Raw genomic sequence first — 121,496 nt, 5'->3', positions numbered from 1 at the left:
GGTTCTCAATTCTCCAATGTTCTGCCCTGTAGACATGAGTTGCCATTGTCTTCCAGAAAAGTCTCCCTCTGTCACCTCAGTTTAGCTCTGGCGTCTGGAAGCCTGAGAATTGTCACAAAGACACAATCGTGGGTGTATTATTAAGCTACTTTATTTATTGTCTCTCGGGGACGATATTCCTTTGTTGCTTGATGTTCCATGCCTTGAAAACATTCTTTCACATTTTTTCCATCTTTAAAATTTTCTTAGGTGTAAATTTATATGAAGTCTCTATTGCTCCATCTTTTTCAGAAGTAAAATTGATCCTACAATGTTTGCAACAGATAAGACATTAATAATCACATATCAAATCTCCCAAAATCAATTCATAAGTCAATCAGATTTCAATAAAGAACACAATTCAATAGCAAAAAAAAATCAAAATTTAAAATAAGGAATAGATCTAAATAGCCATTTTCAAGCAAAACATACAAACAGCCAATGTACATAAGAAAATTCTCAGCATCAATAATCTTTAGAGAAATGCTAGTAAAGACCACAATGAGATATCACTTCACTCCAGTTCTGATGGCTGTCTCCAAATGACAAGAGATAACAAATGCTGGGGATGATGTAAAGAAAAAAGAACACTTGTAAGGCTATAAATTAGTGTGGTCTCTGTGAAAAATAGTATGGAGGTGACAGAACAAATTAAAAATAGAACTACCATCTGAGCTAGCAATCACAGTACCTGGTATATATCTGAAAGGAATGAAAATTAGCATGGTGAAGAGACATCTGCACCCCATGTTTATTGCAGCTTTCTTCATAATTGCTAATGTCGCTTCCCCTCTTCGTGGAGGAACGACACAGGACCCTGCGCTGTTCTTTCGTCTGCTCGGCCCTCCCCGGGTTTGCTGCTGGTTCTTCCCGGGTTGGCTACTGTCCCTTCCACCTCCGTGGAAGGGCAGTTCCCCCTGGCCACATTCCCCACTTCCGCAGGGGAGCGGCACACCGCCAGCCAGCTCTCTCGGGGGCTGCACAGGTGTTCCCCTTAGATGTTCCTGGTGCATGCCGTCTCTCTCCTCCTTTATAGTCCTCTTCCGCCAATCCCAACTCGGCTGCCCACACGCCGAGTATGCTGCTCTCCTCCAATCAGGAGCAGGATCAGCTCCTGGAGGTCATCACTCAAGTTGGCAAGAGGCAGCTGCGTAGAAGCTGTTTTCTTCTCTCCCAGCGCCATATTGTGGGAGAGCAGATGCACAGAATAAGTCTTAATTCCAGTAACTTAGTCCAGTCCGAGTTGCTCCCCACAGCTAAGGAATCAAAATAGCCTAAGTATCTACCAGCACATGTGATACATTCATACAATAAAATATGACTCAGCCATAAAAATGAAATTTAGTCATTTGTGCTGATATGAATGGAACTGGAGATCACTTTGTTAAGTGAAATAAGTATCAGAAATGTTAAACTCATAAAAGTTGAGTGCAGTGGAGCTAGTGTTGAGCATAGTGGGCCAAGCCTCCACCTACCATGCAAGCATCCTGTATGGGTGCTGGTACATGTCCTGGCTGCTCCTCTTCCAATCCAATTCCCTGCTATAGCCTGGGAAAGCAGTGGAGGTTGGCCCAAGTTCTTGGGCCCTTGCATCATTCTGGGAAACCCAGAAGAAGCTCCTGGATCCTGGCTTTGGATTGGCCCAGCTCTGGCTGTTGTGGCCATTTGAGGGGTGAACCAGCAGATGGAAGACCTCTCTCTCTGTCTCTCCCTCTCTCTGACTGTAACTTTGTCTCTAATACAAATTGAAAAAAAGAATTTGAGAATAGAATAGTAGTCACCATAGGCTGGGGATAATCGGTGTTAAGAAGGGATGAGAAGAGTTTAATAACAGATACTAAGTTATGATTAGGTAGGAGCAAGAATTTCTGGTGTTTTATTGCATAACAAAGTGTGACTATAAATAATTATAATGTACTGTATAACTTTTGAAAAAAAAGAAACAAATTCTAGTGAGTTCAGCCTAAAGAAATGATAAATGCTTTTGTTTTAGGTTTAGGTTTTTAAAAGATTGATTCCTGAGCCGGCGCCGTGGCTCAATAGGCTAATCCTCCACCTTGCGGCGCCGGCACACCGGGTTCTAGTCCCGGTTGGGGCGCCGGATTCTGTCCCGGTTGCCCCTCTTCCAGGCCAGCTCTCTGCTATGGCCAGGGAGTGCAGTGGAGGATGGCCCAGGTGCTTGGGCCCTGCACCCCATGGGAGACCAGGAAAAGCACCTGGCTCCTGGCTCCTGCCAGGATCAGCGCGGTGCGCCGGCTGCAGCGGCGGCCATTGGAGGGTGAACCAACGGCAAAGGAAGACCTTTCTCTCTCTGTCTCTCTCTCTCACTGTCCACTCTGCCTGTAAAAAAAAAAAAAATAAAAGATTGATTCCTGTATTTGAAAGAGTTATGGAGAGAGAAGGAGAGACTGAGAGATGGAGATCTTCAACCCATTGGTTCACTTTCCGGTTGGCTGCAACAGCCAGAGCTGTGCCAGGCTGACCACCCCAGGAGTCAGGAACTCCATACAGGACTCCATGTGAGTGGTATGGGTGACCCAAACACCAGGGCTATCTTCTGCTGCTTTTCCCAGGCCATCAACAGAGAGTTGGATTAGAAGCAAAGCAATTGAACAGGAACTGACATACAAATGGGGTGTAGGCCTTGCAGGTGGCAGATTGAACCACTGTGCCACAATTCCAGTCCCAACAAATGGCAAATGTTTGAAGAGATAGGTTTATCCTGATTTTAGCACTATACATTGAATACATGCAGCAAAGCATCATATGGAACTCCATAAATATATACAATTTTTATGTATCCTTTTTTAAAATTACAACAGAATTTTTATGCAATGGGAAAAAATAAAAGGCTATATGGAGGATTGAATGTCTATTAATTCTTAATTTTTCATGTTATATCTCTTTACACTGCACATTTGCCTTCATAGTTCTTATCATCCCTTGCCAAATTGTCCTTCTAGAATTTTGTTTTTGGTCTTTAATCTCAACTGCAATGTAAAACACATAGAAGTAAGAATTTTACTTTGTCCATTTCTATATCACCTGTGTCTCACACATGCATACTAAACAATTATTTATTGAACAAAAAAATATATGGTCAAGACAAAAATCTTCTGAAAAAGAAGATTGGAAAATTTGATTAGCAAATTTCAAGATACCAGAAACCAGTAACAGGACAATTTCAGTAGTATTGCACAAAGAGATCAATGGAACAAAATAGAAAACCAAGATGTACCCCTTATCATTATTATGAAACTTGGTTAACAAACATTAGAAATACCATTGTAAATAGGTTATAAAATGATGGAATCTAGTTAACAATCTTCAGATAATTGCCTCTTTTTAAAATTTTTATTCATACAAGGTGAAGAAATTTCATGTATTTCATGTATACAAATGTAGGAGCATAGTGGCACTTCCCACCATACCCTCCCTCCCATCCACACTCCCACTTTCCCTCCTTCTTCCTTTCTTATTCTTGAAATTTTTACAATTATATACTTTCAGTTTATTTTATAATCATAAAATTAACTCTCTACTAAGTAAAGAGTTCAAATATGTGAATTTTTACAAATAGTAAGAAGAAAAAAAACAAAAAAACAAAAATCACTGTCCCTCAATAGTACAGACAAGGGTGACAGACAATAATAAAATCTCAAAATATCAATTTTTCTCATATACAGTGTATTTTTTACTCTTAGTAACCATATGGGGAAAACATGATATTTGCCTTCAGAGAACTGACTTATTTCACTAAGGAAAATGGTTTCCAGTTGCATCCATTTTATTAAACCAGGATTTTATTCATTTTTATGGCTTAGTAGTAATCCGCAGTGTATGTAGACCATATTTTCTTTATCAAGTAATCACTTGATGGACATCTGGGTTCATTAGCTTGGCTATTGTGACTTGAACTGCAATAAACATGAGGATACAGGTAATTTTTTCATATGCTGATTTCATTTCATTTGGGTAAATTCCCAGGAGTGGGAAGGCTTGGTCATATTTTCAGATATATTTTCAGCTTTCTGAGGAATCTCTATGCTGTCATCCACAATGGATGTACTAGCTTTCAAACCCACCAACAGTGGATTAGAGTACCTTTTCCCAAACATCCTCACCAGCACTTACTGTTTCTTGATTTCTGTAAGAAAGCCGTTCTAACCGCAGCAAGGCGATATCTCATTGTGGTTTTGATTTGCATTTCCCAGATGGCTAGTGATCCTGAGCCCTTTTTTATGTGTATGTAAGCCACTTGAATTTCATTCTTAGAAAAACGCCTGTTCAAGTCATTTGCCCATTTCTTAACTGGGTTGTTTGTGATGCTGTTGTCAAGTTTCTTGAGCTCTTTATAATTCTGGATATTAATTACAAACCTGTATAGTACTTTGCAAATATTTTCTCCTATTCTTCCAGTTGTCTACTCACCTTGTTGAGTGTTTCCTTTGCCGTACAAAAGATTCTTAGGTTTATGTAATCTCATTTGTCTATTTTTGCTTTGATTGCCTGTGCTTCTGGGTTTTTTTTCAATAAATCTTTGCTTATGACAATGTCTTGAAGAATATCCTCAATGTTCTCCTCTAGTAACTCAATCTATTTTGAGTTGATTTCTCTTTAAAATGTAACATAGGGGAGTTTTTTCATATTTCTGCAGGCATAGATCCAATTTCCTCTTGTTGAAGAGACTGTCCTTTCTTTGAGATTGATTTTAGTTTTTTTTTTTTTTATCAAAAATTAGTTTGTTATAGATATATGGATTGATTTCTGAGGATTCCATTCTGTTCCATTCATCTACATGGCTTTTCTTTGCTGGGAGGGTCTTTATTACTGATTTAATTCCCATCATGGATATTAGTTTATTTAGATTTTCAATGTCTTCATGCCTCAATTTTGATAGATTGTATCTGTCCAGAAATCTATCCATTTCTTCCAGATTTTAGAATTTGTTGGCATATTTTTGTGCCCCCTACCAGGCTGTTTTGATAGCAACTGCCCTGCAGTATGTCCTAAAATCTGGTATTATGATGCCTCCAGCTTTATTTTTGTGAATATTGCTTTAGATATCCTGTTTTTTATGATTTCATATGGATTTTAGAATCATTTTTTCTGGCTCTGAGAAGAATGTTCTTGATATTTTGATTGGGACTGCATTGAATCTGTAAATTGCTTTGAGTACTATCCACATTTTGATGCTATTAATTATTCCAATTCATGAACATGGAGTATTCTTCCATTTTTAGTATCTGATTTGTTTAGTGTTTGATTTGTTTAATGTTTTGAAATTTTCATTGCAGAGATCTTTCACTTCCTTGATTAAATTTATTCTAAGGTATTTAGATTTTTTGTAGCTACTATGAATGAGACTGATCTTATAAGTTCTTTATCAACCATGGCTTTGTCTGTGTCTACAAGGTCTATTGATTTTTGTGTGTTTATTTGATATCCTGCAGCTTTACTAAACTCTTTTATGAGTTCCAATAGTCTCTGTGGAGTCTTTCGGATTCCCTTATATATAGGATCATGTCATCTGCAAGCAGGGATAATCTGACTTCCTCCTTTCCAATTTGTGTCCCATTGATTACTTTTTCTTGCCTAATGACTGGCTAAAGCTTCCAGAACTAGATTGAATAGCAATATTGAAAGTGGACGTCCTTGTCTGGTTCCAGATCTTAATGCAAATGCTTCCAACATTTCCCCATTCAGGATGATGCTCACTGTGTGTTTGTCATATATTACCTAGTTCTGGTAAGGAATGTTCCTGCTATAACCAATTAGCTTAAGGTTTTCATCATGAAAGCTGTATTTATCAAATGCTTTCCCTATGTTCATTGAGATAATCATATGGTTTTTGTTCTTCAATTTATATGAAGTATCACATTTATTGATTTGAATATGTTGAACCATCCCTGCATACCAGGGGTAAATCCCACTTGGTCTGGGTGAATGATCATTCTGATGTGTTGTTGGATTCAATTGGCAAGTATTTTGTTGAGGATTTTGGCATCCATGTTCCTCAGTGATATTGGTCTGTAGTTCTCTTTCTTTGTGATATCTTCTTCTGGTTTAGGAATTAGAGTGATGCTGGCTTCATAGAAAGAGTTTGGGAGGATTATCTCCCTTTCAGTTGTTTTGAGTAGCTTGAGAAGAATTGGAGTTAGTTCTTTAAATGTCTGGTAAAATTCTTCAGTCAAGTCATCCGGTCCAGGGATTTTTTTTGTTGGGAGGGTCTTTATTACTGATTCAGTTTCCATCTTGGTTATTTGTCTATTTAGGTTTTCTATGTCTTCATGCCTCAATTTTGATAGATTGCATCTGTGAAGAAATCTACACATTTCTTCCAGATTTTGCAATTTGTTGGCCTATCATTGTTAGTAGTAATTCCTGATGTTTCTTTTTATTTCTATAGTATCTATTGTAACTTCTCCTTGTTATCTCTGATTTATTGATTTGGGTCTCTTCCCTCTTTTTTAGTTAATTGGGAAAATAATGACTCAATTTTTTTCAAAAAATCAGCTCTTCATTTCAGTGATCTGTATCATTTTTTGGGGTTTCAATTTTGTATATTCCTTCTCTAATTTTAATTATTTCTCTCTACTATTAAGTTATGTCTTGGATTATTTTTGTTTTTCAAGGTCCTTGTGAAGTATTTTAGACCATTTATTTGATGTCTTTCCAATTTCTTGATATAGGCACTGATTGATAGAAATTTCTCTTTGGACTTCTCTGGCTGTATTCCATAATTTTTAAATGTTTTATTTATTTATTTGAAAGGCAGGGTTACACAGAGGAAAAGGCAGAGAGAGAGAGAGAGAGAGAGAGAATGAATGTTCCATCTGCTGGTTCACTCCCCAGATGGCCACAACAGCTGGAGCTGAGCCAATCCGAAGCCAGGAGCCAGGAACTTCTGGGTCTCTCACATGGATACAGGGTCCCAAGCACTTGGGTCATCTTCGACTGCTTTCTCAGGTCATAGAAGAGAGCTGGGTTGGAAGAGGAGCAGCCATGACTCAAACCAGCACCCATACGGGATGCCAGCACTGTAGGCAGTGGTTTTTCCTAATATGCCATAGCGTCAGTCCCCACATAATTTCTTTCCAGGAATTGTTGACTTCCCTTTTGATTTATTTTATTACCCAGCATTCACTCTGGAGTGTATTGTTCAGTTTCCATATGTTTGAATATTTTCTGCATTTTCTTAAGTTATTAATTTTCAGCTTCAGGCAATTCTGATCATAAAAGATACATGGTATGATTTCATTTTTTTATTTATTCAGAGTGTTTTATGGACTAGTATACTGTTTATCCTAGAAAAAGTCCCATGCACTGATGAGAAGAGTGTATATTCTGCAACTGTGTAGTGAAAAGTTCTGTAGATATCAATAAGGTTCATTTGGTTCATAGTATAGATTAGTTCTTCTGCTTGTTGAATTTTTGTCTAATTGCTCTGTTCATTGATGAAAGGGGGTGCATTTTTCCTGTAACATTTGACACAGAAAATCAGTTATAATTAGAATCTTGAGAACAAGTACACTCACTGTTCATTTTTGTATGTATCCCTTAAAATATAATTTGATTTCACATTGCTAAATTAAGCAGAACAGGCCACCTAGAAAAATTATAGCAATGTAAGCAATTAGTAACTATTATTTGTTAGTGCACAATGTGTTTTGGTTCTGCCAAAAGATCATTTCCGGTCAACTGTTAGTAATAGAATTTTGAAAGCAATTTTCTAACACAGTGGAGGTTCAGTGTTTTACTTTGTTTTTCACTTCAAGTTCAAGAACTTTTCTAACACAGTATGAGAAATAGGAATACATTTACTAATCAGCTTCCATTTATCTGAGCAGACTACATATTTATGTATGTTGTGGATATTTAATGTTAACCAAAATTGTATAATAACTTCTATGACACATAAGTGCACATCTTACTCACTTAGATTGCATGATTAATTCATAGATAAAATTAGGTACAATTAAGGCCGGCGCCGCGGCTCACTAGGCTAATCCTCTGCCTTGCGGCGCCGGCACACCGGGTTCTTGTCCCGGTTGGGGCGCCGGATTCTGTCCTGGTTGCCCCTCTTCCAGGCCAGCTCTCTGCTGTGGCCTGGGAAGGCAGTGGAGGATGGCCCAAGTGCTTGGGCCCTGCACCCCATGGGAGACCAGGAAAAGCACCTGGCTCCTGGCTCCTGCCATCGGATCAGCGCGGTGCGCCGGCCGCAGCGCGCCGGCTGCGGCGGCCATTGGAGGGTGAACCAACGGCAAAGGAAGACCTTTCTCTCTGTCTCTCTCTCTCTCACTGTCCACTCTGCCTGTCAAAAAAAAAAAAAATTAGGTACAATTTAAAAAATTTGCAAACAATAAACTTTAAGCCCTAAATTGGATCTCTCCTATGCCTTTAGTCTTTTTTAAAAAAAATATTTATTTATTTATTTGAAAGGCAAATTTACAGAGAGGCAGAGGTAAAAAGAAAGAGAGAGAGAGAGAGGTCTTCCATCTGCTGGTTCACTTTCCAGATGGCTGCAATAGCCGAAGCTGTGCCTATCTGAAGCCAGGAAACTGGAGCTTCTTCTGGGTCTCCCACATGGGTATAGGGGTGTAAGGACTTGGGCCATCTTCTGTTTTCCCAGGTCTTAACAGAGAGCTGGGTCATAAGTAGAGCAGCCAGGACTCAAACCAGCTCCCATATGGGAGGCCAGCACTGCAAACCAGAGTTTTAACCTGCTGCGCCACAATGCCAACCCCTGCCTTTAGTCTCTTAACTAAACTTATGAATATTTCCAAGATTTAGTCAATTTAAATCCTCTCTTTCCATTCAGGGACAAATCCTTGCAGTTTATATTCCAGGACTTGGTGTCTCTTTGTCTCAAAAATCACATTTTATTCAAAGGCCTGTGGCTGTTTTCATACATAGACTTACAAGGACCTTTACCAAGGTTTTTGGAAGTTCTCAAAAAAAAACCTTGTGTATAAGAAAGCTGAAAGCCTTTATGTACCCATTATGGACATCAGATCTTTTAATAGTCTCTGGCAGTGGTGGTACATTGGAACTGACTAGCTTTATTGTGAAGATTTGCACAGCTAAAGAGGGAAGGAGGGAGAAGTCAGCATTAGTTGTCATACTGATTGAGTTTTTAATTCATGAGGTACAGCTTTTATTTATGTTGCTATCTCTTCTGATGGGTTTATATCAGCAAAGATGCCTCTGTGGCAGAATTTGTACTCTACTCCTTCCCTCCTCTCTAAACTATGTTATCACATTTAAAAAAAAAAAAACAACCCTCAGATGATAGTGAAAGAAGTGGAAGAATTTGAAATATTCAAAAGAGAACCATTTCTCTAAACAGTGTCTCTCTATTCTCATAAGAATTTTTGCTTTGAATTTTTGGGGCCAACTCTGGGAATTCAGCATGGTTAATTTCTTTTTTTAAAAAAAAGATTTATTTTATTTATTTGAAAGTCAGTGTTACAAAGAGAGAAAAGGAGAGGCAGGGATAGAGAGGGGTCTTCCATCTGCTGATTCAATCCCCAGCTGACAGCAACAGCTGGAGCTGTGCCAATGCGAAGCCAGGAGCCAGGAGCTTCCTCAGGGTCTTCCCACAAGGGTGCAGGGACCCAAGGACTTGGGCCATCTTCTTCTGCTTTCCCAGGCCATAGCAGAGAGCTGGATTGGAAGTGGAGCAGCTGGGATTTGAACCGGCACCCATATGGGATGCTGACACTGCAGGTGGCAGCTTTAACAGCCTCGCCACAGCGCTGGCCCCTAGCATGTTTAATTTCTACCCTGATTCCTTTTTAGTTTTCCTTTGATTATTTTCCCTAATCTATTTTATACCAAACCCACATTCTGATTTCTTATCCTATATAATATTTACTCTCCTTTTTACCAATTAAATATATAAAATTTATATGATATAATATTAATATGAAAATATATATTTACAATAGATATGAAATTAGTCTTTTCATACTATATACAGAGCGTGAGTACCAATTGCTTTGTTTTTTAATTTTTTTATTTTTATTTTTTGACAGGCAGAGTGGACAGTGTGACAGAGAGAGAGACAGAGAGAAAGGTCTTCCTTTTGCCGTTCGTTCACCCTCCAATGGCCGCCGCGGCTGGCGCACTGCAGCCACCACACCGCACTGATCCGAAGGCAGGAGCCAGGTACTTATCCTGGTCTCCCATGGGGTGCAGGGCCCAAGCACCTGGGCCATCCTCCACTGCACTTCCTGGCCACAGCAGAGGGCTGGCCTGGAAGAGGGGCAACCAGGACAGAATCTGGCGCCCCGACCGGGACTAGAACCTAGAACTTGCAATGTGAGAAATAGATTGCCCACTCCCCAATACACTTTTTTAAAATATTTATTTATTTGAAAGTCGGAGTTACATAGAAAGAGAAGGAGAGGCAGAGAGAGAGAGAGCGAGAGCGAGAGCGAGAAAGAGAGATCTTCCATCTTCTGGTTCACTCCTCAAATGGCCGCAATGGCCATGGCTGGGCCAGGAGCCTGGAACTCCATCCAGTCTCCCACATGGGTGCACGGTCCCAGGCACTTGGGCCATTCTCCGAGGCTTTCCCAGGCGCATTAGCAGGGAGCTGGATCGGAAGCGGAGTGGCAGGGGCTTAAACCAGCGCCCACATGGGACGCAGCATCACAGGCAGCGGCTTCACCCGCTGCAGCACAGCGCCGGCCCCTCCCTTTGTCTTTCTGAGACCAGCGGAGTCTGGGGAGGATTTCTGTGGGGAGGGTGTCGACTTGGACTCCACGGAAGATGGGAGCCATGGAGGCTTCTGAGCTGAAGAGGGCCAGAGGGGGTGGGAACAGACTGCAGCCCGGGGGGCCACGGTGGGGCTGGGGAGAGGCATGGGAGAGAAACAGCTCAGTGCAGGTGGCGCTGGAAATGTCCCTCACAAAACCCCTGCAGGTTAGCACCAGGGCTGCGGGCGCTGCGGTCTGAGCTGGCCTCGGTGGTCAGAGCAGCGTGGTGATGACACAGGGCAAGGGGGAGGCGGGCACCTGCCACTTGGCCCCTGCCCTGGATCCCGGTGGACAGAGGCCGCGGAGGGCGGAGGAGAAGGGAATCCAGCCCGCCGCGGCCACCGGGCGATGCTGACTGCCCCGGGCCTCGCCGGCGGGGTGGGCTGCGGAGGGTCTGGGGGCCTGCGCCGGCGCCCCGGGCATCACCACGCCCCGTCTGCTCTTCCCGCAGAGATCATGGAGGAGCACACCAAGGAGAACAGCTTCGGTCTGGAGGGGGCGCCAGGCGCGTCACCCTGGGCGCCGCCGCCACCCTGGGGCTGCCCGCCTGGCCGGCGGATGGCGCCCGCCCCGGGCCCCGGCCCGCGGCCGCACCTGGTCATCGCCGAGCAGCCCAAGCAGCGCGGCATGCGCTTCCGCCACGAGTGCGAAGGCCGCTCTGCCGGCAGCATCCTGGGCGAGAGCAGCACGAGGCCAGCAAGACGCTGCCCGCCATCGAGGTGAGCGCGCGCCGGGCGGTCGGCGTCCCTGCCCCTGCCCCGGCAGCGCCGGACTGAAGACAAAGGCCTCGGGGTGGTGGGAGAAGGGCGGCCGAAGCGAGGCCTTCAGAACCGAGTCCGCGGGTCACGGCACCCAACGAGACCCGTTATCCTTGTCACGTTATAGCGCCATCGCCTTTGAAAGGCAGAGTTAGATACGGAGCGCCCCTCCTGGCCGCCGGTTCCGTCCACGCAGGATGCCCCGGGCCCGGCCGCGTAGTTCCGCGTCCCCGTGCTCTCGCGAGCAGTGCTGTGCAGCACGTGGTTGAGCGGCCGCGCCTTCCCTGAGCAACTTCTAGAAGGGGAATCTCTGGGGAAACGGAACTCGCCCCTGAGATCACCCCGCGGTGGCCCCCTGCACTTACTGCATCCGGGTCTCCCACGTGGCGGGCGCTTCCGAGTGCTGCTGTGCCTGCGCCGTGTGCCGTCCGCGCTCGAGGCCTGGGCCCCGCCGGCTCCTGGGGCCGCCACGTGTCCGCTTAGAGCCCACGCGTGTCCCCTCTCCTGCCTCCCCACTGCCCTCGGGGAGACCCCTTCCCTCGCAGCCCCTCCTCCCTGGCCACCTCCAGCGCTGTCGCCCCTGCCTGGAGACCCTGCCCCTCACCAGGGCCCCTCGCAGGGCCCCAGCCCCCTGCCTGCTCGCCCGCTGAGCAGCCACTTCCCCTTTTGTTTCTGCAAGCTCCCTGCCCCAGTGCTGGGAGCTGGGAACTCAGTCCAGGCCCCGACCCCGAGCCCGCAGTAGCTTGGAAGCCGGCCCGGAGCCCGCGCAGGACTTGGCGCCCAGGGCTCCGCCGTGGCCGCTGACCCGCAGCTCTGCGCTCACGTTTATTTGGGGGCTCAGTGGGTCCACGCTGTGCTCCCAGCCCGGGAGCGCCGACACGGTGGGTAGCAGTGTGGCTTTGGGGTGAGGGCAGGGATCGGAGCCCTGGCTCTGTCACCTATCACTCCGATGGGCCCGTCTGTGGAGCAGGTGCACACCACTGCGCCGACCGCGTCCGGTTCCCGCTCCTGCGCCTGCCCGGTTGGCGTCCTCACTGCTGCTCGATTGCTCCAGGCACTGCGGCCTAAGGCAGGCGGCCCACAGACGAGCTGGGGAACGGGCTTCCTCCCATGTGCGTTTGCGGCCGTGGACAGAGGGACCGGTGGCTCTGGTGTGCCGAGGGCCGATCACCTGGCCCTTCCAAGCCTGCGCCCTTCGCGTCTGTTTCTGCAGGTCGAGAGGGAATCCTTTGGAAGATGTATGTCCCAGTTCTCTTGGTAGATTGTAATTGATGGCTAAATTTTCATGTGCTATTTTGTTTATTTGAAAGGCAGAGAGACAAAGAGAGAGGAGAATTTTCCATCCCCACCCCTTCCCTGTGTCTGTGCACAGCTGGGTCCCTGAAGAATCACCAGGAGGTGGACATGAACGTGGTGAGGATCTGCTTCCAGGCCTCCTACCGGGACTAGCAGGGGAAGATACACCACATGGACCCCGTGCTCTCCGAGCCCGTCTACGACAAGAGTGAGTGGCAGCCACTGTCCCGGGGCCCATGCGCAGGGACGGACACACAGGCACTGGCCGGTTCCTAGAAATACTTAGTTCTTTAAGAAGCAGAATGAGGGAGAGGGAGGGAGAAAGAGAGAGAGATCTGTCTGCGGGTTCACTGTGCAAATGGCTGCAAGAGCCAGGGCTGGGCCAGGCGGGTCTCCAGTGTGGGTGACAGGAGCCCCATACAGGTCTCCCATGTGGGTGCAGGGGCTCCATCCCGGTCTCCCGTGTGGGTGCAGGGGTTCCATCCGGGTCTCCCGTGTGGGTGCAGGGGTTCCATCCGGGTCTCCCGTGTGGGTGCAGGGGTTCCATCCGGGTCTCCAGTGTGAGTACAGGGGTCCGGGCACTGGGGCCGTCATCCACTCCTTCCCAGGCCTTTGGCAAGGAGCAGGATCAGAAGTGGAGCAGCAGGGACTTGAACCTGTGAGGACTTCCCGAGTAGAGGCTCCTCCCTCTGCGACAAACCCTGCCCTAGCTTCTTCTGTGGAGACAGTAACGTGTTCCTCAGAATCCCCGGCAGGCTCGGCTTTGTCCCACTGGTGGGAACTTGTCTCATGGTGACTCCTAGCTACAGGGAGTCTGGGAAAGTGAGTCCAGGGAGGGGCCTGGGTGTGGACAAGGGCACCGGCTCCCTAGGGAACGCCACAGGCAAACAAGTGCAGGGGCTGCATTCAGGGATTTCAAAGTGCAGCTGATAGAGCAGCAGCACAGGTGGGCATAGGGGGCAGGGGGGATCTGTCCTAGGTGGGCTTAGGGGGCAGGGGGGATCTGTCCTAGGTGGGCTTAGGGGGGCAGGGGCTGTGTCCCACGTGGGCTTAGGGGGGCAGGGGACTGTGTCTCAGGTGGGCTTGGTGGGGCAGGGGATCTGTCCCAGGTGGGCTTAGTGGGGCAGGAGGCTGTGTCCCAAGTTGTGTTTGGGGGGCAGGGGACTCTGTCGCAGGTGTGATTCGGGGGGCAGGGGCTCTGTCCCAGGTGGCCTAGCAGGGCAGGATCTCTGTCCAAGATAGGCTTGGTGGGGCAGGGGGCTCTGTCCCAAGTGGGCTTTGGAGTGCAAGAGGCTCTGTACCAGGTGGGCTTAGTGTGGCAGGGGGCTCAATCCCAGGTGGGCTTAGTGGGGCAGGGGGCTCTGTATTAAGCTGGCTTGGTGGGACAGGAGTCTCTGTCCAGGTGGGCTTAGTGGGACAGGAAGCTTTTCCCAAGTGGACTTTGGGAGCCAGCGGGCTCTGTCCTAGGTGTGCTTTGTAGGGTAAGTGGCTCTACACCAGGTGAGCTTAGCGGGGCAGGGGACTCTGTCCCAGGTGGGCTTAGTGGTGCAGGGGGCTCGGTCCCATGTGGGTTTCCGGGGACAGGGAGCTATGTCCTAGGTGGGCTTCAGGGGCAAGGGGCTCAGTCCCAAGTGTCCAAGTGGGGCAGGGGGCTGTGTCCCAGGTGGGTTGGTGGGGTAAGGGGCTGTGTCCCAGGTTGGTTTCGGGTGGCAGGGGGCTCATTACCAGGTGGGCTTCAGGGGGCAACGGGCTCTGTCCCATGTGGGCTTAGCGGGGCAGGGGCCTCTGTCCCAGGTGGGCTTAGCAGGTCAGGAGTCTATCTCAGCTGGGCTTGGCGGCACAGGGGGCTCTATCCCAGGTGGGCTTCAGAGGACAGGGGGCTCTGTCCCACGTGGGCTTAGTGGGGCAGGGGTTTCTGTCCCAGGGTGGCTTAAGGCCGCATGGGTCTCTGTCCCAGGTGGGTTTAGTGGGGCAGGGGGCTCTGTCCCTGTTGGGCATGGGGGGCAGTGGATCTGTCCCAGATTTGATTCGGGGGACAGGGGGCTCTGTCCCAGGTGAGCTTGTCGGGGTAGGAGTCTCTGTCCCAGGTGGGCTTGGCAGGGCAAGGGGCTGTGTCCAAGGTGGACTTGGTGGGGTAGGTGGTTCTGTCCCAGGTGGGCTTAACGGGGCAGGGGGCTGTGTTCCTGGTGGGCTTCGGGGGTCAGGGGTCTCTGTCCGAGTTGTGCTTCAGGAGCTGGGAGTCTCTAACCCAGGTGGGCTTCGGGATCAGGGGCTCTGTCCCAGGTTGGCTTCGAGGGGCATGGGTTCTGTCCCAGGTGGGCTTCGTACAGCAGGGGGCTCTATCCCAGGTGGGCTTAGTGGGACAGGAGGCTCTGTAACAAGTGGGGTTTATGAGGCAGGGGGCTCTGTCATAGGTGGCCTAAGTGGGGCACAGGGCTCTGTTCCAGTTGGGCTTAGCGGTACAGGGGGCTCTGTCCCAGGTGGATTGGCAGGGCAGGGGGCTCTGTTCCAGGTGGGCTTAGTGGGTCATGAAACTTTGTCCCAAGTTGACTTTGGGGGGCAGGGGTCTCTTTCCCAGGTGTGCTTCGGGAGCTGGGAGTCTAACCCAGGTGGGCCGCGTTCGGGATCAGGGGCTCTGTCCCAGGTTGGCTTTGAGGGGCAGGGGCTCTGTCCCAGGTGTGCTTCGTACAGCAGGGGGCTCTATCCCAGGTGGGCTTGGTGGGACAGGAGGCTCTTTGCCAAGTGGGCTTAGTGGGGCAGGAGGCTCTTGTCCAAGTGGGGCTAGGGGGGTAGGGGTCTATTTCCCAGGTGGGCTTCGGGCAGCAGGGGGCTCTGTTCCAGGTGGGCTTCGGGGACAAGGGTCTCTGTCCCAGGTGGGCTTAGGGGGGCAGGGGCTCTATCCCAGGTGGGCCTTGGGGGGCAGGGGGCTCTGTCCCAGGTGGGCTTCAGGTGGCAGGGTGCTCTATCCCAGGTGGGCTTATAGGGGAGCAGGGGGCTCTATCGCAGGTGGGCTCTACGTTGCAGGGTTGCTGTCCCAGTTGGGCTTCTGGGGATAGGTGGCTCTGCCCAGGTGGGCTTCGGGCAGCAGGGGCCTCTGTCCTAGGTGAGCTTGTTGAGGTAGGAGGCTCTGTCCCAGGTGGGCTTGGCAGGGCAAGGGGCTGTGTCCAAGGTGGGCTTCGCAGAGTATGTGGTTCTGTCCCAGGTGGGCTTAACGGGGCAGGAGGTTGTGTTCCTGGTGGGCTTCGGGGTCAGGGTTCTCTGACCGAGGTGTGCCCCGGAGCCAGGAGTTTCTAACCCAGTTGGGCTTCGAGGGGCATGGGTTCTGTCCCAGGTGGGCCTCGTACAGCCGGGGGCTCTGTCCCAAGTGGGCTTAGTGGGGCAGGGGGCTCCTTGCCAAGTGGGGTTAGGGGGGTAGGGGGCTATGTCCCTGGTGGGCTTCGGGCAGCAGGGGGCTCTGTTCCAGGTGGGCTTAGGGGGGCAGGGGGCTCTGTCCCAGGTGGGCCTCAGGGGGCATGGGGCTCTGTCCCAGGTTGGCTTCAGGTGGCAGTGTGCTCTATCCCAGGTGGGCTTCGGGCAGTAGGGGGCTCTGTACCAGGTGCGCTTGCCAGGCAGTGGGCTGTGTCTCATGTGGTCTTGGCTGGGCATTTGTTCTGTCCCAGGTGGGCTTAGTGGGGCAGGAGGTTTTGTAACAAGTGGGGTTTGGGAGGCAGGGGGCTCTGTCATAAGTGGCCTAAGTAGGGCACAGGGCTTTGTCCCAGTTGGGCTTAGCGGTGCAGGGGGCTCTGTCCAGGTGGGCTTGGCGGGGCAGGAGGTTTTGTAACAAGTGGGGTTTGGGAGGCAGGGGGCTCTGTCATAGGTGGCCTAAGTAGGGCACAGGGCTCTGTCCCAGTTGGGCTTAGCGGTGCAGGGGGCTCTGTCCAGGTGGGCTTGGCGGGGCAGGGGGCTCTGTTCCAGGTGGGCTTAGTGGGTTGGGAGGCTCTGTCCCAAGTGGGTTTAGGGGGCCAGGGGGATCTGTCCTAGGTAGGCTTCGAAAGACAGTGGGCTCTGTCCCACGTGGGCTTTGGGGGACAGGTGGGCTTGCCGGGGCATGGTGCTCTGTCCCAGGTGGGCTTGGCTTAGCAGGTGGCTCTGTCCCAGGTGGGCTTAGAGGGACAGGAGGCTTTGTCCCAAGTGGGCTTAGGGGACATGGGGTTCTTTCCTAGGTGTGCTTTCGGGGGTAGGGGGCTCTGTCACAGTTGAGCTTGTGGGGGCAGGGGACTATGTCCTAGGTGGGCTTAGGGGGCATAGGGCTCTTTCCCAGGTGTGCCTCGGAGGATAGTGGGCTATGTCCCAGGTAAGCTTATGGGGCCTGGGGACTCTGTCCCAGGTGGGCTTATGGAGCCTAGGGCTCTTTCTGACGTGCGCTTTGGGTATAGTGGGCTATGTTCCAGGTAAGCTTATGGGGGCAGGGGAATATGTCCTAGATGGGCTTCTGGGGACAAGTGGTTCTATCCCAGGTTAGCTAGGGGGACAGGAGGCTCTGTCCCAAGTGGGCATAGGGGGACAGGGAACTCTGTCCTCAGTTTGCTTCGGGGGCAAGTGGTTCTCTCCCAGGTGGGCTTAGGGGGACAGGAGGCTGTGTCCCAAGTGGGCTTAGTGGGGCAGGGTGCTCTGTCCCAGGTGGGCTTAGCCGGACAGGGAGCTCTTTCCCATGTGGGCTGAGGAGGATAGAGGGCTCTGTCCCAGGTGGGCTTGGCGGGGCAGGGTGCTCTGTCCAAGTGAGCTTTGGGGGTCAGGGAGCTCTGTCCCAGGTGGGCTTTGGGGGACAGTTGGCTCTGTTCTAGGTGGGTTTCAGGGGGCAGGGTCCTCTGTCACAGGTGGGCTTCGGAGGGCAGTGGACTCTGTCCCAGGTTGGCTTCGGGGGTCAGGGGGCACTGTCCCATGTGGTCTTTGGGGTGCAGTGGGTTCTGTCCCAGGTGGGCTTAATGTGGCAGGGGGCGCTGTCCAAGGTGGGTTCAGGGGACTAGGGGCTCTGTCCCTGGTGGGCTTTGGGGCCAAGGGGCTCTGTCTCAGGTGTGTTTAATGGTCAGGGGGCTCTGTCCCAGGTGGGCTTTGGGGGGGTAGAGGGCTCTGTCCAAGGTGTGCTTCGGGGGGCCGGGTGATTGGTCCCAGGTGAGCTTCGGGGAACAGGGGGCTCTGTCCCCGGTGGGCTTCGTGCAGCAGGGGACTCTATCCCAGGTGGGCTTCAGAGGGCAGGGGGCTCTGTCCCACATGGGCTTAGCGGGGCAGGGGTTTCTGTCCCAGGGTGGCTTCAGGCAGCATGGGTCTCTGTCCCAGGTGTGCTTAGTGGGGCAGGGGGCTCTGTCCCTGTTGGGCATAGGGGGGCCGGGGATCTGTCCCAGATTTAATTCGGGGGACAGGGGCTCTGTCCCAGGTGAGCTTATCAGGGCAGGGGCTCTGTCCCAGGTGGGCTTGGCAGGTTAGGGGGCACTGTCCCAGGTGGGCTTTGGGGGACAAGGGGCTCTGTCTCAGGTGTGTTTCAGGGGCTGGGGGCTCTGTCCCAGGTGGGCTTCGGGTGGCAGTGTGCTCTGTCCCAGATGTGCTTCGGGGAGCAGGGGTTTTGTACCCGGTGGGATTCCGCAGCAGGGGAATCTGTCCCAGGTGGGCTTAGGAGAGCAGGGGGCTCTGTCCCTGGAGGCTTGGTGGGGCAGGGCACTGTGTCCCAGGTGCACTTCGGGAAGCAGGGGGCTCTGTCCCAGTTGGGCTTCTGGCAGCAAGGGGCTCTATCCCAGGTGGGCTTGGCGAGGCAAGGGGCTGTGTCCAAGGTAGGCTTGGTGGGGTAGGTAGTTCTATCCCAGGTGGGCTTGGCGGTGCAAGGGGCTGTGTCCAAGGTGGGCTTGGTGGGGTAGGTGGATCTGTCCTAGGTGGGCTTAAGGAGGCAGGGGACTGTGTTCCTGGTGGGCTTCGGGGAGCAGGGTTCTCTGTCCCAGGTGTGCATCAGGAGCCAGGAGTCTCTAACCCAGGTGGGCTTCGGGATCAGGAGCTCTGTCAGGTGGGCTTCGAGGGGCAGGGGCTCTGTCCCAGGTGTGCTTCAATGGGCAGGGGACTCTGTCTCAGGTAGGCCTCGGTGGGGAGGGGGCTCTGTCTCAGGTGGGCTTTGTACAGCAGGGGGCTCTATCCCAGGTGGGCTTGGGGGTGCTGGGTGCTCTATCCCATGTGTGCTTGGCGTTGCATGGGGCTCTGTCCCAGGTGAGCTTATCGAGGTAGTTGGCTCTGTCCCAGGTGGGCTTCGGCAGCAGGGGGCTCTGTCCCAGGTGAGCTTGTCAAGGTAAGAGGCTCTGTCCCAGTGGGCTTGGCGGGGCAAGGGGCTGTGCCCCTGGTGGGCTTGGCGGGGTAGGTGGTTTTGTCCCAGGTGGGCTTAACGGGGCAAGGGGCTGTGTTCCTGGTGTGCTTCGGGGGCAGGGGTCTCTGTCCGAGGTGTGCTTCGGGAGCCAGGAGTCTCTAACCCAGGTGGGCTTCGGGATCAGGGGCTCGGTCCCAGGTGGGCTTCAAGGGGCAGGGGCTCTGTCCCAGGTGTGCTTCATACAGTAGGGGGCTCTATCCCAGGTGGGCTTAGTGGGACAGAAGGCTCTATCCCAAGTGGGCTTATTGGGGCAGGAGGCTCTTTCCCAAGTGGGGTTAGGGGGGTAGGGGGCTATGTCCCCGGTGGTCTTCGGGTGGCAGGGGGTTCTATCCCAGGTGGGCTTAGGGGGGCAGGGGGCTCTGTCCCAGGTGTGCTTGCCGGGCCAGGGGCTGTGTCCCAGGTGGACTTGCTGGGCAGGTTGTTCTGTCCCAGGTGGGCTTAGTGGGACAGGAGGTTCTGTAACAAGTGGGGTTTATGAGGCAGGGGGCTCTGTCATAGGTGGCCTTAGTGGGGCACAGGGCTCTGTTCCAGTTGGGCTTAGCAGTGCAGGGAGCTCTGTCCCAGGTGGGCTTGGCGGGGCAGGAGGCTCTCTTCCAGGTGGGCTTAGTGGGTCGTGAGGCTCTGTCCCAAGTGGACTTCGGGGGGCAGGTGTCTCTGTTCCTGGTGTGCTTTGGGAGCCGGGAGTCTCTAACTCAGGTGGGCTTCGGGATCAGGGGCTCTGTCCCAATTGGGCTTCGAGGGGCAGGGGCTCTGTCCCAGGTGTGCTTCGTACAGCAGGGGGCTCTATCCCAGGTGGGCTTAGTGGGACAGGAGACTCTGTCCCAAGTGGGCTTAGTGGGGCAGGAGGCTCCTTGCCAACTGGGGTTACGGGGGCAGGGGGCTATGTCCCTGGTGGGCTTCGGGCGACAGGGGGCTCTGTTCCAGGTGGGCTTCGGGGCCAGGGGACTCTGTCCCAGGTGGGCTTCAGGTGGCAGGTGGCTCTATCCCATGTGGCTTAGTGGGGCAGGGGGCTCTATACCAGGTGGGCTTGGCATTGCAGGGGGTGCTGTCCCAGGTGGGCTTTGGGCAGAAGAGGGCTTTGTCCTAGGTGAGCTTGTTGGGGTAGGAGTCTCTGTCCCAGGTGGGCTTGGCGAGGCAAGGGGCTGTGTCCAAAGTGGGCTTGGCGGAGTAGGTGGTTCTGTCCCAGGTGGGCTTAACGGGGCAAGGGGCTGTGTTCCTGGTGTGCTTCAGGGGTCAGGGGTCTCTGTCCGAGTTGTGCTTCGGGAGCCAGGAGTTTCTAACCCAGGTGGGCTTCGGGATCAGAGGCTCTGTCCCAGGTTGACTTCGAGGGGCAGGGGCTCTGTCCCAGGTGTGCTTCGTACAGCAGGGGGCTCTATCCCAGGTGGGCTTAGTGGGGCAGGAGGCTCTTTCCCAAGTGGCGTTAGGGGGGTAGAGGGCTATGTCCCAAGTGGGCTTCGGGCGCCAGGGGCCTCTGTCCCAGGTTCGCTTGCCAGTCAGGGGGCTGTGTCCCAGGTGGACTTGGCTGGGCAAGTTGTTCTGTCCCAGGTGGGCTTTGTGGGGCAGGAGGTTCTGTAACAAGTGGGGTTTGGGGGGAGGGGGCTCTGTTGTAGTTTGCCTAAGTGTGGCACAGGGCTGTGTCCCAGTTGGGCTTAGCGGTGCAGGGGGCTCTGTCCCAGGTGGGCTTGGCAGGGCAGGGGGCTCTGTTCCAGGTGGGCTTAGTGGGTCGGGAGGCTCTGTCCCAGTGGGTTTAGGGGGCCAGGGGGATCTGTCCTAGGTAGGCTTCGAAAGACAGTGGGCTCTGTCCCACGTGGGCTTTGGGGGGCAGGGGGCTCTGTCACAGGTGGGCTTGCCGGGGCATGGTGCTCTGTCCCAGGTGGGCTTGGCTTAGCAGGTGGCTCTGTCCCAGGTGGGCTTAGAGGGACAGGAGGCTTTGTCCCAAGTGGGCTTAGGGGACATGGGGTTCTTTCCTAGGTGTGCTTTGGGGTGTAGGGGGCTCTGTCACAGTTGAGCTTATGGGAGCAGGGGACTCTGTCCCAGGTGGGCGTAAGTGGACAGTGGACTCTGTCCTAGGTGGGCTTAGTGTGGCAGGGAACTCTGTCCCAGGTAAGCTTATGGGGCCTGGGGACTCTGTCCCAGGTGGGCTTCGGGGGGCAAGGGTTTCTGTCATACGTGGGCTTAGTGCACCAGGGTGCTCTGTACTAGGTAGGCTTATTGGGGAAGGGGGCTCTGTCCCAGTGGGCTTGGTGGGGCAGGAGGCTCTATTCCAATTGGGCTTCGGGAGGCATAAGGCTCTGTCCCAGGTGGGCTTGGCTGGGCAGGTTGTTCTGGCCCAGGTGGACTTAGTGGGTCAGGAGGCTCTGTCCCAAGTGGGAATAGTGGGGCAGGGGGATCTATTCTAGGTGGGCTTCGAAGGGCACTGGGCTCTGTCCCGTGTGGGTTTTGGGGTGCAGGGTGCTCTGTCCCAGGTGTGCTTGCTGGGGCATGGGGCTCTGTCCCAGGTGGGCTTCGGGTGGCAGGGGGTTCTGCCCCAGGTGGGCTAAGTGGGACAGGAGGCTTTGTCCCAAGCGGGCTTAGGGGGCCAGGGGGCTCAGTCCCAGGTGGGCTTAGGGGGCATAGGGCTCTTTCCCAGGTGTGCTTTCAGGAGTAGTGGGCTATGTCCCAGGTAAGCTTATGGGGGCAGGGAACTCTGTCCCAGGTGGGCTTCGGGGGCAAGTGGTTCTGTCCCAGGTGGGCTTAGGGGGACAGGAGGCTCTGTCCTAGGTAAGTTTTAGGGGGCAGGGTCCTCTGTCACAGGTGCGCTTCAGGGGCAGTGGACTCTGTCCCAGGTTGGCTTCGGGGTTCAGGGGGCTCTGTCCCAGTGGGCTTGGTGGGGCAGGGGCTCTGTCCCATGTGTTCTTTGGGGTGCAGTGGGTTCTGTCCCAGGTAGGCTTAGGGTGGCAGGGGGCTCTGTCCCAGGTGGGCTTCAGGAGGCAGAAGGCTCTGTCCCAAGAGGTGTTAGGGAGCATGTGGGGTCTGTTCAGGTGGATTTTGGGGGTCAGGGGGCTCTTTCCCAGGTGTGCTTAGCGGGGCGGGGGGCTCTGTCCCAGGTGGGCTTCGGGGGCAGGGGCTCTGTCTCATGTGTGTTTAAGGCGCAGGGGGCTCTGTCCTCCATGGGCTTCATGCAGCAGGGGGCTCTATCCCAGGTGGGCTTCAGAGGGCAAGGGGCTCTGTCCCACGTGGACTTAGTGGAGCAGGGATTTCTGTCCCAGGTGGGCTTCAGGCAGCAGGGGTCTCTGTCCCAGGTGGGCTTAGTGGGGCAGGGGGCTCTGTCCCAGGTGGGCTTAGTGGGGCAGGGGGCTCTGTCCCAGTTGGGTATAGGGGGGCCGGGGATCTGTCCCAGATGAGATTCAGGGGACAGGGGGCTCTGTCCCAGGTGAGCTTATCAGGGCAGGGGCTCTGTCCCAGGTGGGCTTGGCAGGTTAGGGGGCTCTGTCCCAGGTGGGCTTATCGGGGCAGGGGCTCTGTCCCAGGTGGGCTTCGGGGGACTAGGGGCTCTGTCCCAGGTGGGCATTGTGGGACAAGGAGCTCTGTCTCAGGTGTGTTTCAGGGGCTGGGGGCTCTGTCCCAGGTGGGCTTTGGGGTTCAGGGTCTCTGTCACGGGTGTGCTTCGGGGAGCAGGGGTTTTGTACCCGATGGGTTTCGGGCAGCAGGGGGATCTGTCCCAGGTGGGCTTAGGAGAGCAGGGGGCTCTGTTCCTGGAGGCTTGGTGCTGCAGGGCGCTGTGTCCCAGGTGGGCTTCTGGCAGCAAGGGTCTCTGTCCCCGGTGGGCTTCATGCAGCAGGGGGCTCTATCCCAGGTGGGCTTGGCATTGCAAGGGGTGCTGTCCCAGTTGGGCTTCGGGGGTGTCAGTTGGCTCTGTCCCAGGTGAGCTTGTCGGGTTAGGAGGCTCTGTCCCAGGTGGGCTTGGCAGGGCAATGGGCTGTGTCGAAGGTGGGCTTGGTCGGGTAAGTGGTTCTGTCCCAGGTGGGCTTAACTGGGCAGGGGGCTGTGTTCCTGGTGGGCTTTGGTGGGCAGTGGTCTCTGTCCCAGGTGTGCTTCGAAGGGGCAGGGGCTCTGTCCCAGGTGGAATTCATACAGCAGGTGGCTTTGTCCCAAGTGGGCTTAGTGGGACAGGAGGCTCTTTCCCAACTGGGGTTAGAGGGGTAGGGGTCTATGTCCCAAGTGCGCTTCAGGCGGCAGGGGGCTCTGTCCCAGGTGGGCCTCAAGGGGCATGGGGCTCTGTCCCAGGTGTGCTTCCGGTGGCAGGGGGCTCTATCCCAGGTGGGCTTAAGGGGGCAGGGGGCTCTGTCCCAGGCGTGCTTGCCAGTCAGGGGGCTGTGTCCCAGGTGGACTTGGCTGGGCAGGTTGTTCTGTCCCAGGTGGGCTTAGTGAGGCAGGAGGTTCTGTAACACGTGGGGTTTGTGGGGTGGGGGCTCTGTCATAGGTGGCCTTAGTGGGGCACAGGGCTCTGTCCCAGTTGGGCTTAGCGGTGCAGGGGCTCCGTCCCAGGTGGGCTTTGCGGGGCAGGGGGCTCTCTTCCAGGTGGGCTTAGTGGGTTGGGAGGCTCTGTCCCAAGTGGGCTTAGGAGGGCAGGGGGATCCTTTCTAGGTAGGCTTTGAAGGGCAGTGGACTCTGTCCCATGTTGGCTTTGAGGGGCAGGGGGACTGTTGCAGGTGGGCTTGCCGGGGCATGGTGCTCTGTCCCAGGTGGGCTTAGAGGGACAGGAGGCCTTGTCCCAAGTGGGCTTAGGTGTTCTTATGGTACTTTCCCAGGTGTGCTTCGGGGGGTAGGGGGCTCTGTCACAGGTGAGCTTATGGGGGCAAGGAACTCTGTCCCAGCTGGGCTTTGGGGGAGAGAGAGGACTCTGTACCAGGTGGGCATAAGGGGACAGTGGACTCTGTCCTAGGTGGGCTTATTGGGGCAAGGGATTCTGTCCCAGGTGGGCTTATTGGGGCAAGGGCCTCTGTCCCAGGTGGGCTTGGTGGGGCAGGGGGCTCTGTTCAAGTGGGCTTCGGGGGACAGATGGCTCTGTCCTGGTGGGCTTAGGGGGTCAGGTTGCTCTGTCCTAAGTGGGCTTAGTGGGGCAGTTGGCTCTGTTCTAGGTGGGTTTCAGGGGGCAGGGTCCTCTGTCACAGGTGGGCTTCGGCGGGCAGTGGGCTCTGTCCCAGGTTGGCTTCAGAGTTCAGGGGGCTCTGTCCCAGTGGGCTTGGTGGGGCAGGGGCTCTGTCCCATGTGTTCTTTGGGGTGCAGTAGGTTCTGTCCCAGGTGGGCTTAGTGTGGCCGGGGGCTCTGTGCCAGATGGGCTTACTGGGGCATGAGTTTCTATCCGAGGTGGGCTTCAGGAGGCAGAAGGCTCTGTCCCAAGGGGGGTTAGGGAGCAGGAGGGTCTGTACCAGGTGGGCTTCGGGGGTCAGGGGGCTCTTTCCCAGGTGTGCTTAGCGGGGAAGGGGGCTCTGGCCCAGGTGGGCTTTGGGGGACTAGGGGCTCTTTCCCAGGTGGGCTTTGGGCATAGGGGGCTCTGTCTCTGGTGTGTTTAAAGGGCAGGGGGCTCTGTCCCAGGTGGCCTTGGGGTAGGGGGCTCTGTCCAAGGTGTGCTTCAGGGGGCTGGGTGCTTGGTCCCAGGTGGGCTTTGGGGAACAGGGGGCTCTGTCCCCCGTGGGCATCGTGCAGCAGGGGCTCTATGCCAGGTGGGCTTCAGGCAGCAGGGGTCTCTGTCCCAGGTGGGCTTAGTGGGGCAGGGGTTTCTGTCCCAGTTGGACATAGGGGGGCTGGGGATCTATCCCAGATGGGATTTGGGGGATAAGGGGCTCTGTCCCTGTTGGGCTTATCGGGGCAGGGGCTCTGTCCCAGGTGGGCTTGGCAGGTTAGGGGGCTCTTTCCCAAGTGGGCTTTGGGGGACTAGGGGCTCTGTCCCAGGTGGGCTTTGGGGGCAGGGGCTCTGTCTCATGTGTGTTTAAGGCGCAGGGGTTCTTTCCACGCTGGGATTAGTTTGGCAGGGGGCTCTGTCTAGGTGGGCTTCGTGAAGCAGGGGGCTGTATCCCAGGTGGGCTACAGGAGACAAGGGGCTGTGTCCCAGGAGGGCTTAGCTGGGCTTGGGCCTCTGTCGTACGTGAGCTTATTGGGACAGGTGGTTCTGTCCCAGGTGGGCTTTGGGCAGCAGGAGGCTCTGTCCCAGGTGGGCTTAGTGTGGCAGGAGGCTCTGTTCCAGTTGGGCATAGGGGGGCATGGGGATCTATCCCAGGTGGGATTCGGGTGACAGGGGGCTTTGTCCCAGGTGGGTTTAGCGGGGCAGGGGCTTTGTCCCAGGTGGGCTTCGGGAGGCAGTAGGCTCTGTGCCAAGTGGGGTTAGGGAGCAGGGGGGTCTGTCCCAGGTGTGCTTCGGGAGGGCAGCGGGATCTGTATCAGGTGGGCTTAGTGTGGCTGGGTGCTGTGTCACTGGTTGGCTTCGGGGGACTAGGGGCTCTGTCCCAGGTGGGCTTTGGGGGCAGGGGGCTCTGTCTCAGGTGGGTTTAAGGGGCAGGGGTCTCTGTCCCAGTGAGTTTAGTGGGGCGGGGCCTCTGTCGTACATCAGCTTAGTGGGACAGGGGGTTCTGTCCCAGGTGGGCTTGGGCGGCAGGGGGCTCTGTCCCAGGTGGTCTTAACGGGACAGGGGGCTGTATTCTTGCTGGGTTTCGGGGTTTGCTTCGGGAGCCAGGAGTCTCTAACCCAGGTCAGATTCGGAATCGGGGACTCTGTCCCCGGTGGGCTTCAAGGGGCATGGGCTCTGTCCCAGGTGGGCTTAGAGGGGCAGGGGGCTCTGTCCCAGGTGGGCTTCGTGCAGCAGGGGACTGTATCTCAGGTGGGCTTAGTGGTACAGGAGGCTCTTTCCCAAGTGGGGTTAGGAGGATAGGGGGCTCTATCCCAGGTGGGCTTAGGGGGGCAGGGGGCTCTATCCCAGGTGGGCTTCTGGGGCAGTGTCTCTGTCCCAGATGCGCTTTGGGGGAGACTGGGGGCTCTGTCCCAGGTGGGCATAGGGGCACAGTGGACCTTTTCCTTGGTGGTCTTAGTGCGTCAGGGGCCTCTGTCTTGTTGAGCTTATTGGGGCAGGGAGTTTTTCCCAAGTGAGCTTCGGGGGCAGGGACCTTTATCCTACATGGGCTTAGTGGGGCAGGGGGCTCTGTCCCAGGTGGGCTTCAGTGGGCAAGAGGCTCTGTCCCAGGTGGGCTTAGTGGGGCTGAGGGCTCTGTAAGAGGTGGGCATTGGGCGGCAGGGTGCTTTTCCCAGGAGTGCTTTGGGGGGCAGGGAGCTGTGTCCCAGGTGGCCTTAACAGGGCATGGGGCTCTTCCCACATGGGCTTAGTGGGGCAGGAGGTTCTGTCCCAGGTGGGTTTTGGGTGGCAGGGGGCTGTGTCCCAGGTGGGCTTCAGGGGGCAAGGGGCTCTGTCCCAGGAGGGCTTAGTGTGGCAGGGGCCTCTCTCCCAGGCGGGCTTAGCGGGGTAGTAGGCTCTGTCCCAGGTGGGCATTGGGGGAGAATGGTGTCTTTGTCCCAGGTGGGAATAGGGTCACAGTGGACCTTGTCCTAGGTGGTCTTAGTGGGGCAGGTGTCTCTGTCCCAGGGGGGCCTGTTGGAGCAGGGGGTTTTCCCAGGTGGGCTTTGGGGGGCAGGGATCTCTATCCTACTTGGGCTTAGTGGGGCATGCAAAGTGCTCTGTCCTAGGTGGCCTTAGCAGGGTAGGGTGCTCTGTCCCAGGTGCCCTTCGGGGACAGGGGGCTCTATCCCAGGTGGGCTTATGGGGCAAGGGAATCTGTCCCAGTTGGGCTTACTGGGGCAGGGGGCTCTGTCCCAGGTGGGCATAGTGGGGCAGGGGGCTCTGTCTCATTTGGGCTTAGTGGGGTAGGTGGCTCTGTCCCAGGTAGCCTTAGCATTTCAGGGGGCTCTGTCCCAGGTGGGCTTAGCGGGGCAGGGAGCTCTGTCCCAAGTGGGGTTCGGAGGGCAGGGGGCTCTGTCCCCAATGGACTTGTCAAGGCAGGGGGCTCTGTCCCAGGTGGGCTTAATGGGGTAGGAGGCTCTGTCCCAGGTGGGCTTCGGGGGGGAGTTGGCTCTGTACCAGGTGTCCTTAATGGGACAGGTGCTTCTGTCCCAGGTGGGCTTGGTGGGGGAGGGGTCTCTGTCCTAGGTGGGCTTATAGTGGTAGTGGGCCCTGTCCCAGGTATGCTTAGTGGGGCATGGGCCTCTCTCCCAGGTGGGCTTCGGGGGACAGGGTGCTCTGTCCCAGGTGGGCTTGGCAGGGCAGGGGTTTCTGTCCCAGGTGGGCTTGGCAGGACAGTGGGCTCTGTCCCAGGTGGGATTCGGGTGGCAGGGGGCTCTGTGCCAAGTGGGCTTGCAGGCTGTGGGCTCTGTCCCAGGTGTGCTTCAGGGGGCAGGGGGCTCTGTCCCAGGTGGGCTTCAGGGGTCATGGGGCTCTGTTCCAGGTAGGCTTAGGGGGGGCAGGGGGCTCTATTCTAATTGGGTTTCATGGGGCAAGTAGTTCTGTCCCAGGTGGGCTTCGTTGGGGCAGGGGGCTCTGTCCCAATTGGACTCGGGGGCGGGGGGCTCTGTCACAGGTGGGCTTAGTGTGACAGAGGACTGTGACCCAGGTGGGCTTAGTTGTGCAGGGGTTCTGTCCCAGGTGGGCTTAGCGGGGCTGGGAGCTCTGTCCCAGATGGCATTAGTGGGTACAGAGGGCTCTGTCCCAAGTGACCTTGGCGGGGCACTGGGCTCTTTCCCAAGTGGGTTCGGGGGGTAGGATGCTCTGTCCAAGATGGGCTTGGTGGGGCGGGGGGCTCTGTCCCAGCTGTCTTAGTGCTAAGGAGGCTCTGTCCCAGTTGGGCACGGCAGGGCAGGGAACTCTGTCCCAGGTAGACTTCGGATGGCAGGGGGCTCTGTCCCAGATGGTCTTGGTGAGGCAGGGGGCTCTTTCCCAGGTGAGCTTCGGGTGTCAGGAGGCTCTGTCCCAGGTGGCCTTAGCGGGACAGGGGCTGTTGTCCAATGTGGGCTTGGTGGGGCATGGGCCTCTGTCCCAGGTGGGCTTGGTGGGGCAGGGGACTCTTTCCCAGATGGGCTTGGTGGGGCAGGGGGCTGTGTCCCAGGTGGGCCTAATGGGGCAGGGGCCTCTCTCCCAGGTGGGCTTAGGGGAGCAGTGGGCTCTGTCCCAGGTGGGCTTCAGGGGGCATGGGGTTCTGTCCCAAGTGGGCTTATAGGAACAGAGGGCTCTGTCCCAGGTGTGCTTCAGGGGTCACGGGGCTCTGACCCAGGTGGTCTTAGCAGGACAGGGGCTTCTGTCCAAGGTGGGCTTAGCCAGGCATGTGCCTCTGTCCCAGGTGGGCTTGGCGGGGCAGGGGTCTCTTTCCCAGATGGGCTTGGCAGGCCAGGAGGCTGTGTCCTAGGTGGGCTCAATGGGGCAGGAAGTTCTGTCCCAGCTGGGCTTAGGTGGGGCAGGGGACTCTGTCTCAGGTGGCCTTAGCGGGGAAGGGGCCTTTGTCCCAGGTGGGGTTAGCACGGCAGTGGCCTCTGTCCCAAGTGGGCTTAGTGAGTCCGTGGGCTCTGTCCCAGGTTGGCTTCGGGGCGCAGGGGGCTCTGTCCTAGGTGGGCTTCGTGCATCAGGGGGCTCTATCCCAGGTTTGATTCAGGGGCAAAGTGCTCTGTCCTAGGTGGCCTTAGCAGGGAAGGGTGCTCTGTCCCAGGTTGGCTTGGCAGGGCTTGGGGCTCTGTCCCAGGTGGGCTTGGCGGGGCAGGGAGCTCTGTCCCAGGTGGGCTTAGTGGGGTAGGGGGCTCTGTCCCAGGTGCGCTTAGTGGGACAGAGGGCTCTGTCCCAGTTGTGCTTAGTGGGGCAGGGGGCTCTCTTCCAGATGGGCTTCGAGGGGCAGGGTGCTCTGTCTCAGTGGGCTTGGTGGGGCAGGGGCTCTGTCCCATGTGCTCTTTGGGGTGCAGTGGGCTCTGTCCCAGGTGGGCTTAGTATGGCAGGGGATTCTGTCCCATGTGGGCTTGGCTTGGCAGGGGGCTGTGTCCTAGGTGTGCTTAGTAGGGCAGGAGGCTTTGTCCGAAGTTTGCTTAGCGGGGCAGGGGGCTCTGTCCCAGGTGGGCTTCAGGTGGCAGGGGGCTCTCTCCTAGGTGGGCTTCGGAGGCAGGAGGCTCTGTCCCAGGTGGGCTTGGTGGGGCCGCGGGCTCTGTCCCAGATGGGCTCAGTGAGGTAGGTGGCTCTGTCTTTGGTGGCCTTAGCAGGGCAGGGGACTCTGTCCCAGGTGGGCTTAACGGGGCAGGGGGCTCTGGTTACTTGTGGACTTCGGGGGGCAGGGGGCTCTGACCCACGTTTGCTTCAGGAGCCAGGAGTCTAGACCCAGGTGGGCTTCGGGGTCAGGGGCTGTGTCCCAGGTGGGCTTAGTGGGGCACGAGGTTCTCTCCGAGGTGGGCTTCATGGGCAGGAGGCTCTTTCCCAAGTGGATTTAGGGGGCAGGGGCCCTGTCCCAGGTGGACTTCAGGGGGCAGTGGGCTCTGTCCCAGATGGTTTTGGTGGGCCTTGGGGCTTTGTCCCCGGTGGGCTTAAGGGGCCAGGGGGCTCTGTCCCAGGTGGGCTTAATGGGACAGGAGGCTCTGTCCAAAGTTGGCTTGGCAGGGCAGGGGGCTCTGTCCCAGGTGGGATTCGGGGTGATAGGGGCTCTGTCCCAGGTGGGCTTCAGGGGGCAAGGGACTCTGTCTGAGGTGTGTTTCAGGGGAGGGGTCTCTGTCCCAGGTAGGCTTCTGGGTGCAGGGGCTCTGACCTCGGTGAGCTTAGTGGGGCAGGGGGCTCTGTCCCAGTTGGGCTTGGTGGGCAGGGGGCTGTGTTCCAGGTGGGCTTAGCACGGCAGTGGCCTCTGTCCCAAGTGGGCTTAGTGAGTCCGTGAGCTTTGTCCCAGGTCAGCTTCAGGGAGCAGGGGGCTGTGTCCGAGGTGGGCTTAATGGAGCTGAGGTTTTGTCCCAGTTGACATAGTGGAGCAGAAGGCTGTGTCCCAGGTGAGCTTCGGAGACCTGTGGACTCTGTACCCAGTGGGCTTCAGGGGTCAGGGGGCTCTGTCCCAGGTGTGCTTAGGGGTCAGGGTGCTCTGACCCATGTGGGCTTCGGGGGGCTAGTTGCTCTGTCCCAGGTGGGCTTAGTGTGGGAGGGGGCTATATGCCAGGTTGGCTTCGGTGACAGGGAGCTCTGTCCCATTTGTGCTTTGGGGAGCAGGGGGCTTTGTTCTCGGTGGAATTCGGGCGGCAGGGGAATCTGTCCAAGGTGGCCTTAGGAGGGCAGGTGGCTCTATCCCTGGTGGGTTTGGCAGGGCAGGGAGCTCTGTCCCAGGTGGGATTAGCGGTGCGGGGGGCTCTGTTCCAGGTGGGCTTGGTGGGCAGGGGTCTGTGTCCCAGGTGGGCTTAGTGGGGCAGGAGGCTCTGTCCCAAGTGGGTTCCAGGGGGCAGGGGGCTCTGTCCCAGATGGGGTGAGCATAGCAGGAGACTCTGTTCCAGGTCGACTTATGGGGACAGTTGGCTGTGTCCCAGGTGGGCTTGGTGGGGCAGGTGGCTCTGTCCCAGTTGGGCTTCAGGGCCAGGAGGCTCTGTCCCAGCTGGGCTTAGAGGGGCAGGGGGCTCTGTCCCAGCTGGGCTTAGAGGGGCAGGGGCCTCTGTCCCAGGTGGGCTTAGAGGGGCAGGGGCCTCTGTCCCAGGTGGGCTTAGTGAGGCCGTGAGATCTGTCCCAGGTGGGCTTCTGGGGGCAGGGGGCTCTGTCCCAGGTGGTCTTATGGGAGCAGGAGCCTCTGTCCCAGGTGGGCTTAACGGGGCAGTGGGCTCCATTGCTGGTGGGCTTTGGGAGGCAGGGGCCTCTGTCCCAAGTTTGCTTCAGGAGCCAGGAGTCTGACCCAGGTGGACATCAGCGTCAGGGGCTCTGTCCCAGGTGGGCTTCGAGGGGCAGGGTCTCTGTCCCAGGTATGCTTGGCTTGGCAGGGGCCTCTGTCCCAGGTGGGCTTAACGGGGCAGGGGGCTCTGGTTTCTTGTGGGTGTCGGGGGCAGGAGGCTCTGTCCCAGGTTTGCTTAGGGATCCAGGAATCTAGACCCAGGTGGGCTTCGGGGTCAGGGGCTCTGTCCTTGGTGGGCTTCGAGGGGCAGTGGGCTCTGTACCTCGTGTGCTTGGCAGGGCAGGGGGCTCTGTCCCAGGTGGGCTTAGTGGGGCACGAGGTTCTCTCTGAGGTGGGCCTCGTGGGGCAGGAGGCTCTTTCCCAAGTGGGCTTAGGGGGCAGGGGCCCTGTCCCAGGTGGACATCGGGGGGCAGTGGGCTCTGTCCCAGGTGGTTTTGGCAGAGCTAGGGGTTCTGTCACAGGTGGGCTAAAGGGGGCAGGGGGCTCTGTCCCAGGTTGGCTTAGGGGGCAAAGTGCTCTGTCCCAGATGGGGTTGGCGGGGCAGGGGGCTCTGTCCCAGCTGTCTTCATGCAAAGGAGGCTCTGTCCCAGTTGGGCTTAGCAGGTTAGGGAGCTCTGTCCCACGTGAGCCTCGGAGGGCAGGGGGCTCTGTCCCAGATGGTCTTGGCAGATCAGGTGGTTCTTTCCCAGGTGGGCTTAGTGGGGCAGGAGGCTCTGTCCCAGGTGGGCTTAGCGGGGCATGGGCCTCTGTCCCAGGTGGGCTTAGCGGGGGCAGGTTTCTCTGTCCCAGGAGGGCTTGGCAGGGCAGGGAGCTCTGTCCCAGGTGGGCTTGGTGAGGCAAGGGACTCTGTCCCAGTTGGGCTTAGGGGGACAGGGGGATCTGTCCCAGGTAGGATTCGGGGGACAGGGGGCTCTGTCCCAGGTGGGCTTTAGGGGTTAAGGGGCTCTGTCCCAGGTGGGCTTAGTGGGGCAGGGGGCTCTGTCCCAGGTGGGCTACAGGGGCCAGGGAGCTCTTTCCCAAGTGGGCTTCGGGAAGCTGCGTACACTGTCTTTGGTGGGCTTAGTGGGGCAAGAGGCTCGGTCGCAGGTAGGCTTTGGAGGTCAAGGGGCTCTGTCCAAGGTGGGTTTCGGGATGCAGGGTTCTGTCCCAGGTGTGCATCGGGGGGCCGGGTGCTCGGTCCCAGGTGGACTTCGGGGAGCAGGGTGCTCTGCCCCCGGTGGTCTTTGGGGCGCAGGGGACTCTGTCCTCGGTGAGCTTTGGGTGCAGGGGCTCTGTCCTAGGTGGGCTTCGTCCAGCAGGGTGCTGTATCCCAGGTAGGCTTCAGGGGCAAGGGGCTCTGTCCCAGGTGGCCTTAGCGCAGCAGTGGTCTCTGTCCCATGTGGGCTTAATGGGGCAGGGGGCTCTTTCCCAGGTGGGCTTCAGGGGGGAAGGGGCTCTATACCAGGAGGGCTTAGCAGGGCAGGGGCCTGTCTCCCAGGTGGGCTTAGTGGGGCAGTGGGCTCTGTCCTAGATGGGCTTCTGGGGGCAGGGTCTCTGTCCCAATGGGCTTTGCAGGAGACTGAGTGCTCTGTCCCAGGTGGACGTAGGGGCTCAGTGGACCTTGTCCTAGGTGGTCTTAGTGCGGCAGGGGTCTCTGTCCCAGGTGGGCTTATTGGGACAGGGGGCTTTTCACAAGTGGGCTTTGGGGGGCAGTGACCTCTATCCAACGTGGGCTTGACAGGGCAGGTGGCTCTGACCCAGGTGGGCTTCAGGGAGCAGGAGGCTCTGTCCCAGTTGTGCTTCGGGGGCAAAGGGCTCTGTCCTAGATGGGCTTGTCGGGGCAGGGGGCTCTGTCCCAGCTGTCTTAGTGTGAAGGAGGCTCTGTCCCAGTTGAGCTTAGCGGGGTAGGGAACTCTGTCCCAGGTGTGCTTTGGAGGGCAGGGGGCTCTGTCCCAGATGGTCATGGCACGGCAGGTGACTCTGTCCCAGTTGGCCTTAGCGGGGCAGGGGCTGTGTCCCACGTGGGCTTAGTGGGGCAGAGAGTTCTGTCCCAGGTGGGCTTCAGGCAGTATGGGGCTCTTTTCCAGGTGGGATTCAGGGAGCAAGGGCTCTGTCCCAGGAGGGCTTAGCGGGGCAGGGGCCTCTCTCCCCGGTGGGCTTAGCGAGGTAGTGGTGTCTGTCCCAGGTGGGCGTTTGTGGAGACTGGTGGCTCTGTCCCAGGTGGGCTTAGTGGGGCAGGAGGCTCTGTCTCAGGTGGTCTTCGGGGGTCAGGGGGCTGTGTTCCAGTTGGACTTAGGGGGGGCAGGAGGCTCTGTCCCAAGTGGGCTTAGGGGGCAGGGGGCTCTGTTCCAATTGGGCTTTTTGGGGCAAGTAGCTCTGTCCCTGTGGGCTTGGTGTGGCTGGGAGCTCTGACCCAATTGGGCTTGTTGGGACAGGAGGTCAGTCCCAGGTTGGCTTAGTTGTAAAGGGGGCTCTGTCCCATGTGGGCTTAGGTGGCAAAAGGCTCTGTTCCAGATGTGCTTGGCGGGGCAGGGGGCTCTGTCCCAGGTGGGCTTAATGCGAAGGAGGCTCTGTCCCAGTTGGGCTTAGCAGGGCAGGGAGCTCTCTCCCAGGTGGGCTTCGGGGGGTAAGGGGCTCTGTCCCAGGTAGGCTTAGAGGGGCAGGAGGCTCTGTCTCAGGTGGGCTTTGGGGGGCACATGGCTCTGTCCCAGGTGGCCTTAGCAGGACAGAGGCTTCTGTCTGATGTGCGCTTAGCTGTGAAGGGGCCTCTCTCCCAGGTGGGCTTCGGGGGGCAGGAGGCTCTGTCCCAAATGGGCTTAGGGGGGCAGGGGGTTCTGTTCCAATTGGGCTTCGTGGGGCAAGGAGTTCTGTCCCTGGTGGGCTTGGTGGGGCAGGGTACTATGTCCCAGCTGTCTTACTGCAAAGGAGGCTCTGTCCCAGTTGAGCTTAGCGGGAGAGGGAGCTCTGTCCCAGATGTGCTTTGGAGGGCAGGGGACTCTGTCCCAGATGGTTTTTGCAGAGCAGGGGGCTCTGTCCCAGGTGGGCTTAATGGGGCAGTGGGCTCTGTACCAGATGGCCTTAGTGGGACAGGGGCTTCTGTCCCAGGTGGGCTTAGCTCTACATGGGCCTCTATCCCAGGTGGGCTTCGGGTTGCAGTGGCCTCTGTCCCAGGTGGGCTTCTGGGGGCAGGGTTCTCTATTCCAGGTGGATTTCAGAGGGCAAGGGGCTCTGTCCCAGGTGGCCCTAGTGGGGCATGGGGCTCTGTCCCACGTGAGCTTAGTGAGGTAGTGGACTCTGTCCCAGGTGGGCTTCTGGGGGCAAGGGCTCTTTCCCAGGTGGGTGTTTGTGGAGACTGGTGGCTCCTTCCCAGGTGGGCGTAGGGGCAGATTGGACCTTGTCCTAGATGGTCTTAGTGGGGCAGAGGTTTCTGTCTTAGGTGGGCTTTTTGGGGCAGGGGGCTTTTCCAAGGTGAGCTTAGTGGGGCAGGGGGTTCTGTCCCAGGTAGGCATAGGGGGGTAGGGGGCTCTGTCCCAGGTGGGCTTCTGGGGACATGAGGTTCTGTCCCAGGTGGGCTTTGGGGCTGGATGCTCTGTCTCATGTGGGCTTAGGAAGGGTAGGCGGCTCTGTCCCAGGTAGCCTTAGCATTTCAGGGGGCTCTGTCCCAGGTGGGCTTAGCAGGGCAGGGAGCTCTGTCTTAGGTGGGCTTCATAGGGCAGGGGGCTCTGTCCCTGATGGACTTGTCAAGGCAGGGGGCTCTGTCCCAGGTGGGCTTAGTGGAGCAGGATCCCTGGATGGGCGGGGCTGCTTCCTCCTCTCTTGCCTCCGCTGCCTCCTCGCTCCCCTCTCACCTCTGCCCCTCCTGCCCCGCTGTGGCAATGACCATGTGTCCACCAGGCCCACATGCACACTCGAGGAAGCTCCCGGTCCCACCCAGATGCCCACCCTGAGCCATCAGCAAGGGATCGGGGCATGGGCGTCTTGGGGGCCCTCGCCCTGCCCTCGTCTCAGCCCAGATGGCAAAGCACCTGGCTCTGTATACAGTGGACAGTCGGCGTGGCCATAGCGGGTGGGGTGAGCCAACGCGAGCATACAGACTGAAGGCCTGATGTTTCCAAGATGACCCATCAGGCTTTGATCTTACAATCTAAGAGGGATCTCGTTACCTACAAACCAGAATAAACCTCCCTCAAACTTTTATCTGTTGGTGTTAGCTTTATTCTCAGTGGCTACTCTTCCTGAAGCACATGCTATTCTTTGTAAACATAAAGAATAGCTATTAACCCTCTCCCCCCAAATTTAGCATATACACAAACTCACATGTAATGCCATATATTTGAAGGATTTGTTGGAATTTTCCCATGGATCCTTAAGTGAAGAAACATTGGGTACCTTTAAATCTCTATTGAAAGCCTATTTATACTTAATGCTACAGATATTCAACTACTAAAATTATTTCATTCTTTATTGGTCAAGCACTGATAGCATCTTTACTTCTTGTATGTATAAATATTGTGCTAAGTACTTAATTATTAACTCATTTAACCTTCATAGCAATACTGTAAGGTGCATATTATTATTTTTCCCTTTTCCCAGTGATGAACCTGAAACATAGAAGGGTTAAATAACTTGTCCAAGCTCACACATCTACTAAGTCTAAGTGAAAGAATCAGAATTTAAAGAAAAATAATCTGCCTCCTGAGCCTATGAACTTAGCATTATAATGCCTTATTGATACTCCACTTCAAAAAAAAGAGAAATATAAAATTCTTTGAAAATAATTATATCACACTGCTCTCAAAGCCCTCATTCTTCTTTGGACAGTGTAATTTAAACAATGGTGCTTTAAAATGTGTTGCCCAGTTCCAGGTACTGTGGATGTCCTGTTTAGCATTTTACTGGATCAGCTGTTTTGACAGCCACAATGGGGTCATTCATGCTGGGGCAGGACAGGATGAATGAAGAGGCCTGTGGGCCTTCAACTTCATACAATCCTGGGTCCTCTGAGCAAAAGTTAGGAATAGTTTCATGGATGGATGTATGTGTGTGTGTGTGTGTGTGTGTGTGTGTGTGTGTGTATCCAACTACAAGACTTTGTTATGCAGTATCCATTTTTCATGTATAGATTGTGTGTGTGTGTGTATCCAACTCCAAGACTTCATTATGCAATATCCATTTTTCATGTATAGATTTTTTTCTTCCAGAATCTATTCCAGGATCCAAGTAATCATCCCCATGGGAATTTAGAATTCCACAGTTAAGAACAACTCTACTCAATACTCTCTCTCCAGAAAATAACTGCACTCGTGGAATCCACAGTACTAAATAAAGAGGGGTGATTAATCCACGCTGGCACCTTTAGCTTGATTTTATTTTATTGGAAGGATTTTACAAGGGCTATTATCTCCTGGTTTACATAATCCCACACTTCCCTTATGCAATGTGAATTGAGGTTCATAGGTGTTTGAATTTACAATCTTATGCAGCTGGTAGTGCTAAGACTCAAAATCAAGACTGCAGACTACGGAGCACTACATTAGTAGGTACATACTTGGAAAGTTGGGGGTTGGTGGGGAGTTTCTGGGATGTGATCCATCAAATTGTCTGAAGTAAGATGTTTGGGAATTTGTACTACAAGTGAATCTAAACTTCAACTAATTTGACTTAAAGGTTCCATGACCTCTCTTAAGTGGGAGACTCCCTTGCTCCAGCACTTACCCTCCATCTTTGTCTGTTAATAATTTAGCCAGCGACAAGGTATGCTTAAAGATATACTTTCTTTCCCTGCTACAAACATGACTTCAGTCCAAGTATTTAAGCACCTGAACTCATGTGAGGATAATAAATGTCAGAGGAATATTTATAGCTTGGTGTATGGAGACTTTCCAGGTCCCTGTTCTGCAATAACACAGATCCATCTGCTAAGGGCATTAGAGTTGTATGTTGTTGCCTTTTTTTTTTTTTCAAATTGATAGATTCTGAAAATAGAGAACTGAAGTATGGAAAGACCAACATTGACTTTAACCCTTTACTAAAATAATTATTGAATTAGAATTTAATTGCCAACAGCATAGTTTCTCCATAATTCTGGCTGTTGGATGCAAGCCCAGAGGAAACCTTGGCTCGGTCTTACATAAGCTCCTGTCATCATTGTGCTGATAGATCTACCTGAGGATTTACTGTACAGTTGTCAGACCTTGGGGGCCTGAGGTTAGTCCACTCCCAAACCTATCGTTGGGATTATGATTGTTTTACTGCTATACTATAAACATGGTTACCACTGTCACTATCATCAGCTAATGTGTTGCTGTCCTAAGGTCATTGGAAGAGAACCTTTAAATACCCACACATAGAGCTTATATGTATCTGCACCAGGTTATCTAACTTTTATTATATGATAAGCTAGGGTAAGAATCTCTCTCACTCCTTTCCATCTGTGTGTCCCAGCCTAGTGAATTTTCTTAGAGCTGCTGAGGGTTCAATCAGCAGCTAAATGAGAAATTGTATGCATTATTGAGATTAACACTAGAGTGTGTCTATGAATGCATATTGTCTGTTTTACTAAAGAGAAGAAATTACTTCAATATGAAAGGCAAGGCAGCAATGTGCCTTGTGTTACAACATGAAACTTGTTCCAAAATAGTATGTAAATTAAATTTCACCCAATATATTTTTCTATACCACATACTTTAAAAAAATTCATAACTAGGTCATCAGTTGGCATTGAGTTCTCTCTTTTTTTTAACTTTACTTTTACAAAGACCTGTTATAGAGAATTGAGGTAACCATGCTCCTCAAACAGTACACGTTATCACTAGCCTGCACAAGGCACTCCTCTTGTTTTACTTCTTAACTTTTAATCTTTTAATTCCCATTTTGTATTCTACTTCATTTTAAAGCTTTACTTTCTACATATCCTTGGGAAATGAGAGTGATTTTTTTGAGCATAACATTTAATTTACACTATTAGTATTGTGGTATAGATCTCAGGTTTCCTAAGTTTTCATTAGAAATACGTCTTGAATATATGATCTTACTGTTATACATTTATCTAATATGAAAGCCTTTAACAAATATTCAAATGCATTGATGAAATCCTAAGATACCATGTTGAGTCTTGTTGAAAATTAATTCAGACGGCTATTTCTCCTATTGCAAATAATTATCTTTAATATATTTGTGGCATATATTTTATGTTTGGACTTATATATTGTAGAATTCTATAAAGACAAAATATCAATATGAAACAGATTTGGACATTCTTCCAGCCCTGTGGGCTTAATGCTTTGCTCCTTGTTACTTGAAATGTCTTAAGTAATCAGCTTTCTTCTCAGAGATATTATATCCCTAGCCAATATATATGATTGGTTAGAAGTCCTAACATTTGGTTTATATTTTCTCTTTCTTATATTGATCGTAAAAAAGTGATCTCTTCAGACCAAATCTCTCCCTAATGAAATTAGGCAGTATATAATATTAGCTAAAATGTCAAATTCATAACAAGAATTCTCTAACTACTTGGGTTCAAGAATAGGCAACAGTATATGAAGGTACAATTGATTCGCAAATGTCCCCAGATCTACAAGTTGGGGCTAAATTTTTGTGATAGGCTTCAGTAAAAGCTAATCTTAATTTTATTCATTTATTTTCTAACAATAATATGGAATCTGAGATGAGATTGATAAAACTGTCGTGTATTGGAGAAATGCAATATTTCAATTAGTCCAGTGTTTACTAAATATTTACTATACAAGGGAAATTCAAGTGTTCATGAAAAATGGAATTAAAAAACAAGTCCATTTTGGAGCAAAAAATTTGAAATTCATTATTCCATGGTTTCAGAGTACACAGTTTTCTTAAAAATGCATTTCACACTAACTTATGAACTCTCAGTGTAGGAATTTCAAAAGTTTTTTGCATCAAAATAAACATCTTTTAATTCCATTTTCCATGAACTTTTGGAAGTACTCTCATATTTGGGGGACTATGGTAAATAATGGGATAGAAGAAAGTAGGATGCAAAAATCATAAAACATTTATAATTGCAAAATTGTTATATTCTTAGTTTTTTCTGTGAACTATATTGAATCTGTTAAAAGCTAAAAAATCTTAAAATGTTTTCTCAAAAGTGAACAAAATATTAATTTGGAAGTAATTATTTATTGACTTTTAACTAAGTACCAGCCTCTTTTTAAAGGTTTCATCAATAAACACAGTTGACTTCAATATCAGTTTTTACTTCTTTAAGAAGAAAACTAAAGAAAATAAATGTGATTGAGTATTATAGAATCTAATGGAAGGAATGAAGGAATCCAGATGGAGGGCAAAAATCGATATTATATTACCTTTGAGAAGAGTAATGTGAGGCCTCAAATGGAAGAGGGCATGTGAAATATGGCCCCAAACGTTCATGTGTTTGCAGGAAAGAGTTCCTTGGGAAAGGAGAGAGTGCAAGGTCCTGTATTGAAAAACAGTCTGACAATTAGAAAACATAATTATTCAGTAAAGTCATCTGGGTTCAAATTGTGTGTCAGTTTCCTCATCCTTAAAATGGATGTAATAAAAGTTTCTGGAACTGGCATTTTGGCACAACACATTAAACCACAGCTTGCAACACCCATATCCCATATCAGTGCTTCAGTTCAAGTCACTCGCGGTGCCATTTCAGATCCAGTTCCCTTCTAACGCATTTGGTAGGGCATCAGAAGATGACTCAAGTGCTTGGGTCCCTGCTACCAACATGGGAGACCCAGCTGGAGTTCCTGACTCCTGCAGAGCTTCCTTTTGTGGCCATGTTTGGAATGAACCAGGGAAAGGAAGAGCTCTCTCTGTGTCTCTCCCCACCCCTCCCTCTCTGTCAATCTACATTTCAAATAAATATACATGTATTCCAAATCTACAAGTGTTCAAATTCCTTAAAAAATGGAATAGCATTTGCATATAATCTGTGCAATCCTCTTGTATACTATATTTTTTAAATTCTATTTATTTATTTGAAAGAGAGGGAATCCCACCTGCTAGGTCACTTCCAAAATACCTGAGGTAGACTTGTCCAGGGATTAGAGGAGGAGCCAGCAGTGCAATCCAGTATTTCACATGGATGGCTAAAATCAATTACCTGAACCACCAACTGCAGTCTTTCAGGGTTTGCAATGAGCAGCAATCTATAGTCAGAAGCTGGAGCCAGGGATTGAATCCAGAATTTCCAATGTGAGAAGTAGATTGCCCACTCCCCAATACATTTTTTAAAATATTGTTTTATTTATTTTAAAGTCAGAGTTACATAGAAAGAGAAGGAGAGGCAAAGAGAGAGGAAGAGAGGGAGAGAGAGAGAAAGAGAGGGAGGAGAGCGAGGGAGGAGAGAGCAGAGGAGAGAGAGAGGAAAGAGAGCAGAGGAGAGAGAGGGAGGAGAGAGAGCAGAGAAGAGAGATCTTCCATCTGCTGGTTCACTCCTCGAATGGCTGCAACGGCCAGGGCTGGGCCAGGAACCTGGAACTCCATCCAGTCTCCCACATGGGTGCAGGGTCCCAGGCACTTGGGCCATCTTCTGAGGCTTTCCCAGGCGCATTAGCAGGGAGCTGGATCAGAAGCGGAGTGGCAGGGGCTTGAACCAGCGCCCACATGGGATGCAGCATCACAGGCAGCGCCTTCACCTGCTGCAGCACAGCGCCGGCCCCTCCCTTTCTCTTTCTGAAACCAGCGGAGTCTGGGGAGGATTTCTGTGGGGAGGGTGTCAACTTGGACTCCACGGAAGATGGGAGCCATGGAGGCTTCTGAGCTGAAGAGGGCCAGATGGGGGTGGGAACAGACTGCAGCCGGGGGGCCACAGTGGGGCTGGGGAGAGGCGTGGGAGAGACACAGCTCAGTGGATGCTGACTGCCCCGCGCCTCGCGGCGGGGTGGGCTGCGGAGGGTCTGGGGGCCTGCGCCGGCGCCCCGGGCGTCACCACGCCATCTGCTCTTCCCGCAGAGATCATGGAGGAGCACACCAAGGAGAACAGCTTCGGCCTGGAGGGGGCGGCGCCGGGCGCGGGCGAGGGGCTGCCGCGCCTGGTGTCCCGCGGGGCGGCCTCGCTGGGCACCGTCACCCTGGGCGCCGCTGCCGCCCTGGGGCTGCCCGCTGGGCCGGCGGATGGCGCCCACCCCGGGCCCCGGCCCGCGGCCGCACCTGGTCATCGCCGAGCAGCCCAAGCAGCGCGGCATGCGCTTCCGCCACGAGTGCGAGGGCCGCTCTGCCGGCAGCATCCTGGGCGAGAGCAGCACGAGGCCAGCAAGACGCTGCCCGCCATCGAGGTGAGCGCGCGCCGGGCGGTCGGCGTCCCTGCCCCTGCCCCGGCAGCGCCGGACTGAAGACAAAGGCCTCGGGGTGGTGGGAGAAGGGCGGCCGAAGCGAGGCCTTCGGAACCGAGCCCGCGGGTCACGGTACCCAAGGAGACTCGTTATCCTTGTCACATTATAGCGCCATCTCCTTTGAAAGGCAGTTAGAGACGGTGCGCCCCTCCCGGCCGCCGGTTCCGTCCACGCAGGATGCCCCGGGCCCAGCCGCTGCTCTGGCGCCGCCGCGTGGTTCCGTGTCCCGCTCTCGCGATTAGCGGTGTGCAGCACGTGGTTGAGCGGCCGCGCCTTCCCTGAGCAACTTGTAGAAGGGGAATCTCTGGGGAAACGGAACTCGCCCCTGGGAACACCCCGCGGTGGCCCCCAGCTCTTCCTGCATCCGGGTCTCCCACGTGGCAGGCACTTCCGGGTGTTGCTGCGCCTGCGCTGTGTGCCGTCCGTGGTCGGGGCCTGGGCCCTGCTGCCTCCTGTGGTCACCACGCGTCCACTTAGAGCCCACGCGTGTCCCCTCTCCTGCCTCCCCACCCGTTCCCTCACAGCCCCTCCTCCCTGGCCGCCTCCAGCGCTGTCGCCCCTGCCTGGAGACCCTGCCCCTCGCTGGGCCCCTCGCCGGGCCCCAGCCCCCTGACCACTTGCCCACTGAGCAGCCCCCTCCCCTTTTGTTTCTGCAAGCTCCCTGCCCCAGTGCTGGGAGCTGGGAACTCAGTCCAGGCCCCGACCCCGAGCCCGCAGTAGCCTGGAAGCCGGCCCGGAGCCCGCGCCGGACTTAGCGCCCAGGGCTCTGCCATGGCCGCTGGCCCGCAGCTCTGCGCTCACGTTTATTTGGGGGCTCAGTGGGTCCACGCTGTGCTCCCAGCCCGGGAGCGCCAACACGGTGGGTAGCAGTGTGGCTTTGGGGTGAGGGCAGGGATCGGAGCCCTGGCTCTGTCGCCCGTCACTCCGATGGGCCCGTCTGTGGAGCAGGTGCACACTGCAGCGCCCACTGCGTCCGGTTCCCACTCCTGTGCCTGCCCGGTTGGCGTCCTCACTGCTCCATTGCTCCAGGCACTGCGGCCTAAGGCAGGCGACCCGAAGACGATCTGGGGAACGGGCTTCCTCCCACGTGCGTTTGTGGCTGTGGACAGAGGGACCGGCGGCTTTGGTGCGCTGAGGGCCGATCACCTGGCCCTTCCAAGCCTGCGTGCCTCCTGTCTGTTTCTGCAGGTCAAGAGGGAATCCTTTGGAAGATGTATGTCCCAGTTCTCTTGGTAGATTGTAATTGATGGCTAAATTTTCATGTGCTATTTTGTTTATTTGAAAGGCAGAGAGACAAAGAGAGGAGAATTTTCCACTCCCACCCCTTCCCTGTGTCTGCACAGCTGGGTCCCTGAAGAATCACCAGGAGGTGGACATGAACATGGTGAGGATCTGCTTCCAGGCCTCGTACCAGGACCAGCAGGGGCAGATACGCCACATGGACCCCGTGCTCTCCGAGCCCGTCTACCACAAGAGTGAGTGGCGGCCGCTGTCCTGGGGCCCATGTGCAGGGACGGACACACAGGCAGTGGCCGGTTCCTAGAAATACGTACTTAGTTCTTTAAGAAGCAGAATGAGGGAGAGGGAGGGAGAAAGAGAGATCTGTCTGCGGGTTCACTCCGCAAATGGCTGCAAGAGCCAGGGCTGGGCCAGGCGGGTCTCCAGTGTGGGTGACAGGGGCCCCATACAGGTCTCCTATGTGGGTGCGGGGAACCCATCAAGGTCTCCACCCAGGTCTCCCATGTGGGTAGAAGGGGCTCCATCCCAGTCTCCCGTCTGGGTGTAGGGCCTGTATCTGGGTCTCCCGTGTGGGTGCTGGGGCCCCGTCCGGGTCTCCCATGTGGGTGGCAGGGGCCCCATCTGGGTCTCCCTTGTGAATGCAGGGGCCCGGGCACTGGGGCATCATCGACTCCTTCCCAGGCCCTTGGCAAGGAGCAGGATCAGAAGTGGAGCAGCAGGGACTTGAACCTGTGAGGACTTCCGGAGCAGAGGCTCCGCCCTCTGCGACAAAACCCTACCCTAGCTTCTTCTGTGGAGACAGTAACGTGTTCCTCAGAACCCCTGGCAGGCTCGGCCTTGTCCCACTGGCGGAAACTTGTCTCATGGTGACTCCTAGCTACAGGGAGTCTGGGAAAGTGAGTCCAGGGAGGGGCCTGGGTGTGGACAAGGGCACCGGCTCCCCAGGGAGCACCACAGGCAAACAAGAGCAGGGGTGCATTCAGGGATTTCAAAGTGCAGCTGAGAGAGCAGCAGCACAGGTGGGCATAGGGGGCAGGGGGGCTCTCTTCAAGGTGAGCTTAGGGGGCAGGGGGCTCTGTCCCAGGTGGGCTTAGGGGGGCAGGAGCTCTGTCCCACGTGGGCTTAGTGGTGCAGGGGACTGTGTCTCAGGTGGGCTTGGTGGGGCAGGGGATCTGTCCCAGGTGGGCTTAGTGGGGCAGGAGGCTGTGTCCCAAGTTGTGTTTGGGGGGCAGGGGACTCCGTCACAGGTGTGATTCAGGGGGCAGGGGCTCTGTCCCAGGTGGCCTAGTGGGGCAGGGTCTCTGTCCAAGGTAGGCTTGGTGGGGCAGGGGGCTCTGTCCCAAGTGGGCTTCGGGGTGCAAGAGGCTCTGTACCAGGTGGGCTTAGTGTGGCAGGGGGCTCAATCCCAGGTGGGCTTAGTGGGGCAGGGGGCTCTGTATTAAGCTGGCTTGGTGGGACAGGAGTCTGTCCAGGTGGGCTTAGTGGGGCAGGAGGCTCTGTCCCAAGTGGGGTTAGGGGGTAACGAGGCTCTGTCCCAGGTGGGCTTAGTGGGGCAGGAGGCTCTGTCCCAAGTGGGCTTCAGGGTGCAGGGGGCTCTGTCCCAGGTGGATTTTGGGGGGAAGAGGGCTCTGTCCCAGGTGGGCTTCAGCGGGCAGTGGGCTCTGTCCCAGGTGGGCTTGGCGGGGCAGGCGGCTGTGTCCCAAGTAGGCTTGATGTGGCAAGGGGCTCTTTCCTAGGTGGGCTTCGGGTGTAAGGGGGCTCTGTCCCAGGTGGGCTTCAGGGGGCAGGGGGCTCTGTCCCAGGTGGGCTTGGTGGGGCAGGAGGCTCTGTCCCGGGTGGGCTTAGTGGGGCAGGGACCTCTATCACAGGTGGGCTTAGAGTGGCAGGAGTTTTGTCCAAGTGGGCATAGGGGTGCAGGGCGCTCTGTCCCAGGTAGGCATCAGGGGGCATGGGTCTCTGTCCTAGGAGGGCTTCTGGGGGCAGAGGGTTCTGCTTCTGTGGGCTTTATGGGGCAAGGGGCTGTGTTCCAGGTGGTCTTGATGGGTCAGGGGGCTCTCTCCCAGGTGGGCTTAGTGGGGCAGGAGTTCTGTCCCAAGTGGGCATAGGGGGCAGGGGGCTCTGTCCCAGGTGGGCTTAGCGATGCAGGGGGCTGTGTCCCAGGTGCGCTTAGTGGGGCAACGGGTTCTGTACCAGGTTGGCTTCAGGCGGAAGGGGGCTCTGTCCCAGTGGGCTTTGGGGGGCAGGGGGCTCTGTCCCAGTGGGCTTAGCCGGGAAGGGAGCTCTGTCCCAGGTGGGCTTAGCGGGGCAGGGGTCTCTGTCCCTGTTGGCCTTATTGGGGCAGGGAGCCCTGTCCGAGGTGGTCTTCAGGGGCAGGGTGCTCTGTCTCAGTGGGCTTAGTGGGTCAGGGGGCTCTGTCCCATGTGGGTTTCGGGGGACAGGGAGCTGTCGCTCCCCGTCTTCGTGGAGGAATGACACAGGACCCTGTGCTGTTCTTTTGTCTGCTCGGCCCTCCCCGGGTTTGCTGCTGGTTCTTCCCGGGTTGGCTACCGTCCCTTCCACCTCCGTGGAAGGGCGGTTTCCCCTAGCCACTTTCCCCACTTGCGTGGGGGAGTGGCACACCGCCGGCTGGCTCTCTTGGGGGCTGCACAGGTGTTCCTTCAGATAGATGTTCCTCTTAGATGTTCCTGGTGCATATTGTCTCTCTCCTCCTTTATAGTCCTCTTCCACCAATCCCAACTCTGCTACCCACATGCCGAGTACGCTGCTCTCCTCCAATCAGGAGCAGGTCCTGCTGCTTGTTGGTTGAACTGGAGGCAGCTGTGTAGAAGCTGTCTCCTCCTCTCCCAGCGCCATATTGTGGGAGAGCAGATACATAGAATAAGTCTTAATTCCAGTAACTTAGTCTAGTCCGAGTTGCTCCCAGTTGCTCCCCACAGGGAGCTATGTCCTAGATGGGCTTCGGGGACAAGGGGCTCAGTCCCAAGTGGCCTAATGGGGCAGGGGGCTCTGTCCCAGGTGGGTTGGTGGCGTAAGGGGCTGTGTCCCAGGTTGGTTTTGGGTGGCAGGGGGCTCATTCCCAGGTGGGCTTCAGGGGGCAACGGGCTCTGTCCCAAGTGGGCTTAGCGGGGCAGGGCCCTCTGTCCCAGGTGGGCTTAGCAGGGCAGGGGTCTCTATCTCAGCTGGGCTTGGCAGCACAGGGGGCTCTGTCCCAGGTTGGCTTAGGGGGGCAGTGGACTCTATCCCAATTGGGCTTGGTGAGTCAGGGGGCTCTGGCCCAGGTGGGCTTAGTGGGGCAGGGATGCTCTGTCCCATGTTGGCTTCCAGCGGCAGAGGGCTCTGTCCCAGGTGGGCGTCAGGGGGCAGGGGGCTCTGTCCCAGGTGGGCTTAGCAGGGCAGGGGGCTCTGTCCCAAGTGGACTTATCATGGCAGGGGTCTCTATCTCAGGTGGGCTTAGTGTAGCAGGGGGCTGTGTCCCAGGTGGACTTAGGGGGGCAGGGGACTCTGTCCCAGGTGTGCTTAGTGGGGCAGGGGCTCTGTTCCATGTGGGCTTAATGGGGCAGCGGTCTGTGTACCAGGTGGGCTTAGTGGGGTAGGGGGCTCTCCCAGGTGGTTTTAGTAGCGCAGGAGTCTATATCAGGTGGGCTTGGTGGGTCAGAGGGCTCTGTCCCATGTGGGCTTAGTGGGGCAGGTTCCTCTGTCCTAGGTAGGCTTAGTGGTACAGGAGTCTCTGTCCCAAGTTGTGTTTGGGGGGCAGGGGGCTCTTCCCCTTTGGGCTTCAGGGGGAAGGGGCCTCTGTCCCAGGTGGGCTTAGTGGGGCATGGGTCTCTGTTGCTGGAGGGCATCGGGGGACAGGGAGCTCTGTCCCAGGTGGGCTAGTGGAGCAGGGGTCTCGGCCCCAGGTGGACTTCGGTGGTCAAGTGACTCAGTCCCAGGTGGGCTTTGGAACAAAGGGGGCAGGAGGCTCTGTCCTAGATGTGCTTAGGGGGGCAACGGGCTCTGTCTCAGGTGGGCTTAGTCAGGCAGGGGGCTCTGACCCAAGTGGGCTTAGCGGGGCAGGTGTCTCTGCCCTATGTGGGCTTATTGGGGCAGGGTGCTCTGTCCCAGGTGGACTTAGTGGGGCAGGGGGCTCTGTCTGAGGTGGACATAGAGGGGCAGGGGGCTCTGTCCCAATGGGATTCGGGGGATAGGAGGGTTTGTACCAGTTGGGCTGGGCGGGACAGGAGGCTCTGTCCCAGGTGAGCTTGGCGGGGCAGGGGCCTCTGTCCCAGGTGGGCTTTGGAGGCAGGGGGTCTGTCCCAGGTGGGCTTTGGAGGGCAGAAGGCTCTGTCCTAAGTGAGGTTAAGGGGTCAGGGGGCTCTGTTCCATGGGGCTTCTGGGGGCAGGGGGCTCTGTCTTAGGTGGACTTAGTGGGGCAGGGGCTCTGTCCCAAGTGGGCATAGGGGAGCAGGGGGCTGTGTCCCAGGTAGACTTAGTGGTATAGGAACTCTGTCTCAAGTGGGCATAGAGGGGCAGGGGGCTCTGTACTAGGTGGGCTTCTGGTGGCAGGGGGCTCTGTCCCAGGAGGGCTTAGAGTTGCAGGAGTTCTGTCCCACGTAGTCATAGGGGGACTGGGGGCTCTGTACTAGGTGGGCTTAGTGGGGAAGGAACTCTGTTCCAAGTGGGCATAGGGGGGCTGGAGGCTCTGTACTAGGTGGGCTTCGAGGTACAAGGGGGTCTGTCCCAGGTAGGCTTGGGGGACTGGGGCCTTGTCCCAGGTGGGCTTAACGGGGCAGGGGGCTCTGTCCCAGGTGGACTTGTTGGGGCAGGGGGCTCTGTCCCAAGTGGGCTTAGTGGGGCAGGAGGCTCTGTCCTAAGTGGGGTTATGGTGGCAGGGGGCTCTGTCTCAGGTGGGATTCTGGGGCAGGGGACTCTGTCCAAGGTGGGCTTGGCAGGGCAGTAGGCTCTGTCCCAGGTGTGCATAGGGAGGCAGAGGGCTCTGTCCCGGGGGCTTAGTGGGGTAGGGGGCTCTGTCCCAGTTGGACATAGTGGGGCAAGAATCCCAGTTAGGATTTGGGGGGTAGGGGGTTTGTCCCAGGTGGGCTTAGGGGGGCAGGTGGCTCTGTCCTAGTTGGACATAGGGGGCAAGGGGCTCTGTCCCAGGTGGGATTCAGGTGATAGGGAGATTTGTCCCAGTTAGGCAGGGCGAGGCATGAGACTCTGTCCCAGGTGGGCTTGACGGGGCAGAGGGCTCTGTTCCAGGTAGGCTTAGCGGGGCAGGGGCCTCTGTCCCAGGTGGGCTTAAGGGAGCAGAGGGCTCTGTTCCAGATGGGCTTGGCGGGTCAGGGGACTGTGTCCCAGGTTGGCTTGCTGGGGCAGGGAGATCTCTCCCAGGTGGTCTAGAGGGGCATGAGCTCTGTTCCAAGTGGTTATAGGAGGGCAGGGGGCTCTGTCCCTGGTGGGCTTTGGGGGGCAGGGGACTCTGTCCCAGGTGGGCTTAGTGTGGCAGGGGCCTCTTTCCCAGGTGGGCTTTAGGGGGCAGGGGGCTCTGTCCTAGGTAGGCTTAGCAGGGCAGGGGGCTCTGTCCCAGGTGGGCTTTAGGGGGCAGGGGCCTCTGTCCCAGGTGGGCCAAAGGGGACAGAGGGCTTTGTTGCAGGTGGGCTTGGCGGGTCAGGGGGCTGTGTTCCAGGTTGGCTTGCTGGGGCAGGGATTTCTCTCCCAGGTGGTCTAGTGGGGCAGGAACTCTGTCCCAAATGGGCGTAGGAGGGCAGGGGACTCTGTCCCAGGTGGGTTTAGTGTGGCAGGGGGCTCTGTCCCAGGTGGGCTTAGTGTGGCAGAGGGCTCTGTCCCAGGTGGGCTTAGCGGGGCAGGTGCTCTTTCCTAGTCGGCTTAGCAGGAAAGGGACCTCTCTCCCTGGTGGGCTTCGGGGGACAGAGAGCTCTTTCCCAGGTAGGCTTAGCGGTGCCAGGAGTCTCTGTCCCAGTGGGCGTAGCGAGGAAGGGAGCTTTATTCCAGGTGTTCTTAGGGGGACAGAGGGCTCTGTCCCAGGTGCGCTTCATGCGACAAGGGTCTCTGTCCCAGGTGGGCTTAGTGTGGCAGGGGTCTCTATCTCAGGTGGGCTTGGCGAAGCAGGGGCTCTGTCCCAGGTGGGCTTCGGGCATCAGCGGACTCTGTTCAGGTGGGCTTAGCGGGGCAGGGGGATCTGTCCCAGGTGGACTTACTAGGGCATTTGGCTCTGTCTAAAGTTGGCTTCAGGTTGTATGGGCTCTGTCCCAGGTGGGTTTCAGGGGCAGGGGCTCTGTATGATGTGGGCTTATTGTGGAAGGAGTTCTTTCCCTGGTAAGCACTGGGGGTAAGGGGGCTCTGTCCTAAGTGAGCTTAGCGGGGCAGGGTGCTCTGTTCAGGTGGGCTTAGAGGTGCAAGGTGCTCATTCCTTTGTGGGCTCAGTGGAACAGGGGGCTCTGTCCTATGTGGGCTTCAGGGGACAAGGGGGGTCTGTCCCAGGTGAGCTTCTGGGGGCAGAGGGCTCTGTCCCAGGTTTGCTTAACGGGGCAGGGAGCTCTGTCCAAGGTGGGCTTGGCAGGACAAGAGGATCTTTCCCAGCTGGGTATAGGGAGGCAGGGGGCTCTGTCCCAGGTGTGCTTAACGGAGCAGAGGGCTCTGTCCCAGGTGAACTTGGCAGGGCAGGAGGCTCCATCCCAGGTGGGCTTTGGGGGGCAGGGGGCTGTGTCATAGGTGGGCTTAGCGGGGCAGGAGGCTCTGTCTCAGGTGGACTTAGATGGGCAGGGGTTCTGTCCCAGTTGGGCTTAGCGGGGCAGGGGTCTCTATCTCAGGTGGGCTTGGCGAGGCGGGGGTTTGTCCCAGGTGGGCTTCGGGTGGCAGTGGGCTCTGTCCCGGGTGGGCTAAGGTGGGAAGGGGGCTCTGCCCCAGGTGGGCTTAGTGTAGCAGGGGTATCGGTCCCAGGTTGGCTTCGGGGAACAGCGGGCTCTGTACCCGATGGGCTTCGGGGGGCAGGGGGCTCTATGTGAGGTGTGCTTTAGGGGGGCAGTGTGCTTTGTCCTAGGTGGGCTTAGTAGGCTAGGGGGCGCTGTCCTAGGTTGGCTTCTTGGGGCATGGGGATCTGTCCCAGGTCAGCTTAGTGGGGCAGGGGCATTGTCCCAGGTGGACTTTGGGGGGCAGAGGGCTCTATCCAAGGTGGGCTTGGTGGGGCAGGAGGCTCTGTCCCAGCTGGGCATAGAGAGGGAGGGGGCTCTGTCCCACGTGTGCTTAATGGAGCAGGTTGTTCTGTCCCAGGTGAGCTTGGCGGGGCAGGGGGCTGTGTCATAGGTGGGCTTAGCGGGGCAGGGGGCTCTCTCCCAGGTGGACTTAGATGGGCAGGGGATCTGTCCCAGTTGGGATTAGGGCAGGGGGCTCTATCTCAGGTGGGCTTGGAGAGGCAGGGGGCTCTGTCCCAGGTGGGCTTTGGGGGTCAGGGTCTCTGTCCCAGGTGGGCTTAGTGGGGCAGGGGGCTCTGTCCCAGGTGGGCTTAGTGGGGCAGAGAGCTCTGTCCCAGGTGGGCTTGGTGAGGCAGGGGGCTTGTCCCAGGTGTGCTCCGGTGGCAGCAGGCTTTGTCCCAGGTAGGCTTCATGGGGCAAGTGGCTCTGTCCCAGGTGGGCTTGGCGGGGCATGGGTCTCTGTACCAGGAGGGCTTCTGGGGGTTGGAGACTATGTCAGAAGCGGGCTAAGCGTGGCGGTGGCTCTGTCCCAGGTGGACATAGGGGGGCAGGGTCTCTGTCCCAGGTGTGCTTATTGGGGCAGGGGGCTCTGTCCCAGGTGGGCTTAGTGGGGCAGGTTCCTCTGTCCCAGGTGGGCTTAGTGTGGTAGGGGGCTTTGTCCCAGGTGGGCTTAGTGGGGCAGGTTCCTCTGTCCCAGGTGAGCTTGGTGGGGCAGGGGGCTCTGTCCCAGGTGGGTTTCGGGGAGCAGCGGGCATTGTACCCGATGAACTTCGGGTGGCTGGGGGCTCTATCTGAGGTGCGCTTTAGGGAGGCAGGGTGCTCTATCTCAGGTCAGCTTAGTAGGCCTGGGGGCTCTGCCCCAGGTGGGCTTATCAGGGCATGGGGCTCTGTCCCAGGTCGGCTTAGTGGGGAGGGGTCTCTGTCTCATGTGGGCTTTGAGGGGCAGGGAGCTCTGTACTAGGTGGGCTTCAGGAGGCAAGGGGCTCGTCCCAGCTGTGCTTCTGGGGGCAGGGGGCTCTGTCACAGTTAGGCTTAGTGAGGCAGGCGGCTCAGTCCCAGGTGGGATTCAAGGGTCAGGGGGCTCTGTCCCAGGTGGGTTTCAGGGGGCTGGTGGATTTGTCCCAGGTGGGCTTGGCTGGGCAGGGGCCTCTGACCCAGGTGGGCTTAGGACAGAGGGCTCTGTCTCACATGGGCATCAGGGGTAGGGGGCTCTGTACTAGGTACGCTTCGGGGGCATGGGGCTCTGTCCCAGGTGGGCTTCGGTGGGCAGTGGACTCTGTCCCAGGTAGGCTTAGTTGGGCAGGAGACTCTGTCCCAAGTGGGCTTCGCGGGGCAGGGGGTTCTGTCCCAGGTGGGCTTAAGGGAGCATGAGGCTCTGTTCCAGGTGACTTGGCCGGGCAGGGAGCTGTATCCCAGGTGGTCTTGACAGGGCAGGGGGCTCTGTCCTAGGTGGGCTTAGTGGGCCTGCAGGCTCTGTCCCAGGTGGGCTTCGTGGGGGCAGGGGGCTCTGTCCTAGTGGGCTTGGTTGGGTTGGGGGCTCTGTCCCATATAGGCTTCGGGGTGCAGGGGGCTCTGTCCCAGGTAGGCTTAGTGGGGCAGGAGACTCTGACCCAAGTGGGCTTAGCAGAGCAGGGAGTTCTGTCCCAGGTGGGTTTGGTGGGGCAGGGTGTTCTGTCCTAGGTGGGCTTCAGGAGGCAGGGGTCTCTGTCCCAGGTGTGCTCAGTGGAGCAGGAGGCTTTGTCCCAAGTGGGTATAGGCAGGCAGGGGGCTCTGTCCGAGGTGGGTTTCAGGGATCAGGGGCTCTGTACCTGGTGCGATTCGGAGGACAGTGGGCCATGCCCCAGGTGGACTTAGGTGTCAAGGGGCTCTGTCCCAGGTAGGCTTAGTGGGACAGGGATCTCTGTCCCTGGTGGGCTTCAGTGGACTGGGGGATCTGTCCCAGGTGGGCTGGCGGGGCATGAAGCTTTGTCCCAGGTGGTCTTAGTGGGACAGAGGGCTCTATCCCAGGTGGCCATTAGGGGCAGGGTGCTCTGTACTAGGTGCCCTTCAGGGGGCAAGAGGCTCTGTCCCAGGTAGGCTTCGGGGTTCAGGGGGCTCTGTCCCAGGTGGGCTTGAAGGGGCAGAGGGCTCTGTCCCAGGTGTGCTTAGTGGGCCAGGAGGCTCTGTCTCATGTGGGCTTCGGGGCTGAGGGCTCTTTCATAGGTGGGCTTCAGGGGGGAGGGAGCTCTGTTCTCGGGGCTTGGTGGGGCAGGAAGCTCTGTCCCATGTAGGCTTTGGGGTGCAGGGGGCTCTGTCCCAGGTGGCCTTAGTGGGGCATGAGTCTCTGTCCCAAGTTGGCTTAGCGGGGCAGGGGGTTCTGTCCCAGGTGGTCTTGGCGGGGCAGGGGGCTCTGTTCCAGGTGGGCTTAGTGGAGCAGGGGTCTCTGTCCCTCGTGGTCTTAGGGGTGCAGGGAGTTCTGCCCCAGGTGGGCTTCGGGGGGTAGGGGGATTTTTCCTATGTGGGCTTCGGGGTGCAGGGGGCTCTGTCCCAGGTGGGCTTAGTGGACCAGGGAGCTCTGTCCCAGGTAGGTAGGGGGTCAGGGGCTCTGTCCCAGGTGGGCTTCGGGGAGCAAGGGGTTCTGTACTTGGTAGGCTTTGGGGGGAGGCTCTGTCCCAGGGGTGATTAGAAGGGCAAGGGACTCTGTCCCAGGTGGGCTTCGAGGTGCAGAGGGTTCGCCCCAGGTGGGCTTCAGGGGCAGTGGGCTCTGTCCCAAGTGTGCTTCGGGGGGCAAGGGGCTCTGTCCCAGGTGGGCTCGGGGGGCAAGGGACTCTGTCCCAGGTGGACTTCGGGTTGCAGGGGGCTCTTTCCCAGGTGGGCTTAGGGGGGTAGGGGCCTCTGTACCAGGTGGGCATCAGGGGCAGGGGGCTCTGTACTAGGTGTGCTTCAGGGAGCAAGGGGCTCTGTCCCAGCTGGGCTTAGGGGGTCAGGGGGCTCTGTCCCAGGTTGGCATCAGGGGAAGGGGGCTCTGTCCCACGTAGGCTTCGAGGGGCCGGGGCCTCTGTCTAAGGTGGGCTTCAAGGGTCAGGGGGCTCTGTCCCAGGTGGGCTTATCGGGGCAGTGAGCTCTGCCCCAGGTGGGCTTAATGGGACAGAGGGCTCTGTCCCAGGTGGGCATCAGTGGCAGGGGGCTCTGTACTAGGTGTACTTCAGGGGGCAAGGGGCTCTGTCCCAGCTGGACTTCGGGGGTCAGGGGGCCTTGTCCCAGGTCGGCTTCAGGGGAAGTGGAGCAGGGGTTCTGTCCCAGGTGGGTATAGGCGGGCAGGGGGCTCTGTCCCAGATAGGCATCGGGGGCAGGGGGCTCTGTTCTAGGTGTGTTTCATGGGGGAAGGGGCTCTGTCCCAGCTGGGCTTCTGGGGGCAGGGGGCTCTGCCCATTGGGCTTTGGGGGACAGGGGGCTCTGTACCCGGTGAGCTTCAGTGGGCAGGGGGCTCTGTCTCAAGTGGCCTTAGCGTGGCAGGGAGGTCTGTTCTAGGTGGGCTTAGTGGGGTAGGGGACTTTGTCCCATGTGGGCTTTGGGGGACAGAGGGCTGTGTCCCAGGTGGGCTTTGGGGTGCAGGGTTTTCTGTCCCATTGGGCTTAGTGGGGCATGGGGCTTTGTCCCAGATGGGCTTGATGGGGCAGGGGGCTCTGTCCCAGGTGGGCTTTGGGAAGCAAGGGGCTCTGTCCCAGGTGGGCTTCGGAGGGCTGTGGGCTCTGCCCCAGGTGTGCTTTGGGGAGTAAGGGGCTCTGTCCCAGGTGGTCTCAGCGGGCCAGAGGGCTCTACTAGGTGGGCTTTGGGGGCCAGGGGGCTATGTCCCAGGTGTGCTTAGGGTGTCAGGGGGCTCTGTCCCAGGTGGGCTCAACGGGGCAGGGGGTTCTGACCCAGGTGGGCTTAATGGGGCAGGGGGCTCTGTCCCAGGTGGGCTTTGGGGGGCAGGAGGCTCTGTATCAGGTCGGCTTCGGGGGGGCAGGGTGCTCTGTCCCAGGTGGCCTCAGGAGTGCACGGGGCTCTTTCCCAGGTGGGTATAGGCAAGCACGGGGCTCTGTCCCATGTGGGTTTCAGGGAGTAGTGGTTCTCTACCCCGTGTGATTAGTCGGGCTTGGGGCTTTATCCCAGGTGGGCTTAGCGGGGAAGGGGGCTCTTTCCCATGTGGGCTTTGGAGTGCAGGGGGCTCTGTCCCAGGTGAGCATAGTGGGGCATTGGGTTCTGTCCCACGTAGGCTTCGAGGGGCAGGGGCCTATGTCTAAGGTGGGCTTCAGGGGTCTGGGGGCTCTGTCCCAGGTGGGCTTAGGGTGGCAGGAGACTCTGTCCAAAGCAGACTTAGCGAGGCAGTGGGCTGTGTCCCAGGTGGGCTTGGCGGGGCAGGGAACTTTGTCCCAGGTTGGCTTCAGGGGCAGAGGGCTGTGTCCCAGGTGGGCTTTGGGGGCAGCATGCTCTGTCCCAATGGGCTTAGTGGGGCATGGGGCTCTGTCCCAGATGGGCTTGATGGGGCAGGGGGCTCTGTCCCAGGTGGGCTTTGGAGGGCAGAGGGCTCTGTCCCAGATGTGTTTTGGGAATCAGGGGGCTCTGTCCCAGGTGGTCTCAATGGGGCAATGTCCCAGGTGTGTTTCGGGTATCAGGGGGCTCTGACCCAGGTGGGCCTAGTGGGGCATGGTGCTCTTCCCAGGTTGCCTCAGGGGCACAGGGGGCTCTTTCCCAGGTGGGTATAGTCAGGCACGGGGCTCTGTCCAAGGTGGGTTTTGGGGAGCAGTGGCTCTGTACCCCGTGTGACTAGTCGGGCTTGGGGCTTTTCCCCAGGTGGCTTAGTGGGGGAAGGGGCTCTTTCCCATGTGGGCTTCAGGGTGCAGGGGGTTCTGTCCCAGGTGAGCTTAGTGGGGCAGGGGACTCTGTCCCAGGTGGGCTTCGGGGCGTAGGGGACTCTGTACCCAGAGGGTTCGGGTGGCAGGCGGCTCTTTCCCATGTGGGCTTAGCGGGGCAGGGAGCATGGCCTAGGTTGGCTTAGGGGGGTAGAGGGCTCTGTCCCAGGTGGGCTTGTTGGGGCAGGGGGTTCTGTCCAAGGTGGGCTTCGAGGGGCATGTGTCTCTGGCCCAGGTTGGCTTGGCGGGGCAGGAAGCTCTGTCCTAGGTGGGCTTTGGGGAGCAGGGGATCTTTTCCAGGTGGGCTTAGCAGGGCAGGGAGCTCTGTCCTAGGTGGGCTTACGGGGACCGAGGGCTCTTTCCCAGGTGCTTTTTGGGGTGCAGGGGATCTTTCCTCCATGGGATTCAGGGGGCAAGGGGCTCTGTCCCAATTGTACTAAGGGGGGCAGTAGGCTCTGTCCCATGTGGGCTTAGTGGGGTAAGTGTTTCTGTCTCAAGTTGGCTTCAGGCGGCAGGGGACTATGTCCCAGGTTGATTCAGGTGGCAGGGTGTTTTGTCCCAGGTGGGCTTCGTGAGGCAAGGGGCTCAGTCCCAGGTGGGCTTATGGTGGCAGGGGACTCTGTCCCTGGTGGGCTTGGCTGGGCAGGGGGCTGTGTCCTAGGTGGGCTTAGGGGGGCAGGAGGCTCTGTCCCATGTGGGCATAGGGGGGCAGGGGGCTCTATCCCAGGTGGGCTTCGGGGGCCAAGGGGCTCTGTCTTAGGTGGGCTTAGTGGGGCATGGAGCTGTGTTCCCAGTGGGCTTCGGGGGTCAAGTGGCTCAGTCCCAGGTGGCTTTGGCGGGGCAGGGGGCTGTATCCCTGGTATGCTTAGTAGGGCAGGAGGCTCTGTCCCAAGTGGGGTTAGGGGGGCAGGGGGATCTGTCCAAGGTGGGCTTCAGGGGACAGGTGTCTATCCCATTTTGGCTTGATGGGGCAGGGAGCTCTGTCCCAGGTGGCCTTGATAGGGGTCTGTCTCTCTCTCCCAAATGGGCATAGCGGGGCAGGGGCTCTGTCCTTTGTTGGCTTCAGGGGGCACGAGGTCTGTACCAGTTGGGATTTGTGGGGCAGGCTGCTCTGTCCCAGGTGGGTTTTGGTGGGAAGGCTGCTCTGTCCCAAGTGGGCTTCGGGGACAGGGGCTTTGTCCCAGGTGGGATTAGAGGTGCAGGGGGCTCTGTCTTATGTGGGCTTCATGGAGCAGGGGCTTCAGGGGACAGAGGGCTCTGTCCTAGGTGGGCTTTGGAGGGCAAAGGGCTCTTTCCCAGGTGGGCTTAGGGCAGGGGGCTCAGTCGCAGGTGGGCTTCGGGGGGCAGGGCTCTCTGTCCCAGGTGGGCTTAGCAGGGCAGGGGGCTCTGTCTTACGTGGGCTTAGTGGAGCAGGGGGTTCTGTCCCAGGTGGGCTTCGGGGGACAGAGGGCTCTGTCCTAGTTGGGCTTCAGGTGGCAGGTGGCTCAGTCTCAGGTAGGCTTAGCGGGGCAAGGGGCTCTATGCCAGGTGGGCTTGGCAGTGTCCCGGGCTTTTCCCAGGTAGGCTTCAGGGGCAGGGGGCTCTGCCCAGGTGTGCATAGTAGGGCAGGAGGCTCTGTCCCAATTGGGGTTAGGGGGCAGGGGCTCTGTCCCAGGTGGGTTTTGGGGGGCTGGCATCTCTTCTCAGGTTGGCTTGGCAGGGCAGGGGGCTCTGTCCCATGTGGGCTTCGGGGCACAGGGTGCTCAGTCCCAGGTGGGCTTCAGGGCACAGATGTCTCTGTCCCAAATGGGCTTAGCAGGTCAGTGGCCTTTGTCCCTGATTGGCTTCGGATGACAGGGGGCTAAGATACAGGTGGGCTCAGTATGGCAGGGGCTCTGTCCCAGGTTGGCTTAGAGGTGCAGGGGACTCTGTCTTAAGTGGGCTTAGTGGAGCAGGTGGCTCTGTCCCAGGAGGGTTTGGCAGGGCTGGGGACTTTTTCCTAGGTGGGCTTCGGGGGTCAGGGGGCTCTGTGCCAGGTGCGCTTTGGTGGGCAGGTTGCTCTGTCCCAGGTGGGCTTCTGGGGACAGGGGGTTCTGTCCCAGGTGGGCTTAGTAGGGCAGGGGGTTCTGTCCCAGGTGGGCTTCAGGTGCAGGGGTTCTATACCAAGTAGGCTAGGGGGACAGGGGGCTCTGTCCTTTGTGTTTAGGGGGCAGTGGCCTCTGTCCCAGGTGGGCTTCAGGGAGCAGGGTGCTCTGTACCCCGTGGGATTTGGGGGGCAGGGTGTTCTGACCCAGGTGGTCTTAGGGGGGCGGGGGGCTCTTTCCCAGGTTGGCTTAGGGGGGCAGTGGCCTCTGTCCCAGTTGGGCTTAGTGTGGCAGGGAGCTCTATCCCAGGTGGGATTTAGTGGGCAGGGGGCTCTGTACTAGTTGGGCTTCAGGGGGCATGGGGCTCTGTCGCAGCTGGGCTTTGGGGGGCAGGTTGCTCTCTCTGTCCCAGGTGACTTGGCAGACAGTGGCTCTGTCCCAGTTCAGCTTCAGGGGGCAGGGGGCTCTGTCCCAGGTGGGCTTAGTGTGCCAGGGGCCTCTGTCCCATTGGGCATATTGGGACTAGAGGCTCTGTCTGAAGTGGGCTTAGTGTGGCAGGGGTCTCTGTCCCAGGTAGGCTTCGGGGGCAGGGGGCTCTGTCCCAGGTGGGCTTAGTGGGGCATGAGGCTCTGTCCCAACTGGGGTTGGGGGGCAGGAGGCTCTCTCCCAGGTGTGCTTTGGGGGGCAGGTTTCTCTGCCTCAGGTGGGCTTCAGGGGCAGGGGGCTCTGTCCCAGATGGGCTTAGGGAGGCAGGGGCTCTGTCCGAAATGGGCTTAGGGAGGCAGAGGCTCTGTCCCAGGTGGGCTTGGAGGAGCAGGTGACTCTGTCCCAGGTGGGCTTCGGGGGTAGGGGGCTTTTTCCCAGGTGGGCTTAGTTTAGCAGGGGGCTCTGTCCCAGGTGTGCTTCGGGGAGCAGATGGCTCTGTGCCCAGTGGGCTTAATGGGGCACGAGGCTCTGTCCCAGGGCAATTAGGGAGCTGGGGACTCAGTCCCAGGTGTGCTTCAGGGTGTAGGGGGCTCTGTCCCAGGTCGGCTTAGTGGGGCAAGGGGTTCTGTCTCAGGTGGGTTCCAGTTGCAGGGGGCTCTGTACTAGTTGGGCTTCAGGGGGCAAGGGCTTCTGTCCCATCTGGGCTTCAGAGGCAGGGGCTCTGTCCCCGGTGGGCTTAGCAGGGCAGCGGGCTCTGTCCCAGGTGGGCTTCGGGGGGCAGGGGCTCTGTCCACTGTGATTGGCGGGGTAGGTGGCTCTGTCCAAGTTTTGCTTCGGGGTCATGGGGCTGTGTCCCAGGCGGGCTAATTGGAGCAGGGGGCTCTTTCCCAGGTTGGAATAGGCGGGCAGGGACACTGTCCCTGGTGGGTTTCGGGGAGCAGGGGGCTCTGGCACTGGTGGGATTAGGGGGACAGGGCATCTGTCCCAGGTGGGCTTGGCTGGGCAGGGGGCTCTGTCCCAGGTGGGCCTCTGGCGGCAAGGGGCTCTGTCCCAGGTGGGCTAATGGGGGCAGGAGGCTCTGTCTGAGATGACGTGGCAGGGCAGAGGGCTGTGTCCCAGGTGGGCTTGACAGGGAAGGGGGCTCTGTCCTAGGTGGGCTTCGGGGGGAGGGTGCTGTGTCCTAGTGGGCTTGGTGTGGCAGGCAGCTCTGTCCAATGTGGGCTTTGGGGTGCAGGGGGCTCTGTCCCAGGTGGACTTAATGAAGCAGGAGACTGTCCAAAGCGGACTTAGCGAGGCAGTGGGCTCTGTCCCAGGTGACTTGGCGGGACAGGGAGCTCTGTTCCCAGTGTCCTTCGGGGGGCAGGGAGTTCTGTTCCCTGTGGGCTTCGGGGGGCAAGTGGCTCAGTCCCAGGTAGGCTTGGCAGGGCAGGGGGCTCTGTCCCTGGTGTGCTTAGTAGGGCAGGAGGCTCTGTCCCAAGTGGGTTAGGGGGGCAGAAGGATCTGTCCAAGGTGGGCTTCGGGGGTCAGGTGTCTCTCTCCCAAATGGGCATATCGGGGCAGGGTTCTGTCCTTTGTTGGCTTCAGGGGGCAGGAGGTCTGTACCAGTTGGGCTTTGGGGGGCAGGCTGCTCTGTCCCAGGTGGGTTTTGGTGGGAAGGCTGCTCTGTCCCAAGTGGGCATCGGGGGACAGGGGCTCTGTCCCAGGTGGACTTTGGGGGGCAAGGAGCTCTTTCCCAGGTGGGCTTAGCAGGGCAGGGGGCTCAGTCACAGGTGGGCTTCAGGGGGCAGGGCTCTCTGTCCCAGGTGGGCTTAGCAGGGCAGGGGGCTCTGTCTTACGTGGGCTTAGTGGAGCAGGGGGTTCTGTCCCAGGTGGGCTTCGGGGGACAGAGGGCTCTGTCCTAGTTGGGCTTCAGGTGGCAGGTGGCTCAGTCTCTGGTGGGCTTAGCGGGGCATGTTGCTCTATGCCAGGTGGGCTTGGCAGTGCCTGGGGCTATTTCCCAGCTAGGCTTCAGGGGCAGGGGGCTCTGCCCAGGTGTGCATAGTAGGGCAGGAGGCTCTGTCCCAATTGGGGTTAGAGGGGCAGGGGGCTCTGTCAACAGGTGGGCTTTTGGGGGCAGGCGTCTCTTTCTCAGGCTGGCTTGGCGGGCAGGGGGCTCAGTCCCATGTGGGCTTCGGGGCGCAGGGGGCTCAATCCCAGGTTGGCTTCAGGGCACAGGTTTCTCTGTCCCAAATGGGCTTAGTTGGGCAGGGGCCTTTGTCCCTGTTGGGATTCGGGGAACAGGGGGCTAAGTTACAGGTGGGATCAGTGTGGCAGGGGCTCAGTCCCAGGTGTGCTTCTGGTGCAGGGGTCTTTTTCCCAGGTGGGCTTGGTGGGGCAGTGGGCTCATTCCCAGGTGGGCTTCAGGGGGCAGGGGTCTCAGTCCCAGGTTGGGTTAGAGGTGCAGGGGGCCCTGTCTTAAGTGGGCTTAGTGGAGCAGGTGGCTCTGTCCCAGGAGGGCTTGGCAGGGCCGGGGGCTCTTTCCTAGGTGGGCTTTGGGGTGCAGGGGGCTCTAAGCCAGGTGTGCTTTGGCGGGCAGGTTGCTCTGTCCCAGGTGGGCTTCTGGAGACATGGGGTTCTGTCCCAGGTGGGCTTAGTGGGGCAGGGGGTTCTCTCCCAGGTGGGCTTCGAGGGGCAGGGGTTCTGTACCAAGAAGCCTAGGGCGGTAGGGGGCTCTGTCCCTGGTGTTCTTAGTAGGGCAGGAGGCTCTGTCCCAAGTGGGGTAGGGAGGAAAGGGGACCTGTTCAAGGTGGGCTTTGGGGGTCAGGTGTCTCTGTCCCAGTGGGGCAGGGAGCTCTGACCCAGCTGAGCTTGGTGGGACAGGGGGCTCAGTCCCAGGTGGGCTTCAGGGGGCAGGTGTCTCTCTCCCAGAAGGACATAGTGGGGCAAGGGGCTTAGTCCTTTGTGGGCTTTAGGGGGCATTAGATCTGCCCCAGGTGGGCTTCGGGGAGCATGGGGCTCTGTACCAGGTGACTTGCCAGGCAGGGGCCTGTGTCCCAGGTGGGCTTTGCTGGGCAGGGGGCTCTGTCCCAGGTGGGCATAGGGGGGCAAGAGGTCTGGCCCAGGTGGGCTTGGCTGGGCAGGGGGCTATGGCCCAGGTGGGCTTATGGTGGCAGGAGGCTCTGTCCCAGGTGACTTGGTGGGGCAGGGAGCTCAGTCCCAGGTGGGCTTTATGGGCCAGGAGGCTCTGTCACACGTGGCCTTCTGTGGGCTTGGGGCTCCATCCCAGGTGGGCTTCGGGGCAAAGGGGGCTCTGTCCCAATGGGTTTAGTGGGGCAGGAGACTCTGTCCCAAGTGGGCTTGGCGGGAAAGGGGCTCTGGCCCAGGTCGGCTTGGCGGGACAGATTGTGCAGTCCCAGGTGGGCTTCAGGGGTAGGTGTCTCTCTCCCAAATGGGCAAATCAGGACATGGGGCTCAGACCTTTGTGGACTTCAGGGAGCAGGAGGTCTGTACCAGTTGGGCTTTGGGGGGCATGCTGCTCTGTCCCATGTGGGTTTTGGGGGCGGGCTGCTCTGTCCCATGTGTGCTTTAGGGGATAGGGGCTCATTCCCAGTTGGGCTTTGGGGGGCAGGGGGCTCAGTACCAGGAGGGCTTCAGGGTGCAGGGGTCTCTGTCCCCTGTAGCATAGGGGGGGCAGGGTCTCTGTCCCAGGTGGTCTTAGTTGGGCAGGGTGCTCTGTCCCAAGTGTGCTCTGTCCCAAGGGGGCTCAGTCCTAGGTGGGCTTTGGAGGGGAAGGGGCTCTGTCCTAAGGGTGCTTGGCGGGGCAGGGGCTCTGTCCCAGATGGGCTTCATGGGGCAGGGGGTTCTGTCCTGGGGTGTTTGGTGTGGCAGGGGCTCTGTCCCAGGTTGCCTTAGCAGGGCAGGGGGCTCTCTCCCAGGTGGACATAGGAGAGCAGAGGGCTCTGTCCCAAGTGGGTTTAGTGATGGAGGGAGCTCTGTTCCCAGTGGGCTTCGGGGGGCAGGTGTCTCTGTCCCTGTTTGGCTTGGCGGGCAGGGAGCTCTGTCCCAGCTGAGCTTGGCAGGACAGGGGGCTCAGCCCCAGGGGGCTTCAGGGGGCAGGTGTCTCTCTCCCAAATGGGCATAGCGGGGCAGGGGCTCAGTCCTTTGTGGGCTTCAGGGGGCAGGAGGTCTGTCCCAAGTGGGCTTCAGGGGATAGGTGCTGTGTCCCTGGAGGTATTTGGGGTCAGGGTGCTCTTTCTCAGGTGGGCTTAGCAGGGCAGGGGGATCAGTCCCAGGTGGGCTTCAGAGGGCAGGGGTCTCTGTCCCAGGTGGGTTTCAGGGGGTAGGGAGCTCTGTCCCTGGTGGGTTTCAGGAGACAGGGAGCTCTGTCCCAGGTGGGCTTAGAGGGGCAAGGGGTCTGTCCAGGTGGGCTTGGCTAGGCAGGGGGGCTATGTCCCAGGTGGGCTTCTGGGGGAAAGGCGCTGTGTCCCAGGTGGGCTTCTGGGGGCAGGTGTCTCTCTCCCAAATGGGCATATCAGGACAGGGAGCTCAGACCTTTGTGGGCTTCAGGGGGCAGGAGATCTGAACCAGTTGGGCTTTAGGGGGCAGGCTGCTCTGTCCCATGTGGGTTTTGGGGGTGGGCTGCTCTGTCCCAAGTGAGCTTTATGGGACAGGGGCTCATTCCCAGGTGTGCTTTGGGGGGTAGGGGCTCATTCCCAGTTGGGCTTTGGAGGGGCAGGGGGCTCAGAACCAGGAGGGCTTCAGGGGGCAGGGGTCTCTGTCCCGGTGGGCTTCGGGGTGCAGGGTGCTCTGTCCTAAGTGGGCATAGGGAAGCAGGGGCTCTATCCCAAGTGGGCTTCAGTGGCCAGGGGCCTCTGTCCTAGGTGGGCTTCGGAGGGCAGGGGGCTCTGTCCTCGGAGTGCTTGGCAGGGCAGGGGCTCTGTCCCAGGTTGCCTTAGCATGGCAGGGGGCTCTCTCCCAGGTGGACATAGGAGAGCAGAGGGCTCTGTCCCAAGTGGGCTTAGTGGGGCAAGGAGCTCTGTTCCCAGTGGGCTTCGGGGCCAAGTGGCTCAGTCCCAGGTGGGCTTGGCAGGGCAGGGGGGCTCTGTTCCTGGTGTGCTTAGTAGGGAAGGAGGCTCTGTCCCAAGTGGGATTAGAGAGGCAGGGGGATCTGTTTAAGGTGGGCTTTGGGGACAGGTGTCTCTGTCCCTGTTTGGCTTGGTAGGGCAGGGAGCTCTGTCCCGGCTGAGCTTGGCAGGACAGGGGGCTAAGTCCCAGGTGGTCTTCAGGGGGCAGTGTCTTTCTCCCAATTGGGCATAGCGGGGCAGGGGGCTCAGTCCTTTGTGCGCTTCAGGGGCCAGGAGATCTGTCCGAAGTGGGTTTCAGGGTATAGGGTCTCTGTCCCAGGTGGTCTTCGGGGGGCAGGGGGCTCTGTCCCAGGTGACTTACCAGACAGGGGCCTATGTTCCAGGTGGTCTTGAAAGGGTAGTGGGATCTCTCCCAGGAGGGCTTAGTGGGGCAGGTGGCTCTGTCCCAGGTGGGTTTCAGGGAGCAGGGAGCTCTGTCCCAGGTTGGTTTTGGGGGACAGGTGGCTCTGCCCAGGTGGGCATAGAGGGGCAAGGGGTCTGTCACCAGGTGGGCTTGGCTGGGCAGGGGGCTGTGTCCCAGGTGGGCTTCGGGGGACAGGGCCGCTGTCCCATTTGGGCTTAAGGGGCAGGGGCTCTGTCCCAGGTGACTTGCCAGGCAGTGGCCTATGTCCCAGCTGGTCTTGACGGGGCATGGGGCTCTTTCCCAGGTGGGCTTCTGGTGGCAAGGGGCTCTGTCCCAGGTGATTTGGCGGGGCAGGGGCTCTGTCCCAGGTGACTTGCCGGGCAGGGGCCTGTGTCCCAGGTGGCCTTGACGGGGCAGGGAGCTCTGTCCCAGCTGAGCTTGGTGGGACAGGGTCTCTGTCCCAGGTGGTCTTCGGGGGGCAGGGGGCTCTGTCCCAGGTGACTTGACAGGCAGGGGCCTGTGTCCCAGGTGGTCTTGACGGGGCAGGGGTCTCTGTCCCAGGTGGGCTTCGAGGGGCAAGGGGCTCTGTCCCAGGTGACTTGGTGGGGCAGGGGCTCTGTCGCAGGTGGGGTTTATGGGCCAGGAGGCTCTATCACACGTGGCCTTCTGTGGTCTTGGCGCTCCATCCCAGGTGGGCTTTGGGGTGCAGGGGCTCTGTCCCAATGGGCTCAGCGGGTCAGGAACTCTGGCCCAAGTGGGCTTGGCAGGGCAGGGGGCTCTGTCCCAAGTGGGCTTCAGGGGCATGGGGTTCTGTCCTAGGTGGGCTTAGTGGAGCAAGGGACTCTGTCCCAGGTCGGCTTCGTGGGGCAGGGGGCTCAGTCCCACTTGGGCTTCGGGGGCAGGTGTCTCTCTCCCAAATGGGCATAGCGGAGCAGGGGCTCTGTCCTTTGTTGGCTTCAGGGGGCAGGAGGTCTGTACCAGTTGGGCTTTGGGGGGCAGGCTGCTCTGTCCCAAGTGGGCTTCAGCGGACAGGGGCTCTGTCCCAGGTGTGCTTTGGGGAACAGAGGGCTCAGTACCAGGAGGGCTTCGGGGAGCAGAGGTCTCTGTGCCCGGTGGGCCTAGGGGGCCAGGGTATCTGTCCCAGGTGGTCTCACTTAGGCAGGGTGCTCTGTCCCAAGTGGGCTTATTGGGGTAGGGGGCTCTGTCCTAGGTGGGCTTTGGTGGGCGGGGGCTCTGTCCCAGGGGTGCTTGGCGGGGCAGGGGCTCTGTCCAGATGGGTTCGCGGGGCAGGGGTCTCTGTCATGGGGGTGCTTGGTGGGGCAGGGTCTCTGTCCCAAGGTGACAAGGAGAGCAGAGGGCTCTGTCCAAGTGGGCTTAGTGAGGCAGGGAGCTCTGTTCCCAGTGGTCTTCGGGGCCAAGTGGCTCAGTCCCAGGTGGGCTTGGCAGGGCAGGGGGGTTCTGTCCCTGGTGTCCTTAGTAGGGCCGGGGCTCTGTCCCAAGTTGGGTTAGGGGGGCAGGGGGATCTGTTCAAGGTGGGCTTTGGGGGTCAGGTGTCTCTGTTCTAGTTTGGCTTGGCGGGGCAGGGAGCTCTGTCCCAGGTGAGCTTGGCGGGACAAGGGCTCAGTCCAAGATGGGCTTCAGGGGACAGGTGTCTCTTTCCCAAATGGCATAGCGGGGCAGGGGGCTCAGTCCTTTGTGGGCTTCAGGGGGCAGGAGGTCTGTCCAAAGTGGGCTTCAGGGAACAGGGTCTCTGTCCCAGGTGGTCTTCGGGGGGCAGGGGCTCTGTCCCAGGTGACTTGCTGGGCAGGGGCCTGTGTCCCAGGTGGTCTTGACAGGGCATGGGGCTCTGTCCCAGGTGGGCTTCAGGGGACAGGTGTCTCTCTCCCAAATGGGCATAGCGGGGCAGGGGGCTCCATCCTTTGTGGGCTTAAGGGGGCAGGAGGTCTGTCCCAAGTTGGCTTCGGGGGACAGGGGCTCTGTCCCAGGTGGGCTTCGGGGGGCTGGGGGCTCTGTCCAAGGAGGGCTTTGTGGTCCAGTAGGCTCTGTCTGAGGTGGGTTCGGGGGATCAGGGGTTCTGTTCCAGGTGGGCTTCGGGGGGCAGGGGGCTCTGTCCAAGGAGGGCTTAGTGGACCAGGAGTCTCTGTCCCATGTGGTTAAGGTGGGCAGGGGGCTCTGTCCCAGGTGGGTTTTGGGGGCCAGGGACTCTGTCCCTGCTGGGCTTAGAGGAGCAAAGTGTCTGTCCCAGGTGGGCTTGGCTGAGCCATGGGCTCTGTCACAGATGGGCTTATGGTGGTAGGAGGCTCAGTCCCAGGTGACCTGGCGGGGCAGGGGGCTCATTCCCAGGTGGGCTTGACAGGGAAGGGGGCTCTGACCCAGGTGGGCTTTATGGGCAAGGAGGCTCTGTCCTAGGTGGGCTTCGGGGTGCAGGATTCTCTGTCCCAGGTGGACTTAGTGGGGCAGGAGACTGTCCCAAGTGAGCTTGGCAGGGCAGGGGGGCTCTGTCCCAGATGGGCTTCAGGGGGCAGGGGGCTCTGTCCCAGGTGGGCTTCGTGGGGCAGGGGGCTATTTCCCAGGTCGGCTTCGGGGGGCATGGGACTCTGTCTCAGGCGTGCTCATTGAAGCAGAGGGCTCTGTCCCAGGTGGGTATAGGCGGGTAGGGGTCTCTGTCCCAGGTGGGTTTTGGGGAGCAGGGACTGTACCCGGTGGGATTCAAGGGCATGGGGCTGTGTCCCTGGTGGGCTTAGGGAGGCAGGTGGCTATTTTGCATGTGGGCCTCGGGGTGCAGGTGGCTCTGTCCAGGTGCTCTTAGTGTGGCAGGGGGCTCGATCACAGGTTGGATTTGGGAGGCTGGGTACTCTTTCCCAGATGTGCTTGGGGGGTAGTGGACTCTGTCCCAAGTGGGCTTTGGGGAGTTGGGGGCTCTGTACTCGGTGGGCTTAGGAGGGCAGGGTCTCTGTCCCAGGTGGGCTTAGTGGGGCATGAGGCTCTGTCCCAGGTGGGCTTGGCGGGACAAGGGTCTCTGTCCCAAATGGACTTCGGGATGCAGAGGCCTCTGTCCCAGGTTGGCTTTGGGGGCAGGGGGCTCTGTCTCAAGTGGGCTAAGGGGACAGGGTGCTCTGTCCTAGGTGGGCTTCTTGGGCAGGCTCACTGTCCCAGGTGGGCTTCAGGGGGCAGGGGGCTCTGTACCTGGTGGGCTTCCAGGGCAGGGGGCTCTGTCCCGTGTTGGCTTCAGGGGGCAGTGGGCTCTGTACCTGGTGTGCTTCCGGGGCAGGGGGGTCTTTCCCAGGTGGGCTTACCATGGCAGGGAACGCTGTCCTAGATGGGCTTAGGGGGACCGAGGGCTCTTTCCCAGGTGGTTTTTGGGGTGCAGGGGATCTTTCTAGGGTGGGCTTGAGGGTGCAGGGCCTCTGTCCCTGTTGGGCTAAAGGGGGCTGTGGGCTCTGTCCCTGGTGGTCTTAGTGGGGTAAGTGTTTCTGTCCCAAGTTGGCTTCAGGGGGCAAGGGACTGTCTCAGGTTGATTCAGGCAGCAGGGTGTTCTGTCCCAGGTGGGTTTCGGGTGGCAAGGGGCTGTGTCCCAGGTGGGCTTCAAGGGGCACGGGACCCCATCCTAGGTGGTCTTAGTGGGGCAAGGGGCTGTGTCCCAGGTGGGCTTAGGGGGGCAGGAGGCTCTGTCCCAAGTGGGCTTGGCGGGGCAGGGGTCTCTGTCCCAGGTGGGCTTCAGGGGGCAGGGGCTCCATCCTAAGTGGTCTTAGTGGGGCAAGGGTCTCTGTCCCAGGTGGACTTCATGGGCAGGGTGCTCTGTTCCAGGCAGGCTCACTGGAGCAGATGGCTCTGTCCCAGGTGGCTATAGGCGGGTAGGGGGGCTCTGTCCCAGGTGTGTTTCGTGTAGCAGGGACTTTACCCGGTGGTATTCGGGGTAGGGGGATCTGTCCAAGGTTGACTTAGGGAGGCAGTCACAAGTGGGCTAAGGAGACAGGGGCTCTGTCCTAGGTGAACTTCTTGGGGCAGAGGGCTCTGTTCCAGGTGGGCTTCGGGGGGCAGGAGTCTCTGTCCTAGGTGGGCTTCGGGGGGCAGGAGGCTCTGTCCTAGGTGGGCTTACGGGGACCGAGTGCTCTTTCCCAGGTGGTTTTCAGGGAGCAGGGGATCTTTCCGTGATGGGCTTCAGGGGGCAAGGGGCTCTGTCCTAGTTGGGCTAAGGGGGGGGGGGGGGGGAGGCAGTGGGCTCTGTCCATGGTGGGCTTAGTGGGGTAAGTGTTTCTGTCCCAAGTTGGCTTCAGGCGGCAGGGGACTATGTCCCAGGTTGATTCAGGTGGCAGGGTGTTTTGTCCCAGGTGGGCTTCGTGAGGCAAGGGGCTCAGTCCCAGGTGGGCTTATGGTGGCAGGGGACTCTGTCCCTGGTGGGCTTGGCTGGGCAGGGGGCTGTGTCCCAGGTGGGCTTAGGGGGGCAGGAGGCTCTGTCCCAAGTGGGCATAGTGGGGCAGGGGGCTCTATCCCAGCTTGGCTTTGGGGGTCATGGGGCTCTGTAGGTGGGCTTCAGAGAGCAGGGGATTCTGTACCAGGTGGGTTTCGGGGGACATTGCTCTGTCCTAGGCGGGCTTCAGGTGGCAGTTGGCTCAGTCTCAAGTGGGCTTCCGGGGTCAGAGGTCTCTGTCCCAGGTGAGCTTAGAGGTGCAGGGGGCTCTGTCTTACATGGGCTTAGTGGAGCAGGGGATTCTGTCCAAGGTGGACTTCAGGGGACAGAGGGCTCTGTCCTAGGTGGGCTTCGGGAGGCAGGTGGCTCAGTCTCAGGTACGCTTAGCGGGGCAAGGGACTCTATCCCAGGTGGGCTTGGTAGTGCCCTGGGCTCTTTCCCAGGTGGGCTTTGGGGGCAGGCGTCTCTTTCTCAGGTTGGCTTGGGAGGGGAGGGGGCACAGTTCCAGGTGGGCTTCAGGCCATAGGTGTCTCTGTCCCAAATGGACTTAGCGGGGCAGGGGGCTGTGTCCCTGGTGGGTTTTTGGGGGCAGGCTGCTCTGTCCCAGGTGGGCTTCAGGGGACAGGGGGCTCTGTCCCAGGTGGGCTTGTGGGGTCAGGGGGCTCTGTCCCAGGTGGGCTTAGCAGGGCAGGGGGCTCTGTCCCAGGTTGGCTTGGGGGGGCAGAGGGCTTATTCCCAGGTGGGCTTAGCAGGGCAGGGGTCTCTGTCCCAGGTTGGCTTAGAGGTGCAGGGGGCTCTGCCTTAAGTGGGCTTAGTGGAGCTGGGGGCTCTGTTCCTGGGGGACTTAGAGGGGCAGGTGACTTGTCCAAAGTCGACTACAGGAGCAGGGGGTCCTGTCCCAGAATGGTTAGTTTAGCAGGAGGCTCTGTCCCAGGTGGGCATGGGGGGCAGGGGGCTCTGTCCGAGGTGAGCTTCGGGAAGTAGGGGGCTCTGTACCCAGTAGGCTTAATGGGGCAGGAAGCTCTGTCCCAGGTGACTTGCCGGGCAGTGGCCTGTGTCCCAGATGGTCTTGACGGGGCAGGGGGCTCTTTCCCTGGTGGGCTTCTGGGGACAGGGGGCTCTGTCCCAGGTGACTCGCCAGGCAGAGGCCTCTGTCCCAGGTGGTATTGACGGGACAGGGGGCTCTGTCCCAGGAGGGCTTAGTAGGCCAGGAGGCTCTGTCCCAGGTGGGTATAGGGAGGCAGGGGGCTCTATTCCAGATGTGCTTAGGGGGGCAGGGGGCTCTGTCCCAGGAGGGCTTAGTGGGCCAGGAGGCTCTGTCCCAGGTGGGTATAGGCAGGCCAGCGGCTCTATTCCAGGTGTGCTTAGGGGGGCAGGGGGCTCTGTCCTATGTGGTCTTTAGAGGGCACGGACTCTGTCCCAAGGGTGCTTGGCGTGGCAGGGGCTCTGTCCCAGATGGGCTTCGCAGGGCAGGGGGCTCTGTCCTGGAGGTGCTTGGCGGGGCAGGGGCTCTGTCCCAGGTGGCCTTAGCAGGGCAGGAGGCTCTCTCCCAGGTGGGCTTAGTGGGGCACGGTGCTCTGTCCCAAGTGGGCATAGGCGGACAGGGGGCTGTATCCCAGATGGGCTTCGCGGGGCAGGGGGCTCTGTCCTGGAGCTGCTTGGCGGGACAGGGGCTCTGTCCCAGGTGGCCTTAGCAGGGCAGGGGCTCTCTCCCAGGTGGACATAGGGGAGCAGAGGGCTCTGTCCCAAGTGGGCTTAATGGGGCAGGGAGCTCTGTCCTAGGTGGTCTTTGGAGGGCACGGGCTCTGTCCCACGGGTGGTTGGCATGGCAGGGGCTCTGTCCCAGATGGGCTTCGCAGGGCAGGGGGCTCTCTCCTAGGTGGACATAGGGGAGCAGAGGGCTCTGTCCCAAGTGGGCTTAGTGGGGCAGGGAGCTCTATTCCCAGTGGGTTTTTGGGAGGCAAGTGGCTCAGTCCCAGGTGGGCTTGGAGGGGCAGGGGACTCTGTCCCAGGATGGCTTGGCAGGTCAGGGGGCTCTGTCCCTGGTGTGCTTAGTAGTACAGAAGGCTCTGTCCCTTCTGCACTACTCTGTCCCTTCTGCCCCCCTTAGGGGGGCAGGGGGATCTGTCCAAGGTGGGCTTTGGGGGGCATTGTCTCTGTCCCAGGTTGGCTTGGTGGGGCAGGGAGTTCTGTCCCAGGTGGGCTTGGTGGGACAGGGGGCTCAGTCCCAGGTGGGCTTTGGAGGGCAGGTGTCTCTCTCCCAAATGGGCATAGCGGGGCAGGGGGCTCAGTCCTTAGTGGACTTCAGGGGCAGGAGTTCTGTCCCAAGTGGGCTTCAGGGGACAGGGTCTCTGTCCCAGGTGGGTTTTGGGAGGCAGGGGGCTCTGTCCCTGGTGGGCTTAGAGGAACAAGGGGTCTGTCCCAGGTGGGCTTGGCTGGGCAGGGGGATCTGTCCCAGTTGGGCTTCTGGTGGCAGGGGCTCTGTCCCATGTGGGCTTATGGTGGCACATGGCTCTTTCCCAGGTCACTTGGTGGTGCAGGGTGCTGTGTCCCAGGTGTGCTTGATGGGGCAGGAGGCTCTGTCCCAGGTGGGATTTATGAGCCAGAAGGCTCTATCCCTGGCCGCCTTCTGTGGGCTTTGGGCTCTGTTCCAAATGGGCTTGGCGGAGCAGGGGGCTCTGTCTCAGATTGGCTTCAGGGGGCAGGGGCTCTGTCCTAGGTGAGCTTAGTGGGCAGAGGCTCAGTCCCAGGTTGGTTTCAGGGGACAGGGTGCTCTGTCTCAGGTGGGCTTGGTGGCCAGGGCACTCAGTCCCAGGTGGACTTTGGGGGGCAGGTGTCTCTCTCCCAAATGGGGATGGGGGGAAGGGAGCTTGACAGTGCCCCGGGCTGTTTCCCAGGTGGCTTCGGGGAGAGGGTGCTCCATCCAGGTGTGCTTAGTAGGGCAGGAGGCTCTGTCCCAAGTGGGGTTAGGAGGGCAGGGGGCTCTGTCCCAGGTGGGTATGGGGGGCAGGCATCTCTTTCTCAGGTTGGCGTGTCAGGGCAGGGGGCTCAGTCCCAGGTGGGCTTCAGGGAGCAGCATGCTCTTTCCCAGGTGGGTTTTTGGGGCCTTGCTGCTCTGTCCCAGGTGGGCTTGTGGGGCAGGGGGCTGTGTTCCTGGTGGGCTTCGGGGACAGGGGGCTCTGTCCCAGCTGGGCTTCGCAGGGCAGAGGGCTCATTCCCAAATGTGCTTCGGGGGGCAGGGGTCTCTGTCACCGGTGGGCATAGAGGGTCAGGGGTTCTTTCCCAGGTGGACTTAGCAGGGCAGGGGGCTCAGTCCCAGGTGGGCTTTGGGGATCAGGGGACTCTGTACCAGGTGGGCTTAGAGGTGCAGGGGGCTCAGTCCCAGGTGGGCTTCGGGGATCAGGGGGCTCTGTCCCAGGTGGGCTTAGAGGTGCAGGGGGCTCTGTCTTACGTGGTCTTAGTGGAACAGGGGGTTCTGTCCTAGGTGGGCCTCAGGTGGCAGGTGGCTCAGTTTCTGGTGGGCTTAGCGGGGCAAGGAGCTCTATCCCAGTTTGGCTTGGCAGTGCCCTGGGCTCTTTCCCAGGTGGGCTTCAGGGGCAGGGGGCTCTGCCCAGGTGTGCTTAGTTGGGAGGAGGCTCTGACCCAAATGGGCTTAGTGGGGCAGGGGGCTGTGTTCCTGGTGGGCTTCAGGGCGCAAGATGCTTTTTCCCAGGTGGGTTTTTGGGGGCAAGCTTCTCTGTCCCAGGTGAGCTTCGGGTCAGGGGTCTCTGTCCCAGGTGGGCTTAGAGGGGCAGGTGACTCTGTCCCAGATCAGCTTGGGGCAAGGGCTCTGTCCCAGGTGGGCTTAGTTTACCAACGGGCTCTGTCCCAGGTGGGCTTCAGAGAGTAGGGGGCTCTGTACACTGTGGGCTTAACGGGGCAGGGGGCTCTGTCCCAGGTGACTTGTCAGGCAAGGGCCTGTGTCCCAGATGGTCTTGATGGGGCAGGGGCTCTGACCCAGGAGGGCTTAGTGGGCCAGGAGGCTCTGTCCCAGGTGGGTATAGGCAGGCTGGGGGTTCTGTCCCAGGTGGACTTAGTGGGACAGGAGGCTCTGTTCCAAGTGGGCATAGGGGGCCAGCGTGTTCTCTCCCAGGTGTGCTTAGTGGGGCAGCGTGCTCTGTCCCAAGTGGGCATAGGGGGGGCAGGGTGCTGTATCCCATGTTGGCTTTGGGGGCCAGGGGGCTCTGTCCTAGGTGGGCTTTGGAGGGCAGGGCTCTGTCCCAGGGGTACTTGGCGGTGCAGGGACTCTGTCCTAGATGGGCTTCGTGGAACAGGGGGCTCTGTCCTGGGGGTGCTTGGCGGGGCAGGGACTCTGGCCCAGGTGGCCTTAGCTGGGCAGGTGGCTCTCTCCCAGGTGGACATAGGGGAGCAGAGGGCTCTGTCCCAAGTGGGCTTAATGGGGCAGGGAGCTCTGTCCTAGGTGGGCTTCAGAGGGCAGGGGCTCTGTCCCAGGGGTGGTTGGCGTGGCAGGGGCTCTGTCCCAGACGGGCTTCACGGGTCAGGGGACTCTGTCCTGGGGGTGCTTGGCGGGGTAGGGACTATGGCCCAGGTGGCCTTGGCGGGGCCAGTGGCTTTCTCCCAGGTGGACATAGGGGAGCAGAGGGCTCTGTCCCAAGTGGGCTTAGTGGGGCAGGGAGCTCTGTCCCAGGTGAGCTTGGCAGGGCAGGGGGTTCTGTCCCTGGTGTGCTTATTAGGGCAGGAGGCTCTGTCCCAAGTGTGATTCGGGGGGTAGTTGTCTCTGTCCCAGGTGGGCTTGGCAGGGCAGGGAGCTGTGTCCCAGGTGGGCTTTATGGGCCAGGAGGCTATGTCACAGGTGGCCTTCTGTGGGCTTGGGGTTCTGTCCCAGGTGGGCTTCTGGGTGCAGGGGGCTCTGTCCCATGTGGGCTTAGTGGGGCAGGAAACTCTGTCCCAAGAGGGCTTGGCAGGGCAGGGATCTCTGTCCCAGGTGGGCTTCTGGGGGAAAGGGTTCTGTCCTAGGTGGGCTTCGGGGGGCAGGGGGCTCTGTCCCATGTGACTTGCCGGGCAGGGGCCTGTATCCCAGGTGATCTTGACAGGGCATGGGGCTCTGTCCCAGGAGGGCTTAGTGGGCCAGGAGGCTCTGTCCCAGGTGGGTATAGGCAGCCAGGGGCCTCTGTCCTAGGTTGGTCTTGGGGGGCAGGGGGCTCTGTCCCAGATGGGCTTGACGGGGCAGGGAGCTATGTCCCAGGTGGGCTTCTGGTGGCAAGGCAGTCTGTCCCAGGTGGGCTTATGGTGGCAGGAGGCTCTGTCCCAGGTGACTTGGCGGGACAGGGGGCTCTGTCCCAGGTGGGCTTTATGGGCCAGGAGGCTCTGTCACAGGTGGCCTTCTGTGGGCTTGGGGCTCTGTCCCAGGTTCGCTTCGGAGTGTAGGGGGCTCTGTCCCAGTGGGCTTAGTGGGGCAGGAGACTCTGTCCCAAGTGGGCTTGGCGGGGCAGCGGGCTCTGTCCCAGGTGGGCTTCAGGGGCAAGGGGCTGTGTCCTAGGTGGGCTTAGTGGGGCAGGGGGCTCTGTCCCAGGCGGGCTCATTGGAGATGAGGGTTCTGTCCCAGGTGGTTATAGGTGGGTATGGAGCTCTGTCCCAGGAGGGTTCGGGGACCAGGGGGCTCTGTATTCAGTGGGCTTAGGGGAGCAGGGGCTCTGTCCCAGGTGGGCTTTATGGGCCAGGAAGCTCTGTCACAGGTGGCCTTCTGTCGGCTTGGGGCTGTGTCCCAGGTAGGCTTGAGGTTGCTGGGGGCTGTCCCATGTGGGCTTAGTGGGGCAGGAGACTCTGTCCCAAGTGGGCTTGGCGGGGCAGGAGATTCTGTCCCAGGTGGGCTTCACGTGTCAGGGGGCTCTGGCCCAGGTGGGCTTAGTGAGGCAGGGGACTCTGTCTTAGTTCCGCTTCGGGGGGCAGGGGGCTCTGTCCCTTGCGGGCTCATTGGAGATGAGTGCTCTGTTCCAGGTGGGTATAGGCAGGTAGGGGTCTTTGTCCCAAGTGGGTTTCGGAGAACATGGGGCTCTCTAACTGGTGGGCTTAGGGGGGCAGGAGGCTGTGTCCCAGTTTGGCTTTATGGGCCAGGAGGCTCAGTCACAGGTGGCCCTCTGTGGGCTTTGGCCTCTGTCCCAGGTGGGCATAGGGGGGCAGGAGGCTCTGTCCCAGGTGGGCTTCGGGGAGTAGGGGGATCTGTACCCGGTGGGCTTAATGGGGCAGGATGCTCTGTCCCATTTGCAATTAGGGGGGGCAGGGAATGCTGTCCCAGGTGGGCTTCGGGGTGTAGGGGGTTCTGTCTCAGGTGGGCTTCTGGGGGCACGGGGCTCTGTCCCAGGTCTCCTTAGTGGGGCAGGGGGTTCTGTCCCAGGTGGGCTTCGTGAGGCAGGGGGCTCAGTCCCAGAAGGGTTTCAGGGGGTTGGGGGATTTGTCCCAGGTGGGCTTAGCGGGGCATGGGGCTCTGTCCCAGGTGGGCTTCTGTTGGCAAAGGGCTGTCCCAGGTGGGCTTCGGGGGACAGGGGGCTCTGTACCAGGTGACTTGCCGGGCAGGGATCTGTGTCCCAGGTGGTCTTGACGGGGCAGGGGGCTCTTTCCCAGGAGGGCTTAGTGGGCCAGGAGGCTCTATCCCAGGTGGGTATAGGCGGGCAGGGGGCTCTCTCCCAGGTAGGTTTCGTGGGGCAGGGGTCTCTGTCCCAGGTGGGCTTCTGGAAGTTGGGGGATCTGACCCAGGTGGGCTTAGCAGGGCAGTGAGCTCTGTCCCTGGTGGGCTCTATGGGACAGGAGGCTCTGTCCCAGGTGGGTATCGGGGGCAGGGGGCTCTGTACTAGGTGGACTTTTGGGGGCAGGGGCTCTGTCCTGTCCCTGGTGGGCTTCAGGGGAAAGGGGGCTCTGTCCCAGGTGACTTGCCAGGCAGGGGCCTGTGTCCCAGGTTGTCTTGACGGGGCAGGGGGCTCTGTCCCAGGAGGGCTTAGTGGGCCAGGAGGCTCTGTCCCATGTGGGTATAGGCGGGCAGGGGGCTTTGTCCCAGGTTGGTCTTGAGGGGCAGGGGGCTCTGTCCCAGGTGACTTGGCGGGGCCGGGGGCTCAGTCCCAGGTGGGCTTTATGGGCCTGGAGGCTCTGTCACAGGTGGCCTTCTATGGGCTTGGGGCTCTGTCCCAGGTGGGCCTCAGGGTGCTGGGGGCTCTGTCCCAGTGGGCTTAGTGGGGCAGGAGACTCTGTCCCAAGTGGGCTTGGCGGGGCAGGGGGCTCTGTCCCAGGTGGTCTTAATGGGGCAGGGGTCTCTTTCCCAAGTGGGCTATGGGGGGCAGGTATGTCTTTCTCAGGTTGGCGTGTCAGTGCAGAGGGCTCTGTCCCAGCTGGGCTTAGAGGGGCAAGGGATCTGTCCCAGGTTGGCTTGGCTGGGTAGGGAGCTGTGTCCCAGCTGGGCTTATGGTGGCAGGAGGCTCTGTCCCAGGTGACTTGGTGGGGCAGGGGGCTCTGTCCCAGGTGGGCTTTGTGGGCCAGGAGGCTCTGTCCCATGTGGCCTTCTGTGGGCTTGGGGCTCTCCCAGGTGTCTTCAGGGTGCTTGTGGCTCTGTCCCAATGGGCACCAGCTCACTAAACTCTGCCCCTGGAGCTGGGGGGGGGGGGGCTCTGTCCAGATGAGAAGTGGGGCACGAGGAGGCGTAGCCACTGAAAGGTCGCGCTGCCCCTCGGGTCCACCCACCCTCACCGGAGCCTGTCTCCAAGCCGCTGCCTCCACGGGGCCCAGGGAGTGGGTGGACAGGCACCGCTGTGGCCTGGTGAGCCCTCGCACACTGAGTGCAGAGCTGGCCCTGCTGACTGCTGGAGCAGTGCCCGAGGGAGACCAGGGCTTCCAGGGTGTGGCTGGGGGCTCCCCTGGGGGGCATTCAGGTGGGGCGCTGGAGGGACCCCAGGTCGGGGAGCAGAACCCATGCCTCGTTGGTGCCTGAGGGTGCCCGCCAGCCCCATGTGTGGTTGAGGAGCCGGAGGAGGCGGTATCGGCGCAGCACAGCACAGACCTGGCTGTGACCTTTGGTGAGGGCCGGGTGGGGCAGGTGGGCTCGTCCAGTGTGGGAGACAGGGCCGGCCCTGAGGGGGCTCATGATCCACTCACAGTCCAGTGTGGAAACAGGGCCAGCCCTGAGTGGGCTCAAAGTCTACTCACATCCAGTGTGGGAGGCAGGGCCGGCCCCGAGCAGGAGGACAAGACGGTCCGTTTCTGTCCTCGTCCTTGGCAACATTTTGTCTTGTGGGAAACCAGAGCAGCAGCAAGCAGACAGGGGAGTGCCATGGCAGGGGTGGGGGTGGGGTGGGGTGGGGCAGAGTGAGGGCTGCACAGCAGGGGCAGCCTGGAGCCTCTCAGAGGAGAGGCTGAGCCCAAGATGCCAGGGAGGGAGCCAGGCCCAGGTCTGTTGATGGGCAGAGCGAGTGCACAGGCCCTGAGGTAGGTCAGCGGGCCCTGGTGTTGGCAGTGGCAGAGGCAGGTGTGAGTGTGGTGGAGGGCGTGGGAGGGGCTGGGTGAGAAGGCCCCGCCCCCTGCTCACAGGTGTCTTCTCCACAGGCTTCATCACCATGACGCCCCAGCTCTTCATCAACTACAAGCTCAGGTCCATGACCCACCTGCCCTGGCGCATGCTCACCCACAAGGCCCTCAACACCTTCATTGAGGACCTGTTTGCCTTCATCATCAAGATGCCCGCCCGTCATGTGCTGGATCGGCTGCCTGAGGGACGGTGAGGACCAGTGGCTGGCGGGGGCTCCTGGCTTTCTGCCTGCGCTCACACCACCTCCCCCATCTCCCCGCAGACCTGGTCTTCTTCATCTACCTCTACCAGCAGTGGATCTAGTGCGTCGACCCCACCAGGGTGAAGGAGCTGGGCATAAGTGGGCAGGATGATGGGCAGGATGACACAGCCGCCCCTGCCTCCACCGGCGAGGAGCCCCAGGAAGCCCCTGCGAAGGCAGCTGAGGACAGGAAGGATTAGGTGCCATGGTCCCCGCCTTCCCAGGCTCCTGGTGAAAGCACCTGCCTCCCTGGCCTCCGCTCCCCCTCCCCCGCCACCTCCCTGGACAGATGGGGTCAGGGCCCAGGGCGCGCCGGTGGTGGGGGCCGTCTGTCCTCTGTGTTCCCAGCCATCTTGCCCTGCCACAATCATGGGGAAGCCAACAGGGTGGTGCCAGAGTGGGCTGGGCGGGGGCGGTGCTGGGGCCCCTCCAGGTGCCCTCGGCTGTCCATCATCTTGTCCCTCGTCTCCGAGCGCCCCTGCCTGTACACCGCCGCCCTTTAACAGTGTGGATTTAATAAATTCATATGGTGTTTAACTTAATTTCAGCCCCTCCCCTCCTGGGCTGCTCGCTGGGCAGGAACCCTGCAGGGGGCGGGCCCCTGTGCCCAGCCTTGCCCTTCACTACTTCTGCAGCCTCCAGCCCTCGAGGGCCCTTTCGTCCCAGTCCCCAGTTCCCAGAAGCCCCCGAACTGCTTGCCTTGAGCTTCTTGCTCGGGCACAGCCGGGGCCCAGTTCAGAGCAGCACACGCCCACCACAAGGTCCATTCCCGCACTCCAGCAGGGCTGGGAGCGTGGTGGGCAGCCAGGTCTGCCACACGTGTGAGCTGTGGGCACCCCTGGACTGGGACCTGGCCCCCTGGGGCACAAGTGCCTGGCCACACCCCCCCTTCAAGGGTGAGCGCCCTGGCCTGCACTCCGAGGGCGGGGCCCTGCAGCCAAGGAAGGAGGCTTTTGTGCTGAGGCCCCCCAGGCTCCTGCAGGCTCCCCGTGGAGCCAGGCAGGGAGCCCACAGACCAGTGGAGGGGGCCAGTGCGGCCACCTCCCTCCTGCTGGCTTCCTCGCCTGTGTTACATGGCCCCTGGCCGCTGAGTTCCCTCGGAGCTTGGATGCCATGGGCTATTGGGCCACCCCACCTCACCGGCCACATTGCCCCGGCTCCTCCCCCACAGCCCTGGGCCCAAACTTTCCAACCTTTTTGTTTGTTTAGTTTTAATCTCATCTGCTTGAAAGGCAGAGTGACAGAGGATCTCCTTCCACCTATGGCTCACGCCCCAGATGCCTGCAATGGCCAGGGCTGGGCCAGGCCAAAGCCAAGAGCCAGGAGCTCCATCCAGGTCTCCATGGGGGCAGCAGGGGCCCAAGCGCTCGAGCCATCTGTGCCTTCCCCGGGTGTGCATCCGCAGGAAATCGCGCTGGAAGTGGTGCATCTGGGACTCCAGCGCGCTCTGGTGCGGGGTGTGGGCCTCGCAGGCAGCCCCTTCCTTCAGCACCCAGGAGTTTGGCAAGGCCCCTGGGCTGCCCCACACCTCTGCCAGGCCTCTCACTGTCTCCTGCCAGTGCTGGCCGTGTGTCCAACTGCTGGAGGTGACTTTGTAAAGCTCGGGCATGGCCCGGCCAGCCCCTGCCCTGACCCCACCATGGCCCCGGGGTCGTCATGAGAGCTCTGGCTTCTAACCCTTGAGCAACCTTAGGGGAGGGGGGTGGGGCTTCTTAACCACACCCACCCAGTCTTGGCATAATTTTTCACCTCCAAGTGCTCCCCTGCACCTTGAACTCGCCCTAGGCTCACCACTCCACACCTGCGCACCCTCCAGGTCGCAGTTCCAGTGCCGCCTCTTCCGGGAAGCCTCCCCTGACCTTCAAGCTGAGTCAGGTGCTCCTGTGAGCTCCCCCACTGAGGGTCATCACTGCGTGCGGGTCAGCCTGCACAGGACAGACCCATGAGGATGTGGCCGAGCTGCCTCGGGGCCAGGTGCACGGCCGAGCACAGAGCAGGGGCTCCAGCAGGCGAGTGGACGGCGCCTCCCCAGACCTGCGGAAGCACAGTCCCTGCAGTGCAGACACCAGGTGCGCTCAGTGCTCCTGGGCTGTGAGTCCATGTGCACAGCCCAGCAGAAACCCCGAGTGCCAAGGATATTGACCTGTCCTCTCAGGGGACCAGACGTGCACGTGGGTCAGAGGGGACCCATGGGCGCACCTGGGTTTGTCATCATGGGAGCCTCCTTGGTGGCTCCTTACCACGAGCCAGGCTGTAGACTAAGCACAGTAATGGTTTGCTTTTTCCAGCGCACTTGATGTTACTCTGTGTGGGGTTGAAAACAACCCAAAGCCAACACTGGTGCTGGCGCTGTGGTGTAGCGGGCTAAGCCTCCATCTGCAGCTCCGGCATCCCATGTGGGTGCCAGTTGGAGTCCCAGCTGCTCTACTTCCCATCTGGCTTTCTGCTATGGCCTGGGAAAGCAGTAGAAGATGGTCCATGTCCTTGGGCCCTTGCACCCACGTGGGAGACCAGAAGAAGCTCCTGGCTCCTGGCTTCGGATCGGCACAGCTCTGGCCATTGCAGCCATCTGGGGAGTGAACCAGCGGATGGAAGACCTCTCTCTCTCTCTCTGCCTCTGCGTCTCTGTAACTCTGCCTTTCAAATAAATAAATATTTAAAAAATAAAAAAGCATATACTGTCTCATGTGTAGAAAGGACATTTCACAATGTATATCCATTTAAAAGGCAGATAACAGAACCAGAGAGCTACCTGTTGGTTCACTCCCCAGATGCCTGCAACTGCCAGGGTGGGGCCCCAGCCAGGAGCCTAAAACCCAGGGCCGGTCTCCCCTGTACTTGAGCCATTGCTGCTCCTCCCAGGGCACACCTTAACAGGAGCCTGGAATCTAAAGCAGAGCCAGGGCTGGACCCCAGGCCCTCCAATGTGCAATGGGAGTGTCCCAGTGTCCCCATAAAAACAAAAAAAGAAAAGGTCCTATTGGAGCACAGCCACGCTGGTCATTGTGCCCCGGCTTTGGCTGTTCCTGGGCAGCGGAGTGAGAGCACCCGGCCGGCCAGGGCCTGAGCATGGCGTGGTCACCGGCCGGCCCTTTGCAGACAGTGGCCGCTCTGTACCTCTCTCTCCAGGGCCTGAAGGGCTGGGAGCCACGTTCAGTCCACTGCCAGAGCCGGCCTGGGGAGTGCTGTGCCCAGGGTCCAGGGCAGGCGACGGCTCACACGGGGCTCAGTTAGCCTAGGCTGGCCCACTCTGGACAACGCAGTGACGAGCTGGAACACCCAAACGCCACCCACGGGCCACGCGGGATGCGGGCGCTTGCCCTACGTGCGGGTCCCCGGGAGCCCCTGTGCTCAGAGGCTGGGCGCACGGTTCCCAGATGTCACTGATGTCCCTGTGCTCCCGGGGGCCCACCCAAGGCCATGTACAGCTGTGGTCCAGGCACTGGAGACCACCAGGGGCGGGGCGCAAGTCCCAGAGCCCGTGCCCAGCCTACGCTTGTACCACCACGGACAGCGGCTGCGAAGCCCCGGGCAGGAGAAGCGCCAGGCTCCCGTCTCACGCAGAAACCCGGCCCGTGGCCTCAGTGGTCTCTGCCGGCAATGGGCGGTGGGCGAAGCCCCCTCGGCCCCTCTGCAGCGCCCCGCCTCCTCTTCCCGACCGGCCCCGCCCCCGGGTCACGTGACGCACGGAGGTTTTTCCCGTTCCCCTGCCTTGATGTCACCGCGGCGAGCGGGCCAATGGGCGCGAGACCGACGGCGCCTGGGAATTCCGCCGCCCCGCCCCCGGGCCCGCCTGACGACCAGGCCCGGCGCCCCCAGCAGTCTCGGGCGCCGCGCGTCCTGCCCCGCCTGCGGCCCCAGCCCCTGCGCCGCTCGTCCGGGCCGCGATCGTCCGCGGGACAGCTCGCGTGCGCGCTTGAGTCTGGGCCGGCCTCCGAGCCGCGCGTCCCTGCTGGCCAGGCCATGCCGAGTCGCCGCGTCGCCAGACAGCCCGCTGCGCCGGAGCTGGCGGCCCTGGGTAAGCGGAGCCCGGGTTGGGAGACGGCTGGGGGGCTCCCGCGGAACGCTGGGGGCGGTGCGGAGACGCTGCGCTCGGGGGAGAAAGCCGCAGAGTAGGAGAAGGGTACGGCCCTAGGTGCGGGCGAGGCTTCCCAGCGAGGAGCCAGAAGTGGGCGGGGCCTGACCCTGAGACTGACCAGGGGGCGGGGCTCTGGTAGGCGAGGGGGAGGGGCCTTGCCCGCGGGGGCGGGGCCTGCGCGCGAGGATGGGACAGGGTCTGGGCCCAGCGTAAAGAAGGAAGCGCGGCGCAGTGGGAGGGCCGAGGGGGCGGGGCCTACGCGGGAGGACGGGACCGGGGCGGGGCCCAGCGCAAAGGAGGAAGCGCGGAGCAGTCGGAGGGCCGAGGCGGGGGGGCCTCCCGCCGGAAACGCCCCGCAATGAGGCCCGCCTCCCTGACCCTGTAGCAGGGCTGGGTGTGACCCTGGGAGTAGAAAGGGGCTGGGGGCCGGCAGCTGTGGCCAGGGAGTGCAGTGGAGGATGGCCCAAGTCCTTGGGCCCTGCAACCCATGGGAGACGCACCTGGCTCCTACCTTCGGATCAGTGCGGTGCACCGGCTGCAGCGGCCATTGGAGGGTGAACCAATGGCAAAGGAAGACCTTTCTCTCTGTGTCTCTCTCTCACTGTCCACTCTGCCTGTCAGAAAAAAAAAAAGAAAGAAAATAATTGAGTCAAAAAGTCTATGGCCAGGGAAAATATTGAATACAAGTGAAGGGAAGACATTTTAAAAGAAAAGAAAATTGAAATTGTTCATTTCCAGTGGACCTATAATGTAAGAAATGCTAAAAGGAAATCTTTCAGGCTAAAGAAAAATAATGCCAGATAGAAATGTGCACCTTGAAGAGGGGAAGAAGAAACTCATATAATAAATATCTGGATATCTACAAAAGATCCTTTTGTCTTAATTTTCTTTAAAATACATAGCGTTGTTTAATACAAAAACAACTATATTTTCTTGTGGAGTTTATAGAGTATTTATGTATAATAACTATAGACACTCTACCATAAATGATAGGGGTGCAGAAAATGCAGTTACAGTATTGCAATGTTTCCACATTTAAAATGAAATAGTACAGCATTAAATCACAGAAATAATTAAAAGTTCGGAGTGCATATTGAAATCATTAGAGTGCTCAATAAAATTAATATAAGCAGTGTAGCTAAAAAGGCAGTAGACAAAAGGTAATGCCAAAAATCTACTAAAATAAATCAAAAATAGGAAGGAAGGAAAAGGACTCAAAAAAAGAAGATGAAGAACAAGCAAATCATAAAATAGTAGAGCAAATTCCAACCACATCTATAATCATCGTCAGAGACTGTCAAAATAATCAAGACCACTGATATTCTATCTTTAATGATGCATTGCAAAAACAAAATCCTGATGAGATAAAAGTAAATAGATGAATCCAGGACTTCTATTTTTGCAATCAAATATTATAATCTGAAATAAGTCTGAATAAGTTTAAAAAGATCAAAATAATAAAGAAAATGTTCTCTGTCTATACAGGGATTTATGGCTTTAAATTTTTGTTTACTGATTGATTTGAGAGGCAGAGAGACAGAGACAGACAAATGGAGTTCTCATCCACTTGTTCACTTCCCAAATGCTTGCAATGGCTGGGGCTGGGCCAGAAGAAGCCAGGGACAGAGAACTTAATTCAGGTCTCCCATGTAGATGGCAGGGACCCAACTTGCTGAGCCATCACTTGCTCCTTTCCAGGATGCATCTTATCAGAAAGCTGAAGTCAGAAACAGAACTGGGACCTGAACCCAGGCACTTTGATGTGGAATCGAGAGTCTTAGCATCTTAACCACTGGGACGAATGTCCACCTCCATCCTGAAATGTAATAGATGGCATGCTTCTTGGTATAGATATATCAAAGTGAATACATAAATTTGGCAGTCACAAGATATTAGATTTATTTATAAAAACCATTGCATTTTACGTAATATCAATAAATAATTAAATTATAATTTAATAAGAATTATTTAAATGCATCAAATAACAAAATGGTAAGAAATACATTTAATATTAATAAAATATATGCAAGACATCACATAGAAAGTGAAAACACATTGGTCATAGAAAATAAAGTTAGGATAGATGGAGAAATAACACCATAGACTAAATTATCAATTATCTCCTAACTAATGTGGATTCAAAGCAATCCAAATAGAAATCCCAGAACTCTTTCATTAGAATTTGATAACTGATTTTTTAAATTCATATGAGAAAATAAACAACCTATGCAAAGCATTCTTACAAAGGAAAAGCAAGGTTGAGGTTCTGTACTATCTAACTTCATGAAAAACCATAACAATAAACAAGACAATATGACATAAGCATAGAGATTGACTAATAAATCAATGGGAAAGAATGAAAACCCCATAAGTAGTTCCAAACTTACATGTTCATTTTATTTTTGTTAAAATAGCTTAAGCAATCCAATTCAAAGAAAAAGAAAATGATTTTAATGAATGATGGTCATGTGTGAAGAAAATGAACCCTAGGAGCAAAAAATGCTGAAAATATGAAAACAGCTTCAGTAATTCAGGGGAAAAGTTGGAGTTTGCATTTTATTTTTTATCTTTGCATTTTTATGTTTGCATTTATTGCTCAGTTTGCTCAGCGGCCCTCCTGCAACACCTTGGAAGTCCAGGGGGCTTGCAGGGAGCTGGATCCGAGCCTGGCTCACTCAGAGTAGGTGGGATCCCAGGAGGGACTGGCCAGCATCCCTGGCCAACGTGGGCCAGCGCCAGGACCCACACTGGCCACCCTCATCTCTGTTCCCTGTGGCATCCTTGGCAGCCTGGGCCCTCGACATCACTGCCTCACCAAACCCCCCCCAACCCCATATACCCAGAAGGCCATGGGAGAGCCACGCGGCAACCCCTGGAATGTCAGTGTGTGTGAGGGTGCCAATGGGGAGCTGCTGACCATGGGGCAGTGGACGGACACTGGCTGGCAACTCTGTGGGTGCCTTGGACATCTGCAGTGTGCAGTTGGTGCTGAGGGGTGGGTGCTGTGGGTGGGCCCCAGCCGTGGGCAGATCCACGGTACAGAGGGTGGATTTCTGATGCAGGCAGCAGCACGGACACATGCAGGGTAACTGCACCACGAGAAGGACGCCAGAGTGGGAAGAAGCCTGAGTGCCCCGTGCAGCTCTCAAGAAGTCAAAACCCATCCCCAGGGCTGGCGCTGTAGCATGGCGGGGAAAGCCTCCATCTGCAGTGCTGGCATCCCAGATGGGCACCGGTTCAAGTCCCAGCTGCTTCACTTCCTATCCAGCTCTCTGCTACAGCCTGGGAAAGCAGTGGAAGATGGCCCAAGTCCTTGGGCCCCTGCACCCACGTGGGAGACCTGGAAGAGGCTCCTGGCTCTGGTTCTGGTTCAGCACAGCTCTGGCCACTGTGGCCATTTGGGAAATGAACCAGCTGATGGACCGCATTCTCCATTCTCTCTCTCTGCCTCTGACTTCTGCTGGGTGCCACTGGCCCTGCCCACTCAGTGGCGTCCTCTGGGTGCATTGGTGCCACGTCACCAGCCAGAGCCGCCTCACCCACCTCCTGCACCTCTGCTTCCTCAAGTTGGCGGGAGATGCAATCGAAACATAAACCTGTCCTGGTGCAAACAGATTGAAAAAGTCTGCGGAAACTGCATGGATTTCCGGGAAAATATTTTAAAACCCCAGTGATGCGCCAGCGCTCTGGTGCAGTGGGTGAGGCCCCCACCTGTGGCTCCGGCACCCCAAATGGGTGCCAGATCAAGTCCTGGCTGCTCCACTTCCAATCCAGCTCCCTGTTAATGCACCTGGGAAAGCAGTGGGAGATGGCCCAAGTCCTTGGGCCCCTGCACCCACGTGGGAGACCTGAAGGAACCTCCTGGCTCCTGGCTTCATCTTGGCCCAGCTCTGGCCATTGCAGTCATCTGGGAGGTGAACCAGTGGATGGAAGACCTCTGTGTGTGTCTGTCTCTCCTCCTCTAACTCTTTCAAATAAATAAATAACATGTTCAGAACACTTATGTCAGCCTACAGTTGGGCAAAATCATCTAGCACAAAACCTATTATTTTGGCCGGCGCCGTAGCTCACTAGGCTAATCCTCCACTGTGCGGCGCCGGCACACCAGGTTCTAGTCCCGGTAGGGGCGCCGGATTCTGTCCCGGTTGCCCCTCTTCCAGGCCAGCTCTCTGCTGTAGCCAGGGAGTGCAGTGGAGGATGGCCCAAGTCCTTGGGCCCTGCAACCCATGGGAGACCAGGATAAGCACCTGGCTCCTGCCATCGGATCTGCATGGTGTGTTGGCCGTGGCGGCCATTGGAGGGTGAACCAATGGCAAAGGAAGACCTTCCTCTCTGTCTCTCTCTCTCACTGTCCACTCTGCCTGTCAAAAAAAAAAAAAAACCTATTATTTTAAAAACCGTGAAAATGTCTCTACAACCCAAAGCTATGCACAGAGCCAGTGACTTCCTCATCAAATCCCAACAAAATGGGAAAAATCCCAAGCTTCACATGGAGCTGCAGAACATTCCAAGGAGCCGGTGCAGCCCTGAGGAGAGAGAAGCTGCAGGTGCTGCCTGACTGCAGGGAGCCAGAGTGGCCGGGGCCCGCAGGGGAGCAGCCCCGGAGCAGTGAGCACAAGAGACTGGGTGGGGAGCAGACCAGATGTCCACTTGCAGGGACGCTCAACCCCAGCCTCCCAGCACACAGGAACCACCTCCAGGTAAATGGGAGCTCCAGGACATAGGACCCCAAAACACAGGCAACGAATGGAAAAACTGGACAATGGGGTCAGGAGGAAGAGCATGAGGGGCCGGACACAGACCAGGAGGAAAAGTGTGAGGGGCTGGACACGGACTGGGAGGAAGAGCGGGGGGGGCAGACATGGACCAGGAGGAAGAGTGCGAGGGGCTGGACATGGACCTGGAGGAAGAGTGTGAGGGGCTGGACAGACGCCCGTGCAGTCAGGGACGCGCTACAAACAGGGCTCAAAGCGGGACCAAGAAAACAAATTGTCTAAAAGCAGGCCAGAAACCCACGGAGACATGTCTTAAAAGCCACACCAGTGCCCACTAGATACTTCACTATTTTAAGATTTATTTATCTATTTGAGAGGCAGAGTTATACAGACAGAATCTTCCATCTGCTGGTTCACTCCCCAGATGGCTGCAACAGCTGGAGCTGTGCCAATCCGAAGCCAGGAACCAAGAGCTTCTTCCAGGTCTCTCATGTGGGTGCAGTGGCCCAAGCAGTGGGCCATCTTCTACTGCTCTCCCAGGCCACAGCAGGGAGCTGGATCAGAAGTGGAGCAGGGGAGATTAGAACCAACATCCATATGGGATGCTAGTATGGTAGGCAGAGCCTTTACCTGCTATGTCACAGTGCATGCCCCAATAGATGCTGGAAAATGCTCACTGTCACTCATCAAGGAAACAAATCAAAACCACATGAACTGCCCCTCACTCCTGTTAGATTGGCTGTGATCAAAAAGACAAAAGCCAGAGCTGGGGAGGATGTCGAGGGAAGGGAACCCCTGCAGACTGCTGTGCTCATGAGACACACGTGAGCCAGGTGTGAACCAAGCATGAACCAGGCATGAGCCACACATGAGCCACACTTGATCTATCTGTGAGTCAGGTGTGAACCAGGCATGGGCCATACATGAACCAGGCATGAGCCAGTTATTAGCTAGGTGGCCACTGTAGGAAGCCATGGGGAGCTCCTCAGAAAACTTAAAACTGGGGCTGACAGGGGGGTTAAAGCCCCCACCTGTGATGCCAGCTGCCCATACAGGCACCAGTTTGAGTCCCAGCTGCTCCACTTCTGATCCAGCTCCCTGCTAATGCACCTGGGAAAGCAGTGGAGGACGGCCCAAGTGCTTGGGCCCCTGCATCCCTGTGGGAGACTTAGACAGAATTCTGGGCTCAGCCTGGGCCATTTTGGTCATTTGGGAGTGAATCAGTTGATAGATGATTTTTCTCTCTGTTTGTAACTCTTCCTTTCAAATAAATAAGTTATTTTTTAAGATTTTTTTTAACATCCCGGGAACCTGCAGTGTGGTCTTGTGTGACAGGTGTCCATGAGGCTGATGAATGAAGGACGGAAGAGGAGGAGCTTGTGTGGGTCACCCAGCTGGGCCCCAGATGCAGCCCCAGGCAAGAAAGATGGGGGCTGCGCTGAGAAGCCCCGAGAGCCAGGCGTGGGGGACGGGTGGCCCCAGGCATGGGGGACCTCAGGAAGGAAGCCTGGCACAAAAGGGCAGGTCCTATGCTCCATCACTGCAGAGCCCAGACCCTGGAGGCGGGAATGTCCTGAAATCCCAGGGCCTGACTGCGGTGCAACCCTGCAGCTGCCCCAAGACTCCCTGACTGCACATGCAGAGCCCTGACTGTATCTCAATAAAGCCTGTCTATGAAGGCCTGGAAAGCAGGTGCAGGCAGATAAAACCCAAGAGGAGGCAGTGTGCACACACGAGTGCATATACACACATACGTGTGCACACACATGACTCACACATGTGAATGCACACAGAGAAACTCAGGAGATGGTGCACAGAAGGGGCAGCCAGCTGAGTGAGCGCCCAGGAACCTGACCGCACATGCGCACACACAGACATGCACACACATGTGTGCACACACACTCACTGGGACCTGACCACACAGCCTGAACGACATCTCACAGGTGCACACAGGTCAGAGAGAAAGGACTCTGAGAATAAATCACAGATGTGTGTCTTCACTGTTTAAGGAAAGATCAATAGATACATTATGTGATATTGTGTGATTCTAATCCAAACATCTACACAACAAGGTAGCAGAGACATAGGGAATTACAGGAGGGAAATCAGGAAGGAGGGAAATCAGGAGAGCAATGGTCCAAAAGAAAGAAAAATGGGTGATAGCAAATTCAAATCCAAAAGTAAGAGCGACTACATTCAATGTAAAAGTAACGCGATTCCAGCAGAAAGATAAAGATCGCCGGATGCAGCACTTTAAACGCCAGTTGCGTGTTGCTTGCGGTCAGCTTCAATTTTAAAGATGTGCAAAGCCGAAGGAGGAACCCTTGGCCCCCTGTAGCCCTGGGCAAGAGGGAGCCGGCAGCCAACCAAGCCTGTGCCCGAGGAGCACAGTGCATACGCAGCTAAGCCACAATGCCAGTCTCCCGCCAGCCTAGCTGTCACAGCTGGCCTGACAGTGTCCCTTCGTGAAGGGGGTGTGTGAGCCCAGGGGGAGATGCAGCAGAGACCTGGGAGGGGCCAGGCTCACCCCCCTGTAGAATCACCCCACCCTGGAAACTCAGCGACTCGGGAGCCCAGCACCAGTCCTCCGGAGAGGTAGCCGTGACCCCCGCCCTGCTACCCTGAGCCCTGGCTATCAGCACACCCACAGCGTGACACCCTGGTGGGGACAGAGGGGGAAATTTATGCATTTATGTGTTATCATTTTGTGGGAAGGGCAGAGAGAAAACCAAAGATGGACACAGAGAGAGATCTTCCATCTGCAGGGTCACTCAGAAAACGCCTACGACAGCAACTCCAGGACCCCAGGATTCCCCCAGGGCTCCCCTATGGGCCAAGCACAATGCCAGGACCCCAGGACTCCCCCAGGTCTCCCCCATGGGCCAAGCACAATGCCAGGACCCCAGGACTTCCCCCAGGGCTCCCCCATGGGCCGGGCACTTGAGTACTTGAGCCATCGCCTGCTGCCTCCCAGGGAGCTGGGACCCGGAGCAGAGCTGGGACTGTTACGTGTTACATACGAGCACATGGATACAGGCACCCCTGCTGTGTACTCACTGCTGCGCCGCATGCCCACCTCCGGGGTCCCTGTCCTCTCACGGCCTCGTGGCATCCACTGGTTCATTCCCCAAATGGGGATGCAGGCTGGGCCAGGCTGGAGCCAGGAGCCAGGAGCTCCATCCGATTCTCCCACATGGGTGCAGGGGCCCAAGCGCTTGGGCTATCATGCACTGCTTTACCCAGGCCATCAACAGGGAGCAGGATCAGAAGTGGAGCAGCCGGGACTTGAACCAGTGGCACCAGGGTCCTCTCCAGCCAAAAGGAATCCCCCAGGGAGCCGCCCCCATCCCGTCCCACCACGGGGTGTGGGCCAGGGGGCTCCTTTCCGCTGTCTTGGTGGAGGCTGCCAGGACAGTGTGTTGAGAGTGGCTCAGGGATGTGAGCCATGGGAGTAAGTGCTGGCATCGATTAGTCATGTCTGCTGGGGCACAGCCAGGTCAGGACTTGATTTGCCTGCTTTTGCAGTGAGTTTCTGTACCTCTGCAGAAACAGCTGCCATTCAACATAAGGGGCTGTGGTTCAGGCCGTCAGGTGAGAGACCCCCTCACACCAGCTAGGCCTGTGTGCACAGAGGGCTTTCGGGTTCGTTGGTTTCTTTATGAGGTTTCTGTGTCTGCCACTGTGCCACACACGCCCTGACTTGTGGGGATCCATGTTCTCACCCAGGCCCACTCCCTGGATACCCACCCCGGTGCACAAGTGGGAGGGGGCCCAGTCCAACGAGCGGACTCAGCCGAGTCACTTGTCCTCTCCACGCCGGTTTCCCCTCTGTGAAAGGAGATGGGTACTGGGCGGCCAAGGAGCAGAGAGGAGACCCCGGGGACACGGGGAAGACACGGCAGCCAGGGGCAGCACCCAGGGAACCACGGCTGTGGACCCTGAGCTTTGGGAACCAGAATGGAACTCAGAGGACACGGTCACAGTGACAGCCGGAAAGAAGGCCAGTGCTGAGAGAGAGGGGTGGGCGCCAGGACTGACTTGCAGGAGGAGGGAATCCCAACCCAGCAGCCTGGGAGAATGGATGCAGTGAGCCCCCTCCTCGGAACGTGAGACCTGCCAGGAGGAAGCCACCGAGAGATGGACCAGCGATGGGCCAGGGCCCCATCTGGGATGTCAGAGCCCCCTGAGCAGGAAAGGATCTGTGCCTGGTGGATTTCCCCATGAAGCACTGACATTTAGAGAGACCCACAGAGGGAGAGACCCTGACCCTAGAGCCAGATAGGCGCACCCTTCAGAAAGCCAGTGGGAAATGGCGCAAAGACCAAAAAAAGCCCAGTGAGCCTGAAAATCCTGAGGGGACCCCGCTTGGTACTTTCCTGGAGCTGGAGACAGCTGGGGACTAACCTTCCAGGCAGGCTCTTGCTCCCTCCCAGGCATGCGGGGGAGCCCAGCCGTGCCCTGTCTCTGCCCTGTCTGCTGCAGCATGCATGAGAGGTGCTGGCAGACCAGACCCCAAACCCCCTCCCGGGCCACCTGCCCCAGTCTCTGCCTGCTCCTCCCTTGGGCATGAGCCACAGCGCCCCCACCCCTCAGCTCCTGGTAGGCACCTGTCCCACCCCAAGCAGCAGAAGTGGCCCTAGGGGTCAGCAGCCCCACCCTCATCCCCTTTGGGCCCTCTTGGCACCTGCTGGGCTCTGACCACAAGGACAGGGGCTACAGGGACAGTGCCTCCGACCATGAGGATGAGGGGACTGGGAGTCCACAGTGGAGGGGGGAGCTCCAGTGCCTCTCTCCTCTCTGCCTCCCCACTCAGAAGCTCCCACTTGGCGAAGTTTCCTGGGGCACCGTTTTCACCAAGTTTTTCCTCCAGTGTCCACTGTCATCCTTCTGTGTCCACTGTGTGCTCGTGGGCTCCACAAAGATAGCCTAACTGTGTGAGGAGCCAGGGATGGGGCCAGGTTCTGGTCAGTGCCCAGGCAGTGAGGTGAGGGCAGGTGTCGAGGGGCTGGGCAGCCGTGCCTCTGCCCTTGTTCTCCCCACCCTGGTGCCCTGCCCTGTCCACCCCTGGGAGGCCATCAGAGCTTGGCTGCTGGGGTGCAGACACCCGACCTGCCTGGCCCCTCCCACCCCAGGGGGCAACAGTACCCTTGGCTCATCTGGCAGGGGAGGCACTGGGCTACCACCAAGTGTCAGGTTGAAGCCCTCACCCCCCAGGGGGTGGGACTGGGAGGTGATAAGTGGTGGGACTCATGGGGGAGAGGACATGGCTGCCCCCTCCTCAGAGTCCACTGGAGCCTTGGCCTTGAACCCCAGCCTCCAGACTGAAAAAACTCCTGTGCATTTGCAGATATAAAACTTAGTTTTGTGGCACCTCGGTGGAGGATGGCCAGATCCCCGAGGTCATCTACACCTAGCGGGGCCCCATGGGGTGGGGAGGCAGCCTTGGTCCCCAGAGCCCCCTGGGCCCCGAGGTCATCTACACCTAGCACGGGGCCCCCAAGCCCCCTGGGCCCAGAGGTCATCTTCTACACCTAGCGGTGCCGGCCACAGGGACCCCGCCTGGGGTAGGCAGGTGGGCCTCGGCCCCCCGAGCCACAAGGTCTTCTACACCTAGTGTGGGGCTCCTCCAGGTGGGGTGCCTTTGGTCACCCAGAGCCCCCAGGTGGAGGCTGGCTGTGGCCACTGTGGCCGTGGTCATGGCCGCCCAGCCCATGCCCAGGGCGGTGCCTTTGACCAGGGGCCTGGGGCGGGGCCGAGGCTGTGGCCAGACCCAGGGCTACGTCCACCTGTACATAGCCGAGCCCCTACCCCTGCCTCGCCCCACGACCCCTGCCATGGGAGGCCGCTCGTGCGCCCCCGGATGGTTTTTTTAAATAAAGGAAGAAACGCAAAAACAAGCAAACAAACAAAAAACCAAAAAAACTTAGTTTTGTTCATTTAGTTTCTGTTTAAGCACATTCTATAATGTAACAATGCCACTTAAGAAAGTAAAACCCTACAGGTGTCCCTCACATCTTTCAGAATACAACAGAAACACCTTAAGTTAGGCCCTCTTGGTGCTTCATGACCAGATTCCTGCATAATTTTCACACATTCAGATACAAAGCATACTTGAAAGCCAGCTTCAGACACCATCTGCCACAAATAGAACATTTTTCCAAGTCCATGATTATACTTGCTCATTTCTCTCCCAGATTTACTTATACCGGAATCCTTGTCATGGCTCTATGAGTATACTCTCCGTTTCTAGTCCTTCTATTATTTTTTAGTCTATTTTAGAATCCATTCTTTGGATTATTACCCTCCCTCCTCTGCTTGACCTTGAGTGTGTGACGTGTGGTTTTCTCTTGTTTCCAGCATTTCCAACAATCCTATCCACAGTGAAAGCCTGGTGACTACTTCATTCCCGCCCTTGCCTTCCTGCAAACACAGTGGAATCAGGTGCTTGTTAATCATGAGATGTAAACAGTGAGTACTGGGGCCCCACGGTGGCATAGTGGGTAAGCCTGCCACCTGCAATGCTGGCATTCCATGTTAAGTGCCAGTTTGTTTATGGTTGCCTCTCTTTCAGTCCAGCTCCCTGATAATGGGAAGAGCAGCAGAAGATGCCCAAGTGTTTGGCCCCTGTCCCTCAGGTGGGAGACCTGGATGAGCCCCCAGCTTTCCCCTGGCCCAGCCTTCGTGGTTGCAGCCATCTGAGGAGTGAACACATGGATGGAAGATCTCTGTTCCTCCTCTTTCTCTGTAACTCCGACTTTCAAAATAAATAAAAAACTTTTTAAAAAGTGAGTCATCTGGAAGCTCTTAATGCTGGGTACAATTGCCCCATGCAATATGTAGGCTGGACTTGGTGAAGGCAATGGATATTTGGGTGCTTTGCCCAGGTTGTCTTTTCTGGAGAGAGCTGGAGATATGTAGAACAAGACTTCACAACAGCCCCTTGTACTACTAACCTCCCTGCTGACCACCTCTCTGCTGTTTGTATTTTTTATCACAAAATAATTGAGGCTACAATTTAGAAATGATAATACAGGTAATACAGGTCATCTCCTGAGACCATACATGAATTCTTTTTTTTTTCTTTTTGAGGATATCTAGGGCTTTATTTTGTAATGCAGAGGCCGTACAGCAGATGGAAGATCTCTCTCCCTCTCATTGTAAGTGTACCTCTCAAATAAATAAAATCTTGAATCAGGGGGAGAGGGAAGGGGAGGGGGAGGAGGATGGAGAGGGGGAGAAGGAGAAGGAGAAGGAGAAAAGACTAAAACATGCCTTCCCTGTCCTGGAGCTGGCATGGGTTGCCACTTGCACCATGGACACCAGTTCGAGTCCCGGCTGCTCCACTTCCCATGCAGATGGCTGGGAAAGCAGCGGAAGATGGCCTGAGTGCTGGGGCCCTGCACCCACATGGGAGACCCAGAAGAAGCTCCTGGCTTCGGCCTGGCTCAGCCCTGTACGATGGGGCCGCTTGGGGAGTGAACCAGGGGATGGAAGACTTCTCTCTCTCTTTCTCTCTCTCTCTCTCTCTCTCTCTCTCTCTCTCTCTCTGTCACTCTGTCTTTCAAACAAATGACCCAAGACAGCTTCAAAAACAAATGAGGTCTGAGCTCTGGGTTAACACAGGGACCAGGATCTGCCCACTCTCCACAAAAAGTCCTCTTCTGCACAGGGAATGCTGGGAGCTCTCTTTCCTTACTCAAAGCTCTGCTCAAATAATGCCCATCCCAGCCTTACACTAGCTGTGCCCCCATTCAGGGGCAGCCAAGATGGGCCTGAGTTGTGGGGGCAGGTCAGCTATGTGTGGGCTGCCTCAGGGCCTTTGCACAAGCCAGTCTCCACCTGAATGCTCTTCCCGCTCATCTTCCATCTGGTCGCTACTCAAGTGTCGCCTCCTGCACAGATCTTCCTCAGACACTTTATCCGCATCACCGGGAGGTAGGTCCTGTGTCTGACCATTGTCTCTGCAGTTACACAGCCTCGCCTTACAGTGGCTGTCTCTGCCCACACACCATGAGCACTGAGGAGCTGGCAGACACGTCTGCCCCATTCCCCTGATTTTTTGCTTGGCAATTTTGCGAGACGATTGCATTCTTCCTGAGAAACCCCAAAGGAAGATTAGTTCACATAGTCAGATAAAGCTGAGTAGAAATAACACAAGATAGAGAAATGCAAGGAGGGTAGGGTTCAGAAGCTTGCAAAGTCTTTGAGATATCAAGATTTATTTATTTATTTGAAAGGCAGAGGTAGAGAGGGAGAGATCTTCCATCTGCTGGTTCACTCCTCAAATGGCTGCAATGGCCAGGGCTCAGCCAAGCTGAAGCCTGGAGCCTGGAATGCCATCTGGGTCTCTCATGTAGGTGGCAGGGCCAAGGAGTTTGGCCACTCTCTGCTACTTTTTCAGGCACAAGACTCAAACGGGCTCATGTGGATTCTGGCATCAAAGGTGGTGGCTTAACCAGCTCTCTTGGGGTTTGCTTCCTATTTTTTGAGAGATTCTCTAAAATAAGTTAACTTTGATTTTCATTTGTCAGAAATTTCTCAGTAAGTAAAACAAACTGCTGGTAGTCGTCATGAAAAGTGCAAAGAGTTAGCTATTTCTTAAAGGAGAAGAGACTTTCACACAGATAAACCGACAGGTCACTCTGGTTAGTCAACAGTTTGTGTTTGTGCACAGTGCCTTAGGGTCCCCAACCAATGCAACAATCAGTTGAGCTGGAAAACAGGCTGAACTAAGTGGCCTGCTTTCACAAAGTGACCAGTCAGGATTTCCCATACAAGAGTTCTGTGTGGTTCTAATACAGAATTCCACCAATTGCTTTGACACACATTTGTCACTGGTCTAGTGATCCTCAATTCATTAGCCCTCAGACTTGGCTTGGATTGGCTTGGATGCCAATCTAACCTATGCCTTCTAGAATTACTCCCTTTACAATCATGAGACAAAAACCTATCACGTTAAGACTTTGTATACATAAAGAACTGCATCTTAGACTTCTAGTCCCTAGAACCATGAGCTTAATAAATTTCTTCCCTTTATTTTTTAAGACTTTATTTCTTTACTTGAAAGAGTTACAAAGAGGCAGAGGCAGATAGAGAGAGAGAGAGAGAAAGGTCTTCAATCGCTGGCTCACTCCCTAGATGGCCACAATGGTCAGAGCTGTGCTGAACCGAAGCCAGGAGCCAGGAGCTTCTTCCGTGTCTTCCACCTGGGTGCAGGGGCCCAAGGACTTGGGCCATCTTCTGCTGCTTTCCTAGGCCATAGTAGAGAGCTGAATCAGAAGTGGAGCAGCTGAGACTAGAACTGATGCCCATATGAGAAGCCGGCACTACAAGCGGCTGCCTTACCTGCTCTGCCACAGCACTGGCCCCAACTTCTTCCCTTTATGATTATCTAGTCTCAAGTGTTCTGTCTTGGTGACATAATAAGGACCAAGACAGTCACAAACTCTGAGATAGTAAAATACACTGAGCATCAAGAGCCCAGTGGAACTAGTCAGAAGTCAAATTACCAGTCAAATTACTGACTGCAGATCCATTGGGCAACTGGAGTTTAGGGCCCAGTCAATGCACCTGTGTTCCAAGCAGTCTATGGTGAGTCAGCGAATGGTCTCAGTAGAATCTCCAGAATGACCACTGTTGAGGATCTGAGATAAAAAGACACAGCTGTGGTTAAGCCTTAGCATTACAAGAGGAAACTCTGCTTGCAGATACAGTCCCTCAGAGCATAGCAGAATGCTGATCGTCCATGACTGCTTGGGGCAGCGTGGCGCTCAGGGACTAAAGGATGTTCAGAGGGGGAGTGAGCTTGCATCACCATTAAGTGTGGCTCCACGGGTAAGAGTGCTGCTGGCTATTGGTGCTCAGAGGTACAGTTCGGTGGTGAGTCTGCCCTGATGGGCTGACTTTCACAAGTGAGTGCTGACACCAACAATTTAGTTTGGCAAATGTGTATTCATAGAACTGCATTGTCCTCGATCATTTAGAGAGGTTTAAACAATGAACACGGATCTTTATTGCCACAGCTACAGAACAACCAGACTTTCCTAAGTTTGCCGGAACATTTTTATTCTCACCCTTGCATAGTGGAACCAATGTGTCAGACTATTTCTAGCTTGAATATCCTGATTACTCCATCAGATTCTTGTGACCCATCATGCATTTTAACATCACATTGCTTTAGCCTGAAAAATCTCCTGAAACCACACTTCCCAAGTAAAGCTGTTTTTTTAAGACTTATTTTATTTGTTTGTAAGGCAGAATTAGAAAGAGAGAGGGAGAGAGAGATACAGAGCTCTTCCACCCAATGGTTCACTCCCCAGATGGCTGCAGTGGCCAGGGCTGGGCCAGGCTGAAGCCAAAGCTAAGAGTCAGGAACTCATCCAGGTCTCCCACATGGGTAGCAGGGGCCCAAATACTTTGGTCAGTGCTGCTGCTTACCTGGGCCCAGTGGCAGGGAAGTAGAGCAGAAGTGTAGCAGTGAGAACTTGAACCAGGGCTCCAATATGGGATGCCAGCATTGAGGATTAACCTGCTGTGCCACAGTGCCAGCCCTGCAGATGTGAGTCTTTGTCTCTTCATTCAAGTAGCTATTGGTTATCTGAGATAGTAATAGGAGAGTGAAGCAGAATGGTTAGAGAAAATGTAAGAACACACTAGGCTTGTGATTAATCAGTAAATAATTATTCAGTATGTAGACGTTTTGAAAGAATGAGCTCTAATGCAACTACCTGTCCCCAAAGAACTCATTTACTGGGGAAAGGTGAGGTTAAATGGCACAACATCTGGGATGCCACTTGGGACACAGGCATCCAATATAGGAATGCCTGATTCGGGTCCTGGATCCTTTGCTTCCAATCCAGCTTCCTGATAAGGTGTATGCTGGGAGGCATCAGGTGATGGTGATAGTACTCGGGCCCCTGCCACCCATGTGGGGAACTTGGATTGAGTTCTAAACTCCTGGCTTCGGCCTGACCCAGCCCTGGCTGTCATGAGCATTTGGGGAGTGAACCAGCAGCACTCTGCTTCTCTCTATATATTCATATCTCTCTCTCAAATAAAATGAAAATAAACAAATATTTTAGAAAATGTTTATATATGAATCTGAAATTGTGAGGTATGTGTTTTAAATGCACTTCAGAAATTATTAGGAAAAGTCTAGTTTGATTTGAATATTCACTTTTTTGAAAAAAAAAACACTCTCCTTTTTTTGTGAGTCTACCAATGAGCTTGTTGAGTACTTGTAGTAATGAACATGATCAAGTGCTTCATTGCAATCATCAATTAGTAGAGAGCAAAGAGCTAAGTGGTCCATAAGTCAGAGAGGCACAGAATGAGCAAATACATCAACATCTGAAGACATTAGAGACTCAAAACTAACAATCAAAATGCTCTTGACAGTTGGAGTCTCTATCATCCAGAGGTAGCCCTGTAAATTAACCACATTCTGTCTTCTGCCAAGGAACTTGATGTTGAATGCGGCATCAAAAGACGGCCCAGTAAAATGGTCTGTATTCACATTAGGGTAAAATACATGCATTTCTGAAAAACACAGAATTGGATGACTGTCGCTCCCCCTCTTCGTGGAGGAGCAACACAGGACCCTGCGCTGTTCTTTTGTCTGCTCGGCCCTCCCCGGGTTTGCTGCTGGTTCTTCCCGGGTTGGCTACTATCCCTTCCACCTCCGTGGAAGGGCGGTTCCCCCTGGCCGCTTTCCCCACTTCCGCAGGGGAGCGGCACACCGCCGGCCGGGTCTCTCGGGGGCTGCACGGGTTCCCTTAGATGTTCCCCATAGATGTTCCTGGTGCATGCCGTCTCTCTCCTCCTTTATAGTCCTCCTCCGCCAATCCCAACTCGGCTGCCCACACGCCGAGTACGCTGCTCTCCAATCAGGAGCAAGTCCTACAGTTAATTGGTTGAACTGGAGGCAGCTGTGCGGAAGCTGTTTACTTCTCTCCCAGCGCCATATTGTGGGAGAGCAGATGCATAGAATAAGTCTTAATTCGAGTAACTTAGTCCAGTCCGGATTGCTCCCCACAGATCCCCCTTTCTTTTTATTTTTTAGCGTTGATACGCGCCTGTCTTCGGTGTCCCGCAGCACACACTCTGCTCTACTTGCTAGAGTTGCCACAGGCTCTTACAAGTCCTATCAGGCAAACCGAATCCGGGTCCTCTCTTCGCCATGTTGTGAGGAGGTTTCTAGGCGCTGATGCGTGCCTGTGTTCGGTGCCCTGCAGCGCATGCTCTGGTCGAGCTTTGCTGGTGCTTACCGCCTTAAATCAGGCAGACCGAATCCAAGCCTCCTAATTGTTGCATTGTGGGGAAGCTTTACTGATGTTAATTCGTGCCTGTCTTCGGTGACCTGCGGCTAGCCGCCCAGGTGCTCATCGCCTCACTAATCGGGCAGACCGAATCCAAGCCTTCTAATTGGCATGTTGAGGGGAGGCCTTATTTTTCTCTATTTCTCTATCTCCGGGCATTCCTACCTCTCCCATTTCACTTCTATCTTCCAGCATTCCCATTTCTCTTTTACTTCACTTCCAAACTTCTGTTTCTCTTATCCCCGCAGCTTCCCGGCACCTCGCCGCTTCAGCCCGCGCGCCTCTCTCATCTGCGCAGCTTCCCGGCTTTGCGCGGCTCGGCTTCGCGCGCTCCGCGGTCTCCACGCTTAACCCTTTCACGTCTGAACCACGGCCTACGCCAGCGTTCCCTATCTATTCACGCCCCGTGCTCTCTCTGCACGCGGCGGCTTCCGCGAGTAACACAGCGTAGCTTGCGTCTCCACCACTAGCATTCAATCCAAGTTCCCCGGGCTAGCCTGGCGAATTCAACCCAGCGTACGTCTCCGCCCCACGGTTTGGCTTCCCGTCCTTTGCTCCCCGGGCTAATCAGACGGATCCCAACCAGGCTCACGTTTCAGCTTCTAGTTTCAACTTTTCGCCCCCTATTCCCGGGCTAACTTGAGAACCCCAAAGTGGCTTTCGTTTCCGCCTTGGCCTGCCCCCCGCGGCTTCAATTTCCCTAACATTTTTCTCTACCCGGTATGTTTCCCCAAGCTTTCCTCCAACGATATTCCTCCCTCATTTCTCCTGGCCTCTCCCCACAGTCCGCGTCCGAGTCTGTTTGTTCTAGCTTTCACTTTCGCTTTCGACCTTAGAGATTTCTCCCAGCTTCCCCCCGTAGTCCGTATCTGAGTCTATGCCTAGGCTTTCAATAGCTTCTTCCGGCTCCTTTTTCGTCCGGCTTTTCCCTAGGCTGTTTCGAGTCTATGCCTAGGCTTTCAATAGCTTCTTCCGGCTCCTTTTTCGTCCGGCTTTTCCCTAGGCTGTTTGCTAGTTTCTCTCTCCGATATTTTCCCTAGTTCTTCCCGTTTCTTCCCTCCTAAGTTTCATATCCGTCCTAAGTTTCCTATCCGAGTCACGGCACCATTATGTCGCTCCCCCTCTTCGTGGAGGAGCAACACAGGACCCTGCGCTGTTCTTTTGTCTGCTCGGCCCTCCCCGGGTTTGCTGCTGGTTCTTCCCGGGTTGGCTACTATCCCTTCCACCTCCGTGGAAGGGCGGTTCCCCCTGGCCGCTTTCCCCACTTCCGCAGGGGAGCGGCACACCGCCGGCCGGGTCTCTCGGGGGCTGCACGGGTTCCCTTAGATGTTCCCCATAGATGTTCCTGGTGCATGCCGTCTCTCTCCTCCTTTATAGTCCTCCTCCGCCAATCCCAACTCGGCTGCCCACACGCCGAGTACGCTGCTCTCCAATCAGGAGCAAGTCCTACAGTTAATTGGTTGAACTGGAGGCAGCTGTGCGGAAGCTGTTTACTTCTCTCCCAGCGCCATATTGTGGGAGAGCAGATGCATAGAATAAGTCTTAATTCGAGTAACTTAGTCCAGTCCGGATTGCTCCCCACAGATGACTAAACTACAAAAAATTTCTGACTCATGCAAACCCCAAGTGTTATCAGTATCATCATCAGTGTGAGCAGTAGCCCCTCATGACCAGTGTCCCCGGAATGATTCTGGATCCCCAGTGTCACCGTCCCCGGCATGAGCAGTGAGACCAGTGTCCCAGTATGACCCTTGTCACCATGCCCAGTATGAGCAGCCTCTCCGGGTGACCATCTCTAGCATCCCAGGTCACCAGTGTGTCCAGCATCACGAGGAAGGTGAGTCTGCAGAGGGGAGAAGAATTCAGTCAGAATTATTGTTCTAAGTCATCTTTGGACAATGGGGAAAACTGCCCTCCCTGGTGTTCTTTTGAGGCTTTAAGGAAACTGGTGGCTGTCTTCATCTGTTTTCTGTTTCTGTAACCCAATACCACAGATGGGATAATTTATTAAGAAAAGAAATCCATTTCTTGGAGACTAGGAAGCCCAAAGTTGGGGGCTGCATCTGATGGGAGCTTTCTGGTTGGAAAGGAACTCTCTGCAGAGTCCTGAAGTTGTGCAGGGCAGCTCATGTTGAGACAGAGAAAGTGTATGAGCTTTGGTCTCTCCTGCTTTTCTTATAAAGGCACTAATGCAAACCCAGGAACCCCACTCCCATACCTCATCTAATCCTAATGACCTCCCAAAGACCCTCACCTCAAATACCATGTAGCATTGAGGCCTAATTTTCTTTTTTTTTTCTTTTTCTTTATTTGACAGACTTAGACAGTGAGAGAGAGAGAGACAGAAAGGTCTTCCTTCCGTTGGTTCACCCCCCAAATGGCCTCTATCGCCAGCACACTGTGCCAATCCAAAGCCAGGAGCCAGGTGCTTCCTCCTGGTCTCCCATGCGGGTACAGGGCCCAAGCACTGGGGCCATCCTCCACTGCCCTCCTGGGCAACAGCAGAGAGCTGGACTGGAAGAGGAGCCACTGGGACAGAACTGGCGCCCCAACCAGGACTAGAACTCGGGGTGCCGGCGCCGCAGGCAAAGGATTAGCCTAGTGAGCTGTGGCGCTGGCCTTTTTTTTTTTTTAATTTAAAATTTATTTGAGAAACACAGACACAACACCACCCCTCCCACCTGCTGGTCCACGCCCCCAAATGCCCACAACTGCTGCCCAATCCCCAGAGGGCATGGCGTGGCCGACTGCTCTTGCCACCCAATCCCAGGAGCATGGGGCTGGGCCGTCTGCTCTGGCCTCCCTATCCCAGAGGGCGGGGTGGAGCCATCTGTTTCAGCCACACCTGACCCAGCTCCCACCCTCCACCCATCCAGGCAGGTGCTCCAGGACCACAACTGCCTGCAGACGCTGCTGCAGCACCAGACCTCACACAGCCTGACCATTGTGAGCAACGCGTGCGGCATGCTCTGGAACCTGTGGGCCCGCAGCGCATGGGACCAGGAGCTGCTGTGGGACCTGGGCGCCGTGGGCACGCTGCGCAACCTGGTGCATTCCAGGCACAAGATGATCGCCGTGGGCAGCGCCGCCTCCCTGCGCAACCTGCTGGCCCACCGGCCTGCCAAGCACCAAGCACTGCCATGGCCGTGTCCCCCGGCACCTGCGTGCCCAGCCTCTACGTGCGCAAGCAGGGGCGCTGGAGGCGGAGCTCGACGCCTGGCACCTGGCGCAGGCGCTCGGCCTCCTGGAGATGCAGGCCCTGCCCGAGGCCGCTGAGGCCGCCGCCAAGAAGCCGCTGCTGCCCCTGCGGCACCTGGACGGGCTGGCGTGGGACTAAGCCTCCGACTTGGGCTGCTTCGACGACGACGACGACGTGCCGTCCATGGCCGCCGCCACCCCGGAGCCCGCCAGCCTGGCCATGCTGTCCTTCTTCCTGGGCAGCCCCTTCCTGCAGGGCCAGGCGCTGGCCCGCGCCCAGCCAGCCCGCCGCGGCCTGGAGCCTGAGAAGGAGGCCGGCGGCGAGGCCGCCGTGGCGGCCAAGGCCAAGGCCAAGCTGGCACTGGCGTGGATCGACCATCTGGTGGAGGACATCTCGGCCTTGCACACCTCTTCTGACGACAGCTTCAGCCTCAGCTCCGGGGACCCGGGCAGGAGGCACCGAGGGAGGGCCGGGCGCAGTCCTGCTCTTTCTGCCGTGCCCCTGAGGGCGGCCGGCCGGAGGTAGGGGGCCAGGCGCATGCCCTGCTCTGGCTCAAGGCGGCCCACGCCAGCCTGTCCAACAACAACTTTAACAGCGGCAGCACCAGCTACTGCCCGCGGGAGCACATGCGACCCTGCCCGCTGGCCGAGCACCGCGAGGAGCTCCTGGGCGGGCAGCCGCAGCCAGCTTGGCTCGACCTCGACCTGCGGGGCAGCCAGGCCGAGAGGCCCACCCGGGATGCCGCCAGCGCCGATGCCCCTGTGCACACCATCAAGCTGTCGCCAACCTATCAGCACGTGCCGCTGCTGGAAGCCAAGGGTAGGGCAGGCGCGGGGGCCCCCAGCGGCCCCAAGACACACACACACACACACACACACACACACACACCCTGCGGCCTGGAAGCAGGCCTGGCTGCCAGCGGAGGGCCTGAGCCAGGTGCCCAAGAAGCTGGGGGCTGGCTGGCGGTCCCAGAGGTGCAGGAGAGGCCCCTCTCACTGTCCTGCTGCAGCTTGCTGTCCTCGCTGTCCTTGGCCGGATGCCCGGGCCCCTGAGAGGCCGGAGACGTGGACAGCGACTCCTCCCTCGAGGGCCTAGAGGAGGCCGGCCCCAAAGAGGCAGAGCTGGGCGGGGTGTGGCGAGGGCCCTCCTCTCTGTCCATGGCCATCCCGGCACCACTGCGGGGCCGTGGCCGGGGCCTGGGCATGAAGCATGCCACGCCATCCAGCTCTTCCAAGAATTGTGTGCAGGAGATACCGCTGGTGCTGAGCCACTGCAGCTCTGTGAGCTCCCTGGGCAACTTGGAGAGCCTGTCCATCGCCAGCTCCATCCCCAGTGACCCCTGCAGTGGGCTGGGCAGCAGCACGGTAGCCCCAGTGAGCTGGCCTACAGCCCCGGGCAGACCATGTGGCCCAGAGGGCTTCATCATGGAGAAGCCGGAAGAGAAATTCTGCGCCTCCAGCCTCAGCACACTCGCCCCGCGCGAGCACTCCTAGCAGCAGTACATGGAGCTGCGGCTGCTGCCGCCTGCCTGCCCCAACCGTGGCACTGGCAGGGGTGGCGGTGGCAGCGGGCGCTGCTGGGGAGAAGTTGCAGGATGCCAGGAGGGGCCGGTGCCCGCAGGCTCCAGCAACCACATGGCCGCGGACCAGGAGCTGGAGCTGCTGGGCGAGTGCCTAGGGGCCGCAGTGCCCGCGTGACTCCGCAAAGTGGCCTCGGCACTGGTGCCCGGCCACCGGGCACTGCCTGTCCCAGTCTACAAGCTGGTGCCCTGGAGGACGACTCCTGAACCGACTCGGCAGAGGGCACGCTGGTCAGCTTCTCCAGCGCCGCGTCCCTCAGCGAGGAGACCCTGCAATGGCCACCCAGGGAGCAGCCCCGAGGCCAGCTGGACGGGCAGGAGGCCCCCGGCCTCGCGGCCCCATCTAGCCAGGTCTCAGAAAAACCGGCTCAAGGCCGGGGGCACCAGCTGGCACGGGCAGGAGCCGGGCCGGTCTGGAGCTGCCCCTGGTCCGGCTCCCAAGTGCCCATTTGGACTGGGCTTAGGGTGAAGGGGGGAGCAGTCCCTGTGCCTCAGGACGCCCACCGAGGACGCCGGGTACTGCTTCTAGGACTCTGATGAGGCGCCCTCCTCAGCCGGGCTGCCCCTGCGGCGACCATCTGCCATCCCGCGGGCTCTGAAGTGGGGCGGGAAGGAGGCCCCTGCCCCAGCCAAGGCGGCCGCTCAGGTCCAGCTGCACCCCAGGGTCCAGCCCCGGGTGATCTCCAACGAGACCCCACCTTGCTACTCCCTGAGCTTCTCGGCCAGCTCTCTCAGCGTGCCCGAAACCTATGAGCGGCCGGCCAGCCACCTGGGAGGCCGGGAGCCCGTGGTCCCCCAGGCCCCGCGCCGGGGAGGTGGACACGGCAGCTCCCCCAGCCTGCGCTCTTAGGAGGCGCTCCTGCACCACTGCATAGGCTCAGCCATGCCCAGGCGCCGGTCTCCGGCCTCTGGTCCTCGACGCCACAAGGCACGGGCTACCGGGCAGGACGAGTGGCCCTGCAGAGGCACCCCGGGACTGCAGCCAGGAGGCTGCCAGCTCAGACCAGGCCACTGACCTGGACAGCATGGAGTGGCCCGCCATCCAGGAGGGCACCAACTCCATGGTCACATGGCTGCACCAGGCAGCCGTGGCAGACCCCGCAAGGCCTCCTCCCAGTCTGACTCCCTCCTGTCCCTGGGGTCTGCTCTGGAGGACTAATTTTCAACGTGAGTTTGGAAGCAACGCATACACACAGACAATAGCAATAGCTTTTTTGCCTTATTGTCAAATAACTAAGCCAAATATTGTGGCTTTATTTCTATAAATGAATCCCATGAAATGTATATTTAGGTATGTATTAATAAAATCAGAAAAGTAATGCTGATTCCATTGGGGGTGACAATGAGGTACACAAAGAGAGATTTTTCACTAATTTTTAAAAAATTGTATATTTCCTTTTTTTTAAAGATTAAGATTTTATTTATTTATTTGTTTGAGAGGTAGAGTAACAGTGAGAGGGAGAGAGAGAAAGAAAGATCTTCCTTCTGTTGGTTCACTCCCCAAATGGCCACAGTGCGGGAGCTGCACTGATCTGAAGCCAGGAGCGAGGAACTTCTTCCCAGTCTCCCAAGTGGGTGCAGGGGCCCAAGGACTTGGACCATCTTCTGCTTTCCCAGGCCACAGCAGAGAGCTGGATTGGAAGAAAAGCAGCCGGGACTCAAACCAGCACACATATGGTATACCGGCATCACAGGTGGAGGATTAATTTACTGTGCCATGGCCCTGGCTCCAGATTTTTCATTTAATTTGTATGTTTTTAAGGATTGCTGTGTGATAGAGTATTTGTTTCAGTATTTGTGGTATCAATTGTAATGATATGATTTTGATGATTTGATATTTTGCTGTTTTTCAAATAATCAACAGTAAGGCTATCATACTTTTTTTTTCAGGGATAATAAATGTATTTTAATAACGTAATGTTTGACAGCGGTTTTTGTCCATGAATGTAAAGATAACTCTCACCCCCCCCCCCACCCACACCACCTTGGCTCTCTTACAAACTGGGGATTGGGCTACCCTTGCCAGGAAGTGAGAAAGCTGCAACATGGACAGTCTGTGCCTCCCACTTGGAGAAGGGGACTCACAATGTGTCGGGAAAAAAGAGCTATGCATTCAAATTCCTGGTTGTACACCTAACTGTACACTTTTGTCAATTGAATGGCTCAAATTAAACAAATATAGATTCCATATATACAAATATTCTGTCATGTATAGGTATAGTATATCTATTGTAAAAGGAAAAAATTTTAAACTTTTGACTGTGCATGCACGGCCCAAATCTGGTTCTCACTCCTTAATCGCAAAGTGTGAACGGGTCCCCCTCTAACCCGCTATGCCACCTTCACCCCAACCCTGCCCTTCTGTGCACGGCCTGTCCCCCCACGCTGCAGCTCCTGGGCTCCTCTCCTTAGTGTGACTGTGCCAGCTCCAGAGTCTCAGCCCAAGACAGTGCGAGATGACCTGCAGCCACCTTAACCTCACTTCCTTAACTGCACTTTAACCCTCAGAGACTTCTGCCTGCAACAAAGTTATAAACCACAAGCCCGCACGCAGGAGGCAAGGCCTCCCCTCTCTAAGAGAAAAGACAGCAGGATTCTAGCTCTTGGGGTTTGGTAAGTTTCAAGTCAGTTTCTCTGCACAGCACCTGAAACGCCGTGGTCTGGGCCTGTGCTGTGTCCTGGTGGGCTAAGCCTCTGGCTGCAGGGCCGGCTTCCCCCATGGGCGCTGGTTCTTGTCCCGGATGCGCCTCTTCCATTCTGGCTCTCTCCTAATGGGCTGGGGAAGCCATGCAAGATGGCCCGAGGGCTTGGGGCCTGCTCCTGCCTGGGAGACCCCTTGTAGTGGCCATCTGGAGAGCGAACCAGAGCATGGAAGACCTTTCTCTCTGCCTCTCCCCTCTCTGTAAGTCTCTCTCTCCAGTGAATAAACACCACAGTAAGAATGAAGCACATTTAGTTACAAACAGCAGGAGGCTGTGGTCCCGGAGAGCGCCCCCTGCCGCCCGGGCTCCGCAGCCCCGCGGCCTCCTCCAGGGGGCCGGCCCTTCCCGCCCTCCAGGGAGCTGTGGGCGCGGCTCCCGCATCCTCCTCCTGAGGAGCGGCGTCCTGAGCCTGGGGCCGGCGCCCGTCCTCCTGGAACCCTGTCCCTCGGCGCGGGTCCGCCCCGCGTCCGCGGTTCCCTCTCTTCTCCTCTGACTCCGGTTCCGGAAGGCGGCCCTCAAGTGACCCTGCACCGCTGTCCCCATTCCGGAGCCCTGGCACGGGGTCCTCCATGTCCACAGCTCTGTTTTCTGAAGCGGGTTCGCATCCGGGTTCCCCAGGGGGGCGGCAGCCCCCAGGGCCCTCGGCGGCCTGCAGGCCGGGGTGGGTGTTCGATGGCGCCCTCGGGGCGCAGGGGCCTGGGCTGTGTGAGGGGCTGAGGGCAACGGGTGGGTGAGCGGGGCTTGCGGAGGGCGGGAAAGCGCCGGGCCGCGCGGCGGTGGGCGTGGCCTGTGGGAGCCCAAGGTCTGGTGCGGGCTTGTCCCGCGTGTCCGTGTCCCCGCCCTTCCCAGCTGTGTGGGAGCTGTCGGAGGAGCGGGTGCGTGGCGCTGTGGCCTGTGGGGTCTCCCCTCTGTGGATGTAATGATCGCTCTGCCACCTCGAGCTCCGGCTTCCGTTCTTCTCTCTGGGGGTCCCGACCCTTCCTCCCTTGCCCGTGGACCACTCTTCCCGGGGTCTCTCTGGCCCGGATCCTGAGGGAGCAGCAGAGTCCGGAGGAGAAACCAGCGCTGCCCTGGAGGAGCTCTTTGTGTCCTCTCTGCCCTGGCCCCTCGCTGAGCTGCTGTTGCTGTCAGGCTGTGGTGCCCTGAACTCCAGCGCGTGTGTGCGCATGTGCGTCCACGCACTTTCCTCACGGAAATGTATTAAGAAGTGATTAGTCCCTGACCCCAGTCACCAGTGTCATAAACCACAGCATGGGTCCCTTTATTTCCCTGTTACATGCGTTGACTGGGGAGTTGGGATCACACGTGGGGACTTAACCCACTGCACCGCCCTGTGCGGGCTCCGTCATCAGTGTTGTTAAAGACACAGGCACAGAGCACAGTGCAGAGGCAGGGTGGAGCCATGAATGAGGAACCTGCTGGAGGCTGTATTTAAAAGCCTGCTATGGCCGGCGCCGCAGCTCACTAGGCTAATCCTCCACTTTCGGTGCCAGCACCCCGCGTTCTAGGCCAGGTCGGGGTGGGGATTCTGTCCCAGTCGCTCCTCTTCCAGTCCAGCTCTCTGCTGTGGCCCGGGAAGGCAGTGGAGGATGGCCCAAGTGCTTGGGCCCTGCACCCACATGGGAGACCAGGAGGAAGCACCTGGCACCTGGTATCAGATCAGCGCGGTGCACCGGCCGCAGTGGCCATTGCGGGGCGAACCAACGGATAAGGAAGACCTTTCTCTGTCTCTTTCACTCCCTCACTGTCCACTCTGCCTGTCAAAAAAATTATAATAAATAAATAAAAAAAGAATCAAAGTTCTCTAAAAAAAGAGCCTGCTACATGTTCTCAGGGCATTACAAGGGGACCTGATGTACAGGGTGCAGACGTCCCTGTGAGGTCCAGGGTGCAAACCCGCCCTTTGGGAGCCACCTCTACCCACTCATCTCAGCTGCTGCTGTCCGGAGAGCCCTCTCAGAAGTTGGAGGAGTGACCCCAAGTGCCCCACAGGGAAGCTCAGCTTCCCAGAGTTTCATGGAGGTTGCTAGGGCTGGGTGCTTTGAAAATGCAACATAGTGTGCTTTTCCTGTTGTTTTCCTGTGGCCTCCAGGACTGGGTTAGACCTGGGGCCTGGAGAGGGATGGGGGAGGGGAAACCCAGCTGACAGCAGGCATGGAGTCCCTGTGTCTCTGTGGCTGTCCTGGAGTGCAGAGGGGGAGGGAGGGGCATGCTCATCAGGAGAATCCTGGAGGCCTGGGAAGAGCCCTCAGCACACAGCTGCCTCAGAGAGAACCGCTGGCCTCTTCCCTCTCTTTCTTGCTAGGCAGGAACAGAACTGGAGTCTGGCTGAGCTTGTCTGAAATCCACTGTGTGAAGGCGACAGCCATTGTCCAGAGGATCTTCAGGGACCCAGTGCACCCGGCACTGGAGACAGGAGGAAGGCACGAGTGCACTCACACAGACCAGCAGGCACTGCAGCCCCCAATTGGAGGACACTTGAGCCCACCCTGAGTGACAGACCCTGGGCTGCACAGGTGACACCACTGGCCCTAGGAACTAGACACTGCCCGTGGACAGGGTTGCTGTCCCTGGACACTGTGAGGATCTTGAGATGGGCTAGAATTATGTTACAGGAGCCAGCATGAATTTTCCCAGTGCCTGCTCCTTGGGTCTCTCCTTTCACATCAAAAGCTGGTGTCACTGTTTCAGAATGGCCAGTCCATGGAGGTCTTCCTATGCGGTGGCACCAGGGAAACTGAGAAAGCAGGTGTGGGGCCCTCAGTGTTCAGAACGCAGGACATTCATCACACATGGGAAGGGGTTTGGCAACAGCATGTCCTTGGTTGGACAAAACAGCCTGAGGTAGCCAACTCTGCAGGAGGCCTTCTGCAGACAAGTAGAAGTACAACCCCAAAGGTGCCCACACATGTCTGTGAACAACCCGTCCCCAGAATATCAAGTACTTGGGTTCCTGCCACCCACACAGGGAAACCTGGATTGAATTCCCTGCTCCTGACTTTAGCCCCAGTCCAGCCAGGCAGTTGCACACATTCTAGGACTGAAACAGAGGGTGGCAGTACTCTCTGTGTCTCATCCCTTCTGTGATGGAGCAGTGGTTTACTAGCCTAAGCATTCACCTGGAATGGCAGCATCCTATACGGACACCTGTTTGAGTCCTGGTTGCTCCTCCTCTGATCCAGCTCTCTGCTGTGGCCTGGGAAGGCAGTAGAAGATGGTCCAAGTCCTTGGGCTCCTGCACTCATGTGGGAGACACAGAAAAAACTACTGGTTTATGGCTTCAGATTGGTCCAGCTCTGGCCATGGTTTCCAATTGGGAAGTGAACCAGTGATTGGAAGGCTTTCTCTCTGTCTCTGCCTCTCCATGATAATTCTCTTTGGTTCAAACTCTGCCATCTGGGCCCAGGAGGGTGGCAGCATTATCCCAAACATTTCCAGAGCCTCTACTGCTGGTCAGTGCAGTGTCCCATGGCTTCTGTCTTGCCTGTCAGCCTGGGTAACAGGTGCAGGAGCCCTGATTATCTTGGAATCCCCATCAGGGTCACCTTCATTCTTCTTGACAAAAACTGCATGTTGTCAACTGACACCCTGCATTACTCCGTCCATTCCATCCAGGAAGGCCGTCAGCCCACTTTCATTTCAACACCATTCCGCTCACCCTTGGTGAAACCTGCAGATTCTGTCCATGTCATACAAGCATCTTTTTCAAGGCACAGTCTAGCCACACCCTGGTGTTCTCTTCCAGAACACATTTCATTTGTTGTAATATGGATAGACTCAACTTTCCAAATCTTCAAATTCTAGTTTCGTTTTGTTCAGAATTCCCAGAAATTAAATTCTCTTTTTGGACGTTACTATAAAGAGTCAGATGGCCATTGGCCAGTGCTGTGACATAGAAGCCTAAGTCCCCACCTGCAGTGTCAGCATCACGTATGGGCACCAGTTCAAGTCCAAGCTGCTCCACTTCTTATTCAACTCCATGCTAAGGTGCCTGGAAATTAAGCGGAAGTTGGACCACTTGCTTGGACCCCACACACATCTGGAAGGAGCTCCTGGCTCCTGGCTCCTGGCTTTGGCCTGACCCTGCCCTAGCTATTGGGGATTGACCCAGCAGCTGACAATCTCTCTCCCAGTATGTCTGTATCTCTCCCTTTCAAATAAATTCTTTTGAAACACTGCCAGAAGGCAAGCCCCTGAATCAGCACTTTGCTGAGAATTCACCTCCATTTATTGTCCAGTTTCATTCCTGGCAAGTTATACCTTCTAGAAAAATGACAGAAACCAAGTTCCCTGCCTCTTACAAAAAAGGTTCACCTTGTTCCTGGTCTTCAATCACATCTATTCCTCATTTCCACTGCTGACCTCACCAGAATCCCCATTCCCATCCATAGCTCAGTGTGCATCTGAAAACGCCTCCAGTGGGGACCTGTTCCCCAGGGGCAAAGCTGCTTCCGTCCTTGCAGGATTCATTAGACCTGCACCTCAAGTCTCAGGATGATAATCTGTGTCTGGTGAGACCCTGCAAGGACTTATGGAATATGGACAGTTGTCCATGAAGCTCTGTGTCAGATGGGGTCTGGGATCACTTGCAGGCACTAAAGTCACCATTGCTAAAGTGCTGTACATAAATGGGTAGCATTTGCATTGGACCAAATATTCTCCCATATGTTTTCAGTTGTCCCTAGATATCTTATAATACCTAAAGACACTATGACATAAATGGTATACTGTGTGTAGAAGAATTCAAGGGGAAAAAGATGGTATATGGACAGTACAGATGCATTCTTTTTCAATTTTCAAAATCACTGCGAATGGAATCTGCACTTGTGGTCCCCTGGATCCCAAGGGCATCATGGGATAAGGCACTCTGTCATGTGGTCATGTAGGTAGGAAGTCCCAAGACCTGCTGGCAGATGGCTGGCCTTCCAGGAGAGACACTTGGATTCTGGCCTGGAGTCCCAAGTGCAGGAATGGAAACATTCAAGGCAGCCAGGAGGTTTTCCCTGAATTTGCAGGCATTAGGGGAGTGAACCAGTAGATGGAAGGTATTTCTCTCTCTCTCTCCACCCCAGCACCACCACCTCCCTCTCCCTTTGCTCCCACTGTTCATCCTCTGCCTCTTCACTGTAATGCTGCTTTTCAATAAACTTGTTTTTTTTTTTTTTCTAAAGAAGGCAGGTGCTGACATCGTGGGACCATGGGTAAAGCCATCAGTATGACAGCGGCATCCATGTCAGAGTGCCTGGTTCAAGACCCAGCTGCTTCTAAGCCATATTTCCTGTAGTAATGGGAGGCACAGATGGCTTAAGCTGTTGGATTCCTTACTTCAGCCTGGTTTAGCCATGGCTACCACAGGCATTTGAGACATGAATCAGACGGAACATCTCTGTGTGTTTGTGTTTCATTCTATGTAGCTCTCCCTCTCTCTTATGTTTGCCTTGCAGATAAATAAACCAATCGCTTTAAAAATTGGTAAACTTGGTTCTGGCACTGTGGTACAGTGGGCAACGCCTCCACCTACAGTGCCTGCTTCCCATGTGGACTCTGGTTCAAGACCTGGCTGTTCCTCTTCTGATCCGGCTCTCTACTATAGCTTGTGAAAAGCAGTCTACTTCATATATAAATAAAGAGAGAGAGAGAGAGAGAGAGAGAGAGAGAGATACAAGGGTAAAACATCAGCACACCCAATATGAGATGTAATATATTATAACACTGCAATTAAAAAATCCAAGTGATAGAGAAAAAAATTCAATGGTATGGGCTAACAGGATATTTGCAATAACATTCCATGTTGGGGTGAAAATGCTTTTGAACTACAGAATGCCAAGATCCAGTCTTCAGGAAGAATTCTATTAGAAATCTAGTATTAAACTTGAGTATAATAACTGACACAGGCATGAATGGTTAACGCATGGTAAAACTGTTAAAGGAAGGCCATTTTCAAACAGGATATTTATACATCTTCCAAGCAGCACTCTCCAAAGTTTTTTATTTCAACTCTGAAATTTTATTATCCAAAGTGTATGATTTTTATACAGAACAAAAGTAAAAGCAGGTCTCAAAATCAGCAAAGAGTTTGTAGAATTTCTGCAGAGATTTTCACCGAAGTTAGGGATGGTGGAAGTGGTATCCAAGGTAAAACCTAGATGACTGCTGATTTGTCTCTTGGCATAAATTACCTGGCAGTTTGTTCTGGAGGTACTGAATAACTTGTCATCATCAGTGGTCAGTTGTTTTAAACCAATTTGAGTTGTCAAACAAAGCAAAAAAACAATGTTTATTTTTTTGTTGTTGTTGCATTGTGGCATTTTACTGAAGCGGCATTTATTTTTTTTCTTCTTAGTAATTTCTTCTTGTTTTGAAATTTTTTCATTTCTTTTTAGCATTTTCTTATTTAGAAAAATAACTAACTGAAATGGCATTGTACGTTGTTTCCTTAGTATTGCTTTTTTTGTTTGAAGTTTTAAACTTTTGCAAAGTTGTTAAATTGTAATTATTTGGCATTTTCTCCGTTAAATGAAACAGTGAATAGGAATGACATTTTACACTTATTCTGAATAATTGTTTTTCTCTTTTGTCATTTGTAAAGTATAATCAGTTTTAAATTTAAAATTTTTTAGCATTTTTGTATTTACAAAAACACTGAACTGAAATGGAATTTTACTTTTTTTGCTGAGTTTAAATTTTTAAAAAAAATTAATTTTTATATATATCTTACTTTTTCCTATTTAAAAAGTTACTAAAATGAAGTGGCATTTTAATTTTCCTATTAGTATTTTCCTATTTTTTGTTTTTTACTGTTTTTAAAGTTTTTAACATTTTTAATTTTAATTTTTCAGTATTTTACTTTCAAAAACACTTAAATGACATTTTTCTAATTTTTTCTTTTTAAATTTTTAACAGTTTTTAAATTTTTATTTTTTTAAATCTTTTTCCTTTTTAAAAAACAATGCAGTACCATTTTTCTTTTCTATTTTCATTTAATTTTTTTTTTTACTTTTTAATTTTTTTATTTTTTTTGGAATTTTTCTTTTTAAAAACACTTAACTAAAACAGGGAATACATATTGGGTTCTGAATCAAAATTTTTGAGATTCCAGTTACACTCCTGGACACTGGAGACACTTCTGGGCCTGGACAGCGATATCTTAATGAGAAGTTGTAGATTTTAGGAGCCCAAGATGTGCTGACAGGATGTCTAAGGCAGCTGTTACACTGAGAGGAGGCACACTCAGGTGGAAACATAATTCCCTCCCTAGGATCCCAATTTTCATGAAAGGAAAACAATTGTGTCATCACAGGTATGACAGACAGTGGAAGTAAGAATGGTAGCTGTGAGAAACAGGTCCACCACAGGGCAGCGGTGCCATTGGCTCGGTTTGTTCATTGACCAGGAACAACTACTAAGCAGTGGGCATCCAGAATCTGCGAGGACTTGGTTTTCCATGTCGGGGTGGGGACAGGCATATGGCCGCTCCTTGTCCTGCAGCTGCCTCAGGCCGGCAGGAACACGGCCTTGCTGTTTGCTGGGGCTCTGGATGCCTTGGCCCACATCCTGCATCAGGAGCCCCCAGTTCTCCTGCAACACTGAGTGGAGTTGGCAGGACCAGCAGCTGTAGGAGATGAGCGTCCCCATGACAAGGTCCTGCCCGCATCTGTGCTGCCTGACTCTGGACGTGGAGAGAGGAGTGTTCAGAGAGGTGTCTGGTTCCTTGATGCAGGCTCAGTCCACCTCACCCACCTGGCCCCTTCTGGCCACACTGCTGCATTCATCACCATGAACTTGCTGTTATCACGCCCATCGACAGCCACCTCCTGGGTTGATGACTGGACCTCCGCCAGGGCTGCTGCTCACTCCCTTTTTGCTCAGGCTCTGAGGGGTCACCTTCTCCACAGTTGTTAGGATACAGAGGAAGGAGCGCATCTTTAGGATGTACAGCTCAACAGACAGCTTTCACCAACTGACCGATGCCAGGGTCAGGGGACCTGATGGGCACACAAGATGTTCTCTGCCTCCTGCGGGGGTGTGGGAGGGAGCACATGGCACTCCCTGCATCAGGTGCTTGGCCAAAGAGTGAGGCTGAGTGTAAAATTGAGGAAAGCATCAGAGATCCTCAGGATGCAGACCCCGAGCCAGACACCTGGCCTGCGCCTTCACACAGTCAGCGTTCCCATCATGGAAGACAGCAGAAGAGGGAGATGGTTGGGGTTCAAAAGGAGGAAAGAGACCCTTCCTGTCCTTTTGAGCCCCAAAGTCTCCTCCTCCTGCTGTCCTCTATGCGGATGCTGGCTGTGTGAAGGAGAGGGCCAGCTGTCTGGGTCAGGGTCCACGTCCTGCAGAGTCCTATCCTCTCCTCTGCTCACATGCAGCCTTGTGTGCAGGGTGCTGTGTCTCTGACACTGCCCACACTGAGCTCGCCCCATCCAAAGGCAGTGTGTGCCCAGAGTCCTATGCTGTTTGCTTCCAGCTCCTCCTGACCTCAGATCTCTACAGGAGGCAGTTGGAGAGGAGCCAGGTTGTGTTCTCTCCAGAGCAGCTGTGCAGTCAGGCCTGGGTCTCCTTAGGTGTTTACTCGGATTGGAGTTGAAGACTGTGCCAGCTCTCAGGGAAGCAGGCTAGTGGATAAAAATAGCCGAGGACAGTTCATGGTGTTGAAATTGCGTTCTTGGTGTTCTGGTTGCTGTTGAAGTGGAGCTCCTGTGGTAGATGTTTGGAAGAGGTGGGGATGTTACAATCAGCAATACTGTTCTGTACTTCCAACTGTACTTGGGATCTGAAAGAGGGAGAGAAGAAAAATCAAAGGAGAGCTGGGTCAGGTCCAGGTGAGAGCTGAGCCTGTATCTGGGCCGCAGTGGGGCAGAGGCCAGGCAAACTCAGCTCCAGTGGGGAGACTGGCTGAAGGGGAGCCCTGGGCTGCTGAGAGGGAAGTGGCAGCCAAATGAGCAGAGTCCTGCCCTGAACTCCAGCCAAGCTCTGCAGTGCTGGGGAACCAGGGCCCTTGGCCTCTCCTAACCAGGAGTGGGTGATGTCACCCCAATTCCTCCTGCTCTCTGGTGCATTAGAAATGGATTAGTTTTCTGCAGTAAGCAAAGAGAGCCGGGAGTGTAACCACAGCACAACTCATGTCAATAGAACAGACACCAAGTTTCTCTGAAGATGATTCCACATCTAGTTACACCTAGGACCATTCTGCTGTGTGCCTAATAGCTCACTCACTCGACTCTGAAGGGAACATTAACTTTAAAACAGGCACTCTTTAGTCATCCTAGAGTTTCCCCATTTTTTTCAGTTCCCCTAAGAAATTTTCTTTTTGAGAATATCCTGTTTGTATACCGGTCAGAGGGAAGGACAAACATTGGAGAATGAGACCTAAGAATCCGCATTGGAAATTGGCCTAGGAACAAGATTAGATAAAATGTGATTGTTCAATGTATATTTCTCAACCCAATAGAGGGCTTGCAATCAAGTGAGTGGATGGTGAACAGCATGTTTTAGGGAGAGAAGTTCAACTGTAAACATTTTAACTTGATTATGAGGGGAGGTATTCTATTTTGTGGGTCAGGTTTCTACATGACAAGGATTTCTTACTGTATCTTCTATTTCCAATTATTGATCCAAACAGAGAGGTTACAGTTCTACCCTATCTGAACAAACAGAAATGAGCTATAATCTGTTCCCAGTGTAAGAAGGAACAAGTACATCTAAGACACACACACAGGATTACCTCTGTCTAGGCGTGAAGGCCCAGGAATCTGAAGGTCAGTGCCCACATGTTGGTCTGTGGTTTTTCCTTCATCTCCTGGTCAGGGAATCTCCATGCGAGGTGGCACTCCATGGGCTGTGGTTTTCCCTTCATCTCCTGGCCAGGGAATCGGCACGCAATCTTCCTCTCTGTGGGCTGTGGTTTTCCCTTCATCTCCAGGCCAGGGAACCGGCAGGCCAGTTTGCATTTCCTGGGCTTCTGTTTTCCTTTGATAACATTTTCTTTTGGGGTACTTGGGACATCACTGGGGCTGATGCTATGACTCTCACTCTTGCTGGTGATGGGATCTTTGTGAGGACCTCCCTCCAGCTGGGAACGGGTCTTCCTCTCAGGGGCATCAACAAAACTCAGTTCTGAAATAGAACCACAGCCATCAGGATTGGTATTCATGCTCTCTCTCTGGCAGTCAGGCCTGCAGCAGAGGGACAACAAGTAAGGAAAGGGGCCCTGGACAGTCTTGTCTGAAGTGGGAGATGAAATCTGCACAGACACTAAAATGTTTTCATTTGGGTTGATTTTATACATACTCACTGATAATTTATCACTAGGCAAAAGTAATAAACATGGCTCAGATGATCACAATATTCAACAAAGTTGAACTAATAAAACACACAGCTCTTAAGCTTTTAAGGCACAGAAACCACACTGGATATCTGTTGAAGGTTTGGGGGGATGGAGCAGGATCATCTAACCTGGAGGGCATTGTAATGAGAGACAAGGACAGGGGACCACTAACAGCTGGAATGGACACATCTAGCACAAGAACACATGCATTTCATACATGCACATGCTTTGCTGAACAAACACCAAGCACATCGATTCATAGGATATATGCCTTCAGTGTCTGTCATATAGATAATAATATACATGATGTGGCCATCATTTTCTGGTCAGTTGAAGTGGGAACCTAGTTACAGGCACCTGAAGAATGGAGAGACAAGCTAAGGTGAAACACAAAAGTCAGGAAGAAATCCCAGGTGGGAGGTAAGGCATTGCTTTGGCCTAGCACACACATCTCCCTCCTGAGGCAGTGTTGTGCACTTGCCTGCTTCCTCATGACTTCCCAGCCCTGGCACTGGGTGTTTCTGAGACAAAGCCACACAAGCACTAGTCTGTGGCAAAGACAAGTTCAAGGCCTCACTGGGACACTGAGTGAAAAAAGCCCGAGGGGAGAGACCAGGAACTCTCAGGCCATGGGGCACTCCTGAGCTGGAGTTCTATCTGAGAACCTCAATGAGGTGCTGACCCTGCTCAGGGACGAAGCACACCGATGCCTTCCTAGTGGGAGATGTTGTGCAGGGCCTTTAGAAGTTCTTGTTTGCAGACCAGAACTTTTCTACTGATATTTGAAATTCTCTCAACACAATTTGTTACAGAAGAAAAGTTTTAAGTGTGAGTACCCATAGCAGCCACCTCGCTGGCATGTCTGCTGAAAACAAGTGGACTGAGCCTACAGACAAGGGGTAGGCCAAGGAGTGGTCTCTGATTGCAATGCACACAAGGTGGGGTGACCTGGGAGAGTGACCTTGTTGAGCCTCAGGATCCTCTCCCCAAGGTGGGGACAGAATCTCCACCAGGAGAGGTCCAGTGAGGGTTGCATGGATCAGGATGGCACAGGGTCTAGCACAGCACAGATGCCCATGAGAGTGGCCTTCATAGCTGGGTGTGAATCGCTGTGTCCTGGGATGACTCTGCACATCTCTGTACATCTGTACAGAGGAAAAGCGCATGGTCTCACCAAGAAAAGGTGCCTGCTGATCTATAGCACTGGGGGGACAACTGTCATTGCCAATTCTACTGCAGAACATTGAGAAACACGGAAGGGCATCAGGATTTCGTGATTTTCCTACTGAATGATTTGATGAGTGATTCTTGCTGAGAGAAAGTGTAAAACCTCATTGAAGATCAGATTCAAGGAAATTGGACTTTTTCTCTGCCTCCCCCCCCATGAAGCAATACTTCAAGGCTCCTACTCAACAAGAGGCACTCTGCCTGTGATGACGTGAGGGACCCCTCAGCCTCACTCAGATACTGAATAGATTCCTGTCCTGGTGCAAGATTATGGAGGCTTTACAGGAGAAAAAAATGCCGAGTTTAGACACTGGATTAAAACTACAGACCTCATATGAGCACAAATCAGTGCTGTAAAGCAGAAGATGAAAACCACACCATGGAGACAGGTGCGGGACTGGACTGCTGTGGTTAGCACCAAGCTGCTTCAGAGAAAACAGAGTCTGCCAACCAAGGATACCTAGTGTCAGATAACTAAGGAAACATCATACAGACTGCCAAAGCTTTAAGCCTGAGAAGTTTGGAGGATGCTGTTTACAATTGCAACTGTTGTTAAAATTAAGAACATCACAGTGACTTCTTCAAGAAACCTCTCCAAGAGAAATGGTGGTGGCTCAGTGTTTGCCATCCTGCATTCCCATCCCCTCCTTCCCTGTCTTGACGTCAAAAGCTGCGCCTTGAAAGTGGGCCTGGTGACAGCCAAGGGATTCCCCTGTTGGATGACTATGAGCAAACTCCACCCAAGGGCCACATCCAGACTGAGATAAGTGCCCAGGGCCTGAGTGCACAGTGGTCTGTCTCACCCAACACAGGTGCAGCAACCCAAGACTACAGAGGCCACCTGGGAGACCAGTGGAGTGTTCCCGTTCACAATGGAGCACTCACTGTCTACAACAAGAGCAGAGCAGACAGGCTGTTTCTCCAGTGAGGACCAGGTGCTCCTAGAATGGGGCCAGTCAGAAGCTTCCAGAAGAAGTGTAGGAGTTAAACACGTACCGTGAGAGTCTTGTGAGACATCTTGATCTTCAATCTCTGGAATCTCCCTGATGAGATTGGAGGGAGGGAAAGGTGGGTGAGAAACATAGAAGGAACAGAAAGCCCCTTTCCAAGCTGTTCCAAGAGGAGGCTTCCAGAAGTGGCTGGGCTGAGCAAGGGGCCACCCACAACTTTGTCCCTATCTGGGGAAGACTGGCTACTAACGGTGCAGACAGGATGCAATGTCTTCCATTTGAGGAGGCTCCTTGCTGACCACCTGGAGTAGATGAACTGAACGTTATCACAGGGCAGCTTTCATGTGAGGAAAAATGAAGTGCTCATAGGAAGCACGTGGCAAACAGAAAGCCAGGTAAAACAGAAACACAACTGCCTTCACTTAGAATGGTAAGTATGTGTAGATATATAATATTTACACATGAATCAACTACAGCCAAATATTAAATCTATGTGTGCTTGTAGACTTCTTTATGCTTATTTGTACTGCTTGAAGTCATTTTAAAGTAAACAGGCAAACAGAACTCTCATCTTCTTGGAGAAAGAGTATTAGGTTTGAGGTGATAAGTGAGTAGCGGAGATATTGACAGGGCATGGAGACAGAAGCAGAGAGAAACAGAGGATTTCCTCTGTTTTGAGGTCATTAGGGACTCAGCCTGGAGAAATGACTCTCAGTTGGTCCACTAGTACCCATGAGTATTTGGGAAATGAAAACTGGCTTCAACAGATTAATGTAAACTACATGCAGAGTCAATGAATTCCCCTTGTGGGATACTGGAGACTACCACGGATTTAGCCGTCAGTCTTATTCTCAGTGCTGAGGCACTAGTTTCTGTCAGGTTGTTTTACATGATTAATGGGGGGCAGAGAAGCTCATGAGAAGAGGAGACCTGTGAGCAGCACCCTGCCCTTCACTGCACACGAGAGAGGCAATGATGGCAAGGAATCCCTGGAGAGGCTCCTTCATGGAGTCAGCCTGCTGCAGGTCACTACGTGGAAAAGGTAGGGAGAAGTGGAAACCCAGACTAGTACCCTAATGATGGCAGACAGCAGTGCTGACGGGGTGCCGCAGGGTTGGCTCAATGGATGGGAGATGCACAGTGGCACTGCTCTTCTTCTCTGGACCTGGAGTCTGCCCGGGTCAGCACTAAGCTCGCTGCCCAGGGTTCCTAAGACTCACCTGGTGTGTGACAGGGCTTGTGCTTCCTCTTGCATTTCATCATTGTCATGTTCCTTTTCTGCAAATGAATTCAAATAGGCACAGTCATCTAGGATGATCCCCTCAAAGCCTGTGCAATGCGCTGTCCAGCACTAGCACAGCACACCAGTATCCTCAGTGTCACTGCCGACTCCTCAGATAGGAATTGTCTAGAGGGTGGAGGTCATTTCTGAGGGAACTAGCTTGTTCATTTTTCTTGACACATGAGGTAAACCTCCCTATTCCTCCAGTCATCACACCAATAATCACTGACCTGATTACCTACAGAAATGAAACAAATTTTCCCAAGTGTGGTTGCTGTGGCAAGCAGGTAAAGCTGCTGCCTTTAACCCCAGGATCCCATGTCAATGCCGGATCAAGTCCTGGCTGTTCTACTTCTGATCCAAATCCCTCTAATGCACCTGGGAATGCAGTAGAAGATGGTCCAGTACTTGGGCCCTGCACCCACATAGGAGACCTGGAGGAAACTCCTAGTTCCTCCCTGGGCCTGGTCCAGTCGATGCCATTGTGGCCATGTGGGGAGCAGACCAGAGTATGCAAGAGTTGCCTCTCTCTCTCTCTCCCTGTTTCTCTCTCTCTCTCCCTGTTTCTCTAATTCTGCCTTTCATAAGGTAAAATCAAATCTAAAATAATATTCTCTGGAGATGCTTGGTTCCTAGTGTGATTCCTTTCCATGAGAGGAAGTGCAGTGCCCATGGTTCTCAAACAAGCTCTCTTGGTAGTTTGTGGTTTACCATATTTTGTACATTGAGGATAAGATAAAAGGTGGAACAGGTGAATTTTCAGTTCTGGGTATCAGAGTGAATGTGTGCAGCACAAGAGAAAACTTGGCTACTCATGGAATCTCTAAGCACAGGTCTCAGACCTGCAGCCTGGGGACACACTACTAAAGGAATGACAGAACATTTTGTATGTGTGGTAGGTGAAATGATGCCAACGTTGAAGGGACAGACAACGTGGTTGGGTTCAATGAAACAGGGGGAGTATCTTGACTGCAATGGAGACGAGCATGCTGCTGGCTCTGACAGGAAGCAATGTCACATGACAGGGATGGGGAATGACTCGTGTGATCAACACTGCAGGGGGCAGAGGGGTCTGCTTCATTAGGAATGGATGGCAGAGACAAGCATGAGATGTGCTGCTTAGGTGGGTGTGCATCTGTGACATTCTTCTGGCAATGACTGAGCACTGGAATCTGAGTGACAAAGCCACACAAGGAATGGGAGGACAGCAAGGCTGGATGGGCCAACCACACCTGTGCAACAGACTGGTTGAAAAAGAACAGATGCTGAGAACGTCTCAGACCATCCCATGTCCAGGAGCCCTCTCAGTCAGGTGGGAGTGATGAGTGCAAGGATAGTGCGGGCTCCTTGGCAAGCAGAGGGGGTTGTATCACCTCACAGTGGAGGACTCACCATTTGCATCTGGAGCAGAGAGCATGTCCTGCTGCTCCAGGGAGCACCAGCTGCTCCACGTGGAATGGTCAAGCTCAGAAACGACCGGAAAAATCGAGGGAGTGAGGTAGCACTCGTCCAGTGAGTCCTCTGGGTCTTCCCGCTCTTGCTCCTCTGGGAGCTCCCTGCTGGGATGGGAGGGCAGAGACACTGAAGACATGCATCACAGGTACAGAAGTGACTTTGTCATCAGACTACAGGTTAAAATATGTGAGGGATGTTCAAAGGGGGAATATAGAGGGAAACAATGCAAAAGGGAACGTTATGAAAAGAGCCATTTCATCATTGGCTGAATGTTCCAACTGGCTCTAGTGACCAGTTTCTCCAGCATTTTGATTCCCTAGTAGTCCATGCTACAGTGTCTGCTCTGCCTCCGAGTTACCTGGAAGTGTATGTGACAACTTGCTCTTGTACCTCCACTTCGTGATATTGATTTTCTGCAAACAAATTCAGAGAGATTGAACAGGTTAAGCAGGTTTTGGTCAGATATGCGTGTCCGATGGCCACTACTACCAAAGGGACAGATTGTTCTTGTGTGACAACAGGAGACTGTGACAGAAATCCTCCAGGAGGACTAAGTTGACATCAGGAGATGGGCTTGGTGAGCCATCCTGGGCAAGGGGTCAAATCTCCCTGTTCACAGTTGGATCAGCATCTCAATAACCTCTGTCCAGAACCCTTAGAAACAGCCTGCAATGGTCCTCAGGGATTCTAAGCTCACAGCCCAAGAACTTCCTAGGAGGCAAACTGCAGTTGTCAGGCTGCTCTCATTAAAGGACCCAGGTTGCTGACTGTGGAGAGGAGGTAGAACACTGGGAGAGAGCTATGCATGGAGTCTGCATGCCCTGGAATTGAAACCTGTTTGATGCCACACAGAATCTTGGCTCTTCTAAGCGTTCCTCATGAGTAATCTCCCTCTTGTCTATGGGAACAATACAAGCAATTCAAGAGCTCTCTCCCCAGGCCCTTTAGGATTTATGTATCTAAAATCTAGGAGTGTTGCTATGTTACTGACTCATCCTATCAGACTGATCATGGTGAATAAGGGTAGAGGAGTTTCTAAAGAAGGCTGAATGAACTCCATAATACCTCGCACAAATAAATCTATGCAGTTATAGAGAAACATTGAACATTGATTTTGTAGGGACGTTCCTGGATTCAGCTATGTTTTTTGAACTGTACAGGAAGTACAGTATAAAAGACTTTATATCCTGGTTTTGGGATGATTGCATAGCTAAGATAAGCTGTCTTAAAGGAGATAGAGACTAGGGATGGAAGTAGGGAAACTAGGATCACAACTTGGCCCACACATGGGAAGTGTTACTAAAAGCCTGCATGGGGCTAGAACTCCAGGGATGCAGTAGTAGAACAGAATGATATCACTGCGGGTGACAGCAGGCATTATTTCTAAGTTAGAGTGTCTGAAAGGCACTTCCTACACAGGGCCTCTGTATGTTCCCTTAGGCTAGGGTGCAGTGAGACAAACTGCATCTGAGGGGAGGGAAGCTCCTTGACTCTCCTGATGTCTATGTTCAGTGCCACAACCTGGACCCTGACTGAAACCAACTTGTGTCTGCAGGGCCTGTGCTCAAAAGTGACCCTCAACCTGAGAGCCATTGTGTACAAAGAATGGAGAGGCTACCTGGGAGAACGGTGACAGGTTCTTCTTTCTTTTGTGAACAAGCGTGTTCCCCATCTACACCTAGCACACTGTGGGTGTCCTCAGCATCAGGAGACATTTGCA

The 121,496-nt window shown here is 56.2% G+C and overlaps 1 protein-coding gene and 1 pseudogene across 1 annotated transcript; both read left to right on the top strand.

Annotated features, from left to right (window-relative positions):
• Positions 1–13,027: 13,027 nt before the first annotated feature.
• Positions 13,028–76,478, top strand: LOC149125310 (transcription factor RelB-like). Its single transcript, XM_089336781.1, has 5 exons — positions 13,028–13,064; positions 41,087–41,409; positions 42,752–42,941; positions 75,722–75,893; positions 75,967–76,478. The coding sequence occupies exons 1-5, from the start codon at positions 13,028–13,030 to the stop codon at positions 76,055–76,057; spliced, it is 813 nt and encodes a 270-aa protein (XP_089192907.1). The 3' UTR covers positions 76,058–76,478.
• Positions 76,479–84,884: 8,406 nt separating this feature from the next.
• On the top strand, positions 84,885–103,745 carry LOC149125309 (adenomatous polyposis coli protein 2 pseudogene; annotated as a pseudogene).
• Positions 103,746–121,496: the final 17,751 nt, after the last annotated feature.

Source organism: Oryctolagus cuniculus, chromosome 7 (assembly GCF_051225735.1).
Source record: "Oryctolagus cuniculus isolate XC-2025 breed Fujian yellow rabbit chromosome 7, ASM5122573v1, whole genome shotgun sequence".
Taxonomy (NCBI): domain Eukaryota; kingdom Metazoa; phylum Chordata; class Mammalia; order Lagomorpha; family Leporidae; genus Oryctolagus; species Oryctolagus cuniculus.
The sequence above is the reverse complement of the archived record's forward strand: the minus strand, read 5'-3'. Positions and strand labels throughout refer to the sequence as shown.

Bases quoted from the DNA above. Each gene is read 5' to 3' on its own strand.
- LOC149125310 (XM_089336781.1), top strand. From the start codon at position 13,028: ATGGACCCCGTGCTCTCCGAGCCCGTCTACGACAAGA. The intron at 13,065-41,086 runs GTGAGTGGCAGC...CTCTTCCCGCAG, and splicing joins CGAGCCCGTCTACGACAAGA to AGATCATGGAGGAGCACACC. The intron at 41,410-42,751 runs GTGAGCGCGCGC...TTTATTTGAAAG, and splicing joins AGACGCTGCCCGCCATCGAG to GCAGAGAGACAAAGAGAGGA.